At 40.4% G+C, this 114,010-nt stretch overlaps 2 protein-coding genes across 4 annotated transcripts; one reads left to right on the plus strand and one right to left on the minus strand.

The window, feature by feature from the left end:
* Positions 1 to 1,100: 1,100 nt before the first annotated feature.
* Positions 1,101 to 66,481, minus strand: filip1b (filamin A interacting protein 1b). Of its 3 annotated transcripts, XM_084000954.1 has the most exons (7): positions 65,933 to 66,481; positions 33,253 to 33,547; positions 28,764 to 28,937; positions 25,682 to 25,860; positions 8,376 to 11,148; positions 6,089 to 6,146; positions 1,101 to 1,513 (listed from the first exon to the last, which is right to left on the minus strand). In XM_084000954.1, exons 2-7 carry the CDS (start codon positions 33,526 to 33,528, stop codon positions 1,479 to 1,481), a joined length of 3,495 nt encoding a protein of 1,164 aa, XP_083857080.1. In that variant the 5' UTR covers positions 33,529 to 33,547; positions 65,933 to 66,481; the 3' UTR covers positions 1,101 to 1,478. The 3 variants fall into 3 exon arrangements, with proteins under 3 accessions (XP_083857080.1, XP_083857081.1, XP_083857079.1); XM_084000955.1 differs by lacking the exons at positions 1,101 to 1,513; positions 6,089 to 6,146 and adding an exon at positions 5,495 to 5,598 and having other exon boundaries at positions 8,505 to 11,148; XM_084000953.1 differs by lacking the exon at positions 1,101 to 1,513 and having other exon boundaries at positions 5,758 to 6,146.
* A 9,518-nt stretch (positions 66,482 to 75,999) lies between these two features.
* On the plus strand, positions 76,000 to 112,483 carry senp6a (SUMO specific peptidase 6a). Its single transcript, XM_084000957.1, has 23 exons — positions 76,000 to 76,145; positions 82,690 to 82,783; positions 84,184 to 84,247; positions 85,124 to 85,230; positions 87,053 to 87,205; positions 91,368 to 91,438; positions 92,898 to 92,995; positions 93,804 to 94,203; positions 95,233 to 95,474; positions 96,235 to 96,375; positions 97,593 to 97,626; positions 98,030 to 98,218; positions 99,596 to 99,789; positions 101,447 to 101,655; positions 101,799 to 101,915; positions 102,584 to 102,706; positions 102,904 to 102,996; positions 104,119 to 104,468; positions 105,979 to 106,067; positions 106,169 to 106,275; positions 108,935 to 109,003; positions 110,345 to 110,495; positions 111,421 to 112,483. Exons 1-23 carry the CDS (start codon positions 76,115 to 76,117, stop codon positions 111,727 to 111,729), a joined length of 3,435 nt encoding a protein of 1,144 aa, XP_083857083.1. The 5' UTR covers positions 76,000 to 76,114; the 3' UTR covers positions 111,730 to 112,483.
* Positions 112,484 to 114,010: the final 1,527 nt, after the last annotated feature.

A 114,010-nucleotide genomic window follows, 5' to 3' on the forward strand; every position in this document is an offset into this window, starting at 1 on the left:
TTTGCATCCCTTTTCATGAGCTCCTTAATTTCACGTGTGAGCCCTTTAAGTTTCTTCACCGCCGTATGACGCTCGTGCTGAAGCGTATTAATTTTATAAGCCAGCGCTTTGGTTGTAAGCTTGACCGTCCTCTTCTCCATTCCATCACTCACATCCTTTATTTCACTCATTTTGACATTTCCAGCGTGCACAGCTCATCAATATACACAGCAAAGCATAAACACCACGCAACAGATGAATCATGAATCCATTCACAATCTTTCCAAAGCTCAACTTTGAGTCCGTGCGCTCTTTTGATTCAACAAGCGCGAGCAGCCACGGTGCCACACACAATCCACACGGCTTCCAAACTCCGCCGAACTCGGCGCGTGCGTCCAGCGCACAAACACACAAGCCAAAACAACAGTCCCAGTCCTCACTGGACAAGCAGCATCCAATTCAAGTCCACACTGTGTTCCAAATTTCATCCAATACACAGAAGGAATCTCGACATACCGCTTCTGGTGGCTGTGATGCGCCGCCGCCGTGATTGCTTTTCACTCCTTTGTTGTTTTACGCAGTGCTCCGCTGTGATTTCTTTTTCCCATGTCGGTGAGCTGAATCCAATCCCATGAGAATCCAATCCAACTCCGCGATCCAAAGTCTTTTATTTCAACGTTAATATTTTTTGTTGACTAATGTTGTGGCTGTCTTTCAATAAACTTCAGCCGCTGAGGAACTTAAAGCTCTTTTGTGACGCGTCCAAAAACTCCATGGGTCCACGATGAATTTAAAGTGTTTATTGTGACAAAAATCAAAAAGAGCCAACAAGCAGTTATATCAAAAGGGAAATTAATGCGTGCCCTTTCAATAAATAATAATAATGATACTGGTGAGATGATAAGGTGAAAATGATGGTAAATTGACGGTCAACAAAAAATATATGAGCTTAGTTCTCTCTCTCTCTTTGTGTTCAAAACTCCCGCCACCACACACACACACTCACTAAGTAAAGAAAATAACCACACCCCCTCAATGTGTGAATGCAAATGACATCATCAACGCAATGACGTCAAGCCTACATCAAATGGCAGGGAAAATATATTTTAGCTTCTACACACACAAAACATTTTTTTGGTGTATCCCCTTTATAACAAACTCTTTTAATGAATGTAGTGACATAGGCTATAGTACCATAAATACACTGTGTTATGTACTTAGGCACATAAGTTTCCTCCCACTGCTGCTTGTCTGTACGATCCCAGTGTATTTTTGTAACTTTAATAATCCGATGTGAGTCAGACTTTGTAAAAATATCACAGGAAGTGGGCGACATAGCTAGAGTATATAGTTTAATGTTGATACTGTCTGCGTTCTGCATTTATTAATAACAAAACTGCAGCTTTGTTTGAGACTTGTTTGTGCAGCGTCTCATTGTCATGATGTCGTTCTTCTGATAAAACAGGAGCGGTTCCCTTCAGACACCTGCAGGTCTCAGATCAGCGTCGGCTGCAGGACGAGTCCTTCACTGAACCTGAGGTAAAAAAGAAAAAAACACAACACATCTGTTTCCTCATTTTGGATCAGTTATATCTATTTGTCTACAATGATTCGTAATATGATATATAGTTAATGATTAGCAGCAGCCAAATGGATCTTAGTGGAGTCGGAAGAAAACAGTTCTTCTGAAACAAAAGAATATTAGTTTTTCAATTTATGAACTATTTAAAGCAGTGTGAGAGGATAAATCCTTTTTAATTAACTGGATCAGAGTTAATTACGGACGGATTATGAGAAAACAGGCCTCGGAGCATGTTGTGTCTCTTTGTGCTTGTGTTGTGTCTTTGGATCACTTAAAGGGATAGTTCAACATTTTGGCAAATTGACCCATTGCCATAATCCCAATAATAGTCATAGCAGTAGGTTCGTTATTTGTCGGTGCAAGCTATTTTTAGAACGGCAGAGCAGAGCCGTGAGCTGCTCAGAGCTACACTACGGAGACTTTCTTGGTTTCCCTCATCAAACTCATCAAATACACAATCCAACAACTCCAAAACGCTCTGTTGGACAAATTGTGAAGTTGTTTTAGAGGGAAATGCAGAGACTGCTTGATGAAAAACTGTCCCTGAAGGCAACGTACATCAGCGGTTTTGCATGAATTTACCTCTAAAACAACTCTGTCTGGTAACGTTGTGTTATTATCTCATAGTGTGGTGAATGTGCAGGTCACAACTTGTCCACCAGAGCGTTGTGGAGTTGTTGGATTGTGTATTTGGTGAGTGTGATGAGGGAAACCAAGAAATCCCATGAGCCTCCGTAGCGTAGCTCTGAGCAGCTCACGGCTCTGCTCCGCCGTTCTAAAAATAGCTTGCACCGACAATTAAAGGTAACGAACCTACTGCTATGACTATAGGGATTATGGCAATGGGTCAAGTTGCCAAAATGTTGAACTATCCCTTTAACTGAGCTCTGTGACTCAGTGACTCTGTCCCCAGTCCGCCCAGTAACAGAGTTTATACTGGACTCAGTGTGTCTGATGTGATGCTGGTAAACTCATCACACTCAGGTGATGATGTGTTCATGCTCCTGTACCATAACGACTAACATCCTCATGGTTTTGAATAATTTTAAATGTCAATCTTTGCACCATTTGCTGTTTTTAATGGTTAATTATAAACAGTAGATTATCTAATTATACCTTTCTTTATTGTAAACTTGTTTTATTTAATGTGTTTTATAGTTAATTTATATGGATGAGATGTGCAGCTGCCCTGCCGCTGACTCACATTCATGATTTAATTGGGAAGTTATTATTTATTCCATCTCCCCTTATTGCCTTTTCAATAATGTAGCTCAGCTAGGTCTTGATTTAATTGTCAGGTTTGTTGTTGTTTTTTTCTCCTTTTATACAATTTGAAACTGAACATCTTCAGGTCTTTGACCGTTGATCTAATAAAACCACTGATTTCATTGTGTCTGAGAGGCTGTAACAGACATTTTGTTATATATACAGTATATATTTTATAGACTAAATGATCGATTAAGATAATCATCAGCTGCAGCCCTGGTGTGTTATCACAGTATATTGATGTTCTGTATCTCGACTCGAAGCCGGAGAATCTTTAAAAAAAATCTCCAAATGATTCATGAAACAAAAGCAGAATTTTAAAATGCAGCTTCACTGCAGCCGGAACGCGTCCAGGTCCAGGCTCCTGGACACTTTTCCCAGAGGAGGAGGAGGAGGAGGAGGAGGGACATCATGGTCTGACCAGGCTCAGATGTGATTGTAATAATCCTGCTCAGCCTCTGATGTCGTTCCCAGGAAGAAACATCTGATCCGGCAGCCTGGTGGGAGCGCCGGCCGGCCAACAGGCTGCAGCACAAACACAAACACTGAGCTGCTGCTTGTGAATCCGCGTTTGACACTCCTCATGTTTACCCTGCTGTTTTCCAGATGCGTCCTTGTTGTTTAATTCACCGCTGTCTCCCTGATGCCCCTGTGCACCAGCAGCATTTTACCCCACTGTTTGTTTATTAGGAGCTAATTAAGGCAGCGGAGTTTGTTGACAGCTAATCTTTTATTTCAGCCTCTGTTCCCCTTTTAGGAAACACCACAGCCTGCAGATAAATGTGCTTTATTGATGTGTGTTTAATGAGATGTTGCAGCGCGGCAGCCATTAGGAGGATGTGAGGCCGCTCTGCTTCCACTCTCATTATTTATTAGTTTGGAAACATCGGATTTATAAATGATGTCAGTTTCCTCTGGAAGGTGCTCAGGCTGTGGTTTTGCACTTGTCCATGAGAGGGCGCTACACACTCACTGTGTGATGTTAAAGGTGCTTCAATACGCTTCACAACCACAGAAACATGAGCAGATATTTGAAGGAAAACCGGACGTTTTTAAGAAATGAGATTTTAAATCTAAAGCTGGACCCAGACCTTCATCTGTCTCTTCATGTTCAAACTCCCATTTTTTCTTTAATAATATTTGGCATCAACCTGAACTTGCAACTGTATCCAAAAATTTAACAAAATAATTTATTGGTTTATTTCAAATGAAAAATGTGGAGCCAGTTCAATCAATCTGTGTTTTCCAGAACATAATAAAGGTTCAATTGGTGCAAATCATAAAATTGTGTGATAATCTTTTACTCTTTTAATTTGTTTAAAAGTTTTTGTAATGACTTTAATCTTTCCATGCACATTTTTGGGAGTTTTTTTCTGTCCACTATTGGACATTTCTTGATCGTGCAGGGGATATGTTGATATTTTTTCCTTTAATTTAAAGGTCTGATGTGATCTGTTGTTATGAAGCATAAAGTAATTATTAGCACTTCCTGTTTGCAGTGAATCCATTGATGTGCATTGGGATTACTCTGGTGCTGAGGAAAACTAAGACATTTGATTATTCTCAAACAGTTTCTGAATTAACAGAGCTTCTTTTTTCTATGGTTTCTTCACAGATTTACAGACGTGTATTCTCAAAGGACATCAGAAATCATGACGTCTGCAGGAAGTGTAAGTCACATAAAATCTAAAAAAATATGTCATTTCATGTTTGTGAGTTCACATTTGGCAGAGTTACAACACTGTGAAGGAGCTGGTATCTTGACGTGTACCCCCAAACCTGTTTGAAAACATCTGCTCTGGAGAATCCACAAAAACCTACTGATGACTAGTCGAAAAACACCTTGAAGGTATCTTATTTTGACTTTTTTCCTGTATTTTATGTTATTATTTTAACTGTATTCAAACACTTTTGTTCTAAGACGTGCTGTTGTTTTCACACATGAAGCGTACATGAACACATAAGCTCTGAAATTAGTTTTCATGTCTGTTCAGCTGCATTAGTTAATGTTATGGAGGTTTCCTGGCTGATACTCACCTCTTCATCTGCACAAACACACACACAGTCACAACAAAATGAACAGCTACAAAGCAATGGCCGCACTTGGTTCAGAGATAAATAGTTTTTATTTTGGTGCCTGTCACAGATAATGGCAAATCATACTCCACAAACAATTCACAGTGCTCCGGTGACTGGAAACCTCCATAAACACATGCTATGAAAAAATATGAATGATGAGATTAAAGGTCTAGAACCTACTGCCGAGGATCATTGAGTTAATCAACAACATTCAGCTGTCGCATGCAAAGACAGGTGCGTAAACAGGAAACCTTAAAAACCTGTCGTTTTAAAGGGATAGTTCACCCAAAATTGAAATTTCACTCATTATCTACTCACCCTCATGTGGACTAAGGGCTGGGAGAAGTTTCAGAGTCCTCCATGGCTTCTCTGAGTTACAGGGGGCCCCGAAATGCGAAATTGTCCCGAAAAAAATAAAATAAGTCTATTTTTCAAGCTTGTTTGTAGCGGAAGCTCTCCTGGTTCGTCAAATTTGGATGAACCGGGAGAGCTTCCGCTACAAACAAGCTTGAAAAATAGACTTATTTCATTTTTTTCGGGACAATTTCGCATTTCGGGGCTTCAATACAAGACGGACATTACATACGAGCAGCATGGAGGTATTTGGATGTTTTTTGGTGTGTCTTTTTGTTACGAAGACAGTTGGTATCCATTTGCAACCGTTATATGGACATGCAGTGCTGCACGGAGCCCTGCTGTAACTCAGAGAAGCCACGGATAATTCTCAAACTTCTCCCAGCCCTTAGTCGACCTGAGGGTGAGTAGATAATGAGTGAAATTTCAATTTTGGGTGAACTATCCCTTTAATTACATGAGGGAGAAAAAGACTTCCTGACGATGCGAAGGTTTGAACGACATTGAATAGTGTTTGGAGAGCATCACACACAGAGTCCCAGTGGTGTGTGTGTGTTTGTGTGTGTGTGATGCTGATGTGGCCTGTATCTCACATTTGGCAGCAGATTCAGCAACAAACTCAATCATGATCTGATCACATTGAGGCGTTGCCATGGCAGCAGAGTTTAGCCCCTCAGCTCTTGCCTGCTGCTGCAGAGGCAGAAGCAGAGCCGCCGCCGCACACCGTCGACTTCCTCAGCTCGATTTTCATCGACTGGCTCTCGGCCCGCGACTCTAACCTGGCCACCGCCGACACCCCCACCACGGCCTTGCCGATGGGTTTCATACCTTTTGACACAGGGATCCGAGTGGCCGCGCTCCGAGCTGACTGCACATCCGCACCGGGCTGGAAGGAAAACAAAACAAAAAAACAATGTGAAGAAGATACAGGAAACTCAGAATAAGACACTGTTTTTTTTCGGTATCGCTCTTATTTTGAAGGAGGGGTTTTGTGCTTAAATAAATAAAAGGTGAACTCCCCAGTGAGCACAGTGATGGTGATTTGCAGGTCAAAGATGGTTACGACAAGCCCTGATCACGATCAAGAACGAAGACTTTTTTTTTCGTGTTTTTCTGTCACCTGATCTTTCGCAAATGGATGCAGCGGTTTATAAACTGATCAGCCATCATCAAACTTGAACAACCGCAAAGGTCAAACCTCTAATACGATCCAAAGGAGTGATTCCTAAACAGCGGATTGTCATTGTTACATTAACAAACAGGTGGATGACTGTAGCGCACCATTGTCGCCATCTTTCCTATAACAATGATCAGGAACAAGTTAGGTTCAGGAAAAGATCACGGATTGGACTAAAACAAGACATTCCTCAACATTAGGTCACCCTTGTTGGTAACTGGGAATCGGACGCCAATCTCGGGTGTCATAAACCTGTAATCTGTTGACCAGACCACCACATACCTCCAGCGAACCTAACTGTGTCGCCATAGTTACTACGATAACAGTCGCAGCTTGTTTAGGTAGGTTTAGGACGACTGATCTTTGTTGTTATGGTTACAGTATAAACAGTTGGGAATCGAAACACATATTAGCCATATTCGCAGCGTCGCCATCTTTGCTTACGTCGTCACTCGGGGTGGGAATCGACGGCGTCACATAACGTTACTGTTAACGTTAGCAGTTGCAGCTAATGCCAGCTAACTTAACCCAAATGTCGTTTTACTTTAAAATATGGCCCGATGTCCCTTCGGACGTTAACAGCCCATGCCTTCCTTAAATCAACCACGAAGAGATGAAAGGAAAGCAGTTTATCAGTTTTCCACAACGTTTGTACGACTTGCAGCCAGGGACGCAACAGTGATAGCTACGGTTTGTTTACCCACCCCGAGTGATGACGTAAGGAAAGATGGCGACGCTGTGAATATGGTGAATTCATCCATCCACCACCTGCTTCTGTCGTACTAACTACAACCACTAGGTGTCGCCTAAAAACAAGGACCAAACAGATTCTTTCCAAATGAAAAGTTATGGACCATTAATCAGACAGTTTGGACTCCCTCCAGGAAACGTTGTCGGTTTTGCGATAACACGTTGTTTTTCAACAACTTTAGACCTTCAGGTCACAAAGTCAGTGCTCACTGGGTCCAGTCACACCAGGGTGAGTGTTAACTCTCCTTGATAATAATTTACATCAAGTTTGGTCACATACTGAAAAAGTTTCAACATGTCTCTGTGCTCAAAGTGCAAAAGTCAAACTGTTCACTTTGTGTTGGGTTAAAAGGAGGAAATGTGTCAGTTGGGAAGTTTGTGTATGTCTACATGTGACCTTCGGGAAAGGCCTTGGTACGGTGGTATCTAATGCATGTCAGATCATTCCAGTGTTAGTTCATACTGGTGAGTTGATATATTTGATGCAGTTGGTGTTTTGTACCTGGAGAAAGTGCTATCTATGGAGCACACACCACCTGATTTCATTTTGAAACATTTCAGAAGCAACTGAAACGTAAGAATATTAGACATCATTCAGACATTGTTGCTTGTAAATTAAAAAGGAAATTGTTGTTGTTTTCTATGCTGCTTTTAAAGGGATAGTTCAACATGTTGGCAAATTGGCCCATTGCCATAATCCCTATAGTCATAGCAGTAGGTTTGTTATCTTTATTTGTCGGTGCAAGCTATTTTGAGAACCGCCGGAGTTGTTTTAGAGGTAAATTCATGCAAAACCGCTGATGCGCGTTGTCTTCAGGGACAGGTTTTCAGCAAGCAGTCTCTCTATTTACCTCGAAAACAACTCTGTCTGGTAACGTTCTGTTATTATCTCATAGAGTGGTGAATGTGCAGGTCACAACTTGTCCACCAGAGCGGTGTGGAGTTGTTGGATTGTGTATTTGAGGAGTTTGATGAGGGAAACCAAGAAATCCCATGAGCCTCCGTAGCGTAGCTCTGAGCAGCTCGGCTTGGCGGTTCTAAAAATAGCTTGCACCGACAAATAAAGGTAACAAACCTACTTTTATAGGGATTATAGCAATGGCCCAATTTGCCAAAATGTTGAACTATCCCTAAGAAAGGAAAGACAAGATGGAGGACGGTCGACTTGACGACCGCCAAAGCTCTCACCACTGATTGCGTCGGTCTGGCGGCTGCCGAGGTGACGGGTGTGATTGTTATGCTGCTTGTCATCTTGCTCTGAGTCGTCTTGCCCGTTGCAGCATGGCGTGGGGAGCGGAGCACTGTTCCCGTGGAGACTTCTTTACCGTCTGAGCTCGTACCAAGAGGTTTGAGCTTCAACATGGGACTACTGCTGCATCCGTCAGAAGGCCTTTTGAACTGTGAGCCCAGGTGGATGTGGATCTTATTGTCCTCTGTTGTGATAATGTTGCTGTTTGTGTTGAACTTCCTGACTGGTGCAGTCCCCGGTTGCTTCTCTGGGGTCATCTTGATCACCGTGCGACTTGCGGTGGCTTCGTGAGGGTCGGATGATGCACAAGCTTCGGCCACAGGGGTGGTGCTGACTGTGATGATGGACACCGGAGACTGGAGACCGCCGTTTGTCTTCTCCGGACTCTTGGCCCTGGAGATGGTCGTTATCGTGACCGGAGACTTGGCTCGATCGAGACCGGTCGTGTCGCCGCCGGTCTTGGTCTTGGAGCTCACGGTCGTCGGCTTGGGGACGATTGTGATGCGAGGTTTCTGAAGGCCGAGAGTGGGGATGATTGTGGTGCTGGAGAAGAAGTCCTCGGCTCGAGGGCTCGTGATCTCCAAGGTGGCGGTGCTGTTCTCGTGATCCGGAGTCACCCGGATGTGCAGCGGCTGACCCGGCTTTGGGGACATGGTCATTTCCGGCGGGAGCAAAGACACCCCGTTGGTCTTCCCGGGAGTCGTCTGGGTGAGAGTGATGGCCTCTTTCTTTTTCATCCAGGGCACCCAGGATTTTCTCGCCCCGAGTTCTGCAGATGCCGGAGGGTACCGCTCGAGGACCATCGGCTTCTTTAGACCTCGCAGTCTGAGGTTGCTCATCAAGTGGTGTTCCTCGAGGACGGATTTTCGGATGAAGCCCGCCGTCGTCTCGTCCTCGGCGGTCTCACTGGCCATCACGTCTGTCTGCACCGCCGTGGAGGTGACCGGGATGTCGACCATCCTCCTACCGTTCATGCTCGGCCTGAAGGCGCGACTGTAGCACTTGGTGGCGTCCAGTTCCTTGATGAGGCTGTCCACCTCCTGACTCATGCTCGTCTTCTTCTCTTCCTCCTCCATGAATCTCTGCTGCAGAACTGAATAGTCCACCTGGAGCTGGGAGAGCTGGTCCTCCTTGTTCATCAGCTCGTGGATTTTCTCCTTCAGGACCTGGACGTCCGCCTGCAGCTCTCTGGTTTTAGCCTCCTCCATCTTGCAGCGAATCCTCAGCTCGGCCTCGGGGCTCGTGACCTCGCCTTTCTCTATCGCCTTGTTTCTGGCGATCTGACTTTTCATTTCTTCCAGCAGCTTAGAGAGGGTGTTTGCTTTGTCCTGCTCTGTTCTGAATCTCTTCTCCAGCAGATCATACTCATCCTCTGTTTTCATTAAATCTCCCTCCACCACCTCCAGTTGCTTGAGCCTGCTCTTCAGTCTTTCAATTTCTAACGTGAGCTCTTTCACTTTGTTGTCCTCATCTGGATTCTTGTGTCCGTCCTTGTTGGCCCACTTCCTCTGCATTTCCCTCTCTCTCTCCTCTAGTCCATCGATTCTTATCTTCATACCGCTTATCTTATGCGTAAGCTCCCTACACTTTTCCTCTTCACTTGCAAGTTTGGTTTTTAACTCGTCTTTCTCTTTGGTGAGCGACGTCACTTTAACTTCCATCTCTGATTTGAACTTCAGAAGTTTTTTGCTCTCTTCTATCAGCTTCTCTGTGACCTCTGTGACCTTGCCCTGCTCTGCCTTAAACATCTTACTTAAATCCTCACTTTTCTGTTCTTCCTGTTTGAGCCTCTCCGACATGTTTTTCCTTTCATCCACCAGGATGACGGTGAAGGACTTCAGCTTCATGAGATCGTCTTTGAAGACCATTTCTGCCTTTTCAAACTTTGACTCTGACGCCTCCAGTTCTTTCAGCCGGGTTTTCACCGTCTCCAGTTCGCCGGCCATATCCTTCACCACACGTTTTTCCTTTTCCAGGTTCGTATGAAGCTGAGCACAATCTGTTTTGCTCCTGTTGAAAGCTCCCTCCAGTTTCTCCAACTCAACCATCCTCTTCTGCAGTTTATCCACCTCCAGCCTCATCTCCTTGACGTGGTTCTCCTCCTCCTGCAGCTTCTTCCTCAGCTCCTTGCACTGACTCTCTGTTTTCGTGATCTCCTCGTCCTTGCCCTCCATCTCCAGCACTCTCTTCCTCAGATTCTCCAGCTCGGCCATGAGGGATGAGTTGCCGCACTCTCCTTTGCTGATCTTCTCCCTCAGCTCCTGCAGGTCCTCCTCTGATTTCTGCAGCGCCTTGTTGTTTTCCTCCAGCTCCTCGATCTTGTGCGCAAGCCCAGACAGCTTCAGCCTCAGCTGTCGGCTTTGTGACTCGTGGTCGGCCAGCTTTGCCATCATCTCCTCGTGCTCCTGTGCGAACTTGGCCGCTCTGTGCTCCAGATCGGCCTCCAGCTTGAGGACCTTCTGGCCGTCCTCCTTGGCGGTGTCGGTCGTGGCCGCCAGTCGCTGCTCTTTGTCCTGCAGCTTCTGACTGAGGTCCTGGATCTTCTGGCCCTGCTGGTCGATCTGCTCGATGTGCAGCTGTCGCTCGTCTACCAACATGAGGGCAAAGGATTTGAGCTTCACCAGCTCTGCTCTGACCTTTTCAAGTCGCTTGTTGTGGTCTTTGTCCTTACGAGCCTGGTAGGCCTTTTCCTGCTCCAGCAGCCGCTTGAGTCTAAGAAACAGACAGAATATAGTACAAGATGTGAGAAGCTTGGTTGAATATCAAACATATTTTAACAGAATACTTTTTCAATGCAGATGTGGCCAACCCTGGATCAATTTTACATCAAAATGTTGACAAACATGTTTACAATCATGAATCATTGGACACAGAAGTAGAAAAGTTAGTATCCTCGTGTGAGAAAGTGTTGCTTTTAACATGTGGCGGCCAAATTAAAATGATTAACTATAATTTCCTGTATTCCTGTATCAGACTGGACACATCTCTTCAGCCAGAAGAGACTCTGCATGAAGCAGACAAGCAGAAAAATGTCAGCAGCAGGAAACTGCACGAGGGAACAAAGGGGAATAAAGAAAAGAAAAGCAGCACATTAGGGCCTGAACTTTGGTGATTCTGTCTGACAGAGAGATTACCCTCCGCTGTCCAGGGAAGAGTTACAGCTGCAGGTCAGTGTGGGATTTAGTTACTTCTGCTGTGACTCACTCAGCTGATCTCACTTCAGTCCAGAAGCTCATAAAAAAAACACCAACAAGGTCGACGGTTTTTACAGCTTTGTCAAGAGTCAAACGATGAGGCAAACAAACAACTCTCAGACTTTGCAGTGATAAAAACGTGTCAGGTTTATGTATATTATAGATTTAACATCTTTCTTTCCTTCCTTTCTCCCTTCCTTCTTTACACAGTCCTTTTCCCTTCCTTCCTTCCTCCCTTTACTCTTTTGCTATGCTATTTATTGTGTGTTATTGTATTGTATTTTATGTGGTTTTATGTGTATTGTAAGTGGTGAAGCCAAAGACAAATTTCCACATTGTGGACAATAAAGATATTGAATTGAATTCCTTCCTCTCTTCTTTCCCTCCGTCCATCCTTCTGCTTCCTTCCTTGACCTAATCTGTTCCCTCCCTCCATCTTTCTTTCCCTCCTTTTCCCCTCCGTCTTTCAACAATCCTTTTTTCCTTCCTTCCTCCCTTCCTTCCCTTTTGACCCAATCTGTTTCCTCCCTCCATCTATCTTTCCTTACTAATTTTTTCCCTTCCTTCTTTCCTCCCATCTTTCCCTTTGTCCTTCCTTCCTTCCTTCCTTCCTTCCTTCCTTCCTTCCTTCCTTCCTTCCTTCCTTCCTTCCTTCCTTCCTTCCTTCCTTCCTTCCTTCTTTCCCTTCGTCCTTCCTTCCTTGACCCAGGAGGACAACAGGAGGGTTAAGAAATGTGAAATCAAGAGCACGCATCCACCCAAACAAGAGGAAAGCAAACACACACACACACCGGCCAGTTTTAGATTTTCACAGTCATGCACATGTTTGTTTCTATAAGAAATGTGACAGAAGTGGTAAAGTACAACGACAAAGAGGAGCAAAATTGTTGTTTTCAGTAAGTTGGATGAAGCCCACACTGATTCTGTTCCTTGATTCACCATTTTCCGCTCTGTTTCACCTGAAACTGCCCCCAGTGGTGATGTCACCGGGCGGCGGAGTGCACCTGTACCTCAACAAGGTGAAACATTAAACCACTGGGGCTCGGTGAAAAACAAGATTTCCAGTTAATGTTACAGTGACTCATTTTGATTAATGTGTGTGAACATGACCGCTGCTCTGTTTCTGTAGTTAGTGTGTGTGTGTGTGTGTGCGTGCTAAGCCTCTAACTGATCTTCTCTTCCCCTCTTCCTCTTGTCGTCTCTGTCAGTTTACAAAGTAGATTAACAACATGCAAGAACCTCTGTTTCTGTCAGGCCGTGACCTCCTCTCTCCTCCTCCTCCATTGACTTTACATGTAACTGAGCTGCAGCGTTAACTTAACGGCCGTGTCGTGCAATTATATCCAGATGTTTTTTGTAAATTTATCATCCTCTACATTATTTTATTTCAATTTGAATTACAGTCTCTGGTTTGCACATCTCTGTTTTTTAAATCTTGTTTCCTTTTTAACTGTGCACAAAAACAAAAAAAAACAACAAAACCACCTTTAGAAGACAGACAATAATAGATAATGCACCTCCACCTGTCTCCATGTTTCACTATTGGATGTCTTTCTACCTGAATCTTCACAGCCGTGTTGATTTTTTTTTTTACTTTGACAGATTTAAAGTCGCCAAAACAAAACCAGAGCAGCTGGATGAATCCGTGCAGAGCTGCCAACAAAGTTCAGAGAGACTTCAACCTGCCTGAGTTAATGTCGGTGGATGTTTAACTAATCTCTGCAGGAGGCGGCTGCTGCTGCTGCTGCTGCTGCACCGTCACATCAGACTCCTGCAGTGTCTCAGCGCTGCTAAAATAAATCTAAACTCTACACAAACACCATGACACCGTCTCCTCCTCCTCTGTCAAACTTCAAACTTCTGTCCCGAAACTCAACTCTACTTACTTAACTTACCAACGAGCTGTGATGTGATGCCACCGGGCAGGTTGATGATCCATGTCTGAGAGAGTTTCTGCAGCTGAGCAGCAGCCAGATTGTTTCTGTTGCTGCTGCTCAGAGTCTCACAGGGTCAGGGTCGGGGAAAGGAGGAGGGAGGAGGAGGAGGAGGAGGAGGAGGAGGGATGGAGGAATGGAGGGAGGGGCCGCGGCTCCGTGGGGAATTAGCCATCACATTCCAAACATGTCATCAGCGGACAATGGGAAAGGTGGATGTTGTGCTAAACGGCACCGCTCTGCTGGCTGCTGATGTCACCAACGCCTCCTTATATGGAGCACGGAGGCCCTTAGCAAAAAGTCGTTTATTAAAGTGTACTACAAGTACTTGGAAGTGTACTTTTGTAAACTTAAAGCAGAAGTAAGTGGAATGTTTGTGTTAATATAAGTCTTAAATAGTTCTATCTTCCGACAGCAATCACTTATATAGAGTGTTTGGTCTGAAACACGGGTCTGTCAGTCACTCTGCTCTGCTGTAAGCTGAGGAGAAAACTTCTTGTATACTTCCTTGTATCCTACAAGCTTATCCAATGAGGAGAGAGAACGGCATAAAGGGCTGTGTGTGCAGCCAAGGGATGCGTGTGAATGTGGTGACGTAGGGACGAAGACCAGTAGATCCATGACGAGGGCGGGGGCTGCTAACTCCATCTGCTGACAAGAAGTTAGCCAAAACCACCGGATCGCTCACTTCTGCTTTAAAATTACCTTATAAAGTACACTTTAAAGGGACAACGAGGAGTTTTGGAAAAGCGAAGTGTCTTCACACTACATTTATGAGCCTCCGCACCGTGAAATTCTTTGACCGGCGCAAGACAGACTCATGTTTTCATTCATCAAGAATTAAAGTCAGAGGTTGGAAGACGATCACATACCGTCGTAGTTCCCACCATAAACGGCGATTCGGCGGCGTTATTCTCATGAGCGTCCGCGAAACCGAAAGTAAAGAAACGCTGGTCGGCTCGACCAGCGTTTCCACCACCACTAATAATAACAAAATAACCATAGAGACAAAACCATATATTTATCGAAAATGGACCATTAACAAGTGGTAACGTAGATTCATCCACATTAATATGAGACTTTTTTATAACCAAATAGAAACTCCTCGTTGTCCCTTTAATAAAATGAACTTCAAGTATAATACTCTTTGCTAAGGGAGGAGGGGTTCAATGAGGAGGAGGAGGAGGACGAAGCTCTTCCTCTTCTTTCTAACTGTTTAGTTAGGGTTAACCCTCAGGGAGGAGGAGGAGGAGGAGGAGGAAGGTGTGACATAACACACTTTGAAGTTTCTGCTCCTCACTTTACTCCTTTACTTTTTTTTTTTTAACTGCTTGTCTCCTGTCTGCCCTTGCAGCCCCGGCGTCGTTTCCATAGAAACGTGGCAACAATGGCAAGGCGGCGAGACTTTTTTTTTTTTTTGGGTTTTGTTTTGCGGAGGACAATGCCAGACTCTCACAGCCTTTCTCATTATAATCCCCCCGTATCGTGCAAAAGGCCGAGGACATGGGATATAAATTCCCCCGTAGCGGCTGGATTGTATGTGTGTGAGCTCATGGTTTCAGAGGAGGCCTGTGGTTTTTGCATCGCAGAGGCTCCTAAATGAGCCAAATATGAGCAGTGCAAAGAGCTTACAGATGCAGACGCAGCTTTCCATCGCTGCTCTTCATTACTCCAAAACACAAAGTTATACATAACTCAGGAGGAGCGCTTCGTGGTGCATTAAACGTAATTGTGATGCCTTTAATTCTCATTGAACGTGGGAAAGAAATTTCATCTTCCATCATCTGTGAACGTTAGGCTACAGTTCGTACCGGGTAAAAAGATTGTTTTTTTAGTTTTTTTTAAAAAGCCCCTGAGATGTTTTCCAGCGACAAAGCGAAGGAAAACATGATGATGCCAGTTGTTAGTAGATGTTAAGAAGAATATCGCTCCAGAGAGAAATTAATTCTCTTTCCCACGGAGATTCAATGGTAAAAACAATAGAACAGCAACAAAAGAAAAAAAACTGATTATCTCCTCATCTACTTCTTCTCTAAGTCCAGCGTCAAATCACTAACAAATGGTCAAACTGAGAAAAAAAAAACCCACCAGGACTAAGATGAACTTGTTTCTACGTCTATGCCACTTTTCCCTTTTCTCCCGTCATAATCACGATGACCACTAGAGGTCGCCTAGCAACAAAACGTAACTATGGCACGTCAACGATTTGTGTCTTGTTTGTTTCACATGTAGAGCAGCCAAATTTCATTTTAAATGATAATTAAGAAATAAAACTATATGGATTATACTTGGTGTTTGAACAATGGCTCTGAAAAAACGATGAAAAGAAAGAAAAAAATCGTAGAAATTGGCCATATTGATCAATATAAACCTAAATAAACAACTAGGATTGACTGTAATTCGAGGCGAGGTGATGGTATGTTGTTCAACACTAATTTATGGAAACATCTACATACATAGTGATATTCTTATACACATACAGTATAATATGTCTTGTTTTATGATATGATTTGAACATAGCACATGATGGTAAATATCCTGAATACTTCTTCCGCACAGGATTGACCCCAGGTGACCCCCGCCAATAAGAAGAAGGGACACATCTTCCTCTGTATTACATTTAATATTAAATGTATATAAATGTTGGATGTTACATTATGTAATTTTATGTATATTTTGTTGGATGTAGTGGACCCCAGAAATAGAAGCTGCTGCATTACTGGCAGCTTTTGGAGATCTGAATAAACTAGGAATCAAGTCATTATACAAAATGAATGATGCAAAACATGACAGGATAAAATTAAAGGGATAGTTCACCCAAAATTGAGAAGCTTCCGCTACAAAACAAGCTTGAAATATAGACTTATTTAATTTTTTTCGGGACAATTTCGCATTTTGTGGCTTCAATACAAGAGGGACATTACATACGAGCAGCATGGAGGTATTTGGATGTTTTTTGGTGTGTCTTTTTGTTACGAAGACAGTTGGTATCCATTTGCAACCGTTATATGGACATAACTGTAACTCAGAGAAGCCACGGAAGAGGAAATTTCAATTTTGGGTGAACTATCCCTTTAAATAATGTGTAGGCCTAGTCTCAAATTTACCATTTTCTCCTATTCCTTCGAGTTTAAAGGGTAAAAACTGGGTTGGACCTGAACCTGCAGCTTCTTGTATCTCCTCCCCGGCCTGTTCCTATTAATCTGTCCACTCCTGACTCAACTGTTTCTGTCTGTCGGGTCTTTGCCGCCTTCTGATCCGTCTAATAGTCGTCAAGTCAGCTGCTTCAGTCTGGAGCAAAGTGGCGAACGAAGCATCTGTAGCAGCAGACAACAAAGATGTGATTTATCGGGTCAGAAAGACCTTCAGGAATCCAGATGTTTGATTGGCTGCCATCTTTAAAAAAAAACAAACACTTAAAACAGAACTCTTGACCTGAGGCTGAAGTCTGGCTGCACCGCACCGCAATTTAATAAAATTTAAATGAATACACCCCCATTACAGATTAGAACAAATAACTGGATTCAGATGCAAAACTTTTGATTCCAGTTGCAGCTTTACTAAACTGTAAATGTTTAATAACTCCTCCTCTGATGTATACAACTCAGATTTGTCCTCATCACGCCTCCGAGGATTCTGGGTAACTGTCATTATGAACTCACAGTGAGACGTCGACTCTGCAGAAAGACTCCCCCGGTTCGCATCTATTCATAGACAGAAGCCCGACACAGAGAAAGTGAAGAAAGCCCCAAAACGCTCATAAAAAGTGAGGCGAGCTGAGCCCGCAGCAAACACGTCGGACCGGAATACACTGATCTGGAGCTAATTATAGTCGGAATAATTACCATCCTTATTAACATTCAGAACAGACGAGCTCTGACACTGAGGAGCCGCAGTTTGTCGTCGACTATTTAGGGGGTAAAGACGGGAGGTTGTTTTGTTTTTTTTGTTGTTTTTTTTTAACCATGAGACAGAATCGGCCGCCGCTGTGAAATTACAGAGAATCAAACCTACATTTTTCTGAGGACAGATGTGGTTTAGTGGTTTAAACTTTTTAAACTCCACCAGGCAGATTGGGACCAGGGGCCTCAGGGTCGCCCAGCCCAGCAGTTAGGAGCCAATTGTTTGATAAAACCTCATTAATAGTCCAAAGGGGTTCATTATGTCTTTGTTCTAATAGTTCGACATTGAAAACACTTGTGAAAAAGACAGAAGCACACCATCTAAAAAACATGAGAACTGTGTAAAAAATGAGAGCGTGTAAACTTCATTAAGATTATGTTGATAATGGAATTACAGCAAAAAGTTTCCGCTGTAATCGCTAAAGCAAAAGACGAAGAAGTTTTAAACCTGCAGTGAGTTTTTTGGCCACATGGGGGAAGTGAAATCAAGTTTTTGGTAAATATTGACCATTGTTCGCTCTGTGTTTGTTCTCCACCAGCGAAGTGCAGCTGTTGCAGCCACGACTTTCATTCATGCTGCTCAGATTCCTGTTGACCAAAAACAAAATGATCCGGAAGTAGAGGAGCCAAGTCGTACATCATAATCGTTGCTATTGTTTTTAGTCTTTTGTCCACTGATATGGTGGATTTATTAGAAAATGGCTGGTTAGTGTTGTCGATCATCCAAGCCCAGTGTTCCCTCACTTTTAGCTCCGTGTTTGGTCTCCACCACCTTAAGTATTTGGATCTCTCTTTGCACCCAAGAGACTGAATCAGTTACTGTACAAATCATGTACTTTACATACTTATTTATGGTTTTTGAACAAGGTCTGGTTTCTAAATTGTTTAAATCCAAAAAATCGAATCGAAAAATCGAAACTTCTATATTTCCACTTGGACATTGACTTCCATTTATTTATGTACCACATGAAAACCAACTACAAAAGGCCTGATGGGTCCATGAGTTGTGTAGACTGTGCTATTTTACTGTAACAGCAAATATTACAAACAAAAAACAGTGAAATTAAGATTTCAATGTTGTAAAAATAAATGGAAATCAATGGAAGTCTGGCATGATAGAACTTATCTTTATGAAACACGACGTTCCCTCACTTTTAGCTCTGTGTCTGGTCTCCACCACCTCAAATATTTAGTTCTCTCTTTGTGCCCAAGAGATTTAAAATATCAGTTACTGCAGGAACTACAAATCATGTTTTTTATTTTATGTAGACCTTTGGCCTTTTTCAATTGATCTCTGGTTTCTAATGAATTGTTTCAATCCCAAAACATTATTGAATCTTCCAACTTTCCACTTAGGCATTGACTTCCATTTCTTATTTTATCTTATTTACCACATGAAAACCAACCACAAAATACCTGATTGGTCCATGAGTTGTGCAGACTGTGCTACAACAGCAAAGAAAACAAACAAAAAATACAATGAATTTAAGATTTCAATGTCCTAAAAATGAATGGAAATCAGTGGAAGGCATGATAGAACTTATCTTTATGAAACATGTCACCACTTGAACATGATCTATAGAATTAGACATGATAACTGTATCTTATGACATTAATATGTCACTATAGCCTACATGGATTCTTCTTGTATATTACTTACTGGGTATTAGAGACTCCAGTCAAATATAAGTTAGTCTTCCAACTTTCCACTTAGGCATTGACTTCCATTTCTTATTTTATCTTGTTTACCACATGAAAACCAACCACAGAATGCCTGATTGGTCCATGAGTTGTGTAGATTGTGTTATAACAAAAGAAGACAAACAAAAAATACATTGAAATTAAGATTTCAATGTCGTAAAATCAAAAATGTTGTGGAAATCAATGGAAGTCTGGCATGATTGAACATGATCTGTAAAATTAGACATGTTAACTGTATCTTATGACATTAATACGTCACTATGGCCTCAATGGATTCTTCACTTTAGTTTCGTATATTACTGGGTATTAGACTCCAGTAAAATCTAAATCTGAAATCCTGACGGTAGCCTACACTCTGCAGCAGGTTTCTTCTGCTGAGGAAACAGGAGAAGCCTTTTTTGTGTGGTTGCATCAGGCCATGACAGTCGTTCTGCAAACAGGTCTTCTAATCGTCGGACAGGATCTCTGGTGGCGGTGACATCATCATCACCCTCTGTCTCTTTCTGCTCAGGGTCGACTCATTCATGATATCACCTGCAGCGGATCTACACTGACTGCAGCCGACAGGAATGTGTTATCAAACGGAGCTGAGATGCTGCAGCGCAACTCATCACTGGTGTGACCGAATTCACAAAACCTTCTTAAGAAAAAAAATCTTCTTAAATGTCATTTTTTTTCTTAAATTCAGTCTTAAGAAGAAAAAAGAGAATAAGTCATATTCTCCAAAAAAGTTCTTAAGTATTTTCTCAACTTTCTTCTTAAGAAAAACCTTAAGAGTAAATGGTATTTTTGAAAGTTCTCAAATTTGTTCTTTACTTAAGACAACCTTGACCTGTCTTAAAAATCCTACAGTGGATAGGTAAACCTCTAATATCACATTTTAGACAAGTTTTAGATTATGGCAATGGGCCAATTTGCCAAAATGTTGAACTATCACTTTAGGTAGGAAAAATAAGAAATTTGTAAGAAATGACTGTTCTTAAGACTGTTCTTAAGATTATATTAAGGAATTGCACTTAAGAACTTTCTTATGAACTTCTTAATTTTCTTCTAATGACATTTCTTAAGAACATATTGGTGAATCCAGCCCCATGTCTGCAGAAGTCGACGAAGACCAACGCTGCACTGCTGCTCCTCAAACTCAACCGCTCTCAGAGTGCATGAAGACAATCAGAGGGAAGTCTGAAGGACGTTGCTATGAGCCATGAACACAGATATGAGATCCAGAGGAGGAGGTGAATGAGGTGCACTGAGGCACGACTCCAGTATTTGAAGTTTTATGGAGCATGGCGAGCAGATGTGAAGCGATCCTCTCTCTCTCTGTCTCTCTCTGTGTGGTGACGTGATGTTTTATTGTGCAGCAGCAGATTCTCCCTGGTCACCTCCCTGGGTTTGTTTTGGGGGCTGCTTCGCGTTAACCTGCCGCGATCGCAGCGTGAGAGGAGTCCGCAGACAAGATACCAGCAGGATGTTTACATGAAAACAGGGAAAAGGAGAAAGGAGCATGGAGGATGCAACATCTATTATTGAAAAGAGACAGGAGATAGAAAATAGAAAAGCTTGAACGCTGCTTTTAAAAAGAGGAACGCGCTGATGAACATGTCTGAACTATACGGTCCATAAACAAGCCGCATAAAAACTGAGCAGGCAGATTCTCTGGATGTTTAAGTGACCCACATCACAGCAGGGTGTCGAACTCAACGACCAGAGACTTGAGAGAAGCTCATAACTGGGAAGCACCATGAACAAAACAGTTTCTTTTCTTAGGTCCTGATTCCTTCAACATTTCCACAGCAGAGCGGCTTTAAACGACTCTTAAAGGCCCAAATTTAGGTTTTAAACACAGTCGGAGAACAGGAACGATTAAAATAGACAATAAGTTTTCAATGATCAACATTAACCTGACGACAGCTGATGTTGATTTGTTGTTGGTTTTAAACAGGAACCAACCTCCAGAGCTGAAACATGAAGCATCAACAGAGAAGAAGCAGCAGCTGCAGTTCCTCTCCAGACCACTAGAGTGACTCAGTCCCATGTTGAGATTTAAACATATACGAAAACAGCTTTGGTCACTACAGATCATTTCCTGTTTATTCTGTTTTTAACCACTTAAAGTGTGGAAGGTTGAGGTTTAGCAAAGTTTCAGGCTCCACCTCTTTTCCCTTATTTGGATTAGCTGGGAGTTAGGGGGCGGAATCAAGCTCTGCCAAGATGGCGACGGTGGAGCAGCTCCACTCTGAGCTTCAGAACGTAAATAGCGTTTACCAACATTCAATATCTGTATCTCAGCAGCATCTTGACAAATGTAATACAAACATTTGGTAACCCTTTAATTTAAAGGCCACTAATTACCTGATAATGTCAAGAAATAGCCTAGAAATAACGGTCAATTTCATAGTAATGTCATGTTTTTCATAAAGACAAAAGATTACACATGCTTTTCATGCTTTTAATTTTTTTGGGAAAGGCCAGAATTTTACTCCATCTGCAATTGTCAATTACAATCAATTATTTCTGGGCTATTTCTATGCACTCAATCGTTATTTCTTGGTTATATTTCTCGACATTACTATGAAATTGACCGTTATTTCTAGGCTATTTCTAGACATTATGATGCAATTAATATATCTCGTAGGAATTAGCGGCCTGTAAATTAAAGGGTCACCAAACATTTTTATTGTGAGAAAAACCCAACGTCCGCTAAACGTCACATCAACCAAACAAGATTAAACAGACATATCTCTGATGCACATTGTATTTCTCCATGACAACTCATTGTCATTATTATTGGATAATGAACTGAATGGACGCTTCATAACAATCTAATAAACAGTGTAATGAAATGAAAAACCCTGAGCGGAGACTCCTGAACGTCTCCTGCAGCCTCCGGCCTCCCGTAGCCGTGACAACGCTGCTGCGTGTTTACGGTGGTTGATAAAGCACGATTATTCATCGCCCCGACTATCAGAAGCATCACCCAGAACCCTGCTGTGGGTCTTATCTGATGCCGTCCGGCCGGCAAATAAACAAACTCTGGTGAATCTGAACGTGCACAGACGCGTTCGTGTGAATGATGAGAATCTGAAACCTGCCGAGCTTCAGGGAGGTGAGATGTTGGTGACGGCTTAGAGTTAGAGCATCGTCCTGCTGCGGGAACTTCTCTCACATCTGTACAGTAAGAATCAAGTCTGTAGTATCAATCCTCAGTGCTACATTATCAGTGTGTAATAGGGTTACTAAACTTAAACTTACTTATTTCCTTATCCATTTTAAAAGTATTAAACCTTAAAATCACACAATAATCTGCTAAAACCTAAATATCATAGACAGCAGGAAACCAACACGAGGAGTTTTATGTGCATGATAAATGTGATTGATCTTTGTGAACTTCTGTGTAAAGTCAGATTATCTCACTCATGATAGAAGCCACCGTCCCAATCGTTGGCCATTAAAAAACACTAACAGTTGTTTTTAAGGTATATCCAGAATCATCAACAACATCTAGAAACAAAAATATTCCACCTGCTGCACAATGAAAACATTTTTTAACGCTTTTTCCCGATCAAAACCTTGGAGTCAGACGACTAAAACCTCATCATAACTTGGTGTTTGCACACTCATTATCAGTAAGAGATTATAGTCTTAAAGGAGACATATTATGCCCCTTTTCCACAAATTAAAACAGTTCCCAGGTGTCTTAAAGACATGTCTGTCACATGCTTCGGTCCAAATCCCCCAAGGATCAGGGGTCTCATTTATAAAACTGTGCGTGGGATCGTTACTAAAAGTGTACGTACGCCCAAAAGCCAAGTTTTGCGTGCGCCAGTAAATATTCAGACTTATAAAACCCTGCGTACGCACACTTGTAAGCAAACTTCCCTTTATAAATCACAGAGTTCCTACAATTGTGCGCAGCTGAATCCGCTTCACGTTCCGCCCTGTCCACGCCCTGTTTTAACCCTAGATGGTCAATGCAAACCACCACATGAATGAGATCTGCATGTCAATGAGCCTGACGTGCTGTTGTTCTGTCGGTGTTGTGAATCAGCTGCAGGTGTGAAAGTGGCGACGTGACGTGTTGCTGCAGCTGTTAACGGCGTCAGCGGCTCAGAGCGCACGCGGTGTTGTTTTGATGCGCTGTCCTCTCACATGCTGGACCCGGTTCGGCACATAGTTACAACAATGACAACAGTTCTAATCTGAAACGAGTTATTAACCATTCATCATGGTCTCCCTCTCCCTCCTTTCTCCAGAGGTGCCGTGGTGCAGAATTACGCACGGGGCTCACCGCTGTATTATTTACAGTAATTAGACTGATCGATAAAACTTTGAATAATTAGCAGAATCAGTTACATTCTGAGGAATGATCAAACATGACACTTCTCTTGATAACAAGAAAACAGAATGTAACAATTGTGCGAACGATTACTGGATTTCCCCCCCCCCAGGGTTTGAGATTTAATTGATTCTCGATCATATGTTCACACAGTATCATAGGAACATATAGTTATTTACACCATGTATTTATCCCATGCAGCCGCGGCGTCCTCTCCTCCTCCTGCGCTCTGGGAGTGGACAATATGACGGAGAGACGGTGGTGATTAAATATAGAGAAGGAATTTTGATTTTGAATTTTAAGTTACAGTAGATTCAAAGAAGATGTTTCTGAAACACCAGTCCGATGCAACATAAGGCTGTTGAATTAAATCACCGTGGCAACATGGATCTAACGCATACGGGTTGAAATTAAATGTGTGACGGCCGATAATAAAAACGTAATCGTTCTTCTCAATCATCATTTCCTGAGTCTGACTTCAGTTCACCACCACACCGTCTGTGTCGCCAATTCCCCTTTTCCTCCAAACCATGCGTACGCATGGGTCAGAGTTTGCTTAGAGCTGCGCACATTCTCCCGTCAAGTCTGTTTTTTATAGATCACTACCTTGGCGTAAAAAGTCACGTACGCCACTTTCAGCCCCGTTTTGTGCGTACGCAACGGTTATAAATGAGACCCCAGCTCTTTTCATCCTCTCAAAACAGCCCTGTTCAGAACGACTGGTTTCAGTGCCTGTCCCTTTAAATGCAAATCAGCCACTGCTCACAAGGCCCCGCCCCTTCTACTGGGGTAGGGGTGGGGTTATGCAAATTCAAATCCTAGTTACATCACTGGAAGACATCCGAGGGAACAGCTTGTAAAACCACATGGATTTCATGGATTTTTTCTTGTCAAATCTCACCGAAAGGTTGAGGGCCGAAAGGCAAGACAAACACCTAAATATGTGTTAAAGAGCCTTCAAAATATGATATTTCCATAATATGTCCACTTTAAAGGTAAATTCAGAATCATCAACAACATCTCTAAACAAAAATATTCCACCTGCTGCACAATGAAAACCAATTTTAATACTTTCTCGATCAAAAACGTGGAGTCAGACGACTAAAACCTCATGTGTTTATCTCACTTGGTCAAAATCTCAATCAGACTTTTCTATATTGTCTTTTCACTGCATTGTTGGGAACAGAGAAAATATACAATAAATTCAATAAATTCAAACAATAACTCATTCTTTCACAGTAAGCATTTTGCTTTAAAAAGTATAACAATTTAAATGTGATATTGAAAATTTGCTTTTTTTTCTATTAGAACTAAAACTCACAGACTAGAATGATAAAAAATCAAACAACGTCCAGTTCTGATCCTGAATCTGATCAAAGACTCAAAACTTTGTGTTTCAATGCTGCTGCAGGTCACAACTAACAACCTCATAGAAACACACACAAATACACAACTTGTTGCACGTTTGCACAGATCTCACAGGAAACACTGATGATGTTGCATAAACCTGTCGCCTCAACGACTTTATTAACCCTCCTGTTGTCCTCCTGGGTCAAGGTAGGAAGGAAGGAAGGATGAAGGGATAGATGAAAGAAAGGAAGGAAGGACAAAGGGAAAGAAGGAAGGAAGGGAGGATAATGGGATAGAAGGAAGGAAGGCAGGAAGGACGAAGGGAAAGAAAGAAGGAAGGACAAAGGGAACGATGGGAAGAAAGATAGATGGAGGGAGAGAACAGATTGGGTCAAAAAAGAAGGAAGAAGTAAGGACAAAGGGAGGAAGGGAGGGAGAAAGAAAAGGATTGTGGAAAGAAGAAAGGGAAAAGGAAGGAAAGAAAGATGGAGGGAGGGAACAGACCAGGTCAACAGGATCAAAAGAGGAGTAAGAAGTAATAAGGACAAAGGGAAGGAAGTAAGGAAGGAAAGAAGGAAGGATGGAGGAAGGGAACAGATTGGGTCAATTTGACCCAGAAGGACAACAGGAGGGTTAAATAATGTGGAAATAAATGAATCTTCTAATGTTCAACTGTGACGTTCATGTAAAACCATGTCTCTAACACACACGCACACGCACACGCACACACACACACACACACACACACACACACACACACACACACACACACACACACACACACACACACACACACACACACACACACACACCCTCCCCCTCCCTCACCTCTCTCTCTCCTGCTCCAGCAGGTTGGTGAAGTCGTCGCTCTTGTTCATGAAGTCCACGTGTTTGCGTTTCTCGTTGTCCAGGTCGGTGACGGTGCGGCGGTGACACTTCTCAGCGAGCAGCAGCTGCTCCAGCATCCGTCTGTACGTGTCCTTCTGCTTGTCCTCCAGCCGGTCCAACTGTTGACGGAGACACCACGTCAACATTAACATACATTAACCCCCCCAGACCCCCCCTCCCCTCCCAGACTCAGCATCCAGGCCCTTTATCCACCAACAGCAGCTGAGTGTGTGGAGACTCGCTCTGCACAGCTTCCACCTTTATTCGCACGTTTTCACGCTCGCTGCTCATTTGTTCGGCCTTTTCACCGTATCATCGCTCCCCCGCAGACTTCACTGAGCGTGGACAATCATATTTTCAACCGCCGCCCAAGAACATAAAGGATTTCAGACTCTGCTTTCATGCACCAACTAAAAAAAATGCACCTAACCACCAAAATAAGAGTTTGGACATCACTGGTCCTCCGTACGTCGTCCTCTTACTGATACAGATTCAACCAGTGAACTGACACTGGACTCATCTCAGTCAATGTTACAGTGAAACCAACAGTCAAACGTTTGGACACAACTTCTCATTCAATGTTTTTGCTTTGTTTTTATCACTTTCTACAATAGAAAGTGATAAAAAAACAAAATAGTTCTTCACAGTGAAGATTCAAACTAAAGACCTTAAAACTATGAAGGAACGCATATGGAGTGCTCTGTCGAGTTCTTACTGTACAATATTGTGTCTGATTCTATGTCTGTTTTGTTTACCTGTGTCTTGTCTAATTGTAATGACATTTTTTTATGTAAACTGCCATAGGACAGTGGGTGAAAATTAGCTATTTGCTAACTCCGGTACATTTACGTTGGGCTTTTTCCTTTCTCTTTTCCTTAAAAAGAGAAAAGAGCTGATGTTATTGTCCTTTTTAAATAAATAAATTAAATTAAATTAAATGTAGAAATCAAAAAAGTGTTGAACAAAGAAGAATATGTTTTAGATTTTATAAATTTGAGATTTTTCTGCCTTGATGACAGCTTTTCACACACCAACAGAGAAGCTGAGACCTTGTTGCTGTTTAACCTTCAGCATCTCAGTTGGGTTTAGGTCAGGTGACAGAGAACACTTTGGGTTTAATTAAAGGGACAACGAGGAGTGAAACTAGGAAATGCTGGGCGAGCCGACCACTAAATAATAATAACAAAATAACTATAAAGACAAAATTATATATTTATCTAAATGGACACATTAACAAGTGGGTAACGTAGATTCATCCACATTAATATGAGACTCTTTTATAACCAAATACAAATTCCTCGTTGTCCCTTTAACATTTTTTGTGTTTACTATATAACTCCATATGTGTTCCTTCATCGTTTTGACGTCTTCAGTTTGACTTGAAGTTATAAAAAATAAAGAAAAACCATTGAATGAGAAGGTGTTTCCAAACTTTTGACTGGTGTTGTATGTTTTATATTCAAAGTTACGACTTGCAAACACATCTCAGATATTTTCCATCTGGATAAAATGATTTTTTTCTCCTGGCTTCAATAGAGAGAGAGGGAGAGAAACATCTAAACTTTCATGTTGGGGAAATAAAAAGCTATTGCTTGATTTTATGGGTCTATAAAATTCTTGTAATTTCCTTGAAAGTTTTACTGGAAATAATTATGTAATCTGGAATCAGTTATAGAAGAAGTCAGTTATTAATTTCCTTGATTAAACAACTTCATTTGTAACAGAAAACAGAACGATATTTAATACTTACAATTTTGTTTTTTTGTTTTTTCAATGTCATAAAAACTGAAGATTTTCTGTGTCTTTAAAGGGATAGTTCACCCAAAATTGGGAGAAGTTTCAGAGTCCTCCGTGGTTTCTCTGAGTTACAGGGGGTCTCGGTGTAGCAGTGCATGTCCATATAACGGTTGCAAATGGATACCAACTGTCTTCGTAACAAAAAGACACACCAAAAAACATCCAAATACCTCCATGCTGCTCGTATGTAATGTCCGTCTTGTATTGAAGCCCAGAAATGTCCAATCCGGGAAGAGGAGCCTCCGTTACAAAACAAGCTTGAAATATAGACTTATTAAATTTTTTTTTGGAAGAATTTCGCATTTCGGGGCTTCAATACAAGACGGACATTACATACGAGCAGCATGGAGGTATTTGGATGTTTTTTGGTGTGTCTTTTTGTTACGAAGACAGTTGGTATCCATTTGCAACCGTCATATGGACATGCACTGCTACGCCGAGACCCCCTGTAACTCAGAGAAGCCACGGAGGACTCTGACACTTCTCCCAGCCCTTAGTCCACATGAGGGGGAGGAGATTCTGGCCCAATTCCAATCCGACCCCTCACGGACTCACTGACTTAGAGGCGCGTTCACGGGAAGTCCGTGAGTGTGTGAGGGCTGTTCCGTTGTCAGATCATCAAGTCAGTGAGTCAGTGAATGAGCCCTTACTGCCCCCTTACCCAAAGTCAGCACTGATGCTGACTTTAGTAAGTAAATTAACACATGTAGACAGAGAGAGCTTCGCCGGTCTCTTTATTGTTAATGGACAGGAGCCAAAAGAAAGAAAGAAAGAAAGAAAGAAAGAAAAAGAAGAAGTTTACTGTCAGTATTAACGTGCAGTTTGTGATTATTGATGATGATTTGATCAGATCTGATCCAGGAATATTTTGTTTTGAGTCCGTCCCCCTCACACACTTTGTGCATATTGAAAGTACTGTAAATTATCGGTCCAAGGGCGGAGTTAAAAACATTTTGTTGTCAAGGTAACATGTCGTGAGAGTGTGTAAGTGCTGTTCCATTCATGTTTACAGCATCTGGACCCTCACAGACTCTCACACTCTGTCACTTACAGCTGACGTCACTTTAGTCAGTGAGGGTTCAGGGCCTGAGTCTTCAGGGGGCGGATTGGAACTGGGCCAGTGAGTGAAATTTCAATTTTGGGTGAACTATCCCTTTAACTCTCTCTGATCCAGACCAATGTTCCTCCTCCTCCTTCTCCTCCTCCTCCTCCTCCTCCTCCTCACCTCGGCCATGGGTTTCTGGTAGACGTCCTCTGAGCTGCGGCTGCTGTGGAGCAGCAGTCCGTCCCTCTGCAGCGCCTGCAGCGGCCGCGTCGGGGCCGCCGAGCCGTACTGAGCCTCCAGGGTCTCGGGTCGGGTCTTCTCTGACTTCATGATGCCGATGATGTCCTCTCTGGCCTGAGACGGAGACACCACAGACACAGAGACACTTATTTAATGTCCAATTCAACAACACGGTGAGAACCAGACGAGCTTTAATGTGACATTTGAACTGTTTTATGCTTTTTGTCTGTGCTTTTATTTTGTAGGAATCAGATTTGGTTCCTGTGTCCAGCGGATTCTACATGATGTCATTGTGTTATATTTTTAATGTTTTATTTGTGTGGTAACACTTTAGATTAGGAAACACATATTCACCATTAACTAGGTGCTTATTAATATGCATATAAGTAGCTTACTAGCTCCTTATTAGTAATTATTAAGCACGTATTAACACCTTATTCTACCTCTATTACACCATGAATTAAGATTTTTCCTGATATTAACTCCTAATTATGGCTTATTCATTGAAATGAATGCATTGTTCTTTCTGAATAATGATGTGAATAATGATGTGAATAAGTGCAGTAGCACAAGAACAGTAATTCTTCCTTCATCACTCTGAATTAGTAGCATTAATGCATTAATTTACAATGAATAAGCGATAATTAGGAGTAATAGAGGTAGAATAAGGCTATGTAGAATAAGGTGTTAATACGTGCTTAATAATTACTAATAAAGAGCTAGTAAGCTACTTATATACATATTAATAAGCAACTAGTTAATGGTGAATATGTGTTCCCTAATCTAAAGTGTTACCTTATTGGTTATTGATTTAAAATTGACAGTTAACTCATTTTATTTTGATGCACATGCTGGTTGTTTGCATGTGTGAGGTCACTAGAGGTCACAGCCAGGTAACCACTGTGTTGACATATCAAATCAATATTATAAAACTAATAAAGATATGAGAATAATAATAATAACATTTATTTTAATGCTTTTTGCAGAATTGACACAAATAAAAGAAACAATAAAACCAGATTCATGTTGGATATTATTAATGATTCTCACACCCCTCCCCTCCTGCAGCCTCAGACCAGCAGAGGGCGCCGCTCCCTTCACTCTGACCTCATGTCACTTCAGACTGACACACACACACACACACACACACACACACACACATTCCTTCATGTGTTTGATACCTCGTCCGATTAAAGGTTCGACCATTTAAGGTTTGAGGAAACTGTGATGTCACGAAAGCCTTTTAAAGCTCAAACACCGTCACATGACAGTTTTCCCATCATGCCTCAGTTGTCTGCTCGGGAGGACTTAACACTACATTCACACACACACACACACACACACACACACACACACACACACACACACACACACACACACACACACACACACACACACACACATTTCCTTCACAGCTGCTCACGGTCGGACAAACGGGAGGAAACTGTGTGTTGTGTTGTGTTTGTTTGGGACTATTTTCAGCGGCGGATTAATACGGTATTTAGGGCAGCAGGACGGTGTTGTGTTCATGGTGCTAAAGGAACATGTCACCCAGTGGAACAGGGGCCCCCACATGCAGGTCATTACGAGACACTACAATTTACAGACGTCACCTGAATGCATCACGATCAATAGATAAAAGCTGCATCATCCGAGGTTCCACTTATGGAGCAGGAAGAGCTCAGAGGAATAACACCAGGATTTGATGCTTGTTGGTTGGAGGCAGTGATGATGATTGTGTGCATCATCCTGCAGAAAATTTTCTTTTTTTATTAAAGGGATAGTTCAACATGTTGGCAAATTGGCCCATTGCCATAATCCCTATAGTCATAGCAGTAGGTTCGTTACCTTTAATTGTCGGTGCAAGCTGTTTTTAGAACGGCGGAGCAGAGCGGTGAGCTGCTCAGAGCTACGCTACGGAGGCTCATAGGAGGATTTCTTGGTTTCCCTCATCAAACTCATCAAATACACAATCCAACAACTCCACAACGCTCTGGTGGACAAGTTGTGACCTGCACATTCACCACGCTATGAGATAATAACACAACGTTACCAGACAGAGTTGTTTTAGAGGGAAATTCATGCAAAACCGCTGATGCGTGTTGCCTTCAGGGACAGTTTTTCATCATCAGTCTCTGTATTTCCCTCTAAAACAACTCTGTCTGGTAACGTTGTGTTATCATCTCATAGCTTGTCAACTTGTCCACCAGAGCGTTGTGGAGTTGTTGGATTGTGTATTTGATGAGTTTGATGAGGGAAACCAAGAAATCCCATAATGAGCCTCCGTAGCGTAGCTCTGAGCAGCTCACGGCTCTGCTCCGCCGTTCTAAAAACAGCTTGCACCGACAATTAAAGGTAACGAACCTACTGCTATGACTATAGGGATTATGGCAATGGGGGAATTTGACAAAATGTTGAACTATCCCTTTAATAAAATTGTGTTCCCATTTTTATGTATTTTTCTTCAAACACCAGTCTTGGCCGTTGACAGTTATAATTATATTTTCATGACATTCTCCACCAGAGAGTCTCCGGTGTCTTTTTTTTTTTTTTTTTTTGTCTTTTACATTTCAGTTCATCTGAAAGCCACAGTCGGTGTGAAACAAAGCAGAACAAAAAGCAGCAGCTCTTCCCGTGTTGGGTATTCCTCCGTCCCTCCGCTAATGGAAAACATTCAACACGCCCAAACAGATGAGCAGGATGGAAACAGAGGGCGAGGCGGCAGCAGCAGCAGCAGCAGCATCCTGCCTCTCCAGAGAGGAGTTTATAAATGTGCCTCCATTAGAAAATCATTATCAGACCGGGACCCGGCGGCGGCTGCAGCAGCAAAAAGGTTATTTTGAAAATCTAACCCATCACACGCTGTGAAACGTCAATATGTCTCAGCGGCTGATCACAAACTCCACTGGTGTTATGAGTTCATAACGCGCCTGTCACGCTGCTGAGGGGGGGAAACGAAAACCATGTGATTAACTGGGTGTTTCTAAAAAAAAATCTGCAATTTTCAGTCGTCCATCATGTTTAGTTGCTGAGGTGAGAGAGAGAGAGTCGATTCCCCAGCTCTGTAATAAACCTCTACACACTCATTAAATAGGGTTATTGATTAACTCCAGAAGCTCAACCATTACTCCACCAGATTATGACAGTTTCAGTTTTCAAAAATTAGTCTCAACTTGTTCAACACTGGAAATAAAAGACTTCCTTACCAGAGTTTTTTTTTTTTTTTTTTTTTGCCTCTTTTAGTTTATAGTTTTGGTTTTTAACGTCTCAGATTCAGTGTTAAAGCCTCTGTCTTCTACCTGCTTAACAGCTGTGGAGCATTTAGCAGCTAAAGAGACAGATGTTTCCCTCGGCAGCTGGTGGAGCTAAAATCACTGTTGATATTAGAATAATCAATAGCAGCAGTTTGCTAACAAAACATTTTGTGGAGTTCGTCAGGGTCAACAAAATCTGTAACGGCTGTGAAAGTGGGTTTTAAAACTTAGACTTTCTAAAAAATATCAACAACAAAAAAAGGTAGATATCATAACATAATAATAATAATAATAATAATAATAATAATAATAATAATAATAATAATAATAATAATAATAATAATAATACATTTTATTTGGGGGCGCCTTTCAAGGCACTCAAGGTCACCTTACAAAGCAGAGAAAAAAAACATGTTCAGTAAAGAAGCAGAACAGTTCGCAATGCTACTTTATATGATTTTTTCCCTGTAAAATAGGCCTGTCTTTATTTTTGGTTCAACATTTAGTTTGAATTGAGAGATGATGGTTTATGAAACCAGCTGTGGCTTTCAGGTTCTAGTTACAGGTCATTATTGGTGTCATTGACTTTGTTGAACATTTTTCCAACAACACCCGTCTAAAGTTTGCTAACATTAGCTTACATTAGCTACGAATGGCCATACTGGACCTTTAAGCTGCAGTTTTAAGGGTGTGTAGGGTTTTGAACAATGGTGCATGACTTCTCATTTAAAACTGCAGGAATGTTGTGTTTCCTTCTTCCTAAATGGAATAGCCTGCCATTCCTAATCAGAACAGCTCCAAACTTAGTACATTTTAAATCTCTATTGAAAACCCACCTCTTCTCCCTGGCTTTTAACCCTTGACCGATTGTTTTATCATTACAGTTTTATTGTATGTTATGCTTTTATCCAATGTTTTATCCAATTTTATTTTATTGTGCTTTTATTATTGTGTTTTTATCTGATGTTTAAACTGTAATTGAAATTGTTTTAATTGTAAAGCACTTTGGTTCAAGGTGCTATATAAATAAACCTGACCTTGACCTTGACCTAAATAACAGAACGCTCGGACACTAAAGTCCTTCAGGTCTGTTTTGGTTTTTACTGTGTTGTTTGAAAGCTCTAACTCTTCTACAATCTGTGCATCTCTATCACTGTAACTTCTCTTTATTGTACCTGAACTTCTCCCTCCATGATTCCCAGCAGACGAAGCAGGTCCTGTTTGGACAGATCCTTCGTCGTCGACTTCCTGCTCTCTGCTGGTTTCTGAGGTTTCCTCGTCGCCGTCGTCCCTGTTGTCCCAGTCGTCTTCCCGTCCTTCTCCTCTCTCTGGACCTTCATCTTCCTCTTCGTCAGCTCTGGTGTGTTTTCGTCCTCCTGCTTGATGAAGGCTTTCGTGGGCTGGATCTGTCCGTCGTCTGGACCCTCCATGGTGCACGTCCTCGAGCGCATTTTATTTTTGTTTTTGTACCTGTGAAAAAAGGACAAAATAAGTGATCCAAGGAAACCACATGTTTGTTGTCCAACCTTTGTGACTCCAGCACGTTTCTCAAATCTAGTGGGGCAGATTAAGCTCATATATGGAAGGTATTGTGCATTTTATGACTAAAGCATGAAACTTTCAGCATTTCATCTACATACTGTACCCCAAGGTCTGATTTCAGACGTGGAACCACTTTGGCGGCTGACCTTTGGTGACCTTTAGGGGTCTTTGACCTCAGCAGTGCATTTTTCCACATTATTCTCCATTGGAAACATATGAAAATCTGGGAAGTAAATCATTACCAAGACATTTCTTCACCGTTGTGTTTAGGAAGGTGTGTAATATCATGTCATAAAATGTTGAAATTCAACTCCAGTGGGAAACCCCCTAAAAAACTACTCAAAGTTGGGGTACCCGTAACTAGATTGGATTATCTACCATAGATTTCTCGAAAATTCCAAAATGTTAAATTTGGTATCTTGTGATAGGTCAAACTAGGGGTTTTTCATAATTTGGAGTTGATCGCAAACATTAGTTTTACACCCAAAACACATCACCACCAATAGAATGTATTACAGAGAAGCTATTCCTTAGCATGGCCGAGGTTGTGTCACATATTACTACTAAATACTCAATATAATATAACTTACTGTATATTCTTCCCTTTTTTCTTGTAGGACATTATACAGACTCTGTAAAACTAATGTTTGCGATCAACTCCGAATAATGACCCCTCACAAGACACTTTTATTACGATATGATAATACACACCTTCCTAAACACAATGGTGAAGACATTTCTTGGTAATGATTTACTTCCCAGATTTTCATATGTTTCCAATGGAGAATAATGTGGAAAAATGCAATGCTGAGGTCAAAGACCCCTAAAGGTCACCAAAGGTCAGCCGCCAAAGTGGTTCCACGTCTGAAATCAAACCCTGGGGTACAGTATGTAGATGAAATGCTGAAAGTTTCATGCTTTGGTCATAAAATGCACAATTATTTTGCTTATCTGCCCCACTAATCAACCAAAATCTGACTCGACACAGGTGATCCATCACCACGGACGTTTTCTCGTGTCGTGTTACGTCTCAAACACAGGTCACACACTGGAAGTTTTCACTGTAAAAACAAACAAACCCTTCATCATCCTCCCCACCACAAACATATCCCATCATCATTTCTCGTCCTCACTTGAACTTCCTGTATCACTCATTAGTGTAATGTTCGTTGGAAACCCACTCCAACATTTTAAACCACTGAATGCACCAGAAAACCACATTAGCACATTAATGGTTTCATGACTCTGACAAGAAAATGGAGGCGATGAAACGTTCACCATGATGGATTACCTATCGCACCAATCAAAGCTTCAACTCAGCTGCATCATGATTTTCTTTATGTAGTGAAATGAACTGGCAGCTAGAAGCTCTGAGGTTAATGTCCTCAAGTTCAGTCTGAAAACTCACAGTATGTCGGAAACTAAAACATTTAAAGGTCAAAGTTAGAACAATTTCAGTTTTGCCTGTGCTCGTTTTCACTGGTTTTTTGTGCACCAATCAGAGTTCAGCAATATATGGAAAACTGAAAGGATTTATTTATGTGATTCAAAGACAAATTTAACCAAGTGGGTGATAGAGAGAAAAAGAGCATATTTACAGGTATTAAATTGATGTTATGGTCCAGGTTTGGTTTGGTTTGGTTTGGTTTGGTTTGGTTTGGTTAAAAATAAAAACCAACAGTGAGGGAAACAACGTGTCAAAGTCTGAGTTTGTTGATTCGTCCGTCCTGACCTCCTCCTGTGCAAAGCTCACAGTGATGGGAATAGTTATGATGTCATGTCATGCTTGTATCTGATTTCATCCAAGGCCAAGTCTCAGAAGATAAAAGTCCAGATTGTTTTTTAACTCAAAACTGTTTGATCCTAAACGTGAGAACTGGACTTATTAGCTCATTACCGCAGAGTCAGCAGGTGACTCATTAACAGTCTTTTGATCACAAACAAACAGCAATGAGATCAACGGTGGAGGTAGTGGAGGTGGAGGAGGAGGTGGAGGAGGTGGGGGTCCTGATGAAAGAACAGGTTTACAGGCCATTGGATCCAAACGAGGCCAAAGTTCCCAGAGGCTGCAGGTCGGGATGAAAGCAGGCCGTGACTCAGCCAGAGAAAATCCTGGCAGCAAAGTGGTAGCAACCGCATTACCACTGCCTGTTATTAATAGTTGTTTCAGGGGAGATGCCAAGATCCCCCACGCGTCAAGACCGCAGAACTGTCCCGATTCTTTCTTTCTTTTTTTTGCTGTTTTTTCTTCTGTGTGTGTGTGTGTGTGTGTGTGTGTGTTATTTTTTTTGATGGTCAGCCCGGTGAACTGGAGCCAGGGAGAGAGGGGGAAGGAACGTGAAGCCAAGACAACGCTGAGGCAGCTGCTGGAGGTGGAACATCTGGACACGGTCCACACCTCAGGCCTTAATATTACCTCATTTACTGGTAATACAGAGAATTAGATGTCAGATACAGGTAATAGAAAAGGACACTTCCACACACAGCAACATACATGTAACCACACTGAGGGAAGGAGTCTTAGTTTAAGGACTCTGTCTGGATCAGCAGAGAAAGGTAAAGTAAGGGTAAAGGTAGTGCAAAGGTAGTGCAAAGGTAAGGTAAGGTCAGGTGAAGTAAGGTAAGAAAGGTAGAGTAAAGGTAAGATAAGGGTAAAGGCAAGGTACAGTAGGGTAAAGTAAAGGTAAGGTAAGGGTACAGGAAAGGTAAGGTAAGGGTAAAGGGAAGGCATTGTAAGGTAAGGGTAAAAGTAAGGTAAGGTAAACTTAATGGTAAGGTAAGAGAAGTAGAGTAAAGGTAAGGTAGGGTAAAGGCAAGGCACAGTAAGGTAAGGGTAAGGTAAAGGGAAGGTAAAGTTAAAGGCAAGGTAAGGTAAAGTAAAGCAAGGTAAGGTAAGAAAAGTAGAGTAAATGTAAGGTAAGGGTAAAGGCAAGGTACAGTAAGGTAAAGTAAAGGTAAGGTAAGGGTACAGGAAAGGGAAGGGGAGGGTAAAGGGGAGGTATTGTAAGGTAAGGGTAAAAGTAAGGTAAGGTAAACTTAATGGTAAGGTAAGAGAAGTAGAGTAAAGGTAAGGTAGGGTAAAGGCAAGGCACAGTAAGGTAAGGTAAGAGTAAAGGGAAGGTAATGTAAGGTAAGGGTAAGGTAAAGGGATGGTAAAGTTAAAGGTAAGGTAACGGTAAGGTAAAGTAAAGCAAGGTAAGGTAAGAAAAGTAGAGTAAAGGTAAGGTAAGGGTAAAGGCAAGGTACAGTAAGGTAAAGTAAAGGTAAGGTAAGGGTACAGGAAAGGTAAGGGAAGGGTAAAGGGAAGGTATTGTAAGGTAAGGGTAAAAGTAAGGTAAGGTAAACTTAATGGTAAGGTAAGAGAAGTAGAGTAAAGGTAAGGTAGGGTAAAGGCAAGGCACAGTAAGGTAAGGTAAGAGTAAAGGGAAGGTAATGTAAGGTAAGGGTAAGGTAACGGTAAGGTAAAGTAAAGCAAGGTAAGGTAAGAAAAGTAGAGTAAAGGTAAGGTAAGGGTAAAGGCAAGGTACAGTAAGGTAAAGTAAAGGTAAGGTAAGGGTACAGGCAAGGTAAGGTAAGGGTAAAGGGAAGGCACAGTAAGGTAAGGGTAAATGGAAGGTAATGTAAGGTAAGGTAAGGTAAAGGAAAAGGTAAGGTAAGGGGTAAAGGTAAGTTAAGGTAAGGTAAAGGTACAGGCAAGGTACGGTAAAGGAAAAGGTAAGGTAAGGTAAGGTAAGGTAGGACCTTCTTGTGCCAAGTTGCTCGGAATTACAGCAACACAAGACAAAAGTAACAATTAAACACAATAAAACAATCAAGTCTTTTCTCACTATAATGACTTTGTTACTCTGATCAGATGCAGATGCAGATGCATTGATTGATGCTTCATAATATTTCAATCAATGACAAAAACCACACTGATCGTTTCCAGACCAATCCTTAAGGAGCTTCGTCATCCCATCATTCGGTCCTCTGTCTTTTTCTTACTCTTTCTTTTCCTTTACCAACACATTTATATTGATCTCCTTCTAACATTCACCCTCCTCTCCCTCAGATCTGTGGCATTAGTCATATTTTGAAGAATTTCCCGTCAAACCAAGGTGTTGAGCTAAAACATAAGGACGCCGAATGGCATTGATGTCACCCACTTGAGATATTGATTATTAGAAGCAGTTTAATTGGACGGGATGTTTTAGACTAGGGACGAAACATCTGCGACGGTTTTCTGTTTCTGAGAAATTATGTTCACATACGAGTAATTTGCGACAGAAAAATGCTTTGAAGGCCTTTGAAGGCAGGATTATTATGGTTCCCATTAACATCATGAGGAAACGTTGATACTGAACACATCAGTGACAAGTTCACTGCCCAACACATTTCACTTGTTTTCCAGCAGAATGTCTGAACCTGCAGTGACTCCGGCTTTATTAAACTTCTGTATGATGATGTTTATGACGCTCACAGTGTTTGATTATTGATCCAGGCAGCTGTTAAAGTTGTCGCCACAAAAATTTACAATGTTGAATTTCTAGCACAAAGGATTTTCAGTGGCAACAACAGCTCCTGTTTGTGAATGAAGTGCATCTTAATAAGATTTAACAGGTCCTAAAGCAGTGTTTTTCAACCTTTGGGGTTTTGATTAAAAAAAAAAAAAAAACACTAATAAAAATATTTTTTAAACTAATTCTTATTCTTTTTCAAATTATGACCCTCCTGCTGTCCTCCTGGACAAGGAAGTAAGGAAGGGAGGACAAAGGGAAAGAAGGAAGGAAGGACAAAGGGAAAGAAAGAAGGAAGGCAGGAAGGATAAAGGGAAAGAAGGAAGGAAGGAAGGAAGGAAGGAGTAGGACAAAGGGAAGGAAGGAAGGAAGGAAGGACAGACAAAGGGAAAGAAAGAAGGAAGGCAGGAAGGACAAAGGGAAAGAAGGAAGGAAGGAGTAGGACAAAGGGAAAGAAGGAAGGAAGGAGTAGGACAAAAGGGAAGGAAGGAAGGAAGGAAGGAAGGAAGGAAGGAAGGAAGGAAGGAAGGAAGGAAGGGAAAGAAAGAAGGAAGGCAGGAAGGACAAAGGGAAAGAAGGAAGGAAGGAAGGAGTAGGACAAAGGGAAGGAAGGAAGGAAGGAAGGAAGGAAGGAAGGAAGGAAGGAAGGAAGGAAGGAAGGAAGGAAGGAAGGAAGGAAGGAAGGAAGGACAGACAAAGGGAAAGAAAGAAGGAAGGCAGGAAGGACAAAGGGAAAGAAGGAAGGAAGGAGTAGGACAAAGGGAAGGAAGGAAGGAAGAAAGGAAGGAAGGACAAAGGGAAAGAAGGAAGGAAGGAGTAGGACAAAGGGAAGGAAGGAAGGAAGGAAGGAAGGAAGGAAGGAAGGAAGGAAGGAAGGAAGGAAGGAAGGAAGGAAGGAAGGAAGGAAGGAAGGACAGACAAAGGGAAAGAAAGAAGGAAGGCAGGAAGGACAAAGGGAAAGAAGGAAGGAAGGGAAAAAGGAAGGAAAGATAGATGGAGGGAGGGATTTGGAACAGATTGGGTCAAAAAAAGAAGGAAGAAGTAAGAGGGAAGGAAGGGAGGGAGGGAGGGAGAAAAAAAGGATTGTGGAAAGAAGGAAAAGGGAAAAGGGAAGGAAAGAAAGATGGAGGGAGGGAGGGAACAGACCAGGTCAACTGGATCAAACGAGGAAGGAAGAAGTAGGGATGAAGGGAAGGAAGGAAGGAAAGAAGGAAGGGAAAAAGGATTGTGGGAAGAAGGAAGGGAGAAAGGAAGGAAAGAAGGGAGGATGGAGGAAGTGTGTTAAAAACACCACAGACAATCTTAAACAAATGTATTCTATACTTTTACTTTCTCAAATATAAAAAGAGTTCAAATAAAATGTAAAAATATCTGCGCTGGCACATCTTGATTCACGGAACCACGGTCCTAAATGTTCATCATGATCATGTTTGTTCAGTGCAGACAGTTTGTTTACAGGTTGTTGTGTACTACTTTGACGGCTGTTGCCAAACGTTTTTCAGCGGCCACATGTCATCACGCCGTCGTTGTGTCCAGATCAGGTCCCAGATCAGCAAACTGATCCATGTAAACAGTTTATACCTCTGACTAATAGAGTCGTTTCACACCGTGACCTCATCCTGTTACACCTTGATGAGGTCACTGAGGCTTTGACCATCACTAAAACACTAAGGACCACATGACGTCATGGCAACACTGACACTCGGATGAAAACCACCAGAAAGTTAAACAGGAACTTTTTTTTTTGTAATTTCCCACCTTTGTTTATAAGACGTCCATGTGGACACCTTGTCCTTTTTGTTGAGTTTTCTAGTACGACAGAGATGTTGTGATGAATTTTTCCAAAAGAGACAAGTTGCTTTTGGATAAATATCATTATAATGTTATAACTTTTCAAATTACCATTCCAGTGTCAACAATTAACATTTAAATTCAAAATATCCTGCCTTGTTTCTACCTTCTAACCCCAACTTTACAAGCAGTACATCCTTATATTGCATTAGCCTTAATTGATGAGCTTTTAAAGATACAGTAGATAAATAGATAGATAGATAGATAGATAGATAGACAGACAGATAGATAGATAGATAGATAGATAGATAGATAGATAGATAGATAGATAGATAGATAGATAGATAGATAGATAGATAGATAGATAGATAGATAGATAGATAGATAGATAGATAGATTTACCCAATCATCTGGAGAAGTTTGGAAGCTTTTAATTGGAAATTGGTGAAAAATATTAATTAATGACAACAATTCTGCCTGAAAACCTTTATGCTACTTTAAAGTACTTCACTACAGTCATCTAAATAATTAAAAAGTGCTCAAATATTAAGGCATCAATAAAATGTAATATTGAAAGAATATGTGTGGTGAGTGGCCTTTAAATTTGGCTGATAACATTTCCTTATACTCTGGTTTTAAATGCAGGATATTTAACTGTACACAGTAGTTTTAAGTTGTGGTGTTTCTACTTTTACTTTGGTGAAATAATTGAATATTTTTCCTGCCGCTGGATGTGATGAACGTAAATATACAGAGACTAACTACAACTTAAGCCTTACATGTAGTATTTTGAGGCTTGGATGTGTTTACATTGCGATGTCTGTGACCACCACTGGCGTGTTGAGTCCTTCGTGTTTCGTTTCCATCTACACATCAAATCATATGTAACGACAAAATGTAAATAAACCCAAAATAGGCTACAACCTGCCCGAGTAAACTGCAGATTGCATCTTTCATCCTCCCTCAGCGCGGAGATATTTAGGGAGACGAGAGGAGGCTGAGCTGCTCCGTCTGATTTACTCCTCAGCCTGGATAAAACCTCAGACAGCTGTGGCCTGTGGTCGACACTCGAGACCCGCGGATAGAGGAGGTATGTTGGCAGCGCACACGGCCTCCTAGCGGTTGGAGAGCCGCTCATCCCGTAAAGAAAAAGGTCACAGGTTTGAATCCTTGCAGGGTCGGGGGAGTTTCCATCCAGAGTGAGTTAGTATGTGGCCTGATTAAATGTCTTTGTGGTGTTAAAGTGACTTAAACATTCACACTGAGGCTCAACGTGTCATAATCCTGTGATTTTATTACACAGTTACCTCGTGCGTAATGCTTTCAGGTGATAAATAAAATGATAGGCTTTTTTTTTTTTTTAGCCGCGTGCTAGCTGAAATATCAAGTCAGTTTGCCAGTTGGACGCTTAAAGTTTGGATTTCATCATTCATGGTTGTGGTTCCCAGATGATGAATCTCTAACTCTTCAGGTCCAATACTTTAGCTCAACCTAAAACGACCTTCAATGGCTGCCTAATTTAAAAAGTATCAAGGTGTAGGCCTAGTGTAGTATTAGCTTGGTATCATAATCATGATTACTTCCATGTTAACATGCTACAGAGTGTGGGTATTTGCCTCTCGATGATAAGACAAATGATTTTAGTTCAAATTGTTTCAAAAGTGATGAAAAATACAAAATTGGAGGCTATTTAAATTGGAGGCTATCAGGAATCTTCAACAGTGTTAGCTTATTTCAGACTCAAGTAGGCCTATTACTGTTATTACTGTTTTTACTTAACTTAAAATTTTGTTAATGAAACTCAGTAAATAAATATTTAAATTGCTGAACATGCAGAAAAATATCTAAGCCAGCAAAAAAAAACAATAAATAATTCCAACAGCATGTAGCATGTTAGCTTCATATTATAAAAAATTACCATGGCGGATGAACATGTTAACACACTACACTAACTAAGTTAGTATTTTTTGTTAGACATGCTCACTTATTAATGCTAAGATGTTAATTATAGTGCTAACATCATAACTACCTACAGGAAAAAGGAACATATGGGAGCTTTCATCCTTTCTCCAACATAGCAACTTAGCCTAATTATATAGCTAGTGTAAATTAGCTTCTTTTTTTATAGTGTTACACATTTGTTGTGTGGAGGGAGAAATTTAAAAACTCTTAGAAATCAGTGAGAACATCAGTCAATTTGCTTCTTTGTTAACAGAAATTCAGATTCATATTATTAATTTGTCTTTCTACATGTTATAAACACAGAAAATGAAAAATGTTTCTCAAGAGCAGTGTGATAAAATTCCATAAATAACCCAAGAACCAGAACCAATTGGAGCTAAAATCCTATAAAAATAAATAAAACACGTAAGGCAGCGACATGTTGGGGAAATGTGCAATTATAATGTAACGTGATACAGTGCAACAATGTTTTGCTGAAAGTAGCCTATCATAGGCTAATATTCTATATTCATGTGATATTGAGAGATTATAACAGGACAAACACCGGCCCAGTCGACTCTAAGAGGCAGAGATACTTTGATGTTGTTCATCTGCTGAACAGACGACCACAGTGTGAAGGCTACAGACCTTTGCCTCCATTTGTGTGAGCTGGACCGTGTGCAGCAGTCTCAGCTGTTTGTTTGGTGAAATTTAAAAGGGGGTATTTTTAGGGTCTCCCTGCTCGTGTCCAGAGTCCAACAAGGGGAAACTCCAGGGCTATCACTTTATAAGCCATCAGCAATCCCACGGATGCCTGAACGTCCATTTTACTTCACAGCTGCAGCTCCTCACACTCTGCTAAACAACAACTCCTCTTGTAAATAAACAGTCGCTAACTGTTCCGCGGGCTAGCTTAAACCCCCGGCGTCAAAAGAGGTCACATGCGGTCGATCTCTGAATCTAAACATCCACCGAGGTCGTGTTTCATTGTGTTTGTTTCAGATCGTATTGTAATGATGTGTACGGGGGGTAAATATAGATCTCGCTGGCATTTCTGGCTTCTGTGGCCGGTGATTGTTTTCCCTCTGATTATTTAATGACAACAAACACAAGATGACAGACACAAGCACTGTCTCTCCTTCTTCATCATCTCTTAATTAAAAGCAGCCACATCTCAAGTAGTTTTGGCGGAAAAGACCAATGTTAGCATCTGTGGCTATAGTAGCCTATTGGCCTACGCAAACTACAAGTTAACTAGAGTGGGGTTTTTCCTTCATATTGATTGGTTGTATCACAAATTATGTCATTTGTCGTAAAAAGTTGTTAATAAATTGGAAGCTAATTACAGGCAGATATTGGTTTTCTGCTTGTGTGCTAGCTTGTTCGCTCATCCATCATTACCCAACAACTGCAATAATAAAAATTTAACGACTGTTGTTGTTACTGGACCCCAGGAAGAATAGTCCTTACCAAGGTGAGGACTAATGGGGATCCATAATAAAACTAAACTAAACTAAACTCTACCTCATGTTTTCATAACATTAGTTAATTTTCCACATTAACAACAGAAAGTCAATAAATGAACATCTATTGAAACCACTGTGCAACCACTTTATAGTCTTTGAGCTCATTGTTTTGGTTGAGGCGCATACTTTCTGAGCTGGTGGAGACCCAAAACCGAGCTAAAAAGAGAGGGAATATTGTTAATCATTATGAGCATATTTGGCAAAACATCCGTATGTGGCATTGTCGTGTGTGCAGGTCACAACTTGTCCACCAGAGCGTTTTTGGAGTTGTTGGATTGTGTATTTGTTGATGAGTTTGATGAGGGAAACCAAGAAATCCCATGAGCCTCCGTAGCGTAGCTCTGAGCAGCTTGCGGCTCTGCTCCGCCGTTCTAAAAATAGCTTGCACCGACAATTAAAGGTAACGAACCTACTGCTATGACTATAGGGATTATGGCAATGGGCCAATTTGCCAAAATGTTGAATTATCCCTTTAAAACCGACCTCTTCTCATTATTATTCCATTGGTTTATAACTGCGACTTCAGATATGATGGTTAATATAATGTCCAGTGTAAGATGAGTCTTGTGTGTGACTCCCCTTCTGAGTAATGGCAGCTGTCCACATCGCAGTTCCCTCAAACTTCAAACTGTTTTTAATGTGCAATGTGTTTCAGGCCTGTAGGTTCAAATATGACTATATAAGGGAGCGATCAGTGTTGTGAGGAGGTTTTAAGAGCTCTGGCCTGTCGTTGTAACTCATCACAAGGGGTTGGGAGTTTCGGGGGGGAGTAATGCGGTCAGTCATCTGTGCTGCAGGAGGCCTTCAAATCCTCCGAGTGCAGCAGAGCCAAACAAATATACTCCTGTCATCCACTGTTTAATATTTCAGTCAAATAATATGTGTTTGACTGGGTTTGTTAGATCTCTCTGATTCAATCACAGATCTCATTATTCCCTAAATGCCTCTGACGCTACGGCTCGCTGCTTTTCTAGACTTTGATGCTCTCTGCAGGAGGATTGTCAGACACATCCTCCAGTTCAAAACACACCACTGACTGCACTGCATTACGATGCATGTGTGAAACAGCATCAATAACCCTTTTAAGAAAAACTGTGCTACTAGATTAGTAGAAGACATAGTCGAGCAGGAAAATTGGACTAAGTGTTCTCTGCCTTGTCTAATTTGTCTTATTGCTTTTTTATACAGCATGACACAATATTTTAAGTATTTTCAGTGCTCTTAAATCATTTGAAAATTATATATCGAACAGCTTGTACCACTCAGACACAGTAGGAAAAGAAGGTAGTTGAGATGGGGGAAACCTCCACCAGCCACCAGCCAAAGGTTTGTCTGGTGTAGCTATGAGCTCAGCTGGCAGCGACTCGCCGACTGTTTGGACGTTTATTTCTCTCCAGCTGAGCCTGTAAAACACAGCGAGTGTTGAGAGGAATCGTGTGAAAGTGAAAGCTACTGCATGAACAAAAAAAAAAGGAGTGTTTTCTGACAAAAAGCAGTCGTCCTCCTGATGAAGAGGAGAGGCTTGACGGACTGAGACGAAGCAGTTTGACCTGTGTCTGAACTCCATTATATAGGAATTAGAATTAAATGAATTTTCAGGTTTCAGATGGGAGACGTGTTATTGTCACTCTGAAACTTCATTCTAGCCTGTAGGTATTCAACAAGCTTCTTTTTTCATATCAATATATTACACATAATCAAGTGTAATTAGGAATGATATAATAATGATTTAGCGTTGAGCTAAATCCAGCATATTTACATGACGTGATGTCGCATCACAAATTTTACATTAGTATGCACTGTCCTGTTCAAATAAACAATAAATGAAATGAAAGAACTGTAGCAACAATGATTAACCTTTATTTTAATCATTATTTGATCTCATAATATAAAACAAGGCCTCTCTGTAGCTCCAAATAAGATGATATCATAATTAGTTTTCATTGATTTTTGCGCTTTTTCACTTTAAATCTGCAATTATTAATTTTCCTTTTGGTTACTACTGCAACTTGATACAGTGACATACGATATATCAGATTTTCACCTGAAATTGTCAGCTGTTTTATTTCTACCTGATCCAAGTACTTCCAGTATTCACACTCCTTTTAGCTCCATGTTTGGTCTCCACCACCTCCTCAGAAAGATACTATGGCTCCTTAGTGAGTGTACAGTTGTCACACTGTTTTCAAACTGGTACAGAAATACAAATTATGTCCGCTTTCAAAAATTTAAACCAAAAACCCCAATGACCTGAACCACCAGCTGTGGAACATCCCAGGACCAGGTAACGTTTCCAACCAGGTCAGAGTGAATTATTGAGCCTTAAAGTGATACGCCAACATTTTTTTTTTCGTGTCTTGCCTCACTCCCAAGTCCATGACCAGCAGATAGACACCATCCTTTCGACTGTGCGTGCAGTAACAAGGGAGATAGAGCCGTATCGCCCGTAATTAGCTTAGCTCAAACGCTGGAAGTGTATAAGTAGTGTTAGCCTGCCTCCTACCTGAGCCGAAATCAGCAGTCAGAAGCTGATTTCATTTTAGCTCTAAACTCTGTAAATATATCACTTTATCGACATTTCAAACATGTTTAGGTGAGAAAGTAGCCGTTTAGATCAGCAGTGTGTCGTTAATTTGTCTAAATACCAGCTGTTTACAATTTTGTTCGGACGAATTCGGCGCTACTCAAGCTAGCCGTTGTGACCAACGCACTTCCTGTTACTTTCACAAAATAAAACACTTGTTGTCCTTAACATACATAAAACCATGACGATAGAATTTGTGCTTTTACTTTGAAACAGGAAGCTAACCTACCCTCGATGTAGCTAGCTTGAACCAAAATAAAGCGTCTTTGCTTGAACCGTCCGTTTTTGACCGATCTCGTCCCGTTAGCGGCATCACAATGTACAATAGGAACTTCAGATAATTACTTTCACGCACTTTGGGCTTGCCAACCGGTTCACTCCTTCTGGAACTCTGTCACAAAAAACCTCTCCACTATACTAGACTGCAGAATCCCTTCATCTCCACAGCTATGTTTACTAGGAGACACCTCATTAACCACCATACCAAATAAATACAAGAATAGCTTGCTCACCTCTTTAACTGTTGCTAAGAAAATAATCCTCCTAAATTGGAAATCAAAAAACTCAATAAACATTAACCATTGGATCAACCTTCTTCTGGAACACATTGCTATGGAAAAAATCACCGCTTACAATAATAATAAAATAACAGTCTTCACTGAAAGATGGTCCCCATTCCTCTCCTTGTTGGGCCGGTAATTATACCAATCCCTCACACATTCCTAACACCGTAAAACACATCACAGTTTAATATATACAGGGAAAAGAAAGAAAGAAAGAAAACACACACACACGCACACACACACTTCATCACTTACTCCTATTTTCTTATTAAATGTTTTTTTTTTTTTTTTTTTTTTTTTTTTAATTAAATTTTTGGATTTATTTATTTTTTGATTGACTTATCTTTTCCCTCTCTTTTTCCCTCTCCTTTCCTTATCTCATTGGCCCGTATTCTTCTCAATTAAAATACTATTTCTTTATGAATTTCTTTAAATATTATCTCTATTACTCTTACTTATTTATTTATTTATTTTTAAATAATAAAATTACTTTATCCTTCTCTCATCGCTAATATAATCAGTATTTCTCCATGTTTACATTCATAATTATCATTACTAACCTCGCTTGGTTGACTGTGTAAAAAAAATTTCTTAGACTGATTATTAGGATCTTGTTTCTGATTGTGATTATTGTTGTTTGAAGTATTATTATTATTATTACTATTATGTTGTTTTATTCACTGTCATCATCACAATTATTATCTGTCTATCTTATTTATTTAGCATATCATCATCTTCAACGTTATTGCTTCCTCCTTCACACTGTTGTTATTTCGTGTACGTATGTATATGTATGTGTATGTGTATATGTATATATATACATATATATATTCGTATATATTATTTCGTTCTCTCATCATGAAGTTTATCTAATTTACTTACTTTTAATCAGATTTTTATTTATTTATTTACTTACTTTTTCCCTTTCCGTTCTTCTTCTCTCTCCCACATCACATAGCTTATCTCACTTACTCACTTTCAACCAACCAATTATTACTGTTATCATTATCGTGTTGTTCAAAAAAGGAAGAAAAAAAAAAAAAAATTATTATTATTACTATTATTTTTTTTTATTATTATTATAATTTTTTATTATTACTTTTAATTTTTTTTATCTTATTATTTATTATTATTATTATTATTAATGCTATTATTATTATCATAATTACTATTATTATTATTATTATTATTATTATTTATTTATTTATTGATTTATTTTTTCTTCTCAAGGGGGGGGGTGGAGGGGGGGTTGACACAAACACAAGTAACATGATTATTTATAACAATTGCCATGATAGTAATAGATTAATAAAACATAGTAGAGTGGGGGGTGGGGGGTGAGGCCGGGCTGATCGGTCGGGGGGTGGGCCGGGGCTCCGTACCCGGCCCCCCCTGGGGCTTGGCGGGACCTTGGACGGGGGCGGCTGGGGCAGAGTGGTGGAACCCAACCTTTCCCCCTCCTATCAAAATATAAATAAATTAAGAAATATAATGAAAATTACAAATTAGGGCAAGATTGGAGGGAAGAGAAGGGGAAGGGGAAAAATAATAAAAAATAAATAAGAAATAAAATAAAATAAAGCCTCCCCTTAGTGGGCAAACCCCCTCCCAAGGGCCTGGGAGTTGCCTTGACTGGGATAGGCTCAGTGAGGATATGCAGTGGACCAGCACCCACCTCTGGGTTTGGCTGCGGTCCAGGGCACGATCATCACCAGAATTTAAATCGAAGATGGGGGGAAAAGAGGGGAAGGGGGAGGAGAGATGGGAGATGCTCTCACCCTATGGGTCTCCTACTGGGGTTCCCGGCTGGGCTCCGGGACGGGCCGGGCGGGCCCCTGCTTGCCCTCCTTCCGGCGGCACGACCTGACCTCACCTCTCATTGCAACTTATTACTATCATGAAAATTAATCTACACAAAGGAAAATGATTACATGCATCTTTTTTTTTTTTTTTTTTCTCTTTTTACAAATTATAATATATATATATATTTTCTTTTTCTTTTTCTTTTTCTTTTCTTTTATTTATTTATTTATTTATTTTTGTTGTTGTCCCTTTATTTTCAAAGTCTTATTTCATTATTATATACATGTATTGCTCCTTTCTCTTATTATCTATTCATTATCCCTAATATCACTATTTGTTTATTTTCTTTTCTTTATTATTATTACTGTCACTATTATCGTATTATATACCATATTGTATACAAGTAATAGCACTCCACTAACCTCTCATCCACGCACACACACGCACACACACATACACCTAACACTACATTTATGTATCAACGTGGCATGTCTTTTCCTGTTGTTGTCTGTACTTATGTCAATTGTTCGTATGTTTGTCTATGTGGTTATATGTGCTTATAACGTTGTTTGTCCCTCACGTCACCTTGTCTATCACTTTATCACCAATAAAAAAAAAAAAAAAAAAAAAAGAAGCTGATTTCATTTTAGCTCTAAACTCTGTAAATATATCACTTTATCGACATTTCAAACATGTTTAGGTGAGAAAGTAGCCGTTTAGATCAGCAGTGTGTCGTTAATTTGTCTAAATACCAGCTGTTTACAATTTTGTTCGGACGAATTCGGCGCTACTCAAGCTAGCCGTTGTGACCAACGCACTTCTGGTTACTTTCACAAAATAAAACACTTGTTGTCCTTAACATACATAAAACCATGACGATAGAATTTGTGCTTTTACTTTGAAACAGGAAGCTAACCTACCCTCGATGTAGCTAGCTTGAACCAAAATAAAGCGTCTTTGCTTGAACCGTCCGTTTTTGACCGATCTCGTCCCGTTAGCGGCATTTGACCGCTCAAGATGCCTTACCGGAGAGTTTTGTCAGCTCTGAGACGAAGATCGGCCCGCTGGTTTCCGTTTAGAGTTGCTGAAGAGTTTCTCTGATGACTTTAGGTGGAGGCAGGCTAACACTACCCATACACTTCCAGTGTTTGAGCTAAGCTAATTAGTGACTTTAGGTGGAGGCAGGCTAACACTACCTATACACTTCCAGCGTTTGAGCTAAGCTAATTACGGGCGATACGGCTCTATCTCCCTCGTTACTGCACGCACAGTCGAAAGGATGGTGTCTATCTGCTGGTCATGGACTCGGGAGTGAGGCAAGACACATTAAAAAAAATGTTGGCGTATCCCTTTAAGGCCTGGAGAGCTCAGGCAACACAATGAGGTGACGACTGGTGAAGGCCTCATCTGCATCTGCACATGTGTATAATAGCATATAAGAGCTCTGTAGAGTCGTGCTGCGTTCATGAATCCATGGAAAAAACACTCGACATTGCAGCTGTAATATATTGTACAGTGCTTGACTAATATCAGTCTCTATCAAGCACCGAGCTTGAAATAGTGACACTTACAGTCACGGCTTGGATGTCACTACGGGCTCACATTACCATCTTTAGCGCGTCATAGCCGCAGCAGAAATAGAGGGAACGCTCGGCTGGCACGTGTCATAAAGCCGCCGTTTCTATATTGAGATTTAAGAGCGGACATCTTGAACGTACCTGCTTAACGAGGTTAAAATAGCGCCTTTGTTCCACCATGACATTCCTCCACTGAAGTGCACCGTTGAGGGGGTGAAGAGGACTTTTGTCCTCGGCTGCCCTCAAACCTCCCAGAGACACTTGAGCAATTTGTTTTATCAGTATCAGGCCTTAAAGCTCACAGGTTGGACTACTGTATAAACCCTGACCTCAGTGGTCCTGTACTATAATATATTACTTAACCTTTTATATAATAGTCCTGTCAGCATTAGTCTTAAACCTAAATTATTTTTAACTTTGTCAAAGTATTTTGTTCCTATTTCCTTCTGTTATGAAATATGTTTTGTACCTGACTGTTTGTGATGTGAGTGTGTGTATATATGCACATGTGTATGGATGTTTGTTTTGTTATGTAAGTTGGCAGTTTTTATCTTTTTATATTACTCACCTGCCCAGGGACTACAAGCAGCTAGTAAGATAAATCCGGTACAAAGCATCTATTTTGTACATTGTCCCTGATACAAATAAATGTATTAAACTAAACTACATTTGTCTGTATTTGTTATTAAGACAGACAACTGTAAGACAATGACAAGGAGCATAATAACCAAGCAAAACTGTTAAATTTGAAGATGCAGGACAACATTTGGCCGATCATCCCTCTCAGTGCAAGGTAGATACACACCTATGGAATTCTTTACTTATCAGAAATCAGAAATTAAATCCCAAACAGAACTAAAGAGGTTTAGTGTTAAAGTTAAACATTGGCTCAAGCAGCAGCAGAAGAAATGTGAACATTAACTTCTCTCAAGTCACTGTCAATACAGCACTTTATTAATGTTTAATGTTAAATTTAACTTGTGTAATTGTTTAGTCTGAATTTTGCAGCTGTGTTTATTTATTCATGTTACCTATTCACTGTATTTGTATCATTGCATTATTGCATTCAGTATATTCTAAAGCCTGACCAGGGACAAAGGCCGCAAATTAGCTTCAGCCAGACGTCTTGTATGCATCGCATTTCCCATTTTTTGTGGCAATTTTGTATGCATTGTCCCTGTTAAATAAACATTAAAATAAAAATAAAACATTAATTTGACATGTTATCTTGAGGTTACTGCAGAAAAGGATGCATTGGATAAAACATGTACATTTAGTAATCCATGTTCTTAAACTATCTTAGAGATTCCTGCTCTGGCTACACTGCAAAAACTCAAAATCTTTCCAAGAATATTTGTCTCATTTCTTGTCCAAATGTCTCATTTCTAGTCAAAACTAATCTCTTTTCACTTAAAATAAGACTCATCACCTAAAAATGAACTTGTTTTTAGATCATTTTCACTTGTTTCAAACAAATTTTCACTTGAAATAAGTAGAAAACTCTGCCAGTGAAAGTTTTTTGTGCTTGTAATAAGAAAGAAAAACTTGCTCCAGTATCAGGTTTTTCTACTTATTTCAAGTGAAAATCTGCTTAAAAGCAGTAAAAGTGTCTAAAAACAAGCTACTTTTTGATGTGATGAGTCTTATTTTAAGTATAATGAGATTTGTTTTGACTAGAAATGACATTTTGACTAGAAATAAGACAAATATTCTTGGTAAAATACTTGAGTTTTTGCAGTGCACTGTGTATAACAGGAGACAAAGGATGGTTGTCATTACGAGGTGGTGAACCTGCACCATCATCACTACCTGCCTCCTTACATGGAGGCCTTAAGGCTGCTCAGATGAGTGAGCAGCAGCAGCAGCAGCAGCAGCAGCAGCAGCAGCAGCAGCAGCAGCAGCAGCAGCAGCAGCAGCAGCAGCAGCAGCAGCTCTGACAGAAATAGAAATCACTAATGCGGCCGAGTTTAACGCAAAACTGAGCGTGAAAAGTGGGTCAGAGGTTTGGACCTGCTGCAGACAGACTGAGTCCAGCTCAGTGCAGCATGCAGCAGCTTACATCCAGAGCTGGCCCAAGGCATAAGCGAACTAAGCACCTGCTTGGGGCCCTGTGACCATTGGGGGGGCCCCCAAAGGGCAAGGAATTTTTTTTATTGTAGCTCGTAACTTCTGTCGACCCTTGGAGAAACTTAATTGTTGTTATATTTAAAATTGTTGTTGCACTTTGCTGTTGAAAAAACCAAAAATTTTAAAGAACAAATGATGTGTTTACAGTAAATGCATTGTCTTTTGGTTTATTTTGTAACTTTTAGTCGACCTTTAGGTGACATTCAGTATCCCAGTACTATATCAATTTATAGTAAATACTAAATGTAAATCAACCGCAGGCTGCACTTTTAGCTGAATTTGGTGCCATTTCAGAATAAAAACCATAGATGGGTAAAAACCTGCCAGGATATGATGATTCATAATGACAGATTAGAAAAATGAAATAGTATTATTGGCAGTACACTGCAAAAACTCAAAATCTTTCAGAGAATATTTGTCTTATTTCTTGTCAAAATGTCTCATTTCTAGTCAAAACTAAACTCTTTTCACTCAAAATAAGAATCATCACCTAAAAATGAACTTGTTTTCAGATAATTTTCATTTATTTCAAACAAATTTTCACTTGAAATAAGTAGAAAACTCTGCCAGTGAAAGCAAGTTTTTTGTGCTTGTAATAAGGAAGAAAAACTTGCTCCAATATCAGATTTTTCTACTTATTTCAAGTGAAAATCAGCTTGAAAGAAGTAAAAAGTGTCTAAAAACAAGCTACTTTTTATGTGATGAGTCTTATTTTAAGTATAATGAGATTTGTTTTGACTAGAAATTAGACATTTTGACTAGAAATAAGATAAATATTCTTGGTAAGATTTTGAGTTTTTGCAGTGTAATAGAGGGCACCAAAATAAAGATTTTGCTTAGGGCCCCATGGAGGCTTGGGCGGCCCTGCTTAGCTTACATCTGCTGCTGTAGGTGAGTAAACACTCAGACAGACACACTCCCTACAGTACATACCTTTGTCTTTACTAACACAGTCACAGTCACACAGTCACAATAGAGCTGCTGTCTGACGGGCCGGTGGCTGTAAAACACTGAGCGGATCGATGATGTGAGGAGGAAACGAGCCGCTGAAACCAGAGCTGAGGAACTACAGTATGGAGACTAATTATATCAGTGCAGAGCAGAGGAGAGGAAGTGGAAGTGGAGGGTTGCTGAAATGTTTTGCTGGTTGAAATAAGAGAAGAGAGTTAATTGTTTTGGACGTTGACAAATGTGTTTTCACAAATGACCTTAAATATACCTTGGTTTTTTCTTTTTCGTGAAATTATAGCATAGTTTAGCCTTAAAAGACATGTACCAATTTGTTTATAATAATATAATATGATAATATATTCAGGTTTATGTTGGTTTTAATTATATATAGGCCTATATTTATATTATATTTAGCTTTATAGTTATATACAATCTGCTTTTATCTTGACATATTGTAATTTGGATATATTAATGAAGTCATGTTTTTCATTTCTCTTCCTACAACGTCCACTTGCAGCGACTGAAACCCACCACAAGCCACCAACATGAGAAGTGAAATCCTCCACAACAGAACATTATCCTTCAGTTTATTCAGTTTAGTTCAGTTTATTCAGTTTATTCGATCAGCATTTCCCCCCCCCCCCCCCCCCCCCCCCCCCCTTCTCCACAGGTAAAATTTACTAAATGTACACAAGTGCTTACTGTACATGTGATGAGGGGTGCTGATCGAAAAGGTGTAGGCTGAAGCCTAGGCTTATTATGCCTACCCTTTTTACCAAAACAAAAAAAGAGGTAAAGAGAGAGAAAAAAACAAAAACAAAAAAACAACAATCAATCCAGAAACTATTTCAACAAGGCAACTTTTACATTAGAGTTTAAATCAAACAAGCATTTGGCGCTCATAACAAATCTATATATTCTTTAAGTACCTTGGATTTAAACATTTTCTTGAAAATAGAAATCGAGCTACACATTCTTAATTCCTCATCATAACTGTTCCACAAATTGACACCTCTGACGGAAACACAACGCTGTTTTATATTAGTTCGTATTTTTGGTCTTTTATAGACACCTAATCCTCTCAATTCATAACGACTCTCTCGAGTTTCAAACAGCCTCTGAGTACTGCAACAAAACATATGGTTATGCACTTTAAACATAATTAGAGCCATTTTGAAATTAACTAAGTCGTAAAATTTAAGAGTCTTTGACTGTACAAAATAAGCGTTTGTTGACTCTATAATATTTAAATGATTTATAATTCTTATAGCTTTCTTCTGTAATTTGAAGATAGGTTGAGTGTTAGTTTTGTACGCATTACCCCATATCTCGGCACAATAGGTCATATATGGGAGTAACAACGAACAGTAGAGTGTGTATAATGACTTTTGGTTGAGATATTTTCTTGTTTTATAAAATATTGCAATGATTTTTGACATTTTGGTTATCACATTGTTTATATGTGGCTTCCAACACAGTTTGTCGTCAATTGTAACACCCAGAAATTTGTTTTCATACACTCTTTCTATTTCAATACTATTTACTATAATTTTAACCTGAGTTTTAATTTGTTTGGTACCAAAAATTATAAACTTTGTTTTATTTAGATTCAATGATAACTTATTCAAATCAAACCAGTCTTTAAGTTTGTTCAATTCATTTTCAACTATACTCAGAAGCTGTTCAAAATTTTTACCAGAGCAGTAGAGAGTGGTGTCATCAGCAAATAAAACACATTTCAATAAATCGGAGACATTGCAAATATCATTAACATATAACAAAAATAATTTAGGGCCCAAAACGGACCCTTGGGGAACCCCACAGGTGACCTTCAAGTATTTAGATTTTACATTATTTAATTGCACATACTGATATCTGTCCTCCAAATAACTCTCCATCCACTTATAAACAATCCCCCTGATGCCATATCTCTCTAATTTATTCATTAATATTCGGTGGTCAATAGTATCAAATGCCTTTTTTAAATCAATAAAAACACCTATTGTGTATTCCTTATTGTCTATTGCATTTGATATCCCTTCCACAAGTTCCATTACCGCCATCGAGGTGGACCTTTTTTCTCTAAAGCCATACTGGCTATCACTCAATAGATTATTTATTTCAATGAAATTATCAAGTCTATTTACAAATAACTTTTCTAAAATTTTTGAGAACTGCGGGAGTAATGATATTGGTCTATAGTTGGTAAATAGATTTCTTTCAGCAGTTTTATAAATAGGGATAACTTTTGCTATTTTCATTTTTGAAGGAAAAATACCTGTTTGAAAGGATAAATTACAAATATACGTAAATGGCTGAACTACATATTCAATGATACTTTTAATTAATACCATGTCCATATCAAAACAATCAGAGGATTTTTTATTTTTGAATTTATTAACAATCTCGAGTATCTCTCTATCATTCGTAGCACTAGAAAACATGGAGGAGGAATTTTTACTAATATACTTATCTATCTCATTATTACTTTTTGGCTTCGGAATATCTTTTGATAGGTTGCAACCAACCTGAACAAAGAAGTTATTAAATTCATTTACTATTTCTTCAATTTTATCTGTAATAATGTCATTATCTTTTACAAAGTATACTGGATAATCCTTTTTTTTAAAGCTCTTTTTAATTATACAATTTAATACTCTCCACGTTCCTTGTGTGTTACACCTGTTCTGCTCCAATAATGTGTGATAATACTCTTTCTTATTTGTTCTTATGATGTTTACAAGTTTATTTTTATATACCTTATACTTTAATTCAGCCTCTTTAGTTCTCAATTTTAAGAATTTCTTGTACAATCTATTTTTCTTTTTACATGCATCCTCTATCCCCTTTGTGATCCATGGTTTATATTTATCATTATGTTTTCTGTTTACTTTTTTTAGGGGACAATGTTTCTCGTATAGTGAAATTAAAGTAGACATAAATTTATCATATGCACAATTTGGGTCTTCACTGGCATAGACTTCATTCCAGCGTTGTCCCTCTAGGTCCATCTTGAGGGCAGCAATGGCTTTAGGTGTTTTATGTCTTATCATTTCGTGTGTATGAGTCTTTTGTTTAACTTTCTTCCCAAAAAAATTTTGAATAACTGCAAAAATAGGAAGATGATCACTAATGTCATTTATTAGAAGTCCACTTACTATTTCATAGTCCATTTGATTTGTGAATATATTATCTATCAGTGTGGCTGTATCAATGGTTATTCTACTTGGTTTTAGTATTACAGGGAAAAGGTAGTTGCTATACATTGTGTTAATAAAGTCAATTGTTTTTTGGTGTCTGTTTGGGTTTAGCAAATTTATATTGAAATCACCACAGATTACTTGCACTTTGTTATCATTTAAATTGTTAAACATAGCAGCTAGTTGTTCATTGAATATATCAAGACATGAACCTGGCGTCCGATAGATACAACTAACAATTACATTCTTTGCTTTTTCATTATGAATCTCAATGGTTAAACATTCAAGTACATTGTCTATAGTATTTGTCATACAATCAATCTGGCTGCATCGCAAAGTTCTATCCACGTATAAAGCAACCCCACCTCCTTTTTTATTCACCCTGTTCATTGAAAATAGTTCATATCCTTCCAGTTCCATTTCCTTAACTTTCTCTTTATCAAGCCATGTTTCTGATACTGCAATTATATTAAATTTACCATGTTTACTCAAACACTCTTTAATTTTTGAAATATTTCTATAAAGACTTCTACTGTTGAAATGTATGATTGATAGTGCATTGTCCATGTTGATACTTGTGTTTAATTGATCATCTGTATAGTATTCGCAAGTATTGTTGTTGTTGTTATTATAAAAATTGTTGTCTGGGTCAAAGTTGCATTCAGGATCAAACATCTTATGTTCTACATAGTCAAAGGTTTTGAAATTCATTTTTTCCGTGCTTGTGTTGGGTAACTGCCCAAGTTGACAGTCATTTGCACAATTCCCGAAATCTTCCTCCTCAAAGTCATCGAATGGAAAAATATAGTCTCTATCCAGGCTTGTCATTTGTCTGTTTAGTTATTTTCATTGTCCATGGAAATCCTTCAACATATTCAGGAAGTGGAGGGCTGCTGAAATGTTTTGCTGGTTGAAATAAGAGAAGAGATTTAATTGTTTTGGACGTTGACAAATGTGTTTTCAAAAATGACCTTGAAAATAACTTATTTTTATATGTTAAATTATAGCATAGCATGTACTAGATGTTTACATGCAACAATTTCATCTCTGGATTTCCTTATAATAATATAATATATTTAGGTTTATATCGGTAAGTATATTATATTTTATTTAGCTTAGGTATATACAATTCTGTTTTATCTTGTGGTATTGTAATTTCAAGCAAAAAGAATGTTTTCTTGATTAAATCCTGATTAATTAACTTGTCTTGTCTTTTCTTTTCTCATCTTGGTAACACTTTACAATAAGGGTCCCTTAATTAACGTTAGTTAGTATATTATTAAGCATTAACATATAAACTAATGTGTAAATTAATGCTGAATAGTAATGCATACATAATGATAACTAATTAAATTATTCAACTTTTAAATGTATTAACTAACTTTGAGTAGTAAACATTAATAAACTGCTTACTGTACTAATAGGCTACATTAATTAATGTGTTTCCTAATCCAAAATCATACATAATAATGATTGTTAATATATCTGTAAACAGTTAATTAATGCTTAATAATGTACTAACTAACATTAATTAAGGGACCCTTATTGTAAAGTGTTACCCTCATCTTGTCTTATCTTAATATCATTATAAGGCCGTGTTTCTCTTCCTAACATCCACTTGCAGCGACTAAAACCCACGACAGGCCACCAACATGAGAAGTGAAAACCGACACAACAGAACATCAATATCCTTCAACATATTCAGACTCTGTGTTGTGTTTCTCTTTCTCTTCCTCATGGTGAACTTTTATTGTTTCACTGTGAAACTTTATGTTCACATACATTGCAGGACGTCCTACTCCTCTTCCTCCTCCTCTTCTCACTCTGACATTAAAAATCTCTCCCTCGGTGGATTTACTAACAGATCAGAGCCAGTTTTCCCAGAGCGCGTCAGTCAGTCATCATCATCAGGGGGGGATAAATTCCTGCTCTGAGACATGCACACAGGCAGGTTTTGAAACAAACTCCCAGCGGTTTTTTGTGCAACAGCTCTAATCAGCGGTGACCGGTCCAGAGGGCTGACATCACTCCCAACGTGCAGCAGCAGCAGCCGAGCAGCGGCCAAGTCTCACATGCCTTTCAGATGGAATGAGCATGAAGTCACTTCCCTCATAAACTGTGAGAGTAAGAGGAGGGAGAGTAGAGGAGGGAGGGGAGGGGAGGGAGGGGTGGGCAGGATATCATCAGACCGCTGCTCACTCTGGTTTTTTTTACAAGCCATTTAGCTCCCGGACACAGAATGAAGCTCCTCTGGTTGGTCGGTTGTTGGTTTGTCGATGGTCAGGCTTTGCCGCAATTTAGCGTGTCACCGACTTGAGAAATGAGTCATGGGAGAGGAAAAAAAAGAAAAAGAAAAAAAGCTCTGACCATCCCATAAGTGGCCTCAGAGAGGACTCCCATTATTTCCTTGCAGACCTTCAGGAACCAATAAAACGCTGAGATGTTGCTGGTAAGTGGTGGTGGTGGTATCACACAGGAAGCAGCTCGGCCTTCAAATTAAAAAGCTCAGCACAAGAATAAAAAAGTCAAGAGAGAGAGAGAGAGAGAGAGACAGCTCGGACTCTGGGACCGAGATGTGTCGTCGAGTCTAAAACTGGATCATACACACTTTAATTTCATAACGCTGCGGATTTTTGAAGGCTTTTATTACTGAAGCTGAACTTCTGCAATTTCATCAGATTTCTAGACGTCCAGCTTGAACAGGAGGTCCGATATAGACGGAAACTCTCCTACACGTTCACCAAGCACTTTATGAAGAACCAAGAATCATCAGGGTGAAGAAACACACTGAGATCCAGGAGAAACATCTACAAAGTTTAAAAAAAAAAAAAAAACCATCCACTGAGCAGCTCCATCTGTGGAGGAAACATCTTGTTGATGAGCTGATGGTCACTCAGAGCAGAGACGCTTCAGAGTGAAAAACAAAAAGTCCAACATGTTCAGAAACTCAGGCGCTGTCCCATTTCTCCACACGTGGCTCAGTGCGCTTGGTTACGCACACACTTTGGTGACGTTTTGCCGGCGGAACGTATATTTACATATAGTGTGCAAGCATGGATTAAGTGGCCAAGCACGCGGGGAGATTTAAAAGCAATCGGGACAAACTTGACAAGTGCGGCCTGTGTCATTGTGCACACTAGCACAACTACGACACACACACACACACACAGCAACAGTTCAACTCTAAACAGTGCTGCTGGATCACAGTTTCATCTCCAAAAGTGTCTCTATGCGCAAGATTCAAATCATAAATGTTTAAGCACAACTCCGTAAGTAAAAAAAGAAACAAGAAAAAACGAAAAAAATAAAATAAAATAAGATAAAAACATGAACAGAGCATGATGAATATAAAATTTGACATTAAAAAGTCATAATTATGAGATAGAAAGTTAATTTCATTTTATTGAAATATATTCAATCGCATTTCCTAAACATGGCTTGTGTCTCCCAGTGACAGCGGACTTCACCGTGGTGCATTGTGGGATTTATACTTGGCCAAATCAAGAGCGCTGCACTTTTGGTTGTTGGAGAAATGGGACACACTTGCGCACTCACACTAAGCCCAACGCACACTCCAAGTGCCCAAGTGTGTAAGGACAGGTCCTCAGACTCAACAAGACTGGACCGTTGAAGACCTGGTCTGGTGGATCAGGGTTTGTGCTGATGCAGCAGATGTTTGAGCCAGAGTTTCAGTCAGTGATGTCATGAAGTGGAGGATGTTTATGGATTGAATGAGACGAGTAGCTACAGCTCCTGACCATGTGGATTCATCATGACCTCCTAGTTCAGCATCATCTAATGCAATGGTTCTCAAAGTCTAGAGTTTTTAATTTTTTTTGAGAAATGTTTATCACTTTATATAACTATTTTAAACTTTTTTTTTCTAGAAAATGTTTAACTTTTTTTTTTTTTTTTAGAAATCTTACCACTTTTTTCCCAAATTTTGAACGTTTTTGAGAAATGTTTACCACTTTTTCTAGATTTTTTTTTTTTTTTTTACTTTTTTTGAGAAATTTTACCCCTTTTCTTTTAAAAATTTTACCAAAATTTGTAACTTTTTTTTTTTTTTTTTTTTTTTTTAGAAATGTTACCTCTTTTTTCTAGAATTTGTTAGAACCTTTTTTTTTTTTTTTGAGATTTTTTTTCCTGAAATGTTTAAACGTTTTTTGGAGAAATTGTACCAGTTTTTTCCAGATATTTCTCTACAATATTTCCAAAAATTCACAATATTGGAAATTGACTGTACATTGACTAAAAAAAGTAACGTTCTTCAGTCTCAGAACAAATATCTGTGTATTTCTGGTGTTTGCTTCAAAATTTTGTCCAATGGGGGTCCGTGGTCTAATTTGTGTCACTTTAGGGGTCCAGGAGAAACCACGAAGCTACAGACTCTGCAGCTGCAGAAGCAAAACTAAATCTGGACGGACGACGACGCTCGTGACGCTCGGACTTGAACTCGTTGGGTTTCTTCTTTCATTGTTTACGTCTTCACACAGTCTCAAGTCGTCTTAATCCTCCTGAAACGTCCTGAGTCCCGACTTCCAGCATCTCGTCTTTCTAACCCTGTAATCTGTCATGATGTTATCAGCTGCACACACTGCTCCTCCTCCTCCTCCTCTTCCTCTCTGGTCCCTGTTGTGCTGTCATGGGAACGGCGGTAACTGTTATGAAACCAAACCAGAGGGCAGACGCTGCTGAACGTCCGTCGGCCTCCCACACAGATTACTGGGCTGAATTAGCAGAGTGATCTCATGGTTCCTGTCTTATCAGGAGACTCATGGAGAACACAGAGACACTCAAACAGAGAGGAAGGAGAACACTGCTCTTCTTCATTTAACTCCCATTGTTCAGCATCGACCCCGGTCCAGAGGGAGGAGGAGGAGGAGGAGGAGGAGGTGGTGGTGGTTTAAAACAACCAGAAACCTGTGCATGTGCAGGGATTAAAGGGATAGTTCACCCAAAATTGAAATTTCAGAGTAATCCGTGGGAGAAGCTCCTCTTCCCGGTTCATCAAATTTGGACGAACCAGGGTCTGTCCTCTTCCTAGTTCGTCCAAAATTTCTTCGAGAAGCTTCCGCTACAAAACAAGCTTGAAATATAGACTTATTTAATTTTTTTCGGGACAATTTCGCATTTCGGGGCTTCAATACAAGACGGACATTACAGACGAGCAGCATGGAGGTATTTGGATGTTTTTTGGTGTGTCTTTTTGTTACGAAGACAGTTGGTATCCATTTACAACCGTTATATGGACATGCACTGCTACGCCGAGACCCCCTGTAACTCAGAGAAGCCACGGAGGACTCTGAAACTTCTCCCAGCCCTTAGTCCACATGAGGGGGAGGAGATAATGAGTGAAATTTTTTCAATTTTGGGTGAACTATCCCTTTAAAAGGCTGCTCTGGGAACAGATTAACAAAACAAACAGACTGACTGACAGAGGTGGAATGAATGAAAAGAAAAAAAAGAGGGAATAAAGTGAAAGTGTTGAGCAGAGATAATCCGTCCGTCCGCCTCAGGTCCTGGTTTCTGCTGCTGATCCAAAATAACTCGGTGGAATGAAAACAGAGAGAAAAGCTATTAATGGAGAGAACGGTCCCAGGAGATGAGGGCAGAGCAGAGCAAGGCATGCTGGGTAGGATGAGGCAGGAGGTCAGAGGAGCGTCTGTGTTTGTTGGTCAGTCGACCGGTCATTTAGGTTCAGGCTCAGGTTCAGGTTCAGGTTCAGCTTCTCCATGTTGTCAACTCTGCAGATGTTTCTCCATTTATTATAGTGGCATTTTCACTTCTCCCATTGAGCCACATTGTAAAGTATAAAACCATAGATCATAGATAATAAATCATTTTTAAAGGGACAACGAGGAGTTTGTATTTGGTTATAAAAGAGTCTCATATTAATGTGGATGAATCTACGTTACCACTTGTTAATGGCTCCATTTAGATAAATATATTGTTTTGTCTTTATAGTTATTTTGATATTATGATTTAGTGGTCGTTCTGTGGACACAATCCAAAAACTCCAAAACCTGCACATTCACCACGCTATGAGATAATAACACAACGTTACCACACAGAGTTGTTTTAGAGGGAAATTCATGCAAAACCGCTGATGCACGTTGCCTTCAGGGACAGTTTTTCAGCAAGTAGTCTCTTTATTTACCTTGAGTTTTGGGATTGTGTATTTGATGAGTTTGATGAGGGAAACCAAGAAATCCCATGAGCCTCCGTAGCGTAGCTCTGAGCAGCTCACGGCTCTGCTCCGCCGTTCTAAAAATAGCTTGCACCGACAATTAAAGGTAACGAACCTACTGCTATGACTATAGGGATCGGGGCCGGCTCTACGCAGGGGCAAGAGGGGGCAGTGCCCCCTCAAATAAATGTCTTGCCCCCTCAAATCCAAATTTTAGAAGTTGAGAAAGCACATTTTAATATACTCAACAAATGTGTATATTACCAAAGAGAAAGAAGTTAAGTTGGGGGTTCAGACATCCCTCTATCTAGACATGCCGGTAGTCCGACACTTTTTGATACCGCTATTCCGCGCGTCTCTTTTTTTTTTTTTTTTTTTACAGCTGCGATACCCAGGCGCGTCTCTCTCTCTCTTTTCTTTTCAGCATGCCTATCACCGGTTTGATGAGGGAGTGATGTTCTTAATCTCAACAACTAAACTATCAAGCCACAAACAAAACTGACACACATGATAAACAAACAGAACTTTGCTGCAGTTTGTTTGTCAAGTTAACCTGTCACCTTCAGCACCACGGACAGCGCCGCGGATGAGCCGCGGAGAAGCTTCATCTGTGAGCGTCTGGGCTCTGGGCTTATGGCCTGGGGCCTCATTTATCAAAACTGTATAGCAGTGTAAAACTGCTGCTACTAAATGATTTGCTTAGCCCTATGGCGAAAATACACCCAAAATATTTACACCTTTTTCAGATCTATCAAACTGTGCATGCACAACTCTCAGCAATTTCTCTTTGATAAATCAAACTGGATCCAAGAACGGTGCGCAATTGCGCACGTGAACGCACCTCCGTCCCGGAACCCCTAGACACAACCATATATGGTCAGCACGTGCATATTAATTAGCCATGTGCTCTGTGGAGCGACAACAAAGTGACAACGAAGACAATGGGCGGAGGGCGGGGGGAAGAAAGCCAGATAGCTACACGGCATCGGGCAATAAATCAGTCAGAAAAATGATATTGCATTTTAACAAAGCTACAATAAAAACAAAAACCTCCCAAATCTCAACAAAAGGGAGCAGAAAGAAGAATAATCTTACTCTTAATAATCTTAATCCTACAAATTGACAAAATTATCTGCAGTAGCACAAAAATCCGCCGAAAAAAGGGACAGTGTTCTTTTCTAAAATGTTCTGTCTCCCCCCCTCCTCTTCTCAGAGTACACCAGAATGCTTCACTCACATTTTAAAATCACAAAAATTTTCTGGGGGGGATGCCCCCAGACCCCCCTACAGGTATTTAGCTACTCACCTTTTTCACCCCCTCTGGGTTTGCAATGCATCTTCAGGTATATGCACCCCCCCCCCCCCCCATATAATGTGGCTCTTTGCATTACAACAGTAAAAAATTTGGGCTCTAAGACCCTGGTTGGCCCCCCGGCCCCTAGTTGGACAGGTCTGAAGGTAGAGGCCTGACAAAGTGCAATCCACTTCTCCAGGTTGCCGTTGGACACATAGTCAACAACCCAATTCAATGAAGTTACTATAAGCACAGAGAAAGAAAAGTGCTGGAGCTTGATGTGTTCACATGATGCCCCCTTCACATTTCTGACTGCCCCCTCATATATGCCTGCCTAGAACCGGCCCTGATTAGGGATTATGGCAATGGGCCAATTTGCCAAAATGTAGAACTATCCCTTTAAACCAGGACACATTTCACTAAAACGCTGGAAACAGATGAAAAAATTCTGCAAAAAGTCCAAAAGTGTGAAGAGATTCAAAGTCTCACTCTGAGTTTGACCTTGTGACCTTTCAGCCGAACGTCTCAGCAGCTCTTTGATCAAATGATCCTGATATTCGTCTTTTCTGCTGCATCATCTCCTCTCTGTGTCATCCACAGCAGCAGCAGCAGCAGCAGCAGCAGCAGCAGCAGCAGCAGCAGCAGCAGCAGCTCGTTCGTTGCTCAGACAGCCCAGAGCTCACGTTACTCTGGTAACACATCTATTAAATTAATGCTTCCTAATGCACGACTTCCTGAATCGAGGCTTTTACTGGGCCGAGCCACCAGACTCACTGGTTCAGTGAGGGAGCGTCTCACCACCACCACCACCACCACCACCACCTCCTCTTCCTCCTCCACCGCTTCATGAGTCAGTATGCACACACACACACTCATACACACACCGACACACACTCATACACTGACACACACTCATACACTCAGTCTGGTTCATTCCAGTAACACATGCACTGCAAAAACTCAATATCTTACCAAGAATATTTGTCTTATTTCTAGCCAAAAATGTCATTTCTAGTCGAAACAAATCTCATTCTACTTAAAATAAGACTCATCACATTAAAAAGTAGCTTGTTTTTAGACACTTTTTACTTCTTTCAAGCTGATTTTCACTTAAAATAAGTAGAAAAATCTGATAGTGGAGCAAGTTTTTCTTCACTGGCAGATCTTTCTACTTATTTCAAGTGAAAATTAGTTTGAAACAAATGAAAATTATCTAAAAACAAGTTCATTTTTAGGTGATGAATCTTATTTTAGGTGAAAAGAGTTTAGTTTTGACTAGAAATGAGACATTTTGACATGAAATGAGACAAATATTCTTGGAAAGATTTTGAGTTTTTGCAGTGCATCACATTCAGTTCACTTGAAGCTCTTGAACGTATTTCCCTGAATGTTTACTGGTCGTGGTGTTTTATGGGTTTTATCTACTTCATATTCTCCGTGCTGTGATTCTGTCGACTCTGCAACATCTGCTGCAGATGTTTCTCCATTTATACGACTGAGTGTGACTATACAGACTGTAAAGTATAAATAAAATGGATCATATGAGTAAACTGGACATGTGATGATGATATATCCTCCGTGCAGCTGCAGAACAAACTGTAATAAACTTCTTTAATCTTTAACGGACATGAAAACAATGGTTCATATTGTGCTTTATGTAATTTGCGTTTTGCACGGTGTGAGTAATGTGAGTAATGTGATTACTATGGTGCGGTTAATAATAAAAATACACCTCAGGGTGGATCACTAAGCAACTAAACAACAACAACAACACAGAAATAATGTGAGACTGGTTTTGGCCGCTGTGTATTTACAGTATTTTCCAGTTGTACTCGAGTCGGGTTCATGAACTTTACTTTACTACACTTTCCAGTTTTATTTAAAGATTATTCATTTAAGTCACAGAAAAACTGACCTGAGACTTTACAGATTGAGGTTTTTAAAACTTCAAACTAACTAACCAACAATACACCACAGCTTTCATTTCAGTCATTATGAGCCAACAATATAATATACAATAAAATAAAGAATTTAAAGGCTTTATACCTTTGCTAATGATAAGAAGAATAAATTGTAAGAAGAATTGTAAAAACTGCATCTAAAAGTTCAAGAAAAGTCTCATAATTACTAAAAATGTTCATTTATTTTAATTCATTCTATTCCTATATGTTTGATTATTACTAATAATAGTTAAATCCACAGTATGATGTCACCCAAACTTTTTTCAATTTTTTTTTTTTTACAGGTAAATGACCAGTTTAGTGTCTTACCTGTTGTCTCAGATCAGTTCAGTCTCCTCAAACGCCTCACGTCCACTCTGATGCGTTCACTGACCACACACCAGCAGGTCAGTGTTTGTATTTGTATCAGTTTGTGTGAAAAGTCTTCGTCTCTGTTCTTCTTTTTCTTCTTTTTCTTTCTTTAATCCAACCTGCACTCTCTTTTTTCTTTCTCTTATTCTTCTCTGCCAAAGTTGTAGAGAGGGAGAGAGAGTGAGTGTGAAGCTCCGTCCTCTTCAGGTTTTGTTCTGCTCTGTTCAACTCACGGGACGAGAGAGCAACAGTTAACACTGATAACAGACAGAGAGAGAGAGAGGAGTAGTGTCAGAGCAGTGATGAGAATAGAGAATAGACAGACTCTGTCTCTCTTCCACCTTAAATAAACCACTTCTCCTTCTCCTTTTTCTTCTTATTCTTCCTCTTCTTCCTCTCCTCCTCTGCTCAGCTCTGACTCTGCTCTATATTTAACCTGTTCTCTCAGTCGCTCTGAGCAGCTGAACCGCTCACTGAGGCTTTTCCAAACCCCCCGACAGCTGAACTATCAGCGCCCGGCAGCGTCCAGCAGCAGCAGCCTGACCACTCCTCCTCCTCCTCCTCCTCCTCCTCCTCCTCCTCCTCCTCCTGCAGGTTTTTGGTTTTAACAGCTTGTTTTGGTTTCTCCTTCTTCTTCAAAGCCACAAAACCATCACATTAGATTCCCAACGTGTTGAAGATGAAGGATTTAAATCCAGTTGTAGGTTAAATCAGCTGTTCTCTGACACTAATACTAATATAACTATAGGTTAGGCTACTCTAGTTCAGACTGACACCTGTCGGATTTTACTTCTTGCTAGATTAATAAAAAATTTTCCTTGTTTAGAAAAAAAGAAGAAAAAATCCAACCTCTGAGCTTGTTTGTATATAGTTTGTTAAGTGGATGTATGTGTTTTTTATTGGGTGGCAAAGCCAAAGTTTTCCCTTGGGGATCAATAAAGTTTTCTAATCTAATCTAATCTAATTAATTAAAAAGAATTCAGGAAGTTTTATTTTGAAAATTCGGCGAAAAGTGAAACAAGGAAAAGAAAAACAACACCTTTTCTTCTTTTTCTTCTTCTTCTCAGCAGTGAGACTTGTTTTCCTGTTTTGCTTTTTTGTTGTTGGATGCTATTGGTCGGTGCAGGTGTCACTCGTTGTCACCATGGTAACGGTGATCCACCATGAGGCCCACATGGTCCTGGTCTTTTGGTGGACTATAGCGTCAGTGTCAGCAGCTGTTGGACAGACAACCGTCCTGTTGTCTGTCGCAGGCTGTAGCCACAGTCAGCAGGACTTCCTGTTTTTTTATGTTTTCCTGTTTATTGGCCCATGTATCCATGGTAACACAAGATGGTGACACATCAACACATCAACATTAATGCTGCCATTGTTGAGCAGGTTGACAACCGATCATCTAAGGACATGACTGGGTCACAGGGTCAAAGAGACAAGAAAGGACTGGACTGGAAGACAAGATAAGATGAGAAAAGACAGGATAGGACTGGACAGGTCAAGACAATACTGGACAGGACTAGATTGGACAGAATGGGACGGGACTGGACTGGACTGGAAAAGAAGATAGGACAAAACAAGACAGGACAAGACAAGTTTAGGTACTTGGTCATGAATAACTGTGTTTCCATTTGTAACTGTTTCAGATGATTGTGTTTCTTGTTTCTTGTCAAGTGTATATTGGTTGTAATCACTTCAAATGACTGTAACCACTGTCAATATTTTTAACTGCGTTGTAAACTCGACGACATTGAAAATGAGGGCAACCTCAATGTCTCTCGAGAATAAATAAAGGTTATAATAATAATAATAAAAAAGATAAGACAAGACTGGACTGAATGGGACAAGACTGGAGTTGAGTGGAAGAGATAAGATAGGATGAGAAAAGACAAGACTGGAAGGGACTTGACAAGAAAAGAAAAGAAAAGAAAAGAAAAGAAAAGAAAAGAAAAGAAAAGAAAAGACTGGACTGGACTGGACTGGACTGGACAATAAAATAAAAGACTGGACTGGACAAGACAAGAGAAGAGAAGACAGGACAGGGACAGGATGAGTCCATCAGTGCAGAGACCTCCAGTAGAGTTTTACTTCTGTAAATGAGAGGGTGTGGACGGACGCTCTCTAATTTCTCTTTATTCACCATTTTCAGTTTGTTTTTTTTCTCTCTCTCCCTGAACGTCTCGACAGTTTTTCCTGAAGCTCGAGATCCAGACGAGACTTTTCAAAACACGAGGTGATTTATTTCACCGCTGTAAATACGAGAACATTTGTTCTTAATAAAAGCAGAGTGAGTCTGACTCCTGAGTGTTAGAAATGTGGAAACTCAGAGAGTGAAGCCCAGACACAACATTAACGCCTGCGATCAGACACACAGCTTCTTTAGGAATAAACACAGTCAGAGGGGATTTATTGTTTTGTTTTGTTTTGTTTTGTTTTGTCCTTCAACACGTCAGTAAAGTATAAAGATAAAACTTTTTATATATAACACTTTATCTTTGAGTTCTTCGTGTTCTGCAGTTTTCACCTCTTCCTGAATATGTTCAATCTTCTGAAACTAAAGAAGCTGTTTCTGTTTCTGTCGTGACACGGTGATGTAAGACAAGACAGCGTTTGTTTTGGATGGAGACACGTTCAAACTCCCACACGCTGACTCAAGGTCAGAGAGATTACGAGACCCTGTGGACGCTAAACGAGTCCCGTCGTCCATCTTTCGTCATCACCGGGGCAACAAGTCCAACACTTTGGACTCCCTTTGTTTGTTCAGTTCATCTTTTTTTTTTCTTTGTTTCTGGGGAGAAACTAATGAGCCATTGTTATGTGTTGTTGATTTAAAAAAGAGAGAGAGACAAAGTCCATATTCCCTCGCTTTGTTGTGACTGGTCCCTCACTTTATTGTGACTGGTCCCTCGCTTTGTTGTGACTGGTCCCTCGTTTTATTGTGACTGGTCCCTCGCTTTATTGTGACTGGTCCTTTACTTTATTGTGACTGGTCCCTCGCTTTATTGTGACTGGTCCCTCGCTTTATTGTGACTGGTCCCTCGTTATATTGTGACTGGTCCCTCGCTTTATTGTGACTGGTCCCTCGCTTTATTGTGACTGGTCCCTCACTTTATTGTGACTGGTGCTTCACTTTATTGTGACTGGTCCCTCACTTTATTGTGACTGGTCCCTCGCTCTATTGTGACTGGTCCCTCGCTTTATTGTGACTGGTCCCTCGCTCTATTGTGACTGGTCCCTCGCTTTATTGTGACTGGTCCCTTGTTTTAATGTGACTGGTCCTTCGCTTTATTGTGACTAGTCCCTCGTTTTATTGTGACTGGTCCCTTGTTTTAATGTGACCGGTCCTTTGCTTTATTGTGTCTGGTCCCTCGTTTTATTGTGACCGTTCCCTCGCTTTATTGTGACTGGTCCCTTGTTTTAATGTGACTGGTCCTTCGCTTTATTGTGACTAGTCCCTCGCTTTATTGTGACCGTTCCCTCGCTTTATTGTGACTGGTCCCTCGCTTTATTGTGACCGTTCCCTCGCTTTATTGTGACTGGTCCCTCACTTTATTGTGACCGTTCCCTCGCTTTATTGTGACTGGTCCCTCGCTTTATTGTGACTGGTCCCTCGCTTTATTGTGACCGTTCCCTCGCTTTATTGTGGCTGGTCCCTTGATTTATTGTGACTGGTCCCTCACTTTATTGTGACCGGTCCCTCGCTTTATTGTGACTGGTCCCTCGCTTTATTGTGACTGGTCCCTCGCTTTATTGTGACCGTTCCCTCGCTTTATTGTGGCTGGTCCCTCGCTTTATTGTGACCGGTCCCTCGCTTTATTGTGACTGGTCCCTCGCTTTATTGTGACCGTTCCCTCGCTTTATTGTGGCTGGTCCCTCGCTTTATTGTGACTGGTCCCTCGCTTTATTGTGACCGTTCCCTCGCTTTATTGTGGCTGGTCCCTTGATTTATTGTGACTGGTCCCTCGCTTTATTGTGACCGGTCCCTCGCTTTATTGTGATTGGCCCCTCACTTTATTGTGACTGGTCCCTCACTTTATTGTGACTGGTCCCTCGCTTTGTTGTGATTGGCCCCTCACTTTATTGTGACTGGTCCCTCACTTTATTGTGACTGGTCCTTCACTTTATTGTGACTGGTCCCTCGCTTTATTGTGACTGGTGCTTCACTTTGTCGTGATCCCAGACTGGTCTCTCACTTTATTGCGTCCTCAGACCGGTCCCTTTGCTTAATTGTGACTGGTCTCTCATTTAATTGTGTCCCCAGTCTGGTCCCTCACTTTATTGTGACTGGTCCCTCGCTTTATTGTGTCCCCCAGCCTGGTCCCAATCAATTACATTGCAATACAAGTTGTAATAAGATCTTTTTGTGCAATAATTGTGAGACAACAACGACACATTTGGGGAAGTTTTTGAAACTTAAAGCAGAAGTAAGTGGAATATTTGTGTTAAAGCAGAAGTGAGTGATATATTTGTGTTAATATAAGTCTTAAATAGTTATATCTTCCGACAGCAATCACTTACATAGAGTGTTTGGACTGAAACACGGGTCTCTCAGTCCCTCTGCTCTGCTCTGAGCCGAAGAGAAAACATTTATCGTATCCTACAGTTTTTATCCAATGAGGAGAGAGAACGGCATGCAGGGCTGTGTGTGCAGCCAAGGAACGCCGTGAATGTGGTGGCGTAGGGACGAGGACTGTTATGGTGCGTTCAAGGAAACTCGTATTTTTCCGACCGTGAAGTGGTACCAGTTCGATCTGGTACGAGTTCACCGGTCGGAAGTTACGAGTGGCCGTTATAGTGACTTTCACCGGTAAAACAGGTCGGAAAAACACGAGTGGGTTGCCTGGGACAGGGACGCAGGGACAAGGGCGGGGACTGCTAACTCCATCTGCTGACAGGAAGTTAGACAAAACCACCGGATCGCTTACTTCTGCTTTAACATTTGTCTTTTGTTTTCTTTGTTTTTTTTACAAAAAAAGTATAAGAATATGTTTTCTATTAACACAACCCTGTCTCACACTGTTGCAGTTAATCCTCCTGGAGATCCTGAACGCATCTCACACCACTATACTGTTGCTGTTGCTGTTGTTCTTTGCTGTATTTCTACCTCTGAGGTGTGTAATCGTGCCTCAGTCTAATCTGCTGACATCACTGTGCAGCTCTGTTCCCGCGTTGACCTTTCACCACCACGCTCACAGCTGTAACTTAAATGTTTACTGCATGGTGAAGGGAAAATGTTCTTTTTTTGCACCAGTGAAATAATAAATGACGTATGTTGATGAAGACCACACCCGGACCCCCTCCTCTCCTCTCCGGCGTTAACGTATACAGCTGCTTTCCAGTTCCTTGTTGTTTATCTGCAAATTTTCCATTAATTTGAGCCTCTGGAGGCGCCGCAAATGAATGAGAGAGCTGCTGTGTGTGATAGTCATCGCGGGGCATTAACAGAGGGGAAAGCCATGACTCAGTTCACTCTAATGAACTGTGCTCCTGCCAGAGGTGTATAGTAACGAAGTAGATGTACTTCGTTACACTACTTAAGTAGTTTTTTTGAGGATTTGTACTTTACTGGAGTTCTTTTTTTAATCAGGACTATTACTTTTACTTCACTACATTTAAAAGTTAAAAAATATACTTTTACTCCGTTACATTTACGTTTGCCACCTCGTTACTCGTTACAAATTAAAATAGAAATATAATTACCTATAGGCTATATGACCAAATAATCGCCTGCGTGCAAATATGCGCCTGTGCTCTAAAAGCCGTCGGGGGTCCGACCTCATTCAGTAAAAGCCCGTTCAATTAAATGCCCGGGTGATTACTAGGCTAGTATTTGAATCTGTGATAGTGAAGCATTCACACGGTCTCTGTCACTACGACCCGCTGCTGCTGCTGCTGCTGCTGAGAGCTGTGGCCGCAGACGGCTCCAAAGATCCTCTATGCATAACAGGATCGATCACCCTCATGCGCCGATTGATATGTTTCGTTTTTACCGTGCACCACTGCCACTGCGTGCCTGTTGCAAATACCCGCCTGGTTCTTATTATAAACGCCGGGGCTCCAAGTTGATTGAGCATATCAAACGCCCGGGCCACTAATGGTCATACACGGTACACAGACAGACGCCTGCTTTATGTTCTCAGGCAGTCACCAGACACTTGATTCACTCACTCTACATGTTTGCTCAGGTGTTTTTTGGTTTTATCATTCCACATCTATTCACCTGAAAGTGAAATAAAACAACACACAAGTAAAACAAGTGGTTGTTTTGCTTCTTTTTATGCTAAATACTTTGTACTTGTACTTGTACTTTTGATACTTGAGTATATTTTTTCACAAGATACTTTTGATACTTAAGTACATTTAATGTGAGCTACTTTAAGACTTTTACTCAAGTAATTTTCTTATGCGTGACTTTTACTTTTACCAAAGTCGTTTTTTGTTATGGTAATTCTACTTTTACTTAGTTATTTTTTTCAAGTACTTTATACACCTCTGGCTCCTGCAACTCGGCACATTTCACTGTGAATTATCAGCCGGGCTGCCTGGGAGAGACTGTGGGGAGCTACACCGAGGAGGAAATAATGTCCTCATTTTCTTCAGCGCTTTCATCTGAAGGGGCCTGAGAGTCCCCGATGTTAAAGGTCCCATAATTCACCAGAAATGTTAATATCCACATGAAGATAGGAGTTATTATTTCAAGATCTAAAAAAAAAAAGAAGAAAGAAAGAAAGAAAAAACTCATCTCAGTGTAGTTTTCTATCTCCTCTCTCAGCTTCTCTCTGGAGCTCTAGTAACAACAGGTCGGTGTCAGCCAATCAGAAGAGAGAAGGCTATGAGTCTCTTTGCTGATTCGCTGACTGTTTTCTAACGTGATCCAATAAAAATAGAGTAAAATATCAGAATAAAACACTCAGAGAAACTAAAAATCCTGCAAAGTTGTTGGATGGATGGTGGGTACAGGTGGTGAGGAGGGGGCGGGGCTTAGTTGTGACATCACAAAGTGACAGGAAGTCCTGACGGCTGGTTTTATTAAGGCTCAGTTTCTGAATACAGGCTGTGTGCATTTCTCTGTGGACTGAGGCTTTGATACTTTCACAGTATTAATATAGAACCTAGAGCTGCTTTATAATCACACTACACATGGACATCTACCTTTATACTGTATGGAGCTTTAATACAAACATCTACCTTTATACTGTATGGAGCTTTAATATAAACATCTACCTTTATACTGTATGGAGCTTTAACACAAACATCTACCTTTATACTGTATGGAGCTTTAACACAAACATCTACCTTTATACTGTATGGAGCTTTAACACAAACATCTACCTTTATACTGTATGGAGCTTTAACACAAACATCTACCTTTATTTTGAAGGAGCTTTAATCATCACTTAATCCTTTACTGTCTGTCAATATGTAATTTAATCTAAACTAAAACCACTAAACTTTTTAGATGACTCTTTTCATATGTACAACATTGTGTCTAAAACTCTCTCTCCTCTGGTTTGAACCACAGTGAGGATAAACCGGTGAGGTGTGAGCGGTGACATCATTGGTACTGAAGATAATTATTCATCTGGTTTCAGAGAGGAACATCGCCATCTAGCTTCTGTATCTCCGTCTCTTCATGCAGCCTGACATGATGTTAAAGAGACTGAACCTGCACATTTCTGCTTGGTTTTCATTTTTTATTTATTATTTCCTCTGTGTTTTATAATGAATTATTAATCTTTAATTACTACATGATCCTGCTGTGACACATACACGTCAAATAAATGGAAATGTTCCTGCTGGGATTGGAAAGAAACAACAACATATTTACAGATGATTGTGTGGTATTTTCTATAATCTCCTGTAAGATCTCTGTTCCTGTCAGTGTCTTCTGATCCTCAGCTGTGCATTATTATCAGTTTATTTTATTTTCTGTGTCTTTATCTCTTAATTCTCCCTCAGTGTTTATTCTGTTCATCTCTAATATGCCTGAGGGAATTAAACATAAGAGAGAGGAAATCCCTTTAAAACTTTAACATCGTGCTTCTTCGTCACGGTTAAAAAAAAAGAAAAAAAGTTGACACATAGTATAATATAGTATTGTTGAAACTCTGAAGCTTGTGTCTATGTAGTTCAGTAGGCTACCAAGCTGGATAAGGTTAAGACAAGACACATCCGGAAATAACCTTCAAAATAAAAGTAGGAGTCTGCTTACCTCTTTGTCTGCCTCTATTTCTGTTTATCAGACAGAATGTCATTTGTCACTATTTTGGTCAAATGTGAGATTTGACAGATAAATCTCTGCTTGAAAAAGGTCCTGTGGACCGAAACGTTGTTTGTTTTATTAAAGTCTTTTGCAAGTGACTTGACAGTGTGCGGGAGACCCTTTTTTCCTTCGTTCACTCCCTACCTATGCTCCAACGCACCTGTTTTTCAAGATTTTTTAGGTGTGCATCAGCTTCCACACCGAGATTTGAGAGATTCCCAGAAGATATTTATGTTCATTCCTGTTAGATTAGTATTATTCTGTCCAAACCTCTGCACAGAACTATAAAATTAATTGTTGTTAAAACAAGGCAAGGCAGCTTTGTTTGCTTTAATACATGCATTTACAGTAATACGCTACGGCAATTCAAATTTTTATACTTTTTAAAGATGCTGATTTACAAAAAATAAAAGTATAGGTAGTTCTAAATGTTTTACAAATTGCACCTTAATACCTCAAAAGACAATGTTAGTTATAATTGATAAGTACCTATGAATAGAAATTACTAAATCCCAATGCAATAACACTGTAATACTAAAAACATCCTCTCCATTTAGAGTAGGTAATTATAAGCATAGTTACATAAAATTATTCATTTTATGTTGTGAGTTTAATACTCAATTATTGATGTAAACATGAGTTAAATTCCTTGCATACTTTAAGCAGTTGGCAAATAAAACAGAGTCTGATTCTGATTTAAAATGTGCAATAAAATACTTGATGACGGTCATTATACAGAAATAACAGACCGCAGCGATGGACCAATCAGAGAGCAACATTCTATCCATGAGTTTCAAATGTAGTCCTCACCTGCCATGTTGGGGACCCACAGGTGATTCAAACTAATTAATTAGTTCTACGCCAATGAGAAACACAACTCAAATTGAAACACCTGTGTTGGTACCCAACATGGCAGGTGTAGGACTACATTTGAAACTCATGAATAGAACCGTGTAATAATGTTACATAATTATACATGATTATTTCATAGCGGTGAATGTTCAGGTCAAAGTGTTTTGGACTTGTTGGATTGTGTATTTGACTAGTTTGATGAGGGACAGGGAACCTGTGCCGTTCACCTCCACTGTTGCACTAGAAACGTCAGAATTGAAATGATTAGGTGATGAATGGATTTATTTGATAATCCCTCAATGGTTTCTTACTTTTCAAACCACAAAAATGGATTGTTTTGGCCTCTCAAAAGAGAATTTGATGCTTTTCTTTCTCATCCGCCATTGTATCAGCGAAACTTTAGACATTGTTTTTTATTTATGTTTCACATTCTCCACAGATCAATCATTAATTATTGTATCATATATAATCAGTAATTGCATCTCTACTTCACATTGAGTAACATAATCCTTTGGAGAGAGAAAAAAACACCATAAATCTGCAGATACTCTGTGTTTTTCTTCCTGTGTTGTTTAAATCAATATGTTTGCTTCTATTTTTGTTCACTGAGCAGCTCACGTCTCTGCCCCACCGATCTCAAAACAGCATGCACCAATAAATAAAGGTAATGAACCTCCTATGACTAGGGATTATGGCAGTAAATTGACCAATATGTTGAACTATCCCTTTAAAATTTGCTGGTTGCACAAGTGCAAGTAGGTGAAAACTCAAATTTTAGGGGCAGTCTGGAGCCCTGTTATAAATATATCCTACAAACGATGTCACGGTGCTTTTATTTTGAAGCCTAATTCTCCTGACTTCCGGTGCTGAGGCTGATTTCTGCCGTGAGCTTTCCTCCGGGACTCGGAGCAGCAGCAGCAGCAGCAGTCACTCAGTCAGCCAGTCAGTCCGCAGCTACTCGGACCTGCCGCTCCGCTCCCCCCGACGAGCGAGCTCCGCTGTCATCTGAGCAGCAGGATCATGGAATAAACATGGCCCACAACAGAAGCTTTTTCTTCGAAGGTAAGCTGTGACACTCCGCTCCGCTGCAGCAGCCATTTTTACCCTCTCACCACCACCACCACCACCACCACCAGCTCTCCCCCTCCTCCTCTTCTCTTCGGCGGCGGAGGCACATCGCTGCTCCCCGCTGATGCCTGCACATAATCGGTTCCAAAATATGTGTGTCGGTCGGCCGGCTAGGTGGCTAACGTTATTAGCCTCGCTCGCTCACGCAACATCTGCCCCCCCAAAAAAAACAAAAGAAAGAAAAAGGGGGGAAAAAACAAAAAACGGGGGCCACATCATGGGGTGACAGTGCCACATCACCGGGGGGGAGCACACATACACACACGCCGGACTAGTTTCAGCAGCAGCGGCGGAGGTAGCGGTGACGACGCTACGGGTTGTGATCTGTCCCGAACGTTCCATTGGATTAGCTCCGTTAGCTCCGTTAGCTCTGATGCTAACTGGCTAGCTGCCAGCTGGATGGATGTAGCTGTTAGCTGTAGCTGTGACAGAGAGGGCCTTCCTGTCTTTACTGAGGCTGTTGGCCCCCTACACAACGTTTACACAACACAGACAAACAAAACACAGACACTATTTTATTAATAAACCATAAAATAAAATAAAATAACAACATTTTGTCCGGACAGCCACACTGCTCCACACATCCCCCACAAAACAGAAGTAGCCTGCTAAGTGCTAACTTACAACTAGCATCATAGATTTTATAAATAGATGGCAGGCTATTATCTATGTAGCAGTAAAAAAAAAACACAAGTAAACAGGAGTGTTTCCTGCTGAAGATGAACTACAGCTAACATCTACAGTGTAGAAGTTATACTGGTAAAATATCAACAAAAAAAGAAGCATAAACAGCATTAAAATGTGGTCATATCTAACAATATCCTGCAGAGGAAAGTAAAATATGCTAAAAGGAAAAACTCAAACAAAATGCAACTAATATCTCCTTATAAATTAGACTCAAACAAGCTGTGTGTTGCACTAAAACAGGGGTCTGATGGAGCAGGGACCCCAACATTATTTTTTTTTTATAAACTGGGCCTATAACACCATGTAGCTATAGATGTAGCTTGTTATTGTGCATTCAATACTGTTCAAGCTAATCAAATGATACACAGATTATTGATGTTTTTTCTAGTGGAGTAGCCGTCCCTCTGCCATTTATAAACAGAGCTTGTTTGATACCAATGCCAATATCAACAATGTCTGTCAACTGCATGGTAATCATGCAGACAAGCTCTTCAAATTGACATTTTTATTTGAAACATAAATGTTGAGACTAAAAGACATAAAACATTGCCTAATCAACCAAAAATTCCACGTCACCCCCATGCAGCGCCTCTGTGGACTTGGTAGGGGTCACAGACCCGCTGTTGAAAACCTTAGGTGTAGAGGATACTGATGAAATATGAACAAATATAACATAAATAGAATTAAAATATGGTCATATCTAACAATATCATTCAAAAATAGTAAAATATCCAAGTAGAAAACTCACAAACAAAATAAAACTAATAACTCCTTATAGATTAGACTTTAACGTGTGTTAGACATGATGATAAAGCTGGGTGTTGCACTAGAAATGTCAGAATTGAAATGATTAGGTGATGAATTGATTGATTTTGATAATCCATCAATGGTTTCTTTAACTTTTCAAACCACAAAAGTGGGTTGTTTTGGCCTCTCAAAAGAGAATTTGATGCTTTTCTTTCTCATCCGCCGTCGTTGTATCAGCGAAACTTTAGACATTGTTTTTTATTTATGTTTCACATTCTCCACAGATCAATCATTAATTATTATATCATATATAATCAGTAATTGCATCTCCACTTCACATTGAGTAACATAATCCTTTGGAGAGAAAAAAAAACACCATAAACCTGCAGTCAGATATTCCTGTGTTTTTCTTCCTGCGTTGCTTCTATTTTTAAAGAATGTATGGAAGACAAAAGTGGCCGATATTAAGCAGAAGTTTGGTGATTATTAATCTATTTAATCTAATTAACAACAAATCATCTTTTCTAACAAGCACTGTCAGTCTGATTTATAAAAGAAAAACACCGTAAGAAGTCACATTGTTGTTGTTGCACTGGATGTTCCTTCACTTATTATAAAAAACTCATTAGAGCATCATTGGTTTTGCTGAGTTTCAGGTTGTTCCTTAGAAAGTCATTTTGTGTGTCAGGCTGACATGTTGTTCTGTTTTCTCCTGGGATTTTGTCGACAATAAGGGAAAATATAGACTAATACCTTTCTTATTGTTGTGGTTACAAAAGAAGAAAGTTGTTCAAATAAAAGCAGCCAACCAGAATATATCTTAGAGAGATTAGAGATTAGATGACTAGTCAGATCATTGAGTTTGACCTTTAACATCCTGCAGGTTTCAGGAGATACAGAAGCTTTTTTTTTTTTTTTTGCAGATGCACGTTCATGCATTTGTTTCTAGTTTTAGTGTCTAATGTGTTTCAATTAGTCTTAGTCGTAGTAGTAGTTGTTGTAATGTCTCTCCTGTGCAGCAGCAGCATCAGCGGTGGAGAAGGAAAGAGAGAGAGAGATATAGCAGGAAATGAGGGAATGATGCTGCAAAAAGTTTTTTTTTCCTCCCAGCTGGACTTGACTTTAGTTTTATTGGTTAAAAAAACGGGAAAAAAAACATCTTAACGTGGCTCTACGAGAGGCCGACACCCTGAGAAACGCCAGAGGGAATTATCTTTCGCTCCCAAAGGACTTCCAGCTTCCACGGTGCTGCAGATGTTTGTGGGACAGGTTTCCATGTGAGTGTGTGTGTGTGTGTTGGCGGTAGATTAGCTGCATGTTTTGGTAAATAGATGGGTTTACATTTCCTCTGACTGACCGACCGCAGCGATGGACGACACAGGAAATCCTCCATCTGCTGACAAAAAGGAGGGAGCAAACTGAGGCTCAGGAGGAGGAATCTGAATCTAAATGTCGCCTCACCGGTGTTATCAGGAGGAAGAGGAGGAGGAGGAGGATTTGTTGTGATGAGGCTGGAAAACACATGAAGCTGTTACCAGCAGCAGGCCGTGCCGTGTGGCGTTCACTGTCTGTGAACAGCAGGAGATAAGAAGACGAAGACGACGAATAAGAAGAAGAACAGAGCTCATTTAGGACCGAACCAGGCAGATCACAATCTAGCGTCTGATTCTAAACTTTTTGAAGATTATTGTTCTTGTCATTTAAAAAGCCCCTGAAATGGATCATTTATTAACAAAACAGACAGCAGCTTTTTCCTCTCTGTCTCTCTGTGTCTAAACGTCGGCTGATCCACGGCTGCAGCTGCTCAGGGCGGCAGGAGGAGCGTTAAGGAGGAGAACCAGCTGGGACCAGGAGGAGTTGGCTTTTTATTTATTTATTTTATTTTAGGGGAAACGGACCTGAGGGAGGACGATATCATCATCTTCATCGTCATGCATCACCACGGTGATGGAGGAGCTTTTAAAAGCAGCAGAAGATGTGGGTTTTTTTTTTGTTTTTTTTTGTGAATGGAGGGAAATCCATCCTCGTGTGAATCCTGCGTGTCGCTCTGTCGTCGTCTGTCCGTTGAGCCGCAGCAGCAGAAGCAGCAGTGGAGGATTCTGGGAGGAAGTAGGATGTGGTGAAACAGTAACTAACTCTTCTCTGGTGCAGCTCAAACTTAACAAGGTGCATTTAATTTTAGCTGGTTTGGTCTAGAGAGGGCTGCCCCCCAAATAGTCGACCAAAAAGTCATTGGTCGATCGGTCGCAGGGGAAAAAAACTAACATTTGGAGCCGTGTCTTGTCAAAATTAAGTCAAAATCAATATGACTGAACTGTATATGGAAGGCTATAGGGCTTTTAATTTGAAGGGCCAGATACAGGAAGTCTTGACACTTACTCGTTGTCAGTTTTTTTTGTGTGTAATATCGCAGTTTTGAGCAGTTAAAGTTAAGTTAAAGATACTTGAATACTTTAATCCTTTGCAGGAAATGTGCTCTCTTGAAATTAATGGGGCTTTTAATTTGAAGGGCCAGATACAGGAAGTCTTGACACTCACTCGTCAGTTTTTGTGGTTTATTTTTACGTGGCAGGTCCCTGCGATATCGCTGTTTTGAACAGTGTTGCCAACTTGTTGCCAAATTTTTTTGTCCAAAGCGACTTTTGCCGATGTTGTTACAGACGTTTCTGTTTCGATTAGTCGACTAAATCGCCCTAAATGACGACTATTGGTCGACCAAGAGAGTCGGGGGAGTTGGTCTCGGTGTCCGTCATGAACCATCGGGACTGGTTTGGGTTTGACTTTTTGTTTTAGTAACAAAAAAACACCCAAGACTGAAAAATCTGAAGGTTGGAAAAACAAAAGAATGTGTAAAAATATGCATGAAAAATTGAAATCAAAATCACATTTGTATGATTCCTTGTGGGTCTGTGCACGTTGCCAGAAAACTGTGTTTCATCTGACTCAAACTGGAAAGTTGTTGGGAGTTTAGATATTAGACTTTTCCCAGAAACTGTGTGAGGTAAAAAAAATAAAACAAAAAAACTAGTGTTAATAGTCATTCAGACCAAAAGAAACAAATCAAACAGCTTAAAAAAATACTCGAATCCTCAGATTTCTGGTTCTGATCCCATTGTGATGGAGGAGAAACAACAAACCTGCCCCTGATTCCTGGAAAACTGATCAACATAATATTGATTAATGAACCGATGACTAATATTCCCATCATCGGGACAGAGAGCAGATGTTTCCAGGTGTTTGATGACACAGATGACTAAATATAGACTGAGCTCTGACCTCTGGTGACCTCTTCTCTCTGCAAACTGAAGCTTTTTCTACCAGGTTGTTGATTAACTCGTGTCCTGACGCTGAGCAGCAGAGTTAAACCACAACAATCGTCTGTTATTTATTAATTAAAACGGCACAAAGACTGAAAAACACTGAGTTTTCTCTCGTTGAACTCTATTATAGAACAAAACGGTGACATGAATGTTCATTAAAGTAGTTTAGTTGATGAATTCTCCTGGTTATTGAGCCATAAAATCACCTCTTTAGGATTATTTAAAATAGGAAACAGTAAAAACTGGATCTTTAATATGACAGCAGCTGTTTTTTTTTTATTTTATCTTGGTTTGGTCTTATCTGAAGTTATTTGGGTTAATTATTTTGTACATGCTACAATCTCCTGGAAATTATTTGGTTGCATAAAGGCATACCCATTCAGAATAATGAAAACAAATGATAAATTGCATGCTTTTTTTATATTATGCACGTCTATTTACTTAAATATCACAAATTATTTGATTTTTTTTTTACTGAGAAGTCTGGAAAAAGTTTGAATTTGGAAATTTCAAATGTGTAAGAACCCTGAGTTTAGTTTCATTTATTTCACACTTTGAGGGGCCGGGATTTCCTCTCCACCAGGTTTGATGGACGTTGGCTTCGTTGCTGCCGTTTGATTGGCTCGTTGAGACGCCACTTATCCGCACATTGAAACGATTGAGATGATTATTCCTCAGCGCTGAGAGAAGGAAAGAAAAGAAAAAACAATATTGAGATAATTGACTCTTTTATTGCACAGCAACACACGAAGGGAGTCATTATTATTATTAACAGAGCTGCACTTGAACGCACCGTCAGGCTTTAATCAACACTTCAGCTTCAACTTCCACAACGACTCTGGAGAGGAATAAATACAAAAAGGAAAGATACGAGGCACAAACCTTAAAGTCTTTGGTTTGAAACTGTAACCTCATAATAACAGGTTTATATTTCAAATCAAGAGAATATAAACTATAAATGTAGAAATGATGCATGAAAACAATAAAAACAACACAAACTTCAGACACAATAATGATTTTTTTTAAAAGAAAACTTTCATTTCAAACATTTGAGAAGCTTGAAACATGATGTCGTTGTTTTCTCTGCGTCACGCCGAGTCGGTCGGTCCACGTCCTCGTTTTTCTTTTACCACACACACATTTGGGGAAAAAAACAATTTAATCCTATTCACCTTAAATTGACATGAGTTTATTTTAGTTTCTGGAAAAGACAGAGTTGTTTTAGAGGTAAATTCATGCAAAACCGCTGATGCACGTTGCCTTCAGGGACAGTTTTTCATCAAGCAGTCTCTGTATTTCCCTCTAAAACAACTCTGTGTGGTAACGTTGTGTTATTATCTCATAGCGTGGTGAATGTGCAGGTCACAACTTGTCCACCAGAGCGTTATTGTGGAGTTGTTGGATTGTGTATTTGATGAGTTTGATGAGGGAAACCAAGAAATCCCATAATGAGCCTCCGTAGCGTAGCTCTGAGCAGCTCACGGCTCTGCTCCGCCGTTCTAAAAACAGCTTGCACCGACAATTAAAGGTAACAAACCTACTGCTATGACTATAGGGATTATGGCAATGGGCCAATTAAACAAAATGTGGAACTATCCGTTTAAAGCACATTACTGCCCAACACTGTTGATTAATGACTCTAATATGTATAGTTGAAGTGACCGTGTGTGTTTGTGTGTGTTTGTGTGTGTGTGTGTGTGTGTCTGTGTGTGTTGGACCTGCAGCCCTGGACAGAACAGAGACCAGGAGAGATGGAGGGTTCAAGCACAACTGGGGCTTTTCTCTCTCTGGCGACGGCGAAGAGGGACGGAGACATGAGTAAGCAACTTCTCTCCTCCTGCTCTCCTCTCCTCTTTTTTATTTATTTATCTATTTATTTTTATATTTTTATATTTATACACACATATACACACCCAACACCACCAGCGCTGCACTGCATCACTCCTCCTCCTCCTCCTCCTCCTCCTCCTCCTCCTCACCACACAGGAGAAAGACCCCAGTGACACCTCTGCTGATGAGCAGGCTATTCCTGTCTCTGATGATGATGATGTCGTACTAGTGCAGCAGCAGCAGAACTGATCTGAGCTCAGCTACGTTTTAAAACACCGTGTGCATGTAAATCCTCGGCTCTGGTTCTGTTTCTGTCGTACAAACTGGAGCTGGAGCGACGTCATGGAGGACAGGGAGCAGGAAAAACTCTTAAATCTGCACAGAAATATTATTTAGGGCTGCAACTAACGACGATTTTCATTATCGATCAATCAGTCTATTATTTAAACCATTAATCAATTAGTTGTTTGGTCAATTAAATGTTAAAAAATATTGAAAAATGTCAATCAGTGTTTCCCAAACCATAGGACGACGTCCTCAAATGTCTTGTGTTGTCCACAAACCAAAGAGAGACTCAGTTTATTGTCATAAAGGAACAAAGAAACCAGAAATATTCACATTGAAGAAGCTGGAACCAGAGAATTTGGACTTTTTTTTTCTTTAAAAAACTACTCAAACTGATTAATCGATTATCAAAATACTTAATAATATTAATTTAATATTGATTATTGTTCAATTAATTGATTTAATTGTTGCAGCTCTAATACCATTTATAGTTATTTGAGAAAAAAAAACTGAGAAAATAATTTTAAAAATGTGAAACCTAAACAAAGACGCCGATTTACAGGAAGGAAAAATGAACAAATGGTCAATAAGAACAGTTATCGATCGAACGTTTCCACATCTGGCTCCATATCTCGTTATTAATTTGATCCCACTTTGATCACCGGCCAATCAGAGCTCGCTGCGTAATGACGTCATCGTCCTGTACAGATTGTGAATAGCGACGGATAAAAGAGTTTGAAAGTTCGATACAGGAGCAGTAACTTGTAATTTGGCTGTATTTTTTTTTTTCATTGATCGTTCGATGTTTTGCTGCTGATTGGTTCTGCTAAAGAAAAAAAAAGCTACAGTGATCAATAATGAAGTTTGTGAAATATCTACAAACTGTCCAATAACTCCTCCAGCCTGAGTGTCGCTGTAGATGCTGTGAGACAGTTTGACCTACATTTAATCCCATTTAATCCAGTTAATTGATTTAATCCAGATACTGAAGTTTAATTGATAAAATCAGGCTCGTTGACTCCAGATGGATCAATAATAAACCAATAATAATTGTGTAAATGATAAACTTTAACTGTGTGATTGTGTGTTTCTCGTCCTGTCAGTGCGGGTGTGGTGAGCATGGAGGACATGGACCGGCAGCAGCCCACCTCCCCCGAGGAGAAAAAGGTAACAAACCCCTCCTGGTGTGGTGGTGGTGGTGACTCCCAGCATGCATTGCAGCAGACGGTGTGGCGCCTGGTGCTGCACCCAGAGGACCGAGGTGCTGCGGCATCATGGGAGTTGGTTTTTAAAGTCTGCTTTTGTTGTTGTTCAGTCTCCCAGAGGAGAAATCATGATCCTTTTTTTATTTTTATTTCATATTTTAGTATTTTGTTTAGTTTTCTTTTATTTTCCACATTTTCCTTCTTCCTCTGTCTTTTATTTTGAAGGGAAGAATATCTTTTAAAAACCATCTCAGTGTAGTTTCCCATCTCCTCTCTCAGCTTCTCTCTGGAGCTCTAGTAACAACAGGTCGGTGTCAGCCAATCAGAAGAGAGGAGGAGGCTCTGAGCCTCTCTTCTGATTGGCGGACTGTTTTCTGACGGATCTAATAAATAAAAAACTGCAGATTTCAGAATAAAACACTCAGAGAAACCAAATCCTGCAAAGTTGTTGTTGGATGGATGGTGTTGTCCAAGTAGTGAGGGGGCGGGGCTTAGTTGTGACATCACAAAGTGACAGGAAGTCCTGACGGCTGGTTTTAAGGCTCAGTTTCTGAATACAGGCTGTGTGCATTTCTCTGTGGACTGAGGCTTTGATACTTTCACAGTATTAATATAGAACCTAGAGCTGCTTTATAATCAAAGATCAATACGTTAATAACAACATGGGACCTTTAAGAGCTTTAAGTTTTCCTCTTTGAGAGTAAAACCTTTAAAAACTGACTGGATTTAAAGTGTCTGATCGACTGTAAACGTCTAATTTTGAGGAGCAGCAGTGAATTATTTAATTATGGTATTAATGTTTCTTCTTGTGTTATTAACGCCCGTGTGGTCTCTCCAGGCTCCGGCCCTCAGACACTTCGCCTCCTCCGAGCCCCTGAGGACGTACGAGAACCGGCCAAACAATCACATCAGGCCTCTGAACAAGCTGGGACCCAAAAAGCTCAGGTAGGTACAGAGTTCACACAGAGATAAACATCAATGGGACTGGTTGGTTCACACATTCATATTTAATATACTTTTATTTTTATTTTTCTACCTGAGGCCAAAACAGATTTCACCACATAAAAGAACTATAATCAATCTACTCTATTATTATTATCATCAACAGGCTCATGAAGTCAAGTCAGGTTAATGTGTTCACAGTTATTTATTGCATTTATATTCACTATAAGTCTCTAATAGAAGTTTTCCAAAATGAATAATAGTCTGTTATATTAAATACAGAGTAAATATTAAATAAATAATGGAGATCTGATATTTAAGATTGATTTTAACTCGATGTGAGGTGTTATTTAGATGATATTAATTTATGGGAACATGTAACGATGCTCTATTTACATGCATAATATCTTCCTGGGGTCGTTTACAATTTGAATCTTAACTTTAATCGTAATTTAATTTACAACATTACACATAATAACACATTTACAATACACAATCAATCAGACATATAGTATATTTTGTCTAATGGGACCCAGGAAGAGAAGCTGCAGGCTCTAGAATAATGACTATGGGAACATATTTGATTTGTTTTTTCACTATAAAGAGCAGTTTAAGTTTGACTGAAGTTCACTTGATTCTTTTTAATATAAATAACCCACAATAACACAAAACATGTTCATTTTATGTTTTAATAACCTGACGATGTGCAGAGTGTTGCCTCCACATCTACTTTCAGGCTGTGTAAGATTTTAAACCTGAGAGACAAAACTCAGGGCAGGACAAATATTGGGATTTAGAAAAGAGTCAAAGGGATTTTCATCCTGCACTTTGAGTATAAAGTTGACTGGAGTCAGTGGAGGAGGATTTTATTTTTATTTGCATTTCTCGATTTAAATGTCGAGAATAAACTTGACATTTTGAGACGAAAGTCGACCTTTAGAGACGAAACCAACGACCGTCACTCACTCGTTTCTGTCTCATCCTGAGCTTAAACCTCTTATGCACATATATATATATATAAAACATGCATTTATACCATATGCATATATAATGTAGCACAGTTTCTTCTGTTTATTCTAATTTAAGTATTTTATCTCATAACATATCGATGTACATAATTTATATAGATGTACTGTATATAGTGTATATTTTGTCTTACTTTTTTTTTTTAACCCTCCTGTCGTCCTTCTGGGTCAATCTGTTCCCTTCCTCCATCCTTCCTTCTTTCCCCCCTTTCTCTCTTCCTTCTTTCCACAATCCTTTTCCCTTTCTTCCTTCCTTCCTTCCTTCCTTCCTTCCTTCCTTCCTTCCTTCTTTCCCTTCGTCCTTATTTCTTCCTTCCTTTTTGACCCAATCTGTTCCCTCCCTCCATCTTTCTTTCCTTCCTTCCTTTTTCCATTCCCTTTCCCTTCCTTCCTTCCTTCCTTCCTTCCTTCCTTCCTTCCTTCCTTCCCTCCTTCCCTTCGTCCTTACTTCTTCTTTCCTTTTTGACCCAACTGACCTGATCTGTTCCCTCCCTCCATCTTTCTTTCCTTCCTTTTCCCTTCCTTCTTTCCACAATCCTTTTCTCTTCCTTCCTTCCTTCCTTCCTTCCTTCCTTCCTTCCCTTTGTCCTTCCTTCCTTGGCCCAGGACGACAACAGGAGGGTTAAATCTCTGTTTTATTTTGCCCAACCATGATATGATATGATATTATATTATATTATATTATATTATATTATATGTATGTGCACTATTGGATTTCTTCAGTATTAGTGAACGTGTTTATTTCCCATCAGTCCTGAGTTGTTTAACCCTTCGTCCTCCTCCTCCTCCTCCTCCTGCAGCGAGGCCCCCCTCACCGTAGCAGCGTCGCCCGCCCCCCCCAACAGAACCAACTATTTCATCATCAGCCCGGCGCCGTCGCAGGGAATCCTTTTACAAGGGCGCCACTTCCAGCACGCACAGATGCCCTCCGCAATAAGGAAACCAGTCCAAAGGTAAAAAAAACTCCAGTGTGTTTCATATTTTAGCCTTTTCTTTTCTTTTCTTTTATTTTCCATATTTTCCTTCTTCCTCTGTCTTTTATTTTGAAGGGAAGAAGATCTTTAAAAAAAACAACAACTCTGAATGTAGTTTTCCATCTCCTCTCTCAGCTTCTCTCTGGAGCTCTAGTAACAACAGGTCGGTGTCAGCCAATCAGAAGAGAGGAGGAGGCTCTGAGTCTCTCTTCTGATTGGCAAAAACAGAGCAGATTTCAGGATAAAACACTCAAAGAAACTAAAAATCCTGCAACTTGTTGGATGGATGGTGGGTCCATGTGGTGGTGAGGGGGGCGGGGCTTAGTTGTGACATCACAAAGTGACAGGAAGTCCTGACGGCTGGTTTTAAGGCTCAGTTTCTGAATACAGGCTGTGTGCATTTCTCTGTGGACTGAGGCTTTGATACTTTCACAGTATTAATATAGAACCTAGAGCTGCTTTATAATCACACTACACACAAACATCTACCTTTATACTGTATGGAGCTTTAACACAAACATCTACCTTTATACTGTATGGAGCTTTAATACAAACATCTACCTTTATACTGTATGGAGCTTTAACACAAACATCTACCTTTATACTGTATGGAGCTTTAACACAAACATCTACCTTTATACTGTATGGAGCTTTAACACAAACATCTACCTTTATACTGTATGGAGCTATAACACAAACATCTACCTTTATACTGTATGGAGCTTTAACACAAACATCTACCTTTATACTGTATGGAGCTTTAACACAAACATCTACCTTTATACTGTATGGAGCTTTAATACAAACATCTACCTTTATACTGTATGGAGCTTTAATACAAACATCTACCTTAAAGATCAATAGGTTAATAACAATATGGGACCTTTAAGAGCTTTTAGTTGTCTTCTTGAGAGTAAAACCTTTAAAAACTGACTGGAAACTAGTCCAAAGGTAAGAAAACGCCACTACTGTGAAACCACCAGTGTGTCCCGGTCCTGGTTTCTCTCCAGGAAACAAACATATCAACAAAAACTAGACGTTATTTTCAGTTTCCTCGCCGGCGTCTTAATTCTGTTTAGAGGATTATCATGCTCTAATTTTTTTGGACCTACATAACCGAGGGAGGACGGGGTGTAAACAGGAAACGCTCCGTTGCCATGGATTCGGTTAGTGAGTTCACCGTGAGTCAAACAGGCAGAAGAAGAAGCAGAAGCAGCTGTTTACATACAGATGTGCTCAGAAGTTGTGTTTCATTCTTCAGCTGCAGTGAGTTGAGTTGAGCCTTCAGGGCCACCGTAGAAATCAGATGAGTATAACAAGAGAGGGAGAGATTTGTGAGTGAAGAGGAATTAATATCGTTTAACTTTTTTTTTTCGCTCTGTTTCTCTGTGTTTTGTTTGTTTCTGATGCTACAAACGTTTCATAAAGGGATAGTTCAACATTTCAACATGTTGGCAAATTGTCCCATTGCCATAATCCCTATAGTCATAGCAGTAGGTTCGTTACCTTTATTTGTCGGTGCAAGCTATTTTTAGAACGGCGGAGCAGAGCAGTGAGCTGCTCAGAGCTACGCTACGGAGGCTCATTATGGGATTTCTTGGTTTCCCTCATCAAACGTTACCAGACAGAGTTGTTTTAGAGGTAAATTCATACAAAACGCTGATGCACGTTGCCTTCAGGGACAGTTTTTCATCAAGCAGTCTCTGTATTTCCCTCTGAAACAACTCTGTCTGGTAACGTTGTGTTATTATCTCATAGCGTGGTGAATGTGCAGGTCACAACTTGTCCACCAGAGCGTTGTGGAGTTGTTGGATTGTGTATTCGATGAGTTTGATGAGGGAAACCAAGAAATCCCATGAGCCTCCGTAGCGTAGCTCTGAGCAGCTCACGGCTCTGCTCCGCCGTTCTAAAAATAGCTTGCACCGACAATTAAAGGTAACGAACCTACTGCTATGACTATAGGGATTATGGCAATGGGCCAATTTGCCAACATGTTGAACTATCCCTTTAAACTCTTTAAACGTGAAGCTGAAGCTGCTCTGTCGAGTCGTTTGCTTTAAACCAGTAAAAAGTGCTGCTGAGTGTTGATGGTTTGATTTAATGAGACACTTCCCTCTCTGGTTTTCACCTTCAAGCTGCCTCGATATGAAGGAAAGGTAAGACAGAGACTCAGAGGACGGAGACCAGAACTCATCTCACCTTCCTCTTCCTCTTCCTCCTCTTCATCTTTCCATTTAACTTCAGGTTTTATTTGAATCTCTGAGATTCTCCATCAGCGTTTAGTTTCCTTTGTCAGCTGATCAGTGACATCACAGATGAGTGAGTTCAAGGTGTTGAATGAATGAGTCGATGTGGTTCTTTTTAAGCACAAACTGTCATAGAGAATAAGAAGTGACGGTTTTGTTGCTGGAAGAAATCGACGTCTTTACATTATTTCTAAACGAAGAAACGAGTTCAGGCAGCTTCTGGTTTTTTGTCCCGGAGCCTCCAGAACAAACTGGATCATCATCATTCCTCAGTGTAAACGCTGCACAGTGACACAGGAATGTTTAAAAAAAAAAAACTGATTATTAATGTTGATTTATTCCAGATTAAAGATAAATTCACGGTTTCATTTTGAACCAGTCGCTCTGTGGAGTCGAGTTGCTGACGTTGGGACACGTTCAGGCGGCGCTGAGACGTTTGGACTCGTTACCAGTGAACTGAACAGATGTTCCAGAGGTTTTTTCTTGTCGTTTTCACAGGGATCTGTAGCAGGAATATGTTTCATGGTTTTGTACATTTTCATATATTTTTTTTTGTGCCTTAAAGGGACAACGAGGAGTTTTGGAAAAGCGAAGTGTTTTCTCACTACATTTATGAGCCTCCGCGCACACCGTAAAATTCTTTTGACCGGTGCAAGACAGACTCATGTTTTCATTCATCAATAATTAAAGTCAGAGGTTCAAAGAGGTTCAGTTACCGTCGGAGTTCCGACCATAAACGGCGATTCAGCTGCGTTATTCTCATGACTCGTTGCGAAACCGAAAGTAAAAAACGCTGGTCGGCTCGACCAGCATTTCCACCACCACTAATAATAACAAAATAACGATAGAGACAAAACGATATATTTATCGAAAATGGAGCCATTAACAAGTGTGGGTAGCGGAGATTCATCCACATTAACGTGAGACTTTTTTATAACCGAATAGAAACTCCTCGTTGTCCCTTTAACTAAGAATGTATTTGATTATTTAAAGGGATAGTTCAACATTTTGGCAAATTGGCCCATTACCATAATCCCTATAGTCATAGCAGTAGGTTCGTTGCCTTTAATTGTCGGTGCAAGCTATTTTTAGAACGGCGGAGCAGAGCCGTGAGCTGCTCAGAGCTACGCTACGGAGGCTCATTATGGGATTTCTTGGTTTCCCTCATCAAACTCATCAAATACACAATCCAACAACTCCACAACGCTCTGGTGGACAAGTTGTGACCTGCACATTCACCACGCTATGAGATAATAACACAACGTTATGAGACAGAGTTGTTTTAGAGGTTTATTCAGAGACTGCTTGCTGAAAATCGTCCCTGAAGGCAACGCGCATCAGCGGTTTTGCATGAATTTCCCTCTAAAACAACTCTGTCTGGTAACGTTGTGTGTAAAAATAGCTTGCACCGGCAATTAAAGGTAACAAACCCACTATGACTATAGCGATTATGGCAATGGGTCAATTTGCCAAAATGTTGAACTATCAATGATAAAACAGTGATAATAGACCAACCAGTCGCCTCATAAAGACTTAAAAACACCAAACAAACACACATTTTATTAAATTTCCCAGAGGTGAATGAGAATGTGAAGTGTAAATATTCAGTTTCTAATCAGAGAAGCTGCATCGGTGGAGGAGAGAGAAGCTGGAAACGATCAATATTTAAATCTAAATTGTAGATGAAGTCTCCGTTCCAGCTGTTGTCAGGGTGACGACAGGAGAGGGGATCCAGCTGTGACCGAAGCGGCTCAGTTTCCATCTGTTCTACATTATATTAACATCCATTCTCCCAGATTTCCCACAGTCCTTAAACATCCCAGAGTAGTGAACAGGAATGTGAAGCCGCCACCTGACCTGTTTCTCCTTCTTCTCCTTCTCTCCTCCTGTTGCAGAAGCGACTTCTCCACCTCGCAGCCGGCTGTGGAAGTGGACAGCATCGTCCTCACCTGCCCAGGAGTCCCAGGTACAGTGAAGGAGTAGGAGAGAGAGGAGGAGGAGGAGGAGGAGAGGAGGAGCTGGTGGTGGTGGTGGTACACTGTGTTCCTCCTGCTGCAGCGTGTTTGTGTGATGAGCTCTGATCTCTGTGTATTTGTGGAAACTGTGTGTGTGTGTGTGTGTGTGACGACCAGTAGCGGCTGCAGATCTGAGCTGAACCTCCTGCCAGAGGAGGAGGAGGGATGAGGGAGGTGGAAATGGGAGGAGGGGAAGAGGAGAGAGGAGGAAGAGGAGGAGGAGATGGGAGGAGGGGAAGAGAGAGCAAGAAGAGGAGTAGGTGGAGATGGAGAAAGGAGGAAGAGGAGGAGGAAGTGGGGAAAGGAGGAAGAGAAGGCAATGGGAGGAGGGGAAGAGGAGAGAGGAGGAGGTGGGGAAAGGAGGAAAAGGAGGAGATGGGATGAGGTGGGAGAAGGAGGAAGAGGGGGAGATCGGATGAGGAGAGGAGGAAGAGATGGGAGGAGGAAGATGAGATGGGAGGAGGGGAAGAGAGAGGAGGAGGAAGTGGTGGGGAAAGGAGGAAGAGGAGGAGAGGAATAGGAAGAGATGGGAGGAGGGAGGAGGATATGGGGAGGAAGTGGGAGAGGAGGAGGAGGTGTGAGAAGGAGGACTAGGAGGAGATGGGAGGAAGAGGAGGAGGTGGGGAAAGGAGGAAGAGGAGATGGGAGAGGAAGAGGAGGAGGAAGAGGAGATGGGAGAGGAAGAGGAGGAGTAGATGGGAGGAGAAAGAGGAGTGGGGACAGGAGGAAGAGATGGGATGAGGGAGGAGAAGGTGGGGAAAGGAGGAATAGGAAGAGATGGGAGGAGGTGGGAATAATCAGTAACTGAAACTCTGAGAACGACGATCTGACGCTTCACTTCCTGTTTCTGTCTTTTAGTTTTAATTCCAGAGATAAAAATGTTAAAACTTTTGCTCAGACAGAAACTAAAACTAAACAAAAATCAATGTCGGATCAAAAACTGGATCAAAAGCTTCAGCAGCTGCAGGAAAAACAATGCACCTGTTTCATTCAGGCTGTGCTCATCCAGCTGTGCAGGAAGATCCAGATGTTTGACCTTCACTCTGACCGATACAGCTCTGTACTTCTCTGTCCCGCCAAAATAAAACCAGAACTAAAGATTAAACCAGGAAGACGTTTAATTTTCACTGATTTAACCTTTAATCTCGTCATTTTCTGCAGTTTTCTCCTTCAGCCGTGAAGATAGAATAAAGTTGTTTGTTATATTAGATGTAAATGCAGTTAAAGCAGCTGTAGAGATCCTGAGCACTGAACCATGTTACACATCAGACACTGGTTTGGTTTCACTTCTGTCGCAGTCGTGAGATTTGTTTCTTCAAAATTTGTTAAAATTTAAATGAAGTTTTGCAAAAAGAAAGTGACTTAAATAGAAAAACTCTTGAATCAGCTTGTCTGGTTTTTATTTTCCAGAAGACGACGACGCCCTGAACATCAAGCGTCGCGTGCAGCAGAAGAGGAAACCGTTGGACGGCTGCTGTAGTTTTCCTTCACAGGCCAAAGCAGCAGAGGTGAGAAGGACTTCATTACCCAGAGTTCCCTGCAGCAGATACTGTACAATTACACCTTTATTAACCAACTTTATTCACTAACTGAAGACCAAAGATGGCGCCTACTATGAGTTTGTTGCTGCTTTAGCCTCTTTGAGCTCATCGTTTTGGTTTTTAGTTGGCGGTTACTAGGGTTGTAAAGGGGCAGAAAATTAAAGTAAATTTCCGGAAAGTTAAGCTGGGGAATTTGGGAAATATTCCAAATTGGAAACTTTCTGTGGGAATTATGGGAATTTATAGGAATTATTGGGAATATATTGGAATTAACTGGAAATTGGGGGTAATTTAAACAAACTGTATCATATCCAAACATAAATGTAAATTTTGTTTTGACATCCATGCAAAATAATACAATTTAAAAACACGGCATTTCAACAGATTTATTTGTGAGTAGAACTTTATCAAGTTTTAATTCTTGTATGAACAATCAATTCTTTTACTGAACCACAAAAACATGAATGTTGAGTAAAATATTACTAATTACTTATTAAAGGCCAACCTTCAATTTTGTAAATTTCGGATTTATTCCCATATATTCCCGTTAAATTCCTACCATTTCAATGTTACGTTAGTTAAATGGACCAGTATCTGAGCATTTACCTTTATTTTTGCGCACATCTGCCGATAACGTTCCAACATCATCTTTTTGGGAAAGTGACGGTATTTAGGAATCTTTACGATTAATTAATTGTGGCTTTTTAATACCATGATTAATTGTGAAAACAAGTACTGGTGACCTCCCTAACACAGACTGTGTTTCCTCCTGCAGCCTGCGCGGCCGACCTTGTACCAGTCGGTGTGCGTCAAGTGCAACAAGCCGAGCGAGGACGGCGCCAAGTGTCAGAGCTGCGGTGCGGGCGCGGCGCTGCTGCCGTGCCAGCAGGCGGCGCTGTCGTCCCCGACGCCGCGGCCCCCCATCAGACCCCAGCCCCCCTCCTCCGCCCCGGGACCAAACAGCCTGCAGCAGAACTTCTACAAGCCGGTCACGACCATGAGGGCGCCGGCGCGCGGCGACACGCTGCCCGTACGCATCACCGGCGCCAGGGGGACGCTGCTGCCGCTCCACAACGGCCGAGCGCCGCTGCTGGCCGGAACGTCGAGCTGCTGCAGCGCCCGGAGCGCCCCCAAAGGACGGAGGACGGCGGCGCAGCACGAACTCAACGACCCCAGTGAGTAAACAGGAAGTCCTCAGGAGCGTTTCTGTGGGGGGGGGTTGTGGGAGGGGGGCAATAAAGTGAGGGATTCTACGCAAGTGAAGGACCAGTTACTGTCAGCGTCAGGTCCCGACTCTTGTCCGTATAGACATGCTTCATTCAGTGATTGAAGCAGCACCGATCCATGGGCGCTCCGGTGCACGAGCACCCTGACCAGGTTGAGCACCCACTGGGGGGGGGGGGGCATTTCTCCGTGCCGCGCCTCGGCCCCTCAGCTGTGTGTCTGTGGGTAGCTTGTGTGTGCGTAGCCTATGTGAATGTGTGTTTTCCCTTGCGCGCTCTGTTAAGATGAATAAACACAAATCACCGCGCAAGCCTGGCGGGGTACGCGCTCTGGCGCATCTGACACAATCGGTGAACGGGACCGAAAGGAAACTGGCTTCGCTCCGCGCCTATTTCATGTCTGACGTCTATGTTAAGCACATGTTTTTATTGATATTGTAGCGTCAGACCCGACGTAACTACAACAACATAACACAAACTTATCTGACAGTTCTCACTTCTTCCTCTGCTCCTCCTCACTCACTCACCTACACACACACAGGACTCTGTCTTCCTCACACTCACCCCAGCCCCGTTTCTCATCCAACCACCATACCTGCCCACATTCACAGTCAGTCAGAAATCACACAACTTAAACTTAACAACAACATTACTGCGGGGTCGCTACAATATTTTCAGTTGTGCAGTCGGCTATTAGTAATAATGAGCGATGAGCCCGGCCGTCATACAGTGCGCCCGCTGTTTTATTTAGGCCTTTTTTGTTATTGTTTTTTTTGTTTTTTTCCCCAATCAGTTTTTTTCCCACTGTTTATTTAATATTTGAATATTAATTTTCACATTCGAATCTCGGGTTTTTTTTATATTCGAATATATATTCGAATTTAGAATATTCGTTGACAGCCCTAATCATCAGTGACATGACTCCGCCCCCTCAGCTCTGACCTCTGACCTCTGACCCCTGTGTCCTCCTTCCTCCTCCAGTCGTCCTGTCCAGCGATGACGAGGAAGAGGCCGACACCGCCAGCACGGGCAGCGTGAACCGGCTGGACAGCGTCTCCCCGCGGCCCGCTGACTCCGCCCACTCCTCTCCGGCGCCCTCCGGAGGCCGCGTGGAGGCGGCGGTGAAGGGCGCCGGAGACCCCGACCCGGAGCTGAGCACCGAGTTCTTCGAGGACGTCAACATGAAGATCACGATACCGCGGAGAGCCCGGATGAAGGATCAGGTGGGGAATCGAACCCCCGTCAAAATAAAACTAAACAACGTTAAAGGGATAGTTCAACATTTTGGCAAATTGGCCCATTGCCATAATCCCTATAGTCATAGCAGTAGGTTCGTTACCTTTAATTGTCGGTGCAAGCTGTTTTTAGAACGGCGGAGCAGAGCCGTGAGCTGCTCAGAGCTACGCTACGGAGGCTCATGGGATTTCTTAGGTTTCCCTCATCAAACTCATCAAATACACAATCCAACAACTCCACAACACTCTGGTGGACAAGTTGAGAGCTGCACATTCACCACGCTATGAGATAATAACACAACGTTACCACACAGAGTTGTTTTAGAGGGAAATTCATGCTAAACAGCTGATGCGCGTTGCCTTCAGGGACAGTTTTTCATCAACAGTCTCTGTATTCACCTCTAAAACAACTCTGTCTGGTAACGTTGTGTTATTATCTTATAGTGTGGTGAATGTGCAGGTCACATCTTGTCCACCAGAGCGTTGTGGAGTTGTTGGATTGTGTATTTGATGTGTTTGATGAGGGAAACCAAGAAACCCCATTAGCCTCCGTAGCGTAGCTCTGAGCAGCTCACGGCTCTGCTCCACCGTTCTAAAAACAGCTTGCACCGACAATTAAAGGTAACAAACCTACTGCTATGACTATAGGGATTATGGCAATTGGCCAATTTGCCAAAATGTTGAACTATCCCTTTAAATTACCTAAAGCTGAATTTTTTTTACCTCCTCTCTTTGTTTTATTTTGTAGTATGGGAATCAACCCTCCGATCAGTTTTCACCGCGGGCGAAGAAACCCAAGTTCTTGTCCAACAAGTGTGACAGCATCATCCTGGAGTGTCGCAGCGTAAGAGTAGGAACTCTACGCAGGATGGTCACCAAGCCCGTCGTCGTGAGTAACCAGGGACTCTTATTTTGAAAAACCGGCTGCTTGTTACAGTGACACAGTGACCTGCAACTGTTTTAATATTATTCGTTAAATAATGAGGTGTTTAATAAATGATCTTCTTTATAGAATCTAGGGTAAATTAATTGCATTATAAAGAGATTATTGCAAATCTTGAGAGGAAAATATGAATTATACATTAAATTCTTCTACAAATCTTTAAATAATTAACAAAATTATCACATAACGATATGTAAAGGGGACTCTCTCTCAGGAATTGTTTTAAACTGTATGGAGAAGTAAGATCAATATTCATTTGTTTTCATATTTTACTCTACACACGTTATTTATTTCAAATGTTTATTAATGTATAATAATTATAACAAGTTTACTCCTTTTTTGTCAGTAATGTAACTAATTTACTATTAACTAACCTTAGGATAAGATGATATAAAGATTATTTTACGTGTTTGGTGAATAAATAAATTCTAATATTTAAATATTATATATTTTTTTATATTTAAATTATTATCAGTTAATTGCATCATTTCAAGGGTATATATCAGAAGATAAGAGAATATAAGGATTATTTATTATATAAATAAATATGTGGACAAATGACTAAGTAAATGTGAAATTTAACAGTAGAAAAATGAAATATGTAACTGCTAAACAAGAAATAAGAAAAAAAAATACATTCAATTCTCTGTTAAAACTGTTTCCACATCTGATGAATTCAATATAATTCTTTTATTATGATAATTTATGACTAAAATGCAACAGTTAAAACATAAACCACAGTGAACCAGTGTGTTCGCCAGTTCACAGCCTGAGACTTTCTGCTCTGCTGGGTTTTTTTCACAATTAAAGCCCTTCAGGGAAGAGGAGGGGATTATGTTATCTGAGCGGCCAGAGGGCTTTTATTGTGAAACCAATGTTTAAGTTTTTAATAATCTGTGAACAGGAGGAGAAAAAAAAAATGCTGAATTAACCCGACAAACTAGTTTTAGATGTGCTGATGCACCGACACTGAACCGACACATGTGTTTCTAATGATTATTACAAATTTGTGTTGTGAGTTTTTGGTTTTTTTTGTTCTTAGATTAATTAAAACAAAATAACTCGTTTGTCGACTAACCCTCAAATTAGACTCTCCATCCAGAATCAAAACAGATGGAAACATAAATAAGTTGTTTTGTTTTCTTCTGCTCTCTCCTCCTCAGTTTTCCATCGACAGCATCCAGCTGGAAACCGAAGGTACGAACCACCAGTAATGAACTCGGTACATAAAATCCCCCAGCATGCCGAGCGGCCGAGCTGGATCACACATCAGTGGAGTGGCCGCCGAAAAAAAAAAAAAAACTCTTTCCACATCTGATGAATTCAGTATAAGAAATAAGAAAAAAAAATTCAGCATATTTTTTTTATTATGATGCTTTATCACTATCACTATGCAACAGTAAATACAGTAAAAAAAAATGTGTAGCCTTAAAAATTGGGCTTTTATTTTGAAATTACACAGCATTTTGTATTTATTCTGCAGCACGACACAAAAGAAAAAAAAAGAAAATTAAATTTAGTTTATCTCCTTTTTTTTTTTAATTTTAACAATATTTAACATGTGTGTGTGTTGTGTGCGCGTGTGTGTTGTGTGCGTCAGGTGCGGAGCAGGACACCGTGGAGAAGGTTTGTCTCCGGGCGTCGGAGCTCATCAGCTGCGAGTGGTGCAACGTCAGGAAACTTCCCGTCCTGTTCTTCCAGACGACGCAGGAGGAGTGTGGACGACTCCGCACGCAGCTCAACATGACGGAGGAGAAGGGAGGACAGTGGTACGACTGCACCGGGGACCGTGAGTAGTACACCACAACAATACAACAACACACTATTGGCTTTATGTAAGGGATAATTTATAGTTCGGATAAACCCGACAGGTTGTATGGAACCCCGACGCGAAGCAAAGGGCTTTCATACAACATGAAGGGGTTTATTTCTCCATAACAACCGACCAACTATACATTATCCCGCTTAGAACACGGCCTACGAGTAAAAAATTAATTTGAAACATAATGTTGATCAAAATACGACTTTCATCAATTTATAATTGCATCATTTAGCGAATCTACAAGACTGTTTTGCCGAGCCTCCTCCCGGCCGTGCATTTGAAGCCTTTGATAATCAATCAGTGGATCGATGGATTACCATACACGTGTTACAATGTCGATGTGTGTATTGTGTGTAGTCGTATCTGTCATAAACAAGAGATTAACTTTACTGTTTACGGGGTGCGTTTGTGTCGCGGAGTCGCGGTGCCACCGAGACGAGAGGAGAGCTACAAGTCATTTATCTAACATCACTATTAGCCCGAAGCTGTTTAATGACGATAAAAAATGAAACATAAGGTAAAGTTTCTCTTTACTGTAAGCTGGTAATGTTTTGATTCACTGATTGATGAGTGATTGCTCCTCCAGTCGGCCGTTGCTGTGGAGTCCCTAGCAACGGTCCACTCAGCGGTGGTCTATCGAGAAATAAACACAGCAGAATATTGGTGATTGACCAATCAGAATCGAGTATTCAAGAGAGCCGTGTTCTAAACAGTATTAATTAAACAAAGCAACATCAATCAGTGAGTTATTAAACTAATCACAGGATCAATTATAAAAAAGCTTGTTTCACTTAAACTGAACCGTTCTGACTTTTTAATTTTGTTCAGAGAGAGAATATAAAACCAGATTTACTCAAATGTTTGGGGTCATAGCGACAGAATTAAATTCAAAACAGGTAAGAGACTGAAATAACTCAGTTTCAAGATTAAATATTTTGTATTTTTGCCGTTTTTTAAATCAAAGCTCTGACTTGTATAAATATATAAAACTAAATAGAAGGAAGTTGTTGAAGTTTCCAGAGATAAAAACTTGCTTCATTTGTTTAGAGGTGAAATGAACTGAGTCGTCCTCAGGCGTCGTCCCGGTAAACAGGAAGTAAACAGGAAGCACCTGCTCTAACTGTTGATTTAAAATTCACTGATTAATATAAAAAAAAGTTAAAAACTCCCAGAAGAAAATGTTTGAACTTCTCCTGATGATTAAACTAAACCCTGTTTCTCTTCTTCTTCCTCTACTTCCTCCTTTTTCCTCCTCCTCCTCCTCTTCTCCTTCTTCTTCTTTTTCTTCTTCCTCCTCCTCATCTTTTTCTTCCTCTCCTCCTCCTCCTCCTCCTCCTCCTCCAGAGTCGGATGAGAAGTACATTGTGCTGATCTTTGAGAACGGCCTGGCCATGAAGGAGCAGATGATCCTTGAAGACATCCTGGGAGAGATCGGCCGGAACAACGAGCTCATCAACTTCCCGGTGAAACTTCCCTTCGAGGAGGCGAACATCCGTCTGGTCAACTACAACAAGGCCACCAAGCAGAAGCAGGACAAGGTGGGTGGAGGTCCACAACCAGAACCAGAACCAGAACCAGAACCAGAACCAGAACCAGAACCAGAACCAGGACTAGAACTAGAGCTCCTGGAGACGTCTTAAAGCGTTTTTTTTTTACAATCTGGACCTTATTTCTATCATAAAATCCGATCATTTCCTCCCCCAGATAACTTTGGTGTCATTCCAAGTGGTTGTGATGAAATGAGCTCCAGCCGAGAGCCGCGTATATCCGTATAATGGAGTCTACAGGGCAGCAGAATGCAGCCTCTAAATAACACATTATCTGCAGAGAAACTCCTTCATTTCACCAATATTTAGTTCTGATAGGCTAGTGCTATTCCCCTCTGAGTCCGTTGTGGCATGTTATCAACATCCGGGGTCTGTAGGTTGACCTACTGACCTCTGACCTGGATGATGTCATCTCTGAGCGTGGCTTGTTGCTACCGCTAATGCTACGGTTCGTTTCTGCGCGTTTCCGACTTGTCAGAACAAAATGAGCAGCTGGATGAAGTTCAGCTTCCACAGGCTTCCTCTCCTCTCAGGTCAGAGGTCTGTAGGTCAACCTACAGACCCAGGATGTTGATAACAGATAACCCCGGACTCAGAGGGGAATAGCACTAGCCTATCAGAACTAAATATTGGTGAAATGAAGGAGTTTATCAGCAGATAATGTGTTATTTAGAGGCTGCATTCTGCTGCCCCGTGTACTCGCTTTATACAGATATACGCGCCTCTCGGCTGCAGCTAATTTCGTCGGAACGACATGTAATGACACCAAAGTTATCTGGGTGAGGAAATGATCGTATTTTATGCTAGAAATAAGGTCCAGGTTGTAAAAAACGCTAGTTATCCTTTAAATATCTTTAGCTCACTTTTTCTCCTGAGTTGTGTCTGTCAGGTTCCCTCACTTCACCACTTCCTGTCTCTCTGTGCAGCTCTGCAGAAAACTAATTCAACTCAATTCAATTCAGTTCAAAAAGCTTTGTTGTCCATCACGAGTGACAGAAAATCGCCTTCAGTTTGGGCTCAAAACAATAAATAAAATGAATTGAATTGAAATCTTTATTTCGAACATGCATGAAACAAAACTTAAACAAAATCTCCAACCCTAACCCTTAAAAAAAAGAAAAGTTTTATAAAGTATAAAAGAAAAAGTAATATTAAATAAAACATCTACAACACCAAAATGCAAAGAAACAAAAGGACAACATGTTCAAAAAGGAGTAGGAAGAAGTAAAAGAACTTATAAAACTCCTACCCCGTACACATTTTATCTTATGCATAAATCACATTAAACAGCTGTAATAAAACAGGTGCAGCTTGTCCTAATAATAATAATAATAATAATTATTATTATTTATAAATATTAAATAAGAAGTGGATGTTTTTAATCCTAAACTGGGCGGGTGGAGGAGGAGGAAACCAGCGCCTGAGGAGACGAGGTTCAGGGAAAACAAAACCCAGACATCAAAGTTAGAGCAGGAGGTTTATTATGGAGACGGAGGCCGAGTTTTTATTTGAATTAATCATTTTAAATTCTGTCGTTATTGAGGTTCAGATTATTTTAAAAGTTTTCAAGCTAAATATTTGAGGAAATTTCCAGAAAAATCAAAAATGACTGATGGTTATTCTGTTTTTTCTCTCTGTTTCTCTGCAGGTGAAGCCGCCACAAACTCCTCCCAGGACCCCCCTGTCGTCGCCGGTCGGGGGCAAGGTCGCTCAGGTCACGCAGGTTACCCCGGTAACGCCCGTCGCGATGCCCGTGCGCACGCGGATGTCCACGCGCCAACAGACCAGCTCGTACTTCGAGGACGAGGACGAGGACATGACCGACCTGCAGCCGACCTTCTCCGGACCAATCTTCAAGTAGGCGTCGCCCCGTAGTCCGTAGTCGTCATGGTTACGGTTGATAGATGTGTTTGACACTTTGTTTGTTGTGTGTGTGTGTGTGTGTGTGTGTGTGTGTGTGTGTGTGTGTGTGTGTGTGTGTGTGTGTGTGTGTGTTGCAGGCTGATGGTGTATCCTCCTCCTCCAGCCAAAGGTGGCATATCCGTCACTAACGAAGACCTGCACTGCCTTAACGATGGAGAGTTCCTCAACGACGTCATCATAGACTTTTATTTAAAGTCAGTAAACTCACTTTTTATCCTCACAGTTATTAAAAAAAGAAGAAAAAAAAAAAAGGTAACACTTTAGATTAGGGAACAAATATTCACCATTACTTAGGTGCTTATTAATATGCATATAAGTAGCTACTAGCTCCTTATTAGTGATAATTAAGCACGTATTAACACCTTATTCTACCTCTATTACACCATGAATTAAGATTTTTCCTGATATTAACTCCCAATTATCGCTTATTTATTGTAAATTAATGTAAATTGCTATACTAATTCAGTTTATCAGTGATAAAGGAATAATTACTGTTCTTGTGCTTCTGCCCCTGTACAAGGCCCTAATAACCCACTGGTTATTCACATCATTATTCACATCATTATTCAGAAACAACAATGTATTAATTTACAATGAATAAGCCATAATTAGGAGTTAATATCAGGAAAAATCTTAATTCATGGTGTAATAGAGGTAGAATAAGGCTATGTAGAGTAAGGTGTTAATACATGCTTAATAATTACTAATAATGAGCTAGTAAGATACTAATATGCATATTAATAAGCACCTTGTTAATGGTGAATATGTGTTCCCTAATCTCAAGTGTTACCAAAAAAACATCTATGTGTGTGTGAATGAAAACTGACTCTTCTTCTTCTTCCTGTTTTTGTCGTTTTCTCAGATATTTAGTTTTAGAGAAATTGAAAAAAGAAGATTCTCAGAGAATCCACGTCTTCAGCTCGTTCTTCTACAAGAGGCTGAACCAGCGGGAGCGGAGGAACGTCCCCGACACCACCAACCTGCCGTCAGTCCCTCAATGTTGTTTCTTTTTAGTTTAAATTTCACTTTCTCATGGTAGTTTGTAGTTGCTGCTCTGAGTTTGATTTGTCAAACGGAGCTGAACCGATCGGAGTCGGTGGAAGTCGTGGTTAAATCTGTGTGTGGTTTGTTTCTGGTGTTTCACTGTTTAAACTGTTTTTGTGTTTGTGTTTTTCTCTCCAGGATCCAGAAGAGGAAGCACAACCGGGTGAAGACGTGGACCCGACATGTGGACCTGTTCCAGAAGGACTTCATCTTCGTCCCCATCAACGAGTCGTGAGTCAGAACCAGAACCAGAACCAGATCTCTAACTCTGTGTTTACACTTCATGGTTCACTTGGGCATACTTGCCAACACTCCTGATTTACGCGGGAGACTCCCGATTTTTTAACCCCATCCCCCGCGATGCTCCCGGTCATTAATTTCTCCCGCTAATCTCCCGATTTTACTGTGAAGGAAACAAGTGAGATTGTGGGGGATATTTGTTGCAGTATCTGGCAACCCTGGCCTGCCTGCACGTATGAGGCAAGCCGGTGACATGACTCTTTCAGTCACTCACTGGAGGCAGTGATACAAGTAGTGTTGATACTACTTTTTTTTTTTTTTTTTTTTCAATCTGAAGCAAACGTTGTCTGTTCCCTTTATGTTCTTTTCAGAGTACACCAGAATGCTTCATTCATGTGTAAAAATCACAACATTGTTCTGGGGGGGGGAATGTCCCCAGACACAGATATACCCCCTACAGGGTCACCTTTGGTCAGCCTTCTGGTAGCCTACTCATTTCAACAATTAAAACTGCTATTTTCAGAATCATTTATTGAATATCAAAGAAACAACAGTTTCAGAACAAGGTTCCTTCATCAGGTTTAAAATACAAGGCGAGAAATGACGACAATTTATACAGGCACACCTGGCGAATTAAAGCAGAAGTAAGCGATCCGGTGGTTTTGGCTAACTTCCTGTCAGCAGATGGAGTTAGCAGTCCCCGCCCTCGTCCCTACGTCACCACATTCACGCGCATCCCTTGGCTGCACACACAGAGAGGACCGCCCCTTTATGCCGTTCTCTCTCCTCATTGGATAAAAACTGTAGGATACGATAAATGTTTTCTCCTGGGCTCAGAGCAGAGCAGAGGGACTGACAGACCCGTGTTTCAGACCAAACACTCTATGTAAGTGATTGCTGTCGGAAGATACAACTATTGAAGACTTATATTAACACAAATATATCACTTACTTCTGCTTTAACCCTGATACACCGATGAAAAAAATCTCCCTATTTTTCACAACCCAATGTTGGCAAGTATGTTTGGGCCACATCGAGCATCACGGCCTGTAGAGTGAAAGTAGACTCTTATTCATAACTCTCTGACCCGTCCCCGTCCCTGTGTGTCCTCAGAGCTCACTGGTACCTGGCGGTGATCTGCTTCCCGGGTCTGGACGGTCCCGTGTACGAGCACAACCCTCAGTACCAGGCGGCTGCTGCTGCGTTCCCGCCGTCGCCGTCCGCCGCTCTCCACCACACGGCACCGGAGGAGGAGGAGAACATCCCGGACCACTGTCGTCCTCTGTCCCCGGACAAGGACGGACTGGACAGCCCCCCGCCACCGCCGCCGCCGCTGTCCCCCGGCGGCCCCGAGCGGCCCGGGGACGGGGACGTCGCCAGGGACAACGGAGGACAGGAGACGCTCGGTCACCCGGCAACGTCGTCCCGCAACGGCCTGAACGAGTCGGAGCAGCAGTTCACCAGTGAGCCCATCAATTATATCTGTTGATCTGTGGTTGTAGATCTTTATTCACTTTAACACTAATACAAAGAACCAGTTTATGGGATGTAGCGACACCTGGTGGTCACTCACATTTATTTATTGAGATAAAAAGAGGAATATTATTCTCTAGGAACATAAATGATTGATTGATTTTATAAATGTATTGATTATTAAATTAAATTAAATTAATTCATGGTTTGATTTTAATGTCTTTTGTGAGTAAAAAACATTAAATAACCAAAATCAGGAATAAAATGTACAAGATCATTTAAATCAAACAGTAAAACTTTCAGACAAAAAATTACACAAAGAAGATTTTTACCTTCATCAGTTAAAACATAATTAATTTTGGAAGATTTCTTTTAAATCTCTGAATTGTAGTTAATTTAAAAAACTATTCATATATACAGGGTTCCTATGCAAGTACGGAAAAGTATGGAATTTGATTTTATACATTTCCAGGTCTGGAAAAGTATGGAAAATGTAAACTATTGAATGGAAATGTATTTCTTATGTGAAGTTATTTGGGTAAATTATTTTGTATGCACTATTAGCTACAATCTCCTGGAAAATATTTGGTGACATATAGTGACACATAATGTCATACACATTCAGAATAATGAAAACAGACGATTAATTGCATAATTTATTTACATGATACACATCTATTTACTCAAATGTCACAAATTATTTGAATGTTTTTACAGAGAAGTCAATTTCAAATGTGTAGGAACCCTGTGTATAATCCCATATATTATAAATATACACAGTATATACAGCTCTGGAAAAAAAAGAGACCACTTTCACAAATGTTTCTTAAAAGCATCTCTACATGTATGACAGTCGTTCTTTTCTTTTCTTTTTTAAACACCAACACAAACACAACTCATTCTCCTTAATGAGACACTGATGAGGTCATCAATCACCTGAACCACATCTGGTTTTATAGGAAGATTATAAAATAAAACCACTGCTGGGATAAAACATTGACTTTATCCCACAAAAACTGATTTATAAACTCTTCCTGAGTTAAAATATTCTTGCTGCGTTGTTTAGAAATAGATATGAACATGTTTTCTTTGCATTATTATTATTCAGGTCTGAAAAGACTTGATATTTTTTGTTATTTAGACTAGTTTAGTCATTTTCAGCCAATAAAAGCTCTAAATGACAATATTTTTATTTCAATTTTGGGAGAAATGTTGTCGGTAGTTGATAGAATAAAACAAAAAAAATGTAATTAAATTTTTCTCAAATGCCTATAAATAGTACAACCAGAGAAACTGATCATTTTGGGAGTGGTCTCTTTTTTTTCCAGAGTGTATATTATTTTACATACAGTATATTATCAGTTAACTCATCTACGTTTAGCTTTAAATTGGCTCATTAACTCCAGATATAACACAAAATCATCATCCTATTAAAACTACACAACATGTACAACACAGTCATTAACACACAGGTGTGTTTCTCTGTGTGTGTGTTTCCAGGTGAGCTGCACAGAATCAGTGTTTGTTACAGTTCAGGAAAAGGCGACGACGACACGTTCACCTTCTCTGACGACCAGAGCTCCTGTCAGGTCAGAAACACACCGCTCCTCTGTTTATTTATTTATCTGTTTATCTGTGGTGGAAGGTCAAAGGTCACTGACCCTGACCCCCCGTTGTTGTGTCTCTGCAGGACGAGTGCAGCGAGGACGGGACTCTGGCCGAGGACACGCTGGGCTCAGACTCGACGACGACGGCTGCAGCAGCAACGTTGGTCTCCAAAGCAAACCTGTGCAAACAGTGAGTGGAGTCGACCTGCGGGGGGCGCCGGCGCTCCGCCTGAGGAGACACGGAGGAGGAGGAACTCATGTTAATATTTACAGTTTTTCTCAGTTGGTTTGGCTCGTTTCTCTAAACAGAAATTAAATTATCAAAACTCTAAGATCATTTGGTAAAACAGTTTTACAGTTCAACACTATAGATCACTGGCAAAAGTGCATCTCTCTCTCTCTCAAAACAGTTCACTTCATGTCTCAAAACTAAATTTCCTTCTCATACAAACAGTCAGTTTCCCCAAAATGCATCGTCCCTTTAGCAAGTCAAAATGTTTAGATGTTTACATGTTCTACTTTTACTCTTCAGATGTTGTTTCATCTTTTCAAGATTGCTTCAGCAGTTTCTTCACTTAATTCAGCATTGTTTCAACAATTTATTCAACTTCCAGCTTTCAGCATTCACCCGTATTCTCTAGTTCAAATAACCCTAACCCTCTCAGACTGAACCCAGTTTTTTTTGTCTAGCTAACAGAATACAATTGTGTATAAAACTGAAAAAAATTAAATTAATTAATTAAAAATTAAAAAAAACAAACAGGATTTTAGGGTAAAAGTAGCTTACAAGGTTTGACATCACACATTGCACTCCTACTGTCAAGGAAAGCCATTTTTATTCACACGTAAAGTAACTTCCATTGACATGAGAATGACATGTAGCCTACAGTGCTGTAAATAAATATATGGCAGCCTATTCATGGTTTTATGTTCTTGACTCATTTAGACAATTGAACAGACTATTGTGCATGTGATGACTTACAGAATTAAATGATGCTGACATGTTTTGGAGAGAACAACCATTAGACTGAAGTTAGCACAATTTCCAAGTGAATAGATCTTGTTGATCTAAACTGATTGTTGATTCTCAGGCTACCTGTACTTAATCATTTGCAAAGATGTACGAAGACATTTGCAATTTGATGAAATGAGAAATACAATTCTGTTGTGAACAGCTGCCAAGTGGTTTGGAGGGTTGTCCATGTTGTTTTGAGAATGTAATTTCTGTTTTGAAAAATGAGCCAAACCAATGGAGAAAAACTGTAATAATAGAGGAAAAAATAACATTTAAATCAGATTTTAGATGTTTATTATCTGCTGGTGAATCTGCTCCGACACTTTGAATGAACTTTATTCGACGTTCAGACGAACGTGTTGTGACCTGAAGATTCTCAGGAATTTAATTAATGATCTGAAACGTCTCTTCAGCTCTTTAATGCAGAACGAGTTCAGACTGAAACTCATGGTTGATCAGTTTCTGGTTTTAATGACATAAACACACCTCCGTTTTTAAATGATATAAAAAACTAAAACTAAAAAACTGTGATGTTAGTAAATAATAGGAAAGAAAAGTTACATCAAAACAATAAAAATGTCAAAAATGTTTTCAAGCTGTCAGTTTGAAATATATTTTATTTGAGTAGACTTCAGACTTTCAATTTCTTCATACTAATCTTCAACAATTCGAGTACCGCTAATTTCCAACCATTTCATACAGCCTCTTCAGCTTCTTACTGTATATGTTTTAGTTTTACTCTTCATATATTGTTTCAGCTTTTCAAGATTGATTCAGTAATTTCTTCACTTAATTCAGCATCGTTTCAACAATTAATTCAGCTTTCAGCATTCACCCATATTTCCTTCAGGAAATGCATTCTCTAGTTCAAATAGTTGTACTAAAGTCTCTGCTTGTGTTAAACCACGGTAACAACTTGGTGTCACCATGACAACAGTGGGAGGAGACTTCAGCAGGTTCTGTGCTGTGTTCTTCTCTTCAATCCAAACTTTATATTTACATTAAATATGGTTTAGATTTTAGATCAAATCATCTTTTTCTTTTTAGCTGAGGAGGAATCGTGTAAATATCAAGACACAGGATTATTATGAGGACTGGGACTGGATAGTGTCTCAGGTTTTTGACCAGTGGTTCTCAATGTGAGGTTTCGTCCCCAACTTTTTCTTGAAATTTTACCACTTTTTTCTACAATTGTTAAACTTTTTATTTTTATTTTTTTGAGAAATTTTACCACTTTTTTTCTACAATTGTTAAACTTTTTTTTTGAGAATTCTTTTTTTCCTTTTTTGATAAATTTTACCACTTTTTTCTACAATTGTTAAACTTTTTTATTTTTTTTTTTTTGAGAAATTTTACCACTTTTTTCTAGAATTGTTAAACTTTTTTTTTTTTGAGAATTCTGTTTTTTCTTTTTTGAGAAATTTTACCACTTTTTCTAGAAAAATTTTAATTTTTTTTTTTTGTTGAGAATTTTACCACTTCTTCCTAGAAATGTTTGAACGTTTTTGGAGAAATTGTTCCACTTTTTTCCAGAAATGTCTCCATAATATTTCCAAAACTTCACGCCATTGGACCTAATTTGAATGTACAAATTCAAACAAATATTTGTGTATTTCTGGTGTTTGCTTCAAAATGTTGTCCAATGGGGGTCCGTGGTCTAATTTGTGTCAATTTAGGGGTCCTTGATGTAAAAATAGTTTGAGAACCACTGGTCAAGACTACAACACTATTAAATGAACATCAGTTAGATATATGAAAGTGTGTGTGTGTCAAGAAATTAATGTTTTTATATTATAATATTAATACGTCTCTCTCTCTCTCTCTCTCTCTCCAGACCCTGTATTCTCATCATGGACTCTCTGCGCGGTCCGGCTCGGTCGACGGTGGTGAAAACGCTCAGAGAGTGAGTTCAGATCAGATTCTACTAGTGGACACAAAAAAAAAACTACAATCACTTCCTGTTAGGGAAACGAGGGACACACACACACACACACACACGCACGCACACACTGATGTAACTCTCCTCCTGATGTAACAGGTTTCATGAGTGGAGCTTCACAGACACAGTTATGTAACCAGCTGCATCAGCTCATGTTTTATCTGCTTCACTTCCTGTTTGATACGTCACCGTGTGAACACAACACCTGGTCTGAGATCAGCTGTTTGTTTAAGGATAAAATATCTCAACAGGAAGTAGTCAGGGTTTTTATTTATATAGATTTCATCAGTAGTATTATTATTATTATATATCCATGATGGAGGGAAAACTGTTTCTGTAGCTGCAGCTGGAAACATCCCAAGTGTTTTTGAGACATGAAACTGTTCAGTTTAAAGGGATACACCAACATTTTTTTTTCGTGTCTTGTCTCACTCCCGAGTCCATGACCAGCAGATAGACACCATCCTTTCGACTGTGCGTGCAGTAACCATGGAGATAGAGCCGTATCGCCCGTAATTAGCTTAGCTCAAACACTGGAAGTGTATGGGTAGTGTTAGCCTGCCTCCTACCCGAGCCGAAATCAGCAGATTTATCAGAAGCTGATTTCATTTTAGCTCTAAACTAAATATATCACTTTATCCACATTTCAAACATGTTTAGGTGAGAAAGTAGCCGTTTAGATCAGCAGTGTGTCGTTAATTTGTCTAAATACCAGCTGTTTACAATTTTGTTCGGACAAATTCGGCGCTACTCAAGCTAGCCGTTGTGACCGACGCACTTCCGCTTACTTTCACAAAATAAAACACCCGTTGCCCTTTACAGACAGAAAACCATGACGATAGAATCTGTGCTTTTACTTTGAAACAGGAAGCTTACCTACCCTCGATGTAGCTAGCTTGAACCAAAATAAACCGTCTTTGCTTGAACCCTCCGTTTTGACCGATCTGGTCCCGTTAGCGGCATTTGACCGCTCAAGATGCCTTACCGGAGAGTTTTGTCAGCTCTGAGATGAAGATCGGCCCGCCGGTTTCCGTTTGGAGTTGCTGAAGAGTTTCTCTGATGACTTTAGGTAGGAGGCAGGCTAACACTACCCATACACTTCCAGTGTTTGAGCTAAGCTAATTACGGGCGATACGGCTCTATCTCCCTTGTTACTGCACGCACAGTCGAAAGGATGGTGTCTATCTGCTGGTCATGGACTCGGGAGTGAGGCAAGACACGGAAAAAAAAATGTTGGCGTATCCCTTTAAAAGAAGAAGAAAAGAAACATGTCAGAGCTGCAGCCTGAAGCCGTGTGTGTTTCAGGTACCTGGAGGTGGAGTGGGAGGTGCGTAAAGGAGCTCAGCGGAGCTTCGGGAAGGACGTGATGAAGGGCTCGAGCCCCCGAGTGCCTCAGCAGGACAACTTCAGTGACTGTGGAGTTTACATCCTGCAGTACGTGGAGAGCTTCTTCGAGGTGAGAGTCACTTCACATCTTTGTTTCAGCTGAGCCTCATGTGTTTCCCTGTTTCCTTGTTTCCTGTTTCCTTGTTTCCATCAACACCGTGGACTAACGAGCAAAACTCACTTCAGCTCTTCTCCTGTTTGTTTCTCATTAAAAGAATAGTTCACCCAAAATTCAAATTGCACTCATTATCTCCTCCCCCTCATGTGGACTAAGGGCTGGGAGAAGTTTCAGAGTCCTCCGTGGCTTCTCTGAGTTACAGGGGGTCTCGGCGTAGCAGTGCATGTCCATATAACGGTTGCAAATGGATACCAACTGTCTTCGTAACAAAAAGACACACCAAAAAATATCCAAATACCTCCATGCTGCTCGTATGTAATGTCCGTCTTGAACAATTTTGCATTTCGGGGCTTCAATACAAGACGGACATTACATACGAGCAGCATGGAGGTATTTGGATGTTTTTTGGTGTGTCTTTTTGTTACGAAGACAGTTGGTATCCATTTGCAACCGTTATATGGACATGCACTGCTACGCCGAGACCCCCTGTAACTCAGAGAAGCCACGGAGGACTCTGAAACTTCTCCCAGCCCTTAGTCCACATGAGGGGGAGGAGATAATGAGTGAAATTTCAATTTTGAGTGAACTATCCCTTTAATATTTTCACTGTCTTGTTTTGCAACTTGGTTAAACATGGTTTATTTATGTGTCTTCAGTGATTTAAATGTTTTTTTTTATATATGATGTTTCAGGTATTATTTTCCTAAAGCACTTGGACACTGGTTTTTAAGAGAATAGATGAAACACTGTTTGTTGGGGACTATTTTCAGTGGCGGATGAATCCAGTTTAGGTTCTCTAATAAAAACCAGTGGTTTTCCAGGTCTGATGTTTTACTAGTATTGTCCCTCCTGAGCTTCCTCGTCTCTCTCTGTGCAGAACCCGATCCCCAGCTTCCACCTGCCGGTCAACCTGTCGGAGTGGTTCCCTCAGCAGCGGATGAAGACGAAGCGCGAGGAGATCACGGAGCTGATCCGGACGCTCCAGGCTCTACAGGAGATGGAGCGGAGCGGCATCGCCCCTTCGCCACCACCGCCACCGCCACCACCGCCGCCCGGCCAGCAGCAGCTCGACGCCACCGCTCCGAGGCCCGGATCGCCGGAGGGGGAGGAGCCCGAGATCGAAGAGACTTCTGGGTTGCCATTGCCGACACTGACAACGACGACAAACTTTCCCATCAGCCCCTGAACGCACCACCACCACCAACACCCTGACCCTGATTGTACGCTGCTGGTTTCACTTCGATGTGTCTGAAACAACAAACAACAACAACGGTCCTTAACTCTCCCTCCATTAACCACAACACACACATCTACACACCTACACACACACATCATCAAAAACACACAACACACACCTTTAAATTTGTATTGAATAAAACATGACGTGTAAATATGCTGGAGTTTTTCCGCTGCCTTTGTAATTTTACTGTTTTATGACTCATGATTCATTCATTCATTCATCCATTAAGTTATGTTTTCATTCATAGATGTTCTTCCTTCCTGTGGAGAATCTGTGCAGAAGATACTGTTTCTGCTCTTGCATCGTTTTCTTTTCTAAAGCTTCACACACACACAGAAGAGGCGGTGGCGGCGTGGAGGACGATGACGGCTACAGAGACAGTTGCCGACCGCCTGGATAAAGAAAACACAAAGACAAAAGTTCTCAGAGAGTCACATAACGTAGTTCAGTGCTTGTTGTGTCTCTTCCGTGTCGAGTTGGTGGGTGAAATCTTTCAGCATTAAAAGCAAAACGTAGATGCAAGAGCACTTCTGTCGCCTTAGCTTCTTATTCTTCGAGAGTGTGTGTGTAAGTGTGTGTGTGGTTATTTAAAAACCCGAGATTCTTCATTCATTATGAAAGCATTAAAAGTGTTCATGTACAGTTTTACTGAAGAAGAAGGAATTAAAAAGTTCAAAGAATCACAGATATCTGAGACGTAGCATCAAAGTGTTTCACGTAAAAAGAAACGACTAATTAAAAAAAAACTTGTTTACACTGTTCACATGTTTGATTACATGTTTTTTTGTGTGTGTTTCATAAACTAAATACAGTTAAGAGTTATTTACTAAATAAAAATAATTTAAAAAAGCACAATACAAAAACGGATTCAATTCAACATGAGAGCTCAGAAATATGAATAAAATATTATTAAGATGCAACACAAACAAGGTGTGATGTATGAAACTGAAGTAGAGCACAAGGAAAAACTGAAAACAAAACAGATGAAATAGAAAGAAAAAGTATAAAATGTAATTAACGTTTAACATTGATAACATAACATAATTGAAAATAGGACAAAAGAGAAAAAACATTGAAAATCTAGATTTGTCTTCATAGTTGTGTACATAAATCTAAAGTTACGTTAATATAACAATAAAATACAATTAGGATGCAACACAATTATGTATAAAAGTTAAAGCAGAAGTAAGCAATCCGGTAGAAACCTGAGTTTCTTGTCTGTTAAAGTTAAATATAATGAGATGTTGGTTTATTTATCGATTATTTACTTTGATATTAAAGCAGAAGTAAGCGATCCGGTCGTTTTGGCTAATGCTGCGTTCCAGGCAGGCTTTTGAAATCGTAAATTACAGCTTCAAGTCACAACTTACGACTTTGTAGCGTTCCAGGCAACCCACTTGTGTTTTTCCGACCTGTTTTACCTGTGAAAGTCACTATAACGGCCACTCGTAACTTCCGACCCGTGAACTCGTACCAGATCGAACTGGTACGACTTCACAGGTCGGAAAAACACGAGTTACGAGTTGCCTTGAACGCACCATAACGTCTTGTCAGCCGATGGAGTTAGCAGCCCCCGCCCTCGTCATGGATCTATTGGTCCTCGTCCCTACGTCACCACATTCAGGCGCATCCCTTGGCTGCACACACAGAGAGGACCGCCCCTTTATGCCGTTCTCTCTCCTCATTGGATAAAACTTGTAGGATACGAGAAAAGTTTTCTCCTCGGCTCAGAGCAGAGCAGAGGGACTGACAGACCCGTGTTTCAGACCAAACACTCTATGTAAGTGATTGCTGTCGGAAGATAGAACTATTTAAGACTTATATTAACACAAAAATATCGCTTACTTCTGCTTTAATATAACAATAAAAACCTGAGTTTCTTGTCTCCCAGCAATAAAACACACGATCATGTTCCAGGTTTTACTTCTTTAATTTATAATAAACCAGAAACGTCCCCCGTTAAAGTTAAATATAATGAGATGTAGTATGTAACACAAACAAGGTGTTATGTATAAAACTGAAGTAGAGCAAAAGAGGAAAAACTGAAAACAAAACAGATTCAATTCAACATGAGACCTGGGAAATGGAAAGAAAAAGTATAAAATGAAATGAAATATAATAAAAATGTAACAAAATTGAGTTCTTTTCACAAAATTTAAATTTGTCTTCTTAAAGGGATAGTTCAACATTTTGGCAAATTGGCCCATTGCCATAATCCCTATAGTCA

The sequence above is a fragment of the Trachurus trachurus genome, assembly GCF_905171665.1.
Source record: "Trachurus trachurus genome assembly, chromosome: 24".
NCBI classification, from domain to species: domain Eukaryota; kingdom Metazoa; phylum Chordata; class Actinopteri; order Carangiformes; family Carangidae; genus Trachurus; species Trachurus trachurus.

Excerpts from the sequence above, each read along its gene's own strand:
- filip1b (XM_084000953.1), bottom strand. The coding sequence starts at position 33,528 with ATGCGCTCGAGGACGTGCACCATGGAGGGTCCAGACGACGGACAGATC. Across the intron at positions 28,938-33,252 it reads TCATGGAGGGAGAAGTTCAG|GCCAGAGAGGACATCATCGG; the intron begins GTACAATAAAGA and ends TCTCCGTCTCAG. Across the intron at positions 25,861-28,763 it reads ACCAGAAACCCATGGCCGAG|TTGGACCGGCTGGAGGACAA; the intron begins GTGAGGAGGAGG and ends CTCCGTCAACAG.
- senp6a (XM_084000957.1), top strand. The coding sequence starts at position 76,115 with ATGGCCCACAACAGAAGCTTTTTCTTCGAAG. Across the intron at positions 87,206-91,367 it reads ATAAGGAAACCAGTCCAAAG|AAGCGACTTCTCCACCTCGC; the intron begins GTAAAAAAAACT and ends CTCCTGTTGCAG. Across the intron at positions 91,439-92,897 it reads CACCTGCCCAGGAGTCCCAG|AAGACGACGACGCCCTGAAC; the intron begins GTACAGTGAAGG and ends TTTATTTTCCAG.